Raw genomic sequence first — 144,179 nt, 5'->3', positions numbered from 1 at the left:
ATAGTTTTTAACTTTTTATACTTGTTTCCATGTTGTTAAACAATCTTAAAAAATAAGGAATATTATACATTATACTAAATAATAAATCAATTAAAATTATCGTGAAGTAACAGGATATCACAATTTTTCTTCATTTATGTAACGATATACATGTAATGGTATGTCTGCTAAACCACGTAGATGCCGATCCAGTAATATTCATTGTACGCTTTTATTCAGTGATAATACAAAGATTTAATAGTATGCAACGGACAACCGGTATTTTTGTGACAATTAATAGAGAAGACAAAGACAAGACAATACAAAGTTTATTTGTAAATAAAGGCCACCCGCCCAAAATACAGAATACATAAGTATCAACATACAATTTATGAGTAGTGATACATCAATGTTTAACATCAATTTGATCTACATCTTTCTTTTTCATTATTTCGTTAACAGGCTATGCTTTTTAGTTTTCTTTCATCAGAAATTTGCATAAGATTGCAAAATGTTTGGAAATTTTGTTCACCATCGTACCATGGAAAAATATACATTTACCTTTCTTGGTTAAATTGTGGGCATTTAAAATACATGGAACTCATCTTCAATGCATATATTATTAAAATAGACTGAGAAATATGTACAAATTCGGTGTTCTCTAGAAATTCCTAAATGTCGACCAGTTTCAATTGCTGTTTATGACTTGAACAACGAAATCTAGCAACTGACTTTGAACATAAAAGTGTATGTCAATAAACAAATATTTTTCTGGGTTTAACATAGGTTTGTAGGTATCACATCTTGATGAATTTCTAAGAGTTTCAAGCCAGTTCTGTGTTTTACAATCAATCAATCTTGGTTTAAATGAAATTAAGAATAGTTTCACATTTCCTATCTCTTGACTTATCCACACAAAAACCATAACGGTACAAAATGTTTTTTACAGAATTGATGTCACCCAATTAGATCTTCCGATTTCGTCGTGCCGCTTTTATTAGCAATTTCTAGGATATCGATCCTCTGTCATACTTATCTATTTACACCAATATTTAACGCATTTTACATGATGTTTTATACAAAGCGGTAATCTACCACATTATCCTAGTACCTTGCTATCATTTACAGATTTATTTACACCAAGAAAATATTTAAAATACTCGATTTGTATTTTTTCAATTATGTCCGAGAATTCTAATCAATATATCTCGGAACAATATGAAAATATAGGTTTGACCATTGAATCAAACAATTCAAAAAAATCCGTATATGAACAAAATATCCAAAGTTTCTTTGGTATGATTTAATAGCAAAAATAGATTTTCGGACCTGAGCTGCAAGTTTTTCTCTCGCTTTCCTTCATTATAGTTTAGGCGTAAAAAGAAGACCCATATATTTATATACGGATGTGACATTTACCGGATTATTTGTATAGACCCAACGTTCGTATGCTCTTAGCGGACCTCCGTTTCTAAAAAAACAATAATTTCCGTCTTTTGTCGATTCATTGACATACCAGTACGTTAAAAAAAAATCGATATTGAGTTCAATTGTGATTGTAGTTCGATCACTGTATCAGCGCAGCTCGCAAGGTCATCGGCAAATAGAATTCAAATTATGTCTGAAATGTCTTCGGTGATAAAAATACCCATATGACCTTTAAATTATAGAAAGGCAGACAACTCGTGTATATACAAATGAATAATATGATACGTTTTCCGTTACACCTTACACACTACATTGTACGACTTGCAACGTCTATTGACAAGTATGACGTGTTTCTAATAAATAACTTAAATACTCGAAAACGTGCTAAGATAATGTTCTTTACTGTTTATGCAATCTTTCATCATATTCTAACTTTGTAAAGAGAACCACGGAAAATACATAACATTCAAACAATGTTGAGACGGTGAATAGTGTACAGAGCACTGTCATTGTGTTCGCGCCCATTTGTTAAATCTGGTCATCTGATAGATAAACGCATTAAAGAAGCGACATATTACACTAAAAAGTAAAAATAAACTTGTTGATATACCTTTACCATATAGTTAAAATTTGAAATACATTACAATGCCGTTTTGTCAATGGCATGAACTTTAGTTTTTAAATCCTCCCAAAAGGCTGTTATTTCCCCATCGCTACCGTTGATTGGGTAATCGATAAACGCATCATGTCGCAATAGCTGCAAATTCTCCGGAAGTCCTTGAGTTGAGTCCGAATTGTAAAACATCGCCAGAGATATCGGTTTTCCTCTGTAATTCGATTCTTCATTTGTAATATGTGCAGCTATCTTCCATTCCAAACTTTGTCTTGAACCGTTTGAGAGAATAAACACAACAACTCGACTCGCGTGAATAGATTTTGTTAGCACGTTGCAAAGCGGTAGTCCATCCAAAATGTCGTCATGCACAAACACAACATATTCAAATTCAAGAAGTTTTGGTTTCAATGTTTCAAAAACGAATTCACGGGCGTCTTCCTCGTAGGCTAGATAGATGTCATACTTGAATCGTGAAAATCGCAACGAATTGTCAAGGGCTGTATAGTCGTTAGATGTTGTATCATTACTATGCCCAACATAGTACCAATAGCGAATTTTCCATCTAAACCGGTGTATCAAAGAAGCGACGATAATATTTACGACAACAAATAAAATAACGACCAATGTTATCAACAACGACGAGTATGAGGTGCAGAACTTTTGAAGGAAGGTAATTTGGTATGCTAAATCGTTCTTAGTCCAAATGACTGTTGGTGATGGAAGGGCCGAAATATTGTGAATGTAATAACAAGTTGATATTTTCACCGATAGGAGATTGGAGGTTGGCGCTGTGTGTTCAAGAATCCACTCTAATACTTCTAGGTTGTCACATGAACAAGCAATAACATTTTTAGACAAATCAACTGTCAAAGTGTCGTTGTTTCTGGACGTAACGATGTCATCAAGATCCGATCGCAAGTTGTTGCTCAAAGTGTATATGCGATTTTCTGATAGATTTAAAACGTTTAAAAATGACATGTGAGCTAGTCTGTGGTCAAAATCAATTAAATTATTTTTAGACAAATATATCCATCGCATTTTTGTTTGATTCTTAAAAAAGTTGGGATGTATGTTATTTATTGTATTTGTGGACAAATCAACGTATTCAAGTTCCAAATTTGAATAAAAAATGCTCACACGTTTTACAACATAAGAAAGGTAATTACCTTGGAGATGCACACGCTTCAGTTTTGGAAAATTAATAAAGAATGTTTCATTGGCAACAGAACAAAAATTGTTACTCAGATCAAGTATTTCGACATTTTTGCCACCATGAATAGGTCCCGCCCAGCAATATAGCAATGAATTTGAAGCATTGATTATTTTAACGGAATTATTTGGATCGACATAAAAGTCGTAGATTGGTAACCCAATTTTACTATGACTTATATCTAAATATTCCAATTTCGGTGGTAGAAACGCAGTTATAGTAACTGTTGGAATATACAACAGCGGTTTTGGACAATCTTTAGCTTTAGAATGTCCCATGTTAAAATGGTGATCACCTATAGCGGCTAAACGGTAATGGTGTTTATTGTTATTGAAAGCATTAGTTGATGTGTAATTGATATATTCAGACACAAAATCAGTAGAATAATCTGATATATCAGAATCGTGCGAGATGGCAAATTGAAGCCCCATGTGGGAATACGATGCTTCAAGTCTTCTGACGTTTGTTACTAGATATGCAAACAACATATATATACCTAATTCAAATTTGTTTCGTCTCATTCTGATATATTCCAAAGTTTTAGGAAATAACGAAAACGCATCTTTATCAATTGAACTTATCTTATTATCATCTAAGGAAATCATTTTCAGTGAGGTATGTTGAATTGATTCAATCATACTCTTCGAAATAGTGACAGAACATTCTATTGTCCTGTCGCCTTTAAGCTTGTCTAAGATAAGTACTTCAAAGTCCGAATTTAAACTTTTAAAACTGTTGAACGGATTGTCCAAGCCCAATGCATAATTCATAGACAAATCAAGCATGCGGAGGCTAATCATATTTTTAAAAGCGTTTGCACAGATATGCAAAACGTTACAGTGGATAATTGATAAATTGGTGACATAAGGCAAATTGACTAAAAGACCATCGGTAATATTTTGCACGGAGCAGTACTCAAGATAATCCCATATCGGTTCAATTAAATCGCCTGATAACCTAATAATTTTCAGGTTGGGCATATGTTTAAACTCTTCTCCAAATGGAACAATCGAGAATCCATCGATCCATATTTCTTCTAAGGCAGGAAGTTTGTTCAAAATTTCTCCGGGATAACCAGAATGTTGAGCCGTTGCTATTAAATTTGCTTGATACATAATTAGTTTCTTCAGAGATAATAATCTTTCGAAGATGTTACTGTCGGTTTCATTGGTAACTGAATATTGTTCATTATGTGCGATATTAAGATATTCAAGCTTGTGCAATCCGATAAATGTTTTGCTTTGCAATGTCGCACAGTCATTTTTCATCGAATTTATCGAAGTGTTTATCAAATACAACTCCTTCAAGCTACTGTAATTTTGAAAAGGTGTCTCAGTTTTGTCCGTAAGATTTACAAGGTTGCTATGCGACATGTCCAGTGACAGAATCTGACTTTCGTTTATGTGCTTGAAGTCCGGTAGTCTACCTTCTAGATTATGATTGGATCTACAGTCAACTCTGTACAGATCATTGTCTTCTTCGGAAACACATGCACATGGAAAACAATCCATCACTTGTGCTCCATTCATCTTGCCAAGCAAACCGATCAACAGGAAGAACAATGTTGGTGAGGATATACACGCCATTATCTGTATTATAATAAAAACAAATTCTAATATTTTGAAATTTACAAAGATCAGTCCGATTCATTACATTATATACGAAATAGTTGCTTTTACATCCAGTGACCGGGTCAGTTTGCTTATTTGTATCGAAGAATAACTTGCACACGAACCAAAGGAAATCAAATGAATGGAGCTAAAACATAATCAAACAGTTGTCAACGAATATAGTTAATTAATAAATATTAATGTAAAAGTATTAAAAAATCTTTGCATTAAAATCTGTTCAATTAAAAAAAACTAGTTTCAGTTTTTCAGTAACGCAACTCAAACATATTACAACCTGTCGTATTCATTTTATTGCCGAAGTCTCGACAAATTATCATTTGCAGTCATCGTTTCGTTTGATCATCATGACGTCCAAAATGCAAACAAATGCATTAAAATCGATACAATAACGAGTTAGAATTATAACATGTAATCATAAAAACCGTACATAAACAGTCGAAGATCAAACATGTTAGTGATCTTACGTTTTATTTCAGTTCATGCAATAATAGTATTACTCAACAATATCTAAACTATTCTACAGATTGCACTTTATGTTATATAACCAGATATGTTGAGTTTTTAAATATAACGAAAGTTAAAAAAGTATAAATGAAAACTTACCGTTCAGCTACATTGGTTACAAACTAAATCAGATTCATAATATTTTTTTCCATTTTGTGACAATTATGAGATGATGTTAAGGCATATACGTGCTAAGCTTTCAGGGAAACTATCATCAGGACGTTAACTGGTTCGAGTATTTCCTTGTCATAAAACAATATCAGACTTTAATCCATCAATAAATCCACTTATCATAAATTTCAAACATGTATACAGTCGGTTTCAGACCGTGAAGTGCTTAATGTGTCGGATATTAATATCTGCCGACTTTGCAATGCATTGAAATGTCTATGGGAAATTGCGCTTTTTTATTGACTGAATACCGGACAAATTCAATTCCTGTAAACGGCTGTTATTTGTGTATTATGAATATCTTAATGCGATTAAACGCATATCGATTGTATCGAGTAAAACATGATATAAAGCATGTTTCTTTTTTCTTTTTTTCAAACACATTTATTATATATTTTTATTCATTCTAAACTAATTTTTATTCAAAAGAGTTTTGCAATTCATGACAATATGCACTCAAATCAATAATGATGTAAAAATCTATTATTTGATTCTGAAATTAATAGCGATAATTTTAGACAATAACTTAACGCATGAAATGTTATACAATTTAACACACTTTTTATAATTTCATCTTTTAAATTAGTTATATATCTTACTTATCTTTCTGTAACAACCATCGACATTGCACATGTGCGTGGTTTACAAGTGTGTTTGATTAACAAAAACAAATGTGCTAATGTAGGTTTTTGAGGAAGTTAACAATTTAGATAAGGGAATATTAAATACATCAACCACAACCCATTGTTTTTATCAGTGCTTGTTTTCTTTAACTATCATTAAACACGTTACATTAAGTATTCCTTCCCGCTGGAATGGGTCGTTTTGGTTTTGGACAATTTATTGCATGTCTATAATGACGGTGATATTTTAGTGCAAAATCGGTATGTCTATCACTTAATTGTAAGTCCTTATTGTTAAGCTTAAGATTGTTGCAGATCTATACCAAGCGTTACAGTTTTCTTAAATAGAAGATAAATACTCGAAATCAACGAATATTTTGCAAAATATTTCGTAAAATAAATTTAACCCATAAAACATCAGTGTTCTGTATAGCAATAGCCAAAATTTCAACGCTAGATGTGGTATCGTAACATAGATTTAACGAGATACAAAATGCTCGTTATTATTTTGTTTGTGGCACAATGTAATCCATTTTAATTTTGTGCAACGATATCCATTCATACACGACACACGAACACTAACTCGGTACATGAACATGTGTTGAATAAATTGTGACAAAAAGAGAGCATTTTGTTTCTTGTTAAATCTGTTACCAGACCACATCTAGTGTTGAAAATTGGCTAATGTTTTAAGAAACATTGGTTCTTTATGTGTTTACTATATTTTTCTAAAAAATTATCGAAATATTCCTTGATTGTAAGTGTTTATGTGCTTTTTTTTACCAATGCTTTGCAAGTTTTGTTTTGATCATTGTTAGTAGATAACAATCAACAGACACAGGTAATGATATTTTAATTGCATTTATTAGCACAACCTACTATTCCAAAATAATAACATATTGTAATAATTGTGAAAAGCCTTTGCATTTTCAAATGAATATACTTTAATAAAACTTGCTAACAATATTGTAAAAATCAGATCAATAACTCTTCAACAAATTGACCGATTGGCTTGATACTTCCCATGTGCATTGGACTTGGACAGTAGATGAACCCTATGAAATTGGGGCTACTAGGTCAAAGGTCATGGCCACTGTCACAATAAGTGGGAAAATCGTGTCTGATCAATAACTCTTCAACAAATCGACCGATTGGCTTGATACTCCCCATGTGCATTGGCCTTTACTTTACTAAAACGATTCTAGAACTCGTAACAAGAAATATCTTTAAAAAAGATATACGGCGTTGATTGTGGTCGATGTTTATGAACGATCAAAAGTTTTCTCTATGAGATAAAAAGTAGCGGATGCCGTTTTTCTGCGCAGTTCTTAGCTCCATCACAAGCAAATCAATTACGGGGTGTTGCGCCAGATTTCGTGGCTTATTTTGCTTTATGTGATATTATTACTCAGATATCTAAATTTACAGAATAGAAAAACACAAGAAACATGAAAATAAACGAGTGCTTATAGGTCAGCCGGCAATACTCGAATCTTATTTAATTGCATAATTATAGTATAGTGAATTATTGTGCTCATGCTTAATAAACTGGTATAAATGGATAAATATTTCTAATTAATTTTATCAAAATTGGTCCTTATCATGCAAATGTTGAAAACATATTAAAAATCGATGATTGACATACCACAATAATATCGCCGAATATCTTTATTTAGTATCTTTCTGATCAAAACAGACTTCAAGTGCACAAAGTTTACGAGACGGCGTTTATATAAAGATTTCTGCAACTGACCGCAAACTGACCTTGATACCTTGCGGATTGGAATGCAATGCATTAAAGTTAGGTAACAATTCTGCTGCTGAAACGACGGCTTGTTTACGCCAACTGTACACGACCAAGGCAACAGCTGTGCCTAAAATATTGATATATCGACAAAGCGACTAAACGAACTATTTACTCCATCAGACAAAATAGCATAGATTCCATTTTTTTCCTTCAATGAAAAGATCGCAACCCCTTCTGCGAACTCTGGTGATGAACTGTATATAAACTCTGACTTTCACACACTGGCCGCGAATTGACCCGAAATCTCGCGGGTTGAAATGCAATGCAAGTAAGTACTAAATATGAGAATATAGCCTTTAGTATAAACGATTTTGCGCTGGTAATTCTCTGAAAATAAAAGGTGAACGCACAAACTGTATTTATGTCGAAAATTGATTGTAAAACTGTTCTATCTATTGAGCCTTTTCATTAGAGATAAAATTGTTTCATGCAGTAAAACATTGTTACAAAGACGCGGATATGTTTCCAATGTTCTGGTGTTATACTCAAATCAGCCAATGGAATAAATGAAGTGTATTCATTCGTACCTAGCCGCGGGAAATTTTATTTGAATATTATTGGACACTTACAAAGGTCAAGTCAGGGTGAAAAGCTGGCTTAATACAGCTTACGCCGAAAAATGCTAGGTAGGCTCTCGTCTAACCGAACGCTCAGTGCCGATTTTTACAAGAGTAAAACCAATCTCCACGCAGAGTTGTCGTTCCTCGCTCTCACATACAACTCTGCATAAGGCTCAGCACGCCATTTTGTCTACCAAATAGCTAAAACCGAACAAACGCATACAATGTATATTTGTGTGGATATTTAAGATCGCATGCATTTAATTAAGAAATATGACTTTTAAATGTACGATAAATCGTGCAAAAACTTGTGAGTGTTAATGCAACTTTTTGGAACTATTTTATTGCACATTTACACAGATGTAATCATTCCACGCACTTCACAAATGTAAACAATTGTACATATTTTTTATTGAGTGACGTTAGGCATTGTTTCGACGTATTTATGTATGTTGGTTTCTTAACATAAAAAAACATATCAATTTTATAATAATTAATTAAGACTGATATAAGATATCATGGTATGAGATGGTTTTCTTTATTACAGTTAATGCAATGTAACCGTCGTGCAAGAGATTGTTTAGTATACTGTAACCTCAATGATGAACGCTTGGAATGATCATGACATGAATGAGACGCTTTCATAACAATAGTCCGTTCTGAGCCCAACACAGAGGTGAATGTAATGTGACCGTCGTGCAAGAGATTAGAGTAAAACTATCGAAATACCCCAGCTACCGAACATAATCCGCATTAGTACAATAAACAAATACGAGTTTATCAACTTACAACACAGATGTGTCCTTTTGTTTGCGTTATAACGTCGAAATCGTTGTAAATCGGGAATTGTTTATTGACAATTTCGAGTCCAGCTCCATGTCGATCAGAAGGTAAATACGGTTCTCGGTTTCAGGTATTCGGTAAGTCTGAGGCGCGGAACCAATAGTTGGAGCAATAGCGTAAGGTGAAGGACGGATCATCGTACACGATTAAAATAAACATTCAAACATAACGATTATATTAGTGTTACGGTGTGGACAAAAAGACAAATCTGTGTTGTAAGGTGATAAACTCCTATTTGTTTATTGTACTAATGCGGATTATGTTCGATACTTTTACTCTTGTTAAAATCGGCACTGAACGTTCGGTCAGACGAGAGCCGACCTAGCATTTGTACGAGTCGAGAATTGTTTTATTGTTTACATGCTCACAGTGGAAATCGACAGTTCGTTAAAGTTACTGTTGCAAATTTGTATACTTTAGCATTCATCTTTGTAAAGAAGCGTTAGGGTTGTGACAAAGTTTTATGCGTTGTGTATGCGATTTAAAAATAAAAGTAAATGTATATTTTACATTTGAACATTTAATTTTTTATTCATTGAACAGTTTTAATTGGACAATGCACAAGATGAACATTTCAGATGTCTCTTCCTTAAAAATTAACATTGTTGAAAATTGAAACATGAAGTATCAAACATTGTTTATTTGAACGGATATTATTTGTCATGTATGTATAATCTATAATTGCAACATATATTAGCTGATACTCAACACGTGTAACATTTCAGGTGATAAATAATATTTGCGTTCTTTTCCTTCCATAGACACCGACCTAACATGCACAAATTTATTGAATTACTAACAACTGAAAATAAAACGTTGCTACACAAACTATGCTGTTACATACACAAATCATTTTTAGTAAGGGATATAAATACATATGTTGCATGTTGACCTGTGTACGTGTTAAACGATCGCTTTATATTTGCCGTCAATACTGTAGTTGAGTGTGTGTTTTTTTTATATATCATATATGATCATTATCTTATCAAAAAAGGCATTGTTAAATTAAACTTGTATTATCGGGCGATAACAGAGTGTTTATGATCGTTCACTTAAAGAGTGTTTATAAGAGGATACTAAGAGAGCGTTGATAAGCGGGAACTAACAGTGTTTAGGAGTGGGCACTTACAGACTGTTTATGAATGGGCACTTACATAGTGTTTATGAGCAGGCAAAACATAGTGTTAAAATATATGAGCGAGTGCTCAAACACTGATTATCAGCGGGCACTTAGAGTGTTTTAAGCAGGAACTAACATAGCGTTTAAAGCGGGCTCTTGTAGAGTGCTTATAAGCGGGCACTAACATAGTGTTTATGAGCGGGCGCCAACAGGGTGTACAAAAGCGTGTACTAACAGAGTGTTTAAAAGCGGGCACTAAGAGAGTGTTTATAAGAGGGAACTAACAGCGTGTTTATAAACGGGTACTTAGACAGTGTTTATGAGCGGTTACTTACAGGGTGTTCATAAGCGGGTACTAAACAGCGTTTATGAGCGGGAACTTACATAGTGTTTAAGTAAGCGGACACATACGTGGTGTTTATAAGCGGGCAAGAACAGAGTATTTATGAGCGGGCCTAAACAGAGTGTTTATGAGTTGGCACAAACATAATGTTTTTGAGCGGACGCTAAGACAGTGTTTATGAGCAGGCACTAACCTGGTGTTTTAAGTGGGCACTAAGAAAGTGTTTATAAGAGGGTACTAACAGAGTTTTATGAGCGGGCGAAAAAACATAGTGTTATTAAGCGGGCACTCACACAGTGTTTATATTCGGGCACTAACATAATGTTTATGAGTGGGCTATAACATATTGTTTTTAAGCGGGCACTAACAGAGTTATTAGGCGGGCACTTACAGGGTGGTATTATAAACGGGCAATTACCGAGTGTCTATGCGAGGGCACAAACATAGTGTTTTTAAGTGGGCACTAACAAAGTGTTTATAAGAGGGTACCAACAGAGTGTTCATGAGCGGAAATAAATTTTTTAAGCGGGCACTAACATAGTGTTTATATGCGGGCACTAACAGGGCGTTTATGAGTGGGCACTAACCGATAGTTTTTGAGAGGGCACAAGCATAGTTTTTATAAGCGGACACTAACGCAGTATTTATAAGCGAGCAGTAACATAGTCTTTATTAGCAGGCGCTTACGGATTGTTTATAAGCGGCCAATAACCTAGTTTTTATGAGCGTGAACAAATACAATGTTTATGAGCGATCATTAACAGAGTGTTAATGAGCAAGCTTTTACAGAGTGTTTATAAATGAGTAATCAAAAAAGTAATACAACGCCATAACAGCTAGGTCCGGTTCTGTATTATATTTATTATTATGCATGAATTAGTAGGAACCTGTAAATCAAACAGACGCAAATAAATGTTAGTTAGTTAGTTTTATTTGTGTATACATGTCAAGCATTTTACAGTTCAATATAATCAATGCATTACAATATCGTAACATGTTAAGTACAAATACAAATACTACGATATAGCTAACATTGTAACTTCAAGTGTAAATGGTGCCTTTTATCACAAATCTAACCAATATAACGACATGATGTATACACAGGATAACCCGTAAAGCCTAGACATGTAAACATGAATAAGCTTATTTCCAACGGGGTCCCTGGATTTTGTTAAACAGGTCTTATAAGTGACTATAAATATATAGTTTGTTTCAGTTCTTAAGATAAAAACGACATGATCTTTAAAAATTTTCTTTTACATATTAAAAAAGTGAGACTTTCAAACGTTGACATGATAATACACAGACTCATACAAATTAGCATAAAAATAAGCAATTTCATAAAATAACACAAATCTAAAAGTAAAAATACATGAAATTCTCCTCTTCCTTCATATCATTTAATAGTTGTTTTTTAACAAGTTTCTTAAAAGTAAATTTCGATATGATGGACTTTATATTATCAGGTAATGAATTCCAATCCTTAATACCATTGTAGTAAAATGAAGAACTAGTAAAGCCATCAACTTGAGGTACATAAAAATTTAATCTTGGTCTATTCCCATATTGATGGACATCTGTACATTTGACAAAATTGTCTTTCATATAGCTCGGGCATTTATTGTATAAAATCTTATGGATATGGTTAAGTCGAAGTTGCTTGTATCTTTGCTCAATGTTCAATAAACCAAGATCTTCAAAATTCGATACACCAAGTTATGTTCTACTATGGGCATTGTTAATAAAACGAACCATTTTATTTTGGACTATTTGTAGCTTGTGCTTGAGCTGATTCGTGAGCCCACAATACCACGAAGAGGATGCATAATCTAAACGGCATTGTATTAAAGAATTACATAACCTTATTCTAAGACTTTTATTTAAGAAAGCACTTTGTCTATATAAAAATTTAAGTCTAGAGTTAACCTTCTTGACGTGAAACGTGTATGCAATTATTTAAAACGATGTCTCAATTCAGTTTGTTACACTGTCGCTGAATATTGACACGAGATACAATTACTAAAAATAAATCACACAGCAGACAGTCATGCTGTTTGACATTACTCGTGTATCCATGCATGCCGGCAGACAAGCATACAGTAAGAAAGAATGACACACAGATTTCATATATCGTTTTCAGACACGCTCGTACAAATTTTCCTATCTAATAAATATAATATACAATATAATATAGATATACTAATACACTGACAAACATTGTTAAACATTGACTGCTGTCAATCCTTGTACTCGAAAAGTAACAAAGTTTCCTATAAGTTGAGTGACTTATAAGCAACGGCCCGACGACTGGGACCGCGCGCGGTTGAGCCGATGGTTTAGAGATTTGAGAACCTCTCTTGGAGGCTTAAAGGGATCTTTTCACGCTTTGGTAAATTGACAAAATTGAAAAAAGTTGTTTCAGATTCGCAAATTTTCGTTTTAGTTATGATATTTGTGAGGAAACAGTAATACTGAACATTTACCATGGTCTAATATAGCCATTATATGCATCTTTTGACGATTTTAAAACCTAAAAATTATAAAGCGTTGCAACGCGAAACGATTGAATAATTTGGAGAGTTTTGTTTTTGTCGTTAAATTTTGTGAAACTACGAAGATTGCTTATATTAGGTATAAAATATATCAAGTATGTGTAATCGGCGGAATAGCTCAGTAAGCTAAAGCGTTTTTACTTCAGGACTCTGGCGGGACTCCAGGGGGTCACTGGTTCGAAACCTGGTCCGGGCAATGTTCTTTTCCTTTTTTCAATTTTATTCTTGATTTTTTACTGGAGCTTTTACGCTCCAATGTTTACATTTCCCTTTACAACTACGCTCCCGATAGGGAAAAACAACAAAAATACAACATATTTTTTGGTAAGTCATTGGTATGACCGACTGACTGATACCGTGTATTACTATTTCATAGTCATCAAACATACATAAAAAACATGAATACACACAAAAACTTTGTTACAACATACAACATAGTCTACAACAACGCCAGGCATACTGTATGCCGGCACGAGTCCCTCCTCGTAGGCAACTTATAAGGCAGCCACGCCTATCAACAGACTACTACGACACTAGGCATACTGTATGCCTACACGAGTCCCTCCTCGTAAGCAACTATAAAGGAAGCCACGCCTATCAACGTAGACTGTTACATCACCAGGCATACTGTATGCCTACACGAGTCCCTCCTCGTAAGCAACTATAAAGGCAGCCACGCCTATCGTCTCTTCCGGAGACTGAATCCCTCAGTGGGATAAATAATAATTATTATGATACTGGTATACATGTATAAATTGAATACATTAAATGCGTACGTAATGTGGATAAACGCATGACCTGTTGTAAAAAACACATTCCTGAATTTCAAAATTAGCTCGTACCAGGGTAAAAAGCATGTAGATTACACTTTTAAACAATAACGTTTGTAATGTTACTCTTACTGTTATTCAAAACAAAATAAAAAATTAACACATGTATCGATCAGTCAATCCCAACGCTGAATGACTGAACAGAGTTACTCGGCCACGAGTAAAACGCTCTCTTACAGAGCCACCTATCGGAAACTACATGGACAAGGGAAAGTAGTTTTCGTCTAATTCGCACGTGCTCAAACGACGAAAACAATATTTCCCTTTACAACTACGCTCCCGATAGGGAAAAACAACAAAAATACAACATATTTTTTGGTAAGTCATTGGTATGACCGACTGAATTAAAAGAACGGGCTTGTAAGTATAGTACAAATAATAATTGGCTTATTATAAAATGCTTTGATGGTTATAATCCAAGTGACATTGAAACCCTTAACCTCTCATCAACTGAGCTTTTAACATAGCCGTCCTTAGCTGTTTCACTCAGCCATCTACCATGACGTTTAAATAACCTGTTAGGAATGCCATTATTAGCCGCAGCAGTTGCGCCACCAGCTCTCAAAGAATGAAGGCAATATTTGCTTATGTCTTGAACATGCGGTTTAAACGCAATCAAAAACAATTCTCTAAATTTACTATATGACAAATGCTTGTTTTCCTTTCTGAGCCTATGTCCACATTTCGTTGAACTTAACCGACGAAACAAGTAACATTCAGATTCCGATGAAAAATCTGTCCAAGTAAGGTATTTCTGTACTACTGGACACAACTGTGTGCCTGTCCTAGCAATAAGCACCCATGCTCCCTCACGGAACTTATCTGTCTTGCTAGATTCAATAAATACACTTAAGTAACTACTGTTAATACAAACATCACTCCTTCTCAACTTTAGTACCTCTGCACTTCTTAAAAACCCAGCATATGATAAAAGGCATATACAAATAAATCTTTGATTCATAACATCATTTTCAACATACATATGTGTGTACATTTGTTGCAGTAAATCAACAGTCATTGGTTCTTTCTTATTCACAGGTTTCGCTAAACGCCGTTTTGCAGCTTCTAACATATTAATGACAAGTCTTGAATCAGTAGGTGATACATAATCAAATAAATCATGATAATATTTAATACTGTAGAACGCATTTATAATCGGACTTGCACTACTAGCTGTTTGTATAATTGACGCTAAATATAGCGCAACTTGAAAAGCCTTGGCGGGCAAGGCATCCCCGCTTGAAAGCCCATTAGCATACCCCCAACGACGCCATCGATTGAAGCCCCTTTTGTAACTGAGGTGCGTGTTTTCCGCTTTGGTGACTTTAAGCAACTCGGGCAGCAAGGATACCTTCTCCGCCAAGACCTCTGGCAAGCCATCAACTTCACTTCCGTATCTCTGAAAAAATAAATGTGTAACAGCACTAAAGATGACACAGTTTGTTACTTAACACATTATATTTACAGTAAGCAACACTATCAATGTTCATGATTCACAAATGATATCAAAAGTGCTAACATGCGAAATTTAAGATTTTCAACATCAAACAACCCAGAACCATTCTTACAAGGTATGTAATAACTTATTGCCGTTGGTAATTCCATATAGTCTATTACAAACGACTTAAAATGTCCATCACTTGTCCAAATCATAGGCCAAAAATTAGCCGACTTCCATTCTGGGACAATCAAAACACCTTTTGCCCCACAAGATTGCATTTTAAGCAATACCCTTGGTATTAATATTATAGGTGGTACAAATAAGCCAAAACTATGCGTCCATGGGTAAGTAAAAGCATCAACTCCTTCAGACTCTTTACACCAAAATCTAGAATAAAATCGCTGTAATTTGGCGTTATGTTTCGAGGCAAAGAAATCGACCTCTAAATTTCCCCATGAAGACTGAATTATTGACAAAATGTAAGGGGAAATACCCCAATCGTCTTTTTCTACTATTTTGGACAAATAGTCTGCCACATAATTCTCTCCCCTTGGTATCCATTCAACCTCCAAATGAATAGAATGAACTAAAGAATACCCGAATATTTTCATCGCTAAATCTTGTAATTCAGGCTTCATGGAGCCCTTAGCAACAATGCTGCAGACACCTGTGTTATCAGTAAACCACTTAACTCTTTGATTTACCAATACATGCTCAAGCGACAACATTACTCTATAAACAGCACACAATTCTCTCCACGTGGAGGATTTTGCCGCTTCCGACAGCGACCACGTGTCGTGCACTACACCGCTTTGCATTTCGACCTCATACCCTGCTAAACCAGTGCTGCTAGCGTCACTATAAACAATTCTAGTACAGCCATGACTGATTGCCAATGTTCTAACATTTATAATTTGTAAATGATCATTCCAAAACGAAAGTTGAACCTTACTTCCTTCAGACAACTTAATATAAGAGTTCCACGTTTTTGCTTTAAGGATGTCAATGCTCAAACACCTAGTCATAATCTGAGAAACAGTTCCCAATACTATACCCATAGATATAATTTGTCCCACAAAACTAGCAACTCTTCGCACACAAACATAGTCCGAAGTTTGTAAAAATCTAAGTGTCTGTAGAACTTTATCGATTCTACACCCCGATATACGCACGGTGAAATTAGCTGTATTTAACTGAGATCCTAGCCATTGTAATTCTTGCACTGGCTCCCAGCATGATTTATCAACTTTAGGCACCAAGCCGGATAACAACAAATCTGATTTAATTTCCCGTGACATAATTACTGTCTTATCGTATGTCTCTGCGGTGCCAAAACCATCATCTAAAAACATGATGATCTTTTTACCTTCGCCTCTCCATTTTGCAATTAATGGCCTCATTAATTTTGTATAGATATAACAAGCAGACGACAAACCAAAAGGAAGAACCAAAAATTTGTAATAGACCAGAATACCTGAATAATCTTCCCAGGCAAAACCTAAATAATCTGTGTGTGGCAGAAAAATATCCACAAAATGATATGCTGACGTTATATCAAACTTAATCATCCAACAATCTTTTTTGATATACATCAATGCTAAACGCAAGTCTTCATACTTTACTGATTGCTTCCAAACATGAAGATTAACCTTTCGTAAATCTAAAATAAGCCGTTTTTTCCCATTATTATTACAAGAAACTGTCAGCGGATTAACAACGTGTGGAGCATTTGTACATTTCACAATAAGACCGCGATCTAACAAACTTTGTATAGCTTCAGTCACAAAATTATTTTCATATAAAGCTGAACGATTGTTTCGACAATGTACATGGTCTGGTAAAGAAAAGAATGGAATTTTATAACCATTTTGAATAGTGTCTAAAATGAATTGGTTAGCTCCAATATCTTTCCAAAATTGCACATGATTTTTTAATCTACTTTTTACCAGTATTTCTTTCTGGCCTTGTTCGTACTCATAATAGTCGTCAGTAAATATTTCCTGACTGTTAGCAAAGTTATCAGTAAACGATAAATACTCATCTTTTAAATCTACGTCTGGTATAACCGGGTTCTGCGGTCTGTGACTACTGTTTGGTAGGGACGTCAAGCTGCGGGATCCGCCGGGTGTAGGGGCAGTGGCGTCTGAGGTGGGTGGTTTCTCCACAAGCGAAACAGGGACCAATTCCGTCTCTTGCATTGCCCTTGAAATAATGGGGATGAAAAGAATGCAGTTGCTGCATGGGTCCTGAGCGCTGCTGTTGCACCGGAAACGAAAACGTGTTTCCGCCACGTGGCAAGCTTCCGGAAGTGACGGTAGCGGAAGGCTTAACACTTTTCTTTGACTTCGCCTTCTTCTTTGCTGCTCTTGCCTCCGCTCTGTTGATCCTTGATTCATCACTCGAGTCGCTAGCCACGGGGTTTGCCTCATATTGGCGTACCGTCTCCCATCCGCCCTCAGACGTGTCTGCTATACGGATAAGCTTGTTTCGTCGCTTTAACTGTTCACAAGCGTCATTAACTAGCTCGCGAGCGTACTCTTGTTTGTTGTTTTCAAATGCCCAAAGCACCTGGCTAATGTTCTCGTGCAAGTCCGAATTGAAATCGTGCTGAATTTTGTTGCTTTCGTATCGCCATTTTAGTTCATGTTCCGTCTTCAATTTTTTAACTTCAGAACGCACGGAAAGCGAATTCCCTCGAACTTCTTCTTTTAGAGAACTTAATTCTCTTTTCTGTTCGCGCTCTTTTACTGAAAGTACCCTAATTGAACTATTTAAGGTTCATGTAAAGTCCCAAAATGACCCCATATAGATGAAATTTTAAAATATAAAAATGATCAGTTATACCCAAAATAAGTTAATGAAATTTACATATGGTTGCAATAATCACATTTTTATTCCATATATGTACACAATTAAAAAAAAAACACTCACAAATGGTAGTAATAGTGTAATTATTATCAAAAATATTGCAAGGTATGGCAAATTCTCAATTTCATTAAAAAAACACAAATGCACCAAATAAAAACACCAACAGTATATGCAAGTTATATGTAAGGTACTCCGAGCATCGAATTGCGTCAATACAGCCCCACAAAGACACTATGCGTATTTCAAAATGAACATGTCAATGCCATGAGTCGCTATTTATAGATTTTGGAAAAATACTAACTTTCTGCGCGCATAGCATGCGATCAATAAGAGTTATGATCTTATAAAATAAAATTAATGAAAATATATCATTTTCATAATATCTCCATAACAATTACACTTACTTGAAACGCACTATTTGAAAAGAATCTTGATATAATTGACTCTCCTCCCGATTTAATTTCATCGGTCGTCCATCTTGGTCAGAAATGTGTATTGATTCGTATCTGCGAATTTGTTAAATATTGCTTATATTAAATATTTACTTTATAACATAACTTGAAATTACCTCATAAACAAATTATACAAATTTTAGAACAAACGGATCGTGAGTAATTTATCAATGATCGATTTTGAAACGAAATATTTTTCGAATATACTTCCGGCAAATAATGGCTTCCTGAACAAGTAAACATGACAAGACAATAACAAAAGCACTTTTTCATCGATGACAAGGTTTTTATAGAAATGTAAGTGTTCAGTTGGTTTAATATGTGCGTGTGCCCAACATTTGTATAATTCATTTTTCCGATCCCACAAATATTATGCCTAGATCGTTAATTGAAATATTGTTATGTCGACTTCCTTGAAACCGGATGTTTTATGCCCCACATGTTTAACTAACGTGTATGGAGTTCGAGATGTGACATAAACATGTTGTAATTTGTTTTAAGGTAGCCAATTAGTCGTCTTTCCGAGTCCTATATATTTCAAATGAACAATCAAAGTGTTTTCCCTTTTGGTAATATAGTTTATTTTTTTGTAATTGTGTCATTTTGTGACTATAATGAGTACTGTATTGCGAGTAGATAAGTAATTTTGAAAATGAAGGTTCACTGGTAAGTCCACCATACTTAAAGTAGTCCCCAATTATTGTGGTAACTTTTGACATTTTTTTTTATGTTTTTCTTTTCCTTATTTTAGGATTGTTGGTGTGTGTTGTGTGGAATTTTCATTTGTAGTACCTAACATTAAGTGTATACAATATTTTGACCAAAGGAATTTGTTCAATTTAACTCCGTTTGTTATTTTGATAATTTCATGCATGCGCTGTATATTTCTTCAAAAGCAACATTTTGCATCATATTTTTTTTTATTAGCATTTTCTTATATGTTCTACAAGTGTTAACGAGGCTATTGACTTATAAATTGAATTTATTGCCATAATATTTATTGAAGTATTTCTATGTGAAGAATACGCCTTTTTACACTTTACATGAACCTTAAGTCCATATTTTCCTGAGAAGCACACTCTTCGCCAGACCGCGTGGTCATTTTCATATGCAAGTTTATCCCGTGCAAATTAACACATGTATCGATCAGTCAATCCCAACGCTGAATGACTGAACAGAGTTACTCGGCCACGAGTAAAACGCTCTCTTACAGAGCCACCTATCGGAAACTACATTGACAAGGGAAAGTAGTTTTCGTCTAATTCGCACGTGCTCAAACGACGAAAACAATATTTATCGATATAAAGCAAAAGGCCCCTTTAAATTCTCGTTAATGATCCATCCGAAGGTTAACTTAACTGTCTGTCAAAACTATTTTCATTCAGAAATATCGATTAATTAACGATGCTAGAGTGATACAGTGGAATTTTACTAGTGTTGGTTATTACTAATTGTTATTTCTGACACCCACTACTTAGGTTCTCAATGGACAGAGGGCATATTTCTCCGTAAGGAAATCAATCGATATATGTAAATTTACCTCGGTTAGGTCGTACAGGCAGTGACTTTGGTTACATAAAAAAGCCTAAGTGTGATTGTTTGCGGTTTACATGAACTTATTTCAATATTAGGTGTTTTCAATTGTTTTATAGACCTTGAGTTAAGAACTGCGAAATAGGTTGTTATAGTTAGTTTGTGGATGATATCTATGGATGCGATAAGTCAGTTGCCATTTAAGATTTACCTGTTCTAAGATTTTTGGTCAAAATGGGGTTAATGTTATTGAACGAATAATTGAGTTATACAAATTTTCAGAAACCCCATGTACTTTGAACACTTAACAATTATTAGTTTTGCAATATTACTCCATTTAAAACGAAAACGGCGTATTTGTAAATACTTATTAAAAAGTGACATGTCTTAATTCATGTTCATGTAAGTTAAATAAGTAAATACATTGATATAAATCTACAAATGAATGCTCATCTGATGTTATTCTGTTTTAAATAAAATCAAAATTAGGCTGTTAAACACATTAAAAGCCTTACACTGCTGCTACATATTATCTTCAACAAGGTAGAAAAACAGCAAAATGAATACCAACTCATTGAAATTAAAAGGTAACAATCAACTGTTTGTCTGATAGAAAATACTTTCCAAAACCAATGTGTGCCGATCTTTTTATTACTATAAAAAGTTAAACGGAAAAATAACAGAAAATAGTGGGAAATATAAACCAGAATAAGCGTACATTTAGCGGCGTCATTTCAAATGACGTTTTCTTTCCTAAAGACAATCCCAGTTTCGAAAATTGACCGACGCCATATTGGCTATCACGTGACCCGCTGCCATGACGGTACCTAAGAATCTTATAAGATAATTTTAAAGGTTATTTCAGCATCTAAAGTTTGAAGTAAACTTTTTTGATTTTTAGCGTTATTAAAGAAATATTTATTAGCGAAACTTGGAAATATTTATGGCCGAGGTAAACCATTTTATTGAAAATCAGATACATGTATTTGCCTTTGTTTAAAACATTATTTCTTTATTAAAAACTTCTAAAGTTCTGGAGATACTTAAGAAAATGTACACCAGACAGACTTTTTATTATTGAATATTACATATCTTAGGTTTTATAAACATTTATTATTTCGTAATTAATGTTTCTTATTTAAGTATCATTTAAAATGGTAATGTACAAATCTTTAGCCGAAATAAAGTTTCTGATTTTAAATAAAATTGGTCCGTAAAAAAAATTTATAAGCGAAACTCAGTAAGATTTCAGGTAGCATCAAACTTTTTTTCATTTAATATGTCTGGTCTAGTCTTAAACGTACGTGTTTTTTGATTAAAACTTTTATTTAAAAATCGCTTTCAAGCTAAATAAAAAATCTCCAGACGGAAATGAATTTTGTGATTTTAAATGAACTACCGTAGCACAGAAGATATTCATTAGCGAAAATGTGTAAGATGTCAGAACATATCAGAGTTTTTTTATTATTATTGAAAAGTGCATAAATGCTTTTGCCTTAAAAATTATTTTTATTTTATGATTTAAATAACTTTTTAATGGAAAAATCGAAGTCTATTGCCTCAAAAGTTTTTTGTTATTCTCAATATTAACTTGATTTATTTTTATTTTATTCACTTATAAATATAAATAAACGATAAATATAATCAACATTGAGCCTTAAGTAAAATTAAATAGTTGCAATAATGCTCGATACATTCCATAAACGTATTCATTGTTTTCTTAAATTTTCACTTTAAAGTTAAGATTTAAATTAAACACTTAAAACTCAACGAAATAAGTAATGATTATCTTCGTTAATGACGGATTGTCAATTAAAACAAGATAATGGTCTTCAAAAAACACCTGCGATCAAGGCACGAAAGCATTCCCTCAGTGGGAGACGATGTCCCAAGGGTTTATTAAAACTATTAAGGTATAGCCACTGTAATGATTTCCCGCGATTTCTCTGAAGATTGAAGAGCCTTTGTGAAGTTGTCTTAGTGGAATGATTAAGGCGATAGACTAGAATTCTTTTGGGATCTTCCAGCGCAGGTTCGAATCCTGCCGACAACGCATACTTTTTGCGACGTGTTTTATTTCTTTTCTAACGTAATTTGATTTAATTTAGTATATAAGCTATGTTTTTGTTAAAAAGTAGTCCGGTTTTCCAGCAATAACACAAAAAGTGCAATAAATACCTGTATAAACCAAGCTTTGGATGATTTACTGCTGAAAAAACGAATCATGCATGTTGCATTTTTATGTCAAAAAGTAAACGGTAAATCTGTCTATTTCTTGGTATTTTTGCCGTATAAAGTGTATCTATAACAAGAGCTGTCAGAGGACAGCACGATCGACTATTCGAGTGCTTGACAGTATAACGTAAGCCATCATGGAGAGGGGGGTATGTGTGTGTGTGTGTGGGTGGGGGATTCCGGGGGATGGTTTGGGTGGAGTCCATTGTGGTATGTCAGGTAAGTGTTGTTTTGTCAGAGTATGAATCAAATGTGATCATAAATAAAGAAATTTTGGCAATTGAAGCAAAGGTCAAGGTCAAATTAAACTTGCCAGGTACAGTACCATTATGATAGTAAGAAAGTATTTGAAGTTCGAAAGCAATAGCCTTGATACTTTAGAAGTAAAGTGGATCTTAACACAAAATTTAACAAAATATTCAAAGTTACAAGACAAAAAAGGGCCATAATTCCGTAAAAAAGCCAACCAGAGTTATGCAACTAACCCTGTACAGTCCCCTTTCAATAGTTAGCGAGTTTTCCTAGTCTGAAAGCAATAGCTATGATACTTTAGGCATAAAATGGACCAAAAAACAAAACTTAACCAAATGTTCAATTATCTAAGTATAAAAGGGGCCATAATTCCGTCAAAATGCTTAATACAGTTGTCTGCTCTTGTTTATAGATTAGGGTCATGTTGGTAAAGAAGTATGCAAAATATGAAAGCAATATGTCAAGAGACAATGAAAATAGTTGAGTAGTACGCAAACTTTAACATAGATTTGCCAATAATATGCATATTCTAAGTGAAACAAGCGCTGTCACCATAGGATGACATATGCCCCCTATAAACGCTTTGATAGAAGTAATGAGCATTTTTCAAAACCTAAACACAGATTTCGAAACCTAAATGCGGACCCTAAGTTCAAGGTCAAGGTCACAGGGGTCAAAATTTGTGTGCGTATGGAAAGGTCTTGTCCATATACACATGCATACCAAATATGAAGGTTATATCTCAAGGGACATAGAAGTTATGAGCATTTTTCAAAACCTAAACGCAAAGTGTGACGGACAGACGGACGGGCAGTGCGATCACTATATGCCCTCCTTTGGGGGCATAAAAAGGGCCATAATTCTTACAAAATGCTTGATACAGTTGTCTCCTCTTGTTTATTGGCTGGGGTCATGTTGGTAATGAAGTATGCAAAATATAAAAGCAATATGTCAAGGGACATAGGAAATATTTGAGGTGGTACGCAAACTTTAACATTTCAACGCTCACGCACACGGGAATGCTGACGCCGGGGTGAGTAGGATAGCTCTACTATATATATTTCATATATAATATTCGAGCTAAAAACTATGTTCAAAATATTACTTAAATGATACTATTTTAAATTTTATGCCACTATGTTTTTAACCAACCCTATTTCTACTTGGCTGAAACCACTTACATTTCATGGCGCTCTCCCATAGATAACAAGTTATAAAAAGTAAATGTCTGTAAAAAAATACTTATTTCATCTTGTTTAAACTTTAAACACCTTTACTGCATCTATACACACCAACTGAATATTGCCCATATTTGGAAATCTGGATGAATTGTGGAACTTTCATATACCCCAAGGGTGCAAATAAACTGGAAAAAAGCCGAGCGTGGGGGTGGTTTTGAAAAAATCAGTATTTTTTTTTTAAAGCACGCAAAGCCTGCCTAACAAGAGCTGTCAGAGGACAGCGCGCTCGACTATTCGAGTGCTTGACAGTATAACGAAAGCCATCATGGAGAGGGGGGGGGGGGGGGGTGTATAATGTGTGTGTGTGGTCATTTAATAGATTAGATTTCAAAAATAAGAAAAAAAATTTTGGGGGGGATTCTGGGGTGGGGCATGGGAGATGGTTTGGATGGAGTGCATTGTGGTATGTCAGGTAAGTGTTGTTTTGTCAAAGAATGAATCAAATGTGATCATAAATAAAGAAGTTATGGCAATTTAAGCAAAATGTTCAATTATCTAAGTATAAAAGGGGCCATAATTCTGTCAAAATGCTTGATACAGTTGTCTGCTCTTGTTTATAGATTGGGATCGTGTTGGTTAAGAAGTATGCAAAATATGAAAGGAAATAGAAAATATTTGAGGTGGTACGCAAACTTTAACATAGATTTATCAATAATATGCATATTCTAAGTATAAAAGGGGCAATAATTCTGTCAAAATGCTTGATATAGTTGCCTGCTCTTGTTTATAGATTGGGGTCATGTTGGTAAAGAAGTATGCAAAATATGAAAGCAACATGTCAAAGGACATAGGAAATATTTGGGGTAGTACGCAAACTTTAACATTTGCACGCTAACAGGAACGGGAACGCTAACGCCGACGCCGGGGTGAGTAGGATAGCTCCACTACAAATATTTCATACATAATAGTCGAGCTAAAAATGTGCATGTAGTTCAGTGAAATGATGCTGATTAAGAAAATAATACATTAGATTATATTTGGAAAGGTGTCCATTACAGTGGCTCTACCTTAATTGGTATGTCTGTGACACCACATTCTGCACATGTGTAGATCCCGTCATTATGATAAGATACCATGCGTCACCTTCAAATAACATGTAAAATGAAAATCAAGGCCTAATTCATGCTGAGTTTTATGACTCTTAAAAATGCAGATGAACCTTGTTTCTATTAATCACCAAATTACTGTTTAAAAAAATATTTTAAAAATACGAACTATTATGTGATGATCAAATCGATAACATATTCAAATATATTAAATATAATCGTTTCACTTCATTTTATTGTTCAGGTACCTATACAGACATATAGGTCCCTGTTCGGATATTCGGTACCGTCATGGCGGCGCATACGAGTATTCAGGGCCGGTAATCCGGTAGTTATCGATTTCTGGGATTGCCGAATTAGGACCGGAAGTCTCTCAACACGCCACAAATATTTTATAGTAAAATAAGATATGTTATGAGCAATCAAACCATTGAGTGGACTACGCCATGGAGATGCCAGACATTTCTTATACTAAGACTTTAAAGGGATGTTCAAGCTAGAATATGAACAAACAAGCAGTGGAATCAGTGTTTTTGCATAAAACCTATCTTTTTCCTTCCCAAAAGTCGTTTCTTAATTCGTGTAATCAAAATGCAAATACTGGTCAGTGGTTGGTCCAAGAACTAAGCCACTCATATGTGACGTTGCGGCTGCAATAAGATGCAGCTTCTACGGGTCGTTATGGAGGCAGCTGCACCTCCGGCCGTTAATTAAATTAAGTTACAATTTATGATTAGGTCAATGGTTATTTTTAATACAATCTTGAAACTAAGATATTTAGAAGTATTAATAATAGATTTCAAAGATACTTGGCATATGTTGAACAATACAATTTGATGTATCATAACAACAAAAATATATGTAAAATACATAATCAGAAAATATAAGGGAAAAAATGCTGCCCTATATATATATATATATATATATATATTTATATATATATATTCAATTGAGTAACATTTAAAAAATAATAATTTTGTTTTTATTATTGTACTAATTGTTTCTCAAGCAATTCATAATTTTATTCAAGCTCAACTTTGCCAAATCTGTACCCAATCCGGGTCTTAGTGTGCAGTTTCCATACCAAAGTCCCAGTTATAAATGGCTATTTAATATCAGAAAGTAGTGAACACAATGTTTGTTAATTTTTTCATCAATTATATCAATAAATACCTTTGCATAGGTGTTTTTATTACTAAAACCATCATAACACTTTGTAACTTGGGGTATTACGGAACCCGCGTGAGAGTCTGAGAGAGGAAAATTTAGAAATACTGAAATCCTCACCACTTATATTTCGTCAGAAAGTACTGAAAACAATTTTATCGAAAAATAACATTGAATAAGTGTTATTTATTACTAATACCACCATTAAACGTAGTTACTAGGAAACGCACGAAAGCCTTGGAGAAATTGTTTATATCTTACCAAGCTACTGATGGCTTATTTGATTTAAGATATTGTGTTGTTTTCCTTTTTGCACATTTAATAAATGTTTATAATCCTTTTATTGGGGCTGTAGATTCGGATTTCAGTACCCCGTCAAGCAAAACAAGAAATCTGTATTAAACGCAGTAATGGCCTCTATACATGATAATATAAATAATTAATACATTTTTTCAAATTAAACCATATTTACTTTTTAACATATTGTACACTTATTTAAGTTTAATAATTTAAATTAACAGGGATTTTGGTAATTAAGGGGATTTAGGCATTTCTACATACGTTACTGCAAACTTTCGGATTCACTCCTACTTAAGCATACCAAGTTCAATCAGAATTATGTAGTTTTTTAGTTATTACAATACATGTATTAGGTTCTCTTTAGAAAAGGTGACCTGACCTAGGATAAATAGTATATGGTTGTGCATAACCCTTCAAAAGTCTTTAACAAGTTAGTATTCTAACTTTCATCTTCAGAACTTAAAAAAAATTGCACTTGCAGTTTTGAGAACTGGCGGTCAGTCATGCACGTAAAAAGCAAAACATTTCAAAATGTATTGTACCTTTTAGCACATCTGCATTTAATCATAATTTGGTTACATATGGTATATGCACTTCATATCAAACCAGAAACAAATCGTATGAATATACATTAGAGTGCAAAAACATGTATATTTATGAGGCATGTGTTTACAATTCTGTGTCCAAAACTACACATCTGGTACAGCTTGCACGATCCTAAATACATTTGAGCTTCCTTCTTGGAAAACCGGATATAAGCATGTGCGTAAAGTGTCGTCCCATATTAGCTTCTGCATTAAGCCCAGTTTTCCCAGAAGGGAACTCAATTCATGACACAATTAACACTTCCTTTAAAACAAAACCACAACAACAACAGTGGTAACAGAAGCACCCATCCAGTGTAGTTATCTAAGAAAACCAGTCAAGTGTTGCTTTTTGCCAACTTTATCATCACTCATTAGGACCTCCATTAGCGACTTGTTCAATGCCTGACCAACGCGCCGTCCTGTCTGAAATGAAGTAAAAGTAGCAAAGTGAACGAATATACTGAAAACCCAATTAAATATACAGCTGTAATAAATGATGGTATTTATGTTAGTGGAAGAGATATGAAAGACTATTGCTTTAATTGTATATGCCCATGTTCTTAAACTATACAGAGGAAATACCTGAACAAAATTATAATTGACCAATCCGTTAAAAATTTTAATTACATGTACTGAAATAAAATAAATTGAAGAAAAAGAATGGCATTAATTAAACTCTCTAAATTCATCATTCTGCACGAATACTTTGAGGAATAGCTTAAGATATATGCTATCATTTACACCCTACAAAATGTTGAATTGTATAATACTTGGACAACTATCCAATGAGTTGGTAAGTTTTGTGACAATTTTCTAAGTCGTGGAAACAAAAAAAAACAACAAGACTATTACCTAGCAATAAAAGTCCCCAACTGGTATTTTCATTTTCCATTTTCAGCAATATTAAATATTTTGTAGTTTATTTGTTGCCATGGCAACCAGAATTCTTGACGTAGAACAAAATGAAATGACGTGCATAATCTCCTTTTTGCCATCTATCCATGTTTCAAGTTAAATTAAAAAATATGAAGATCTTTTAAGTTATCGCAGGAGCTACCATTTCAGCAATATTTCTAGTCTATTTGTTGGCATAGCAACCAGAATTCTTGACGTAGGAACAAAATGAAATGGCGTGCATAATCTCTATATTGCCATCTGTCCATGTTTCAAGTTTCATTAACAAATATGAAGAACTTTTAAAGCTATCGCAGGATCCAGAAAAAAAGTGACAGACTGACAGACAAGCAAACCATAAGTCCCTCTCCTGTGTCAACGGTAGGGGACTAATAACAAGAGCTTTGCCAAAGACAAAACTGCAGTCCCCAGCCTGGTAAGTAATGTCGGAGTAAGAACGAGATCTCCATAAGTTTCATTAACCTTAATTTGGTACTTTCTTATATGGAAGAATGCAGATTTCATTTGAAAACACAGGTGGTTAGCGTGTGGCTATGATATTAATTAGTGAAAACATCATTTTGAATGATAAATAATCATTTTATAACAAAAAATTAACTTTTATGGAAAAAAAAATTCACTACCAAATATATATATATTGCAAGGTATGCAACTCAAAATCACCCCAAAACAGGGTGCATTGCTTTGAACAGCCATATCTTCATCAATTGTGCAGCGATTTTCACAATCTCGGTCTTATTCAACGCAGAAATGAATTACCTTTCTGGAAATATATATGTCTTGCAATATTTTCACAACTGCTGGGTCAACTTTTATCATGCAGTCTTTAAGACTGAAATCTTCACGGAGTAAAGGGCATCTTCCCAACAAAGTTCATGTACCTCAATACCATAATTCAATAAAACGTATGAAAAACATTATTACCGTTCTTGTCGTTACATTATGCATCAAGACTAACCGTCCAGCGCCGTTTGAAACCTTTGTTTACATACATTTCAACTAACTGACATTTCAAACACACGAGTGATTTCATTGGTCCAATGCGGAGGTGTGTCTTTACAACTGGAGATTTCATTCATAAAGACTGCATGATCATTGTCAACTGGGTCATGCGAGTTGTGTATTGTGTTATTTCTTAAAAGTTGACCCAGCAGTTGTAAAAATATTGCAAGACATATAAATTTCCAGAAAAGAAATTCATTTCTGTGTTGAATAAGACCAAGATCGTAAAAATCGCTGCACAATTGATGAAGATATGGCTGTTCAAAGCGATGCACCCCGTTTAGGGTGATTTTGAGTTGCATACCTTGCAATATATATATATATTTGGTAGTGAATTTTTTTTTCATAAAAGTTAATTTTTTGTTATAATATGATTATTTATCATTCAAAATGATGTTTTCACTAATTAATATCATAACCACACGCTAACCACCTATGGTTGAAAATGAAATTGTATTTCTGTAACCATAGCAACCACATTATTGGTCTGATAAAAAAAGCTAAAACAATGGCGTATTCACCATACTACTTTTAGTTTTCACTTATTTCTGAAACAATAGCGACCACAATTTTTGTCTGATGAAAATCAAATGCATATTTCTCATAAGGCTCTCTTTCATCAACCTAAATTAAGTTCTTATTGAGATATTGTAGGAGTCAGATTTTAGTTTTCAATTAATTTGATTACCATATCAACCAAACTTTTTGTTAAAAACCCCCTGAAATAATGCGCATATTCCCCATATGGCTTTCTATCAATCTAGCATTTATATTTTTTTAGTGATTGAAAGAATCAGCTTTGGACAGACACACACAGACATATGGAAAGACGGATGAACGCACCAGGGGTAAACCCAAAGTCCACTCTGGTTAAACTGTAGGGGACTAAAACATAATATCTGTGCCAACATATCTACCCTATCATGGTGTTTGTAAGTGATTTCACGCCAGTTATTAGCATTTCAGTCCTTTACATGGCTAAGTTAACCTACTAACTATTTTTGCTAAGTAAGCTAGTTTGCCAGTACTAAGAGCATATACATAGTAACATATACTTATAAAATAAAGGACAACCGCCCTACAAATATCAGAGGTAAAAGGCCATAGGTGGTGATTAGGCATGAATTGTTTTCTTTGGCCATTCAATCCCTACCTCGGATACAAGTTCGGTGGTTGTCAGTTACTGGCAAGAGTGTGTGAACTTACCAGAAGTACTGATAAACATGATAAGGTATGGTATTGGGCTTAGAATCTTTATTGCAATCTTCTGATTTGAAGTCAAGCGCTCCACACAATGCGATAGCAACCCCATATGTTAACCACCTAGGTTCATACCTGAAGCATATCTTCTACACTGGATGTATCCAGACTACCTGACCCCTCTTTCTTCATTGCTGTTACTGTCCCTTTTTCTGTGACCCCTAACATCAATCTGTTAAATATCAATAGTGAAGTTCAGCAACATTTATGGAGTGTGAAGCTCCATTTAAAACTAATTAATAATCAATCAATTTTCAAACAAGAATATCAGTGAAACTGATGGATGCTCCCTGATGATGCGCTTTGTCAATGTATGTGTTAATAAACACCTAAAAATTTCTATTATTAGCCTCGGTGACCTTGACCCAGTGACCTCAAACCTCATCAAAAGGTAGAGGTCCATGCAAGGTACCTACATGCCAAATATGAAAGCTATTGGTAAAGTATTGAAGGCGCTATGAGAAACAGTAGCAAAACTGTGACAGAAGGAAGTCTATTATTAATCTCAGTGACCTTGACCCCAGTGACCTCAAACCTCGTCAAAAGGCATAGGTGCATGCAAGGTACTAGTACCTACATGCTAAATATGAAAGCAGTTGGTTAAGTATTGAAGGCGCTATGAGAAACGGTAGCAAAAGTGTGACAGAAGGAAGTCTATTATTAGCCTTGGTGACATTGACCTTGACCCCAGTGACCTCAAACCTCATCAAAAGGTGGAGGTCCATGCAAGGTACCATCATGCAAAATATGAAAGTGATTGGTTAAGTATTGAAGGCGCTATGAGAAACGGTAGCAAAAGTGTGACAGAAGGAAGTCTATTATTAGCCTCGGTGACCTTGACCCCAGTGACCTCAAACCTAATCAAAAGGTAGAGGTCCATGCAAGGTACCTACATGCCAAATATGAAAGCGATTGGTTAAGTATTGAAGGCGCTATGAGAAACGGTAGCAAAAGTGTGACGGAAGGAAGGAAGGAAGGAAGTACGGAACTACAAACTGGCATCTATATCCTCCACCGAAAATATTTTCGGGGAGCATAAAAATTGGATATCAATTGGAATATGATAGAGCTATATAAAAGTTTCTGTACGCTTTGATCAATACTAAATATAGACAAGAAACATGGCAATTCTGCGAAACTATAATTTAAATTATATTAATTCAAACAAGACTATTGGCAAGCAATATAAGTCCCCTACCGGTTCCACCATTGTCAGAAATTCCACCATTTTTGGACTTTTTATATATATATTTGTTGCCATAGCAACCAGAATTTTTGACGTAGGAACAAAATAAAATGACGTGCATAATGTCCATATTGCCATCTATCCATGCTTCAAGTTTCATAAAAAATATTAAGAACTTTAAAAGTTATCGCAGGATCCAGAAAACCACCATTTCAGCAGTATTTCTAATCTATTTGTTGCCATAGCAACCACAATTTTTGACGCAGGAACAAAATGAAATGAAGTGCATAATGTCCATACTGACATCTATCCATGTTCCAAGTTTCATGAAAAAATATTAAGAACTTTTAAAGTTATCGCAGGATCCAGAAAAGTGTGACCGACAGACAGACTGACTGACTGACAGACGGAGTGCAAACCATAAGTCCCCTCTGGTGAAACCGGTAGGGGACTAATAATTGTATTATCCCCGAATAGTTCTGCAAGTAATTAAGTTACACATTTTTTTCTAGTTTAAGTAACCATAGTGTTCAACAGTGACCTTTACTTTTACCCAACACGTTCCAAATACTATCTAAAGCAAGTTCTCCTTGCAAGCTAGCTTTATCCTCAGTTTCATCAAGATTGGTCCATGCAAACCATGGCATTGATGGGAAACCACCTATTTGCTGTTTTTCTATTATGGCTGTTATAACTTTATTGTGTATTGTGTTTACAACCGAATGTGGTCATTCCATAAAGTTTTAGACTGTACCTCGATAAATCTTAACCATGCTACAGAAACAATAAAAAGTAATTAAAACGATTCAACCTTCTTGTTTTGCTAATTCCTATATCAAAGTAATAAAAATTGGTAGCAGTGACCTTGACTGATTAGCCTAAGAATATTTACAACCTAGGTCTTTATGTAAGCTACCTGTGCACAACATTTCAGAGCAAATGGACCTTGACCCGACCTTCCCCAAATACAATCCCACGCTAGATATCAATGCAAACTTACAATATAGAACGTTTTGGGATTTGCTCAATGCAAAACTTAAGTTATATACCTGCAACCACCTATGTGCTGTTATTCTAGGTTTAGTCACAGTGACCTTAACTTTTACCCAACCTTGAAATCCCAATCCAGGTCTTCATGTAATTTATCCACATACTACATTTCAGTGCAATATCTCCAATTAAACTCAAGTTATTGACCGAAAACTGTATTTCTATTTTAAGGCACAGTGACTTTAACCTTGACCCAACATGCCCCGTATCCAGTCCCAGGTTAGGTCATAAAAACATTCATTAAGATTGGTCCATACCAACTAAAGTTATTGACCTGAAATCACCTGTTATACGCCTGTTCGCCATACCTCCATCTAATTACCAGGACTTTAAACTTTGTTGAAAACCTGATTAACAAGCAAACTCTGTGAAATGATTTCCCCTAGTGCATAATAAATGTGGTTTATTAATGGTTGCAGAACAAAAGAAAAGATGAAAGTAATGCATTTTCTTTATTATGTTTTTAACTCATTTATACCCATGATGGCTTTGAATATTTGTTACGTTTGAATTCAGTGTGTGACATTGACTCTAGAGACATGAGTCTTACCTTTGACACACAGCCATATAAAGGAGAACAATTGAAAGTTATTGCAGATTCCCTTTAATGCAACAGAGTATTGGCTAAATTATGAATCATTAATCAAATTCATTATCTTTGATCTCAATGCGTGACCTAGATGTTGCCTCTAGTGTTCTGTCTTGCATGTGACTCAGCCCCAGACGATTGAGAAATATGGTGGTAAGTTTCAATACAGTGGCTCATATTTTCTTGGAGATACAGCTGACAACAGACCCAATCCTAAATAAAAAGGGTATTTTCAAGTAAAAAAATGCTATAACTCCATTTATTACAAGTGGTTTGTGTCCCAATTGACGTGCATCATCCCCTTATCAATATAAACACTCATACCAAGATTCAATCAAATCTGCCCAAGCAATTCCAAAAAGTGGCTTCAGACACAAGTGTCCTTAACACAATTGTGCTTATTTTAAATACCTTATATACACTGATACCAAGGAGTTCCAAAACACAAAAGTGTTCTGAAGGACAGAATGGAAACTCCAAAATAATATCCCTCCCCCTATGATGTTATTTACCAAAGATTGCATCTCTTTGTCTCTATTTCACTAAGAAAATATTTATGCCAATTAGTTCCATTAGTCTACATAAATCATGTGCCCCCCCCCCCAGGTATGGCTTGAACAAACTATAAGTACAGGACCACTAGACAATGTTACACACACTAAATATGACAGCTAAGATCCTTGGGTATACAATTTTTTTTTTTTTAAATCTAGTTTCAGATTTTGAGACTTACATAAGCATGGACAAGAACGATTTGAACAACTCTGAAAGAGGGTCATCCAAGGATTATTTCTGTGAAGTTTAATAAAAAATTGATGGATAGGTTCAGAAGCATAAAATGTTGGAAGAAAAAAACAACGCATGCACCTCATGCACCTCAAGCACACATTAAAAGACCAAGGACTACAAACATCAAGGTATCCTTAAAGTATCTCATAAGCACAATGTGGTCAGGAGAGCTTATAATGAACAGTTGTTGGCTTCAATGGATTATCAATTTTTTATCCACTTTGTGTCAGTCATGAAAATGTCAATGATGAATAGAAAGTGATTATCTTCCGACACCCACAAATATTCTTAATATATATATAACAATATTATTCCATGCTATTTAATCACAATCTGGTTACCTGGCCAAGCAGCATGCCTCCTCTTTACTGCTGGCATCCACCACATGGGAATGTCCCAGCTGTAATAGATACAGAACTAACTGTTTGATACCCACCATCCACCACATGGGAATGTCCTAGCTGTAATAAATACAGAACTAACTGTTTGATACCCACTGCTGGCATCCACCACATGGGAATGTCCCAGCTGTAATAGATACAGAACTAACTGTTTGATTTGCTGCTGGCATCCACCACATGGGAATGTCCCAGCTGTAATAGATACAGAACTAACTGTTTGCTGCTGGCATCCACCACATGGGAATGTCCCAGCTGTAATAGATACAGAACTAACTGTTTGATACCCACTGTGGCAGTTGCTGCTGGCATCCACCACATGGGAATGTCCCAGCTGTAATAGATACAGAACTAACTGTTTGATGCTGGCATCCACCACATGGGAATGTCCTAGCTGTAATAGATACAGAACTAACTGTTTGATGCTGGCATCCACCACATGGGAATGTCCCAGCTGTAATAGATACAGAACTAACTGTTTGATACCCACCATCCACCACATGGGAATGTCCTAGCTGTAATAAATACAGAACTAACTGTTTGATGCTGGCATCCACCACATGGGAATGTCCCAGCTGTAATACATACAGAACTAACTGTTTGATGCTGGCATCCACCACATGGGAATGTCCCAGCTGTAATACATACAGAACTAACTGTTTGATTTGCTGCTGGCATCCACCACATGGGAATGTCCCAGCTGTAATACATACAGAACTAACTGTTTGATTTGCTGCTGGCATCCACCACATGGGAATGTCCCAGCTGTAATAGATACAGAACTAACTGTTTGATTTGCTGCTGGCATCCACCACATGGGAATGTCCCAGCTGTAATAGATACAGAACTAACTGTTTGATTTGCTGCTGGCATCCACCACATGGGAATGTCCCAGCTGTAATAGATACAGAACTAACTGTTTGATTTGCTGCTGGCATCCACCACATGGGAATGTCCCAGCTGTAATAGATACAGAACTAACTGTTTGATGCTGGCATCCACCACATGGGAATGTCCTAGCTGTAATAGATACAGAACTAACTGTTTGATGCTGGCATCCACCACATGGGAATGTCCTAGCTGTAATAGATACAGAACTAACTGTTTGATTTGCTGCTGGCATCCACCACATGGGAATGTCCTAGCTGTAATAAATACAGAACTAACTGTTTGATACCCACTGCTGGCATCCACCACATGGGAATGTCCTAGCTGTAATAGATATAGAACTAACTGTTTGATTTGCTGCTGGCATCCACCACATGGGAATGTCCTAGCTGTAATAAATACAGAACTAATTGTTTGCTGCTGGCATCCACCACATGGGAATGTCCTAGCTGTAATAAATACAGAACTAATTGTTTGCTGCTGGCATCCACCACATGGGAATGTCCTAGCTGTAATAAATACAGAACTAACTGTTTGATACCCACTGTGGCAGCATTCTTACAATCTCCCCCAAAAAACACCATAATCAGATAAGCATACATCGTTATTGTTAGCTCATGGGCAGCTTTAAGGATGTGATGTCTGTCAACAGTCAGTACTGGTTCTAAACGGGAAATGGACTCCAGAGTGTTTAAAAAAAAATTCCATTCAATTGAGCTAAAATAAATAGGTTCAAACTAAACTGGTACAGAATTCTCAACCCAGATACCTCATCCACCACATGGGCATTTCCAGGCTGTAACAAATTCATGTCTCAATAGGGTAGAGGATATGGTGTATCTAGCAACTGGGAGGTTGAGGGTTCTATACCCACTGTGGGAGCGTTCTTTAAGTCTACGCAAAAGGCACTAAAATACTGGTTCAACCTAGGAAATGGACTCGAGAGCATTAAATATGCATTATGCTTTTGATGTAATTGAGCTTTAAAACAATAGGTTTTAACTTATATCTATGCTGGCTTACTTTACTGAGCGTGACAATGCATGGTGCCGCAGTCACTTCAATCCGCTGTACATCGTAGGGGTCATCAGAGAGGTCAATCTCTACATGACCTTCATCATGTGACACGGTCAGGGTCGGAATGCTGCAACATGCAGAAAAGCAACTTGTCACAGAAGCATAGGTAACAAGAAATGTGTTTGTCAGAAACACAATGCCCCCTATTGCGCAACTTTGAAATAAAATTTCAATACATCATTTGGCAGGTTTATAAAATATATACCTTTTAAAGCTCATTACTTATCTTGGATTGTATTTTTTTACTTTTGACCTTGAAAGATGACCTTGACCTTTCATCACTCAAAATATGCAGCTCCATGAGATGCACATGCATGCCAAATATCAAGTTGCTATCTTCAATATTGCAAAAGTTATGGCCCATGTTAAAGTTTTTGGACGGACAGACAGTTCAAATGCTATATGCCACCCTACTGGGGGCAAAAAAATGACACACTCTACAAAAATAGGGCTAAGTTAATGTGCGTAAAGTGTTGTCCAAAATAAGATGTGCGGCCCACACAGGCTACCTGCTTTTATGGAATTTTTGTTTCTAGGAAATCTCTTATGACTGCACTGACTAATTTGGGACGGTGCTTTATGAACATGAATTAAGCCTCTTCTTCCCAGAGCACAGCTCTATTGTATAAATAGCCAAGTCATTAGTTTAAATGCTGAACTGAAAATCTTTCCTATTGTTTAGAGTTCACGTAAGTTCAAGGTACACAAATGTTAACAACTTGACCTGCTCACGTTTTTTTACACCACTGACACACATTAAAACATTGCCTTAATATTGTGAGAAAAACAATCTGACTAAGTGTCATCAAGATTGAGTCATAATGTGGCCTCTATAGAGATTACAAGGTGTTTCTAAGATCTGACCTAGTGACCTATGTTTTAGATGGGCATGATCCAGATTTTACATTAGGCTAAATATTGTCAAGATAAATATTCCGACCAAGTTTCATCAACATGAAAATATAAATGAGGTTTATAGAAAGGTTATATGGATTGTCTAATTTTAGACATGGTTATCTAATTTACGGACACGCATGACCCAGATTTAAACTTTGCCTAGATATTGTAAAGATAAACATTCTTAGCAGCTTTCATCAAATGTGGCCAATAGACTTGTAAAGAGCTAGAAAACTACAACGGACGACAACCTACATATGTTGATCACAAAGGCTCACCATGAGCACTTTGAGCTCTATTGAGCTACAAAAACTTAAATCAGTACTTTAACAGAAAGTTCACACCCCTGAAGATGACAAATATGGAATGTCATTATAGCAAGCTGCTATGAACACAGAACAATTTAAATGGACAACTTCGTAAGCAACAAATTATGCTGATTTGAATATTATACATGTACATCAAGGAAGTGTAGGAGTCTTACATCAGACAAATTTGTTTATATGTACGGACATTCTACTTGACTTACCTACAATAATACAATTTCAGCCCCCTAAAATACTAATTTATCCCAAAAAATATTAATTAAGCTGACTAAGAGACTAACTCAGATACTTATTTGGCCACACAAGAGACTAGTTAAGACAATAAATAGAGTAATTTAGCCCCAAAGAGACTAATTAATCGCCTAAAAATCTAATTTAGCCCCATAAAGAGATTTATTAAGACCTCTTTGAGAAGAAATGAAGCCCCTTAGTGACTATAAAAAGCCCCCTTAGAGACTAAACAAGAAATGTGTCCACATGACACAGATGCCCCCAACTGTAACTTTGTCACTACATCAAAGCATAACTGTGTAAATGTTTTTGAGGTATACATCCCTTTTATTTTATTAAACTATTACTTTGTTGCATAACAGGTTTTCAATATCTAAATTTTGTTGTTTGTTACATATGTCATCTGCTGCAGTTAGTAGATTTTTTTCTGCCAATTCTTTGTATGAAAATAACAGGAATGCACGTATCTTCTTGTCAACTGTAGAAAACAACAACATTTTATTATACTTACTAAAGCAAAGATTTGAATACATTGAATCTGATTGAGGGTTGCATATCTATATTGCCTGTTTAATGGTTGGGAATACTTTGGTTAAGATAAAAACTATTTGAATTAGAGAGCAGACACCATGCTGACCTAGTTTTTGACCCCGTGACCTAGTTTTTGGCTCCGCATGGCCCATGTACGAACTTGGCCTAGACACCATCTAGATACAACTTCTGACCAAGTTTGGTGAAGATCAGCTGAGAACTACTTAAATTAGAGAGCCGACACGAAAAGTGTGCAGGACGGACAGACAGACAGACTGACCGACCGACGGACAGTGTGAAAACTTATGCCGCCTGTTGGGGGAATAAAAAGCCCCCTTTAGAATACATTTTTTTAATTAAGACTGCTTGGACTAATAAAGCCCCCTTAGAGACTAATAAAGCCCCCTTAGAGACTAATAAAGCCCCCTTAGAGACTAATAAAGCCCCTTAGAGACTAATAAAGCCCCTTAGAGACTAATAAAGCCCCCTAAGACACTAAGAAAGCCCCCTTAGAGACTAATGAAGCCCCTTAGAGACTAATAAAGCCCCCTTAGAGACTAATAAGGCCCCTTAAAGACTAATAAAGCCCCCTTAGAGAATAATAAAAAAAAACTAAGAGACTAATAAAGCCCCCATAGAGACTAATAAAGCCCCCTTGGAGACTAATAAAAGCCCCCTTAGAGACTAATAAATTCCCCTTAGAGACAAATAACGCCCCCTAAGTGAATAGTAAAGCCCCCTTAGAAACTAATAAAGCCCCCTTAGAGACTAATAAAGCCCCCTTAGAAACTAATAAAGCCCCCTTAGAAACTAATAAAGCCCCCTTAGAGACTAATAGAGCCTCATAGGAGACTAATTGAGCCTCATAGGAGACTAATTTTCCCCCCTAGAGACTAATTTTCCCCCCTAGAGACTAATTTTCCCCCCTAGAGACGTATTTACCCCCCTTAGAGACTAATTTAGCCCCCTTAGAGACTAATTTAGCCCTCTTAGAGACTAATTTAACCCCTAAGATTTATCAAGCTGTTTAAGAGGCTAATTAAGCCTCTTCAGAGAAAAATTAAGCCTTCCTAGGAGACTAATTTTGCCAACTAATGAAGTTTTTATCAACTTAAACAGAGTCACTCAAAACCGGGTACAATTAAAAAACACAGGGACTTTTTTTGTAAAGTAGATAAGTTCATACATGCAAAAAAGAACAAATACACAGACAGCGAAAAGATTTAATTACTTGTGATGTAAACATTGAAGCAGTCACACAGTCTAGTTTCACAGCCAAGCAACAAACAAGCGTTTGCTCACCTTGTGTTGAACAAAGCTGCCTTTACAGCTATTGAGGCTGCATCAAACAGATTGCCCCCATACTCCAGTACCTACATAGAAAACACATATCTGTGTAAACATGGATTTTAGATTAACCCATGGATGGTCACTAAAGTACTTCATCAAGAAATTAAAATGCATAGAGAATGGCAGAAATATAAAGGAAGGACAGATAAATTTCAGAGGCAATAAAAAAAACTTTAAGATACACTTTATTGCAGAACAATGTTAGAACAACCTTCAAATAAACCAAACTTCCCATGTATGCAATTTGTAACAAATCAGGAAAGGCACAACCTACTACATCCAGTCCTTGCTGAATATGTTATTAATTTACTATGAATCCTTATTTTTTACAAACCAGACAATATGTTTATACTAATCTCTTGAACACAAACCAAAAAAGCATGTAAAGGCACACTATACGCTGATACAGAGTTGGAAGAACCAGTACATTGATATAGATCATTTCTCAGATAAAGGCACACTATACGCTGATACAGAGTTGGAAGAACCAGTACATTGATATAGATCATTTCTCAGATAAAGGCACACTATACGCTGATACAGAGTTGGAAGAACCAGTACATTGATATAGATCATTTCTCAGATAAAGGCACACTATACGCTGATACAGAGTTGGAAGAACCAGTACATTGATATAGATCATTTCTCAGATAAAGGCACACTATACGCTGATACAGAGTTGGAAGAACCAGTACATTGATATAGATCATTTCTCAGATAAAGGCACACTATACGCTGATACAGAGTTGGAAGAACCAGTACATTGATATAGATCATTTCTCAGATAAAGGCACACTATACGCTGATACAGAGTTGGAAGAACCAGTACATTGATATAGATCATTTCTCAGATAAAGGCACACTATACGCTGATACAGAGTTGGAAGAACCAGTACATTGATATAGATCATTTCTCAGATAAAGGCACACTATACGCTGATACAGAGTTGGAAGAACCAGTACATTGATATAGATCATTTCTCAGATAAAGGCACACTATACGCTGATACAGAGTTGGAAGAACCAGTACATTGATATAGATCATTTCTCAGATAAAGGCACACTATACGCTGATACAGAGTTGGAAGAACCAGTACATTGATATAGATCATTTCTCAGATAAAGGCACGCTATACGCTGATACAGAGTTGGAAGAACCAGTACATTGATATAGATCATTTCTCAGATAAAGGCACACTATACGCTGATACAGAGTTGGAAGAACCAGTACATTGATATAGATCATTTCTCAGATAAAGGCACACTATACGCTGATACAGAGTTGGAAGAACCAGTACATTGATATAGATCATTTCTCAGATAAAGGCACGCTATACGCTGATACAGAGTTGGAAGAACCAGTACATTGATATAGATCATTTCTCAGATAAAGGCACACTATACGCTGATACAGAGTTGGAAGAACCAGTACATTGATATAGATCATTTCTCAGATAAAGGCACACTATACGCTGATACAGAGTTGGAACAACCAGTACATTGATATAGATTATTTCTCAGATAAAGGCACACTATACGCTGATACAGAGTTGGAAGAACCAGTACATTGATATAGATCATTTCTCAGATAAAGGCACACTATACGCTGATACAGAGTTGGAAGAACCAGTACATTGATATAGATCATTTCTCAGATAAAGGCACACTATACGCTGATACAGAGTTGGAAGAACCAGTACATTGATATAGATCATTTCTCAGATAAAGGCACACTATACGCTGATACAGAGTTGGAAGAACCAGTACATTGATATAGATCATTTCTCAGATAAAGGCACACTATACGCTGATACAGAGTTGGAAGAACCAGTACATTGATATAGATCATTTCTCAGATAAAGGCACACTATACGCTGATACAGAGTTGGAAGAACCAGTACATTGATATAGATCATTTCTCAGATAAAGGCACACTATACGCTGATACAGAGTTGGAAGAACCAGTACATTGATATAGATCATTTCTCAGATAAAGGCACACTATACGCTGATACAGAGTTGGAAGAACCAGTACATTGATATAGATCATTTCTCAGATAAAGGCACACTATACGCTGATACAGAGTTGGAAGAACCAGTACATTGATATAGATCATTTCTCAGATAAAGGCACACTATACGCTGATACAGAGTTGGAAGAACCAGTACATTGATATAGATCATTTCTCAGATAAAGGCACACTATACGCTGATACAGAGTTGGAAGAACCAGTACATTGATATAGATCATTTCTCAGATAAAGGCACACTATACGCTGATACAGAGTTGGAAGAACCAGTACATTGATATAGATCATTTCTCAGATAAAGGCACACTATACGCTGATACAGAGTTGGAAGAACCAGTACATTGATATAGATCATTTCTCAGATAAAGGCACACTATACGCTGATACAGAGTTGGAAGAACCAGTACATTGATATAGATCATTTCTCAGATAAAGGCACACTATACGCTGATACAGAGTTGGAAGAACCAGTACATTGATATAGATCATTTCTCAGATAAAGGCACACTATACGCTGATACAGAGTTGGAAGAACCAGTACATTGATATAGATCATTTCTCAGATAAAGGCACACTATACGCTGATACAGAGTTGGAAGAACCAGTACATTGATATAGATCATTTCTCAGATAAAGGCACACTATACGCTGATACAGAGTTGGAAGAACCAGTACATTGATATAGATCATTTCTCAGATAAAGGCACACTATACGCTGATACAGAGTTGGAAGAACCAGTACATTGATATAGATCATTTCTCAGATAAAGGCACACTATACGCTGATACAGAGTTGGAAGAACCAGTACATTGATATAGATCATTTCTCAGATAAAGGCACACTATACGCTGATACAGAGTTGGAAGAACCAGTACATTGATATAGATCATTTCTCAGATAAAGGCACACTATACGCTGATACAGAGTTGGAAGAACCAGTACATTGATATAGATCATTTCTCAGATAAAGGCACACTATACGCTGATACAGAGTTGGAAGAACCAGTACATTGATATAGATCATTTCTCAGATAAAGGCACACTATACGCTGATACAGAGTTGGAAGAACCAGTACATTGATATAGATTATTTCTCAGATAAAGGCACACTATACGCTGATACAGAGTTGGAAGAACCAGTACATTGATATAGATCATTTCTCAGATAAAGGCACACTATACGCTGATACAGAGTTGGAAGAACCAGTACATTGATATAGATCATTTCTCAGATAAAGGCACACTATACGCTGATACAGAGTTGGAAAAACCAGTACATTGATATAGATCATTTCTCAGATAAAGGCACACTATACGCTGATACAGAGTTGGAAGAACCAGTACATTGATATAGATCATTTCTCAGATAAAGGCACACTATACGCTGATACAGAGTTGGAAGAACCAGTACATTGATATAGATCATTTCTCAGATAAAGGCACACTATACGCTGATACAGAGTTGGAAGAACCAGTACATTGATATAGATCATTTCTCAGATAAAGGCACACTATACGCTGATACAGAGTTGGAAGAACCAGTACATTGATATAGATCATTTCTCAGATAAAGGCACACTATACGCTGATACAGAGTTGGAAGAACCAGTACATTGATATAGATCATTTCTCAGATAAAGGCACACTATACGCTGATACAGAGTTGGAAGAACCAGTACATTGATATAGATCATTTCTCAAATAAAGGCACACTATACGCTGATACAGAGTTGGAAGAACCAGTACATTGATATAGATCATTTCTCAGATAAAGGCACACTATACGCTGATACAGAGTTGGAAGAACCAGTACATTGATATAGATCATTTCTCAGATAAAGGCACACTATACGCTGATACAGAGTTGGAAGAACCAGTACATTGATATAGATCATTTCTCAGATAAAGGCACACTATACGCTGATACAGAGTTGGAAGAACCAGTACATTGATATAGATCATTTCTCAGATAAAGGCACACTATACGCTGATACAGAGTTGGAAGAACCAGTACATTGATATAGATCATTTCTCAGATAAAGGCACACTATACGCTGATACAGAGTTGGAAGAACCAGTACATTGATATAGATCATTTCTCAGATAAAGGCACGCTATACGCTGATACAGAGTTGGAAGAACCAGTACATTGATATAGATTATTTCTCAGATAAAGGCACACTATACGCTGATACAGAGTTGGAAGAACCAGTACATTGATATAGATCATTTCTCAGATAAAGGCACACTATACGCTGATACAGAGTTGGAAGAACCAGTACATTGATATAGATCATTTCTCAGATAAAGGCACACTATACGCTGATACAGAGTTGGAAGAACCAGTACATTGATATAGATTATTTCTCAGATAAAGGCACACTATACGCTGATACAGAGTTGGAAGAACCAGTACATTGATATAGATCATTTCTCAGATAAAGGCACACTATACGCTGATACAGAGTTGGAAGAACCAGTACATTGATATAGATTATTTCTCAGATAAAGGCACACTATACACTGATACAGAGTTGGAAGAACCAGTACATTGATATAGATTATTTCTCAGATAAAGGCACACTATACGCTGATACAGAGTTGGAAGAACCAGTACATTGATATAGATCATTTCTCAGATAAAGGCACGCTATACGCTGATACAGAGTTGGAAGAACCAGTACATTGATATAGATCATTTCTCAGATAAAGGCACACTATACGCTGATACAGAGTTGGAAGAACCAGTACATTGATATAGATTATTTCTCAGATAAAGGCACACTATACGCTGATACAGAGTTGGAAGAACCAGTACATTGATATAGATCATTTCTCAGATAAAGGCACACTATACGCTGATACAGAGTTGGAAGAACCAGTACATTGATATAGATCATTTCTCAGATAAAGGCACACTATACGCTGATACAGAGTTGGAAGAACCAGTACATTGATATAGATCATTTCTCAGATAAAGGCACACTATACGCTGATACAGAGTTGGAAGAACCAGTACATTGATATAGATCATTTCTCAGATAAAGGCACACTATACGCTGATACAGAGTTGGAAGAACCAGTACATTGATATAGATCATTTCTCAGATAAAGGCACACTATACGCTGATACAGAGTTGGAAGAACCAGTACATTGATATAGATCATTTCTCAGATAAAGGCACACTATACGCTGATACAGAGTTGGAAGAACCAGTACATTGATATAGATCATTTCTCAGATAAAGGCACACTATACGCTGATACAGAGTTGGAAGAACCAGTACATTGATATAGATCATTTCTCAGATAAAGGCACACTATACGCTGATACAGAGTTGGAAGAACCAGTACATTGATATAGATCATTTCTCAGATAAAGGCACGCTATGAGCTAATATCAAGTACATGGAAAAAACTGTATAACCATGCCCACAATATGAAGCAAAATGACAGAAATAGGAAACGGTTTTGACACCAGTTAAGGACATGCAAAAAAGCTAAAACAAGTTAAGGATCTGTTTATGTTTTAGAGGCAATCCTTGTTCAGAAATTAATACTGGCTATGAAGGAAACCATTGCATGGTTGTGAGTTCATCAATTTACTTTGTTGATCAAATAATATTGACAAACAGAAAGATGGCACTAACTATATTTTTGCAACTGGTCTTTTGGTTAAACAGTAATAATTGTACCCACAAATATGATCAGTTAAACCAACCAGTACATCAATATAGGTATCCAGTGAAAACGTGTACATACCAGTACATCCATAAAGATGATCTAGTTAACAGTTGTACATACCAGTACATCAATATAGGTATCCAGTGAAAACGTGTACATACCAGTACATCCATAAAGATGATCTAGTTAACAGTTGTACATACCAGTACATCAATATAGGTATCCAGTGAAAACGTGTACATACCAGTACATCCATAAAGATGATCTAGTTAACAGTTGTACATACCAGTACATCAATATAGGTATCCAGTGAAAACGTGTACATACCAGTACATCCATAAAGATGATCTAGTTAACAGTTGTACATACCAGTACATCCATAAAGATGATCTATTTAACAGTTGTACATACCAGTACATCCATATAAGATGATCTAGTTAACAGTTGTACATACCAGTACATCCATATAAGATGATCTAGTTAACAGTTGTACATACCAGTACATCCATATAAGATGATCTATTTAACAGTTGTACATACCAGTACAACCATAAAGATGATCTATTTAACAGTTGTACATACCAGTACATCCATATAAGATGATCTATTTAACAGTTGTACATACCAGTACATCCATATAAGATGATCTAGTTAACAGTTGTACATACCAGTACATCCATATAAGATGATCTATTTAACAGTTGTACATACCAGTACATCCATATAAGATGATCTAGTTAACAGTTGTACATACCAGTACATCCATATAAGATGATCTATTTAACAGTTGTACATACCAGTACATCCATATAAGATGATCTATTTAACAGTTGTACATACCAGTACATCCATAAAGATGATCTATTTAACAGTTGTACATACCAGTACATCCATATAAGATGATCTAGTTAACAGTTGTACATACCAGTACATCCATATAAGTTGATCTAGTTAACAGTTGTACATACCAGTACATCCATAAAGATGATTTATGTAACAGTTGTACATATCAAATTGCCAATAGAGAATCACATGCAAAAAAAGTTAAATATTTCCATGAGAATTTTGTCCTTTTGACTTTTGTGTATATATGACAAGATGTAAAAATAAATGCTATTATATCAATTTTCTGTATTATTATTTTGCCACAGTACTCTTCTAATTTTTTGCAAAAATGACGAATGAAAGTACGACAATGAAAAAAATATCATATGATCACAAAAACTATAAAATTAACAGTTTATAATGCTGCCATTTAACCCTATTTCAGATTACAAAAGGTTTCATTGAAAATAAATTCACATTGTCTGTAATAAAATTATGTGCACAAAAGCTATCACTATCACCAATAAAGGATCACTGTTTACAGCCTTATCTCCCCTGTCAGATCAACAGTTGGTGCATCTTTTCAAAAATTTGTAAAATTGAACATTTTTCCAAGGGACACGCTATGCAACAATTGTTTTTGACTTGATTATACTTTTTCATGAAATACACAATAGTGACCCCCTATTAGCGAGTCGACTGTTCCAGTACATCCATACAGATGATCAAGTGCAATGCATATCCTACCAGTACATCCACATAGATGATCCAGCACTGCTTGCCCTCAACAACAGAGAGTTTCCGAAGGTCGAGACAGCTAGGACACTGGTATGCTCGTGCCAGCATACTGCTTAACTCTGTGGCGAGTTCCTCACCACCTCGACCTTCAAACTCCGGAGTTGCGTTAGCAGAACTGAAACATGTGTATATGATTAAAATTTCTCTCTTGAACTTTAAAATCTCTCACATTTCTGAGGTCTCCTGATCTTTCAGTTTTTCTGGCCATTCAAAATCAAACAGCTTGATTTGCTGTGAGCAATTTGATGAGTTGATTCAATATTCAACAGAAGAGTGTTTAAGCAATCAATATTGGGTCATAACACAACGTGTAAATCAGAGAAATAAAAAATTTCATTGCATAACAATTGGATGTTTAAAAACAATCGTAAGCTTATCACTTTTAGGGCAAACAAATAATGCTGTCAACATTTGACAAAAATCCCATTACCAGTCCACAAAGAATTCCAGTCTGCCTTTGTCTGGTTTCTCAGGATATGGTTCTCCCAGCTCTGCCTTGACCCCCACCAGAATTTCTGTGTTTGCCTTTAAAAGTAAACGACACTTCAAGTAGTTTCACTGCAAAAAAACATACCAATGTAATCAAGGTATAAAATCTTGTGAATATCTCCTGTTGCATTAAGGATGTGTAAATTAAAAACAAAAAGACAGAATTGGAACCTGTCAACTTCCTGCTGAAGACGAGATTAGAAAGAGAAAGTGGGTAAGAATAGGGCACTCCTTACAAAAACCATATGCAAATATCACATGGACTGGGCTTAAATGGGGCCCCCAGGGCAAACAGGAAAGTGGCCTTTCAAGAAACATGTATCAACATAATTTATAGGTGGACATCACCAATATGAGCTACACCTGGAACAGGCTGGAAATAATGGCCCAGGACTCTGGAGATCTATGGTTGGCGGCCAATACCCAAAGCTGGGTGAAGGGCATAAAGTAAGTGAGGAAGAATGGATACATTACCCACATATCTGTAAAATATGCTATACTTTTTGATGGGCTGTGTTAGATTAGGAAAGCAGCACTTCATACTAATTAATAGGGTATACAATATTTCATTGATTCTAGGTCACAGTCAGCAAGGAGATTCATCAAGTAGAACAATTTGGTATTAAAACAATTGTGGGGTCACCGTGTTTTCGATTGTTTAAATTATTACTATCCTGTCACTTAAAAAATGCTTTTAAGCCATTCTTAGAAGTATCAATAGTACCAATACTTAAATTGTTTTTGTAATTTTATTAGTCAGCACTTTATTTACTTTTTAAATTAAGATACAACTGTTGCATATATAGAGAGTAAGACTGTAAAGCTTCAGTAAATATTGTTCGATCTGACAAGACTGATAAATTATAAATTAGATTCGTGTTACCAATCTTATCTTCGCAGATCCACTAGTATTGGAAACAAGTCCTGTCTCAATCTCCAAGTGCCTGTAGTCTTCACAACCTCTGCCATCCTCACGTAAGTTGTCCTGTAAAAGGCATTTGTAATATAAGAATGTCTCTGCGATATTTACGTGATAAACACAAAAAGTTACTTTACAAGAAGAATGTATCCGAAATCTCACATATCCGACAGCTATCACAATTATTTCATGAAAATAATCTGGGTCTACGAATGTTGCCAATTTATAACTACCTGCACTCCATGTATAATAAAGGTTTTCTCTGCATCGCTCAGGTGTATTTCTGCCATTTCATAAGTTGCGATTCATGGATTTCAATTAAAAATCAAGTTAATCAACACATGCCAATAGACGAGTTAACGCGTGACGTCACACGCACCTGCAAAGTTTAGACTCCGCCCACTGGTTGGCAAAAGAGGTGCAATTTATATAAGCGCATATAGAGAAGGTTGACGAAATCTTCGTTTTTAATGATAATCATGCACAATATCGAATATAATTTTACTAATTATGTCTGAATAAAACATTAGCATGCAAGGAAATGCATCTTTGGAACGATTTTATTGTTTTTATTATTATTTGTTTTTACTGACAACAAACTCGGGAGTGGAACACAATCTAAGAGCTCGGTATGTGGTTAAACAAAAATCTCTCTACTTGGCACTTCATCGCGACCATTTTTAGTTAAAAACTTCTCAGAAATTAAAATTCTTTTAGAATGAATTAAATTAAATGAACGAAAACAAATAAGGATAAAAACAAACAACGAATAGGTCAATTGTATGTACGCGACATAGGGTAACTGATTGGAACCTTTATGTGTCTGGAAAAACTTACCTTCTTACACATTCAATAAATTCTTTTATTTAATGTAATTGTTTTATTTTATTGTTCACACTAATTTTGGCACTCTTTGTTGCAGCATTTATATCCCGGTGTATAATTGCACCTTTGTTATCACAAACCGATTATCTCGTTATGATCGGATACTGTCTAGACAATTACAAAGAAAACATGGTGTCATAAACCCAGGGACCTACACTTGGACCCCTGCATAAACCACATGTTGCAGACGAGTGTCTGGTCAGTAAACATAAGTCACGATACCTCTATGTCATCTCTTGGCATATTGAGCAATCATTTAAGCCACATTTTAAAGCTAAAAATACTGATAAGTTAATTTTTTATGAAATATTTTAACAAAAATGAAGACATTTGTCGGAAATGTATTAACGGGAACGAGTGTATATATTTATTAGCCAGTTAAACTTAATAATACATTGTTTAATAACTATACATTTAAATATTGTGCAATTTTACTGCTATGCAATTAAGGTATTTAACGGGTACCGGCAAAAGTTAACTCCGCTATTATGTGTAAAGATTGTACATTACTGCAGGGTCCGAAACACGATCATGAACATAAGCAGTCACAAAAGGGGCCGTTAGATAAATTAAATATATGCATCTATCATAAAATGCTATATTTTTATCACTCCTTATTACTAATAGAGATTTCAATATACATGCAAAGACAGTTACATTTGGGTAATTAATATGCAGGGTTTTTCCGTTTGTATGGTAAATTGAATTTATATTCATTCAATGTAAACGAAACGTAAATTCATTCAATGTAAAAGAAAATTACCACAATATTTAAAAATAGTACTGTATTCCGCTGTTTAGGGCTTTTTTTATAATTGATTAAATGCACCTCTGACTCTATTGATCGCTGATGAAATAAAACACTATCAACACCACTTAAAATTATAATAAAATTAAAATATGTTTTATTAGTGTTTAAATATAATTTATTCAAGTCTTATTATCAGAAAGAATACGGCTAATTTATTGTTTTGTTTTGTGGAATTGTCAGTATTAAGTCTTCCGATTACGTTTACTCTATGCTAATAACTACTTCGTATTTTTATGAAGAGGAAATTTTATTTGTGAATATACATTTATTTGGTACTAAATATGCTATATTTGCACTTTTTTTATAAAGAGTTTTAATGTTTATTTCGTATTTATTATCAATTTATTGACTAAACAAAAGCCCTTTATACATGTTTTACGTTACTGTAACCAGTGTTTTTGCCAACCAGTCAGTGCGCATGCGCGGAAAATCCCGAATGTAAACAATAACAATTAACTCGTCTATAGTTTTTTAAACCGGAAGTGCAGACTACGTCACTAAAATCTGTGTACATACACAAATAGAAGTTTTGGCAAGGCAATTTTAGTTCTTGTCAGGTGAAAATGTACCTAGCACAACAGGGATACGTTATCGAGTATGTATAGCAATCCATTTAAAAATATTTGAAAAATTAAAAGCAACACACATCATAAAATGTCACTTCATTCAATGTCCGCTTTTCTTTTAATGAGTCTTTTTTACAGTTTTGTGAGTTCTATATTTTCAATACCCAATAGAAATTTTGAAGTTCATTATTTACAGTCACTCTCCTAGAAATGTAGTTATGGCTACCACAAATTTAAATGTTGCTTTTAATATTTTCTGACTTTGCCCTTATACAAAAACAGGTCTATTCTGTTTTATAGAACCTAGTCAATATAAATTGCCGCCTAAGAGTCTTTTGATGATTTTTGCTTTGGCAGACTCTTTTTATTCTGAACGCGAATTATTTCAGCTATATAGAACCTATTTGCGGCAGTTCCTTAATCTACCAGAAATTGTTCCCAATGTGATTTCTTCTGCTCTTATTTATCTCGTTGCGAGATTGAGTTTAAAGTCATTAAGAAAAAAGGATATGATTTGGACTTGTCTAGACAAAAAATCTCTACTGTAGAATCAACACATGTGTGATTTGTTCATGTTAGCTGTGCTCATAAATGCGTGTTTCTTGTGACTATATAGCTAAAGAAACTTCAGCGTACAGTTTACATAGTATTGACAGACCTGTACGCTGAAGCTAACCCCGTATCGAAAGTCAACCAGAGTCTTAACATATTTATGTCACGCTATAAATCAAAGAAAGCTCATTTTCTGGGATACATTTCTACACATATTGGTGAATGAATATAAAATACTGCATCGGGGATTATTTTAAGGTTCAAATGTTTCAAGTGCATCTTGCAATATACGAAAATAACTCTCATCAGTCTGAAATTCACAGTTTTGACGCCATTGTCACTTTGTCACGTGACGAGTTTTCATTTGGATTCTTTCAGATCGACCTTGACATTATTTGCTGAAATTGTAAATATTACTTTCGTTTTCTGAAATCTATAATTTGTGATTAACAACTTACGTCTGGTGGATTTTAAGACTGATTTCAGTGTGAATCCGGTAGTTTTAAATAATATTTACTTTGAGTTTGTATTTACACTACAATTTGTTTACAAAACAAGCCAGAATAATCTGAAATACCGGGAAATGTCATTCTGAATTTGAAAACACTTGAGCACATGGTATGTTACTAAAAATAGAAATAACCTCATATGACCGTGAAATCTCGGGAGATTCGCATTTCAAGTAAGTCTGTCACATCGCTGTTTTTCTCGATATGTAAAAGCAGAATAGATAAATTTTAAATGTTTAAGATAGTATTTTGTGAAAGATTATATCAGTTAAATGTAAAAAGTGTCAATCTTTCCGATCAAGTGGTTGATTTGGGACAATAACTGCATTTTAAAGCTGTTTTCGACCGGTCTTTTTTAACTGTCAACTTTTCGGGAATTTCTGGTTGACTTTCCTAATGGGGTTGGTCCATAACTATAAAGTCGCGCCAGTCAAAAATCATAAAAAGCGACATTTAAAGTTATGGTAGCCAGAACTAGTGACTATATGTGACGTCGTCAGCGAAAATCAGTCTTGTGTACGCTGACGTTTATGTCGGGAAATCGCGAGATAAAAATCTTGTACGATAATGCGCTGGATATTTCGTCTTTTTCATACAATTTCTCGGCTAATAATTTATGACATGCTTTGAAAATTTCCACAATATAGCATGAATATGTCCTTTAAACACTGGCACAATTGGTGGTTTGTAATCCGCATATTTAATTCAAATTATTCCCCTTGAAAGACACTGTTTCGTTTGAGCAGTTCACAGGTAGCGCAACCTGTCTCGTAGTGTTCATTTTCAATGGCTATTAAACGCTGTAAATCAAAATGACATCGTGTACTAATGGATGTCTTCAATCGAAGAAGGTTCAGAAATGATATTTCCACATGCTTAAAATAGGTAAGTGAAAGATATATGTGTATTTTGGCTTTGTGACTAATTTTCGCGACTCGCAAGTTTGACCCGGAAGTAAACTGTACGATAGCAACTGAATTGTTTACATGAAATGGTGGAAGATTTAAATTTGACTTTAAAATATCATGTCTCAATTTGTTAACACAAACACTATTCCATGTGAAATTTCACAAGACCAGGACACTTCGTTTTTAAATTAAAATGATTTATCGAATGTAAATGAACTTTATTTTGAAACTTCTCACCCCGCTACTCAAGATTTGTTTGATGTGGTAGATGATTATGAAAGCACAGGAGTTTGAAATTCTATCAATATAGCTAATCTAATGGCTAAATAAAAAGAAAAAAATATACCCCTATATAGTATAAGACTAGTCTTTATACTATATAGGGGTATAATTTTTAGCTCATCTATTTTTTGAAAAAAAATTATGAGCTATTGTCATCACCTTGGCGTCGGCGTTGGCGTTGGCGTTGGCGTTGGCGTTGGCGTTGGCGTCGGCGTCCGGTTAAGTTTTGCGTTTAGGTCCACTTTTCTCAGAAAGTATCAATGCTATTGCATTCAAACTTGGTACACTTACTTACTATCATGAGGGGACTAGGCAGGCAAAGTTAGATAACTCTGGCGTGCATTTTGACAGAATTATGTGCCCTTTTTGTACTTAAAAAATTGCAAATTTTGGTTAAGTTTTGCGTTTAGTTCCACTTTTCTCAGTAAGTATCAATGCTATTGCATTCAAACTTGGTACACTTACTTACTATCATGAGGGGACTGGGCAGGCAAAGTTAGATAACTCTGGCATGCATTTTGACAGAATTATGTGCCCTTTTTATACTTAGAAAATTGACAATTTTGGTTAAGTTTTGTGTTTAGGTCCATTTTATTCCTTAAGCATCAAAGCTATTGCTTTCATACTTGCAACACTTACTAACTATCATAAGGGGACTGTGCAGGCAAAGTAATGTAACTCTGACTGGCATTTTGACAGAATTATGTGCCCTTTTTATACTTAGAAAATTGAAAATTTGATTAAGTTTTGTGTTTAGGTCCACTTTATTCCTACAGTATCAAAGCTATTGCTTTCATACTTGCAAGATTTATGAACTATCATAAGGGGACGGTGCAGGCAAAGTTATGTAACTCTGACTGGCATTTGGACGGAATTATGGGCCCTTTATACTTAGAAAATTGAAAATTTGGTTAAGATTTATGTTTTGGTCACTTTACCCCTAAAGTATCATAGATATTGCTTTCATACTTGGAACACTCACAAACTATCATAAGGGTACAGTAAAAGGACAAGTTGCATAACTCTGGTTGTCATTGTTACGGAATTATGGCCCTTTTTTGACTTAGTAACTTTTAATATATGGTTAAATTTTGTGTTTCGATCCACTCGAAGTATCAAGGCTATTGCTTTCAAACTTCAAATACTTACATGCTATCATGAGGTTACTGTACCTGGCAACTTGAATTTTACTTTGACCTTTGAATGACCTTGACTCTCAAGGTCAAATTATTAAATTTTGCTAAAATTGCCATAACTTCTTTATTTATGATTAGATTTGATTGATACTTTGATGAAACTACTCTTACCTGACATACCACAATAGACTTCACCCAAACCATCCCCCGTGCCCTCCCCCCCCTCCCCCCCTCCCCCCCCCCCCCCTAATTTTTTTTTTTTTTTTTTTTTTTTATAAGATCATCTCACAAATGACCACCACACCCTCACACTATACCCCCACCCCACCCCCCCACCCCCCCCCCAAATTTTTTTTTTGATTTTTTTTTTTTTTTTTTTTTTTTTTTTTTAAGATCATCTCACAAATTATCACCACACCCTCACACTATACCCCCCCCCCCCGATTTTTTTTTTTTTTTTTTTTTTTTTCGCTTTTTTGGAAGATAATGTAATAAATGTCCACAACCCCACACTATACACCCCTCTTCACTCCACTCCTCCCTCCTTTGTGATTGAAAATGAGAGTCCCTTCACCTTTAAAAAGAAAATAGATGAGCGGTCTGCACCCGCAAGGCGGTGCTCTTGTTTTATTTAGCCATTAGATTAGCTATATTGATAGAATTTCAAACTCCTGTGATGAAAGTGACCTTGAGTCAAACCATGATGAGTCTGATATTGATATTGATGTAGAAGCTGTCAAAAAAACATCAGATACTGCGTTTATTGAAAAGTCTGAACTTCATGTGGCAAAAGCTGATAAACAAAACAAATTTAAGGTTGACTTTTTTAAAATGTTTAAGCACAAATTTAATTAATAATAATTATTATAAAAAAAGTGTTATGTAGATAAATAACCAATAATTTGATATTCTACAGGTTGGGAAGTTACGGTCTTGGCGAACAGCATTCTCACTTTCAGTGTGACAACTGTTGCGGCCAAAATAAAAACAACATATTCATCTGGTACCTTCTGTGGAGAGTTCTTGTAGGTAATAACAAGCCCTTAGTTATTGTGTTTTTGAGAGCTTTTTTTAATGTTGAAAAATTAATTTAGCTTAACCTGTTGTTAAAAATATTTGTTTGCAGTAATGCAATTGCAAAATGGTAAAGCATCTTGATATATAGTAAATATGTTAAAAAATTACTCTGGTATCAATCCCAAAAGGAAAATTCTCTTAAAATAATATATTGAAATGAGTCAACATTTTTGAGTCAGTCAATTACTACAAAACACATATTCTTAATTGTAGCCTGACCTTTTTTAATAACTATTTTTTAACATTTCAGGTTTACACAGAATCATCACACGAAGCTTTATGTTGATAAGACATACAAAGTTTAAACCAGATTGGCACTTTGGCATCTGGAAGTCAAAGTGGAGGTAAATTTCTTATCACAGTATGGTGTATGTGACCTGCATGATCCTTCTTGATTAACCTTGTTTGCATTTCCATAGGTCTATCCAGTTGTATAGTTCTGCCATGTAATAAAATATAAAAATGATAAAACATAAATCAATTAAAAATAGTGTGTAGGTACTTTATGTCTTGTAACAGGAAAATAAATATTCATTTTAATAGTTTCAGCTGTTTTATTGGTATGAAATTCTTGATATGGCAAACAAAATCCCATGCAAAATCATCCTTCAAACTTTGTAGTTTTCTATTGAAACATCAACAACAACAAAATAATAATTTGATAATAGAAAAACTATATTTTGCAATTGTTTCTTAATTAAATGGTAATCTTGATACAGAAACTTCACTGCAGAAATGTTGTCTGATGTCGCTGCGTCTGTGGGGTTATCGTCAAGGATGGGCCACAACATACCCCAGCTTGTGGGGGACTCTTCAAATCCTGTTGTTATCTAAGACAGGAAAGATTACCTTACAACATTGTTTCACCACATAAAGAATGTCACCAAATTTCATTAATTTCCATGTGTCAGCGGAGCATCCCGATGTTGTGGAATGCAGGAAATTTCGTGACTCACCAGTAGTCAGAATCACTCTCAGGAAGGTCTCGAAAGTGAATGTTAATGTGAGCTGTGACAACCTGCCATAAGAAATGTTTGTGAAAGGGCTTGATCTGGACCATCAGTGGTATTTATTTGAAAACATTCGTGAATTCTGTCGGATAGATGAACCAAAAACTTGACATGTCCGAAACGCGCAACTGGTGAGCAACAAAAAACAGACTGTGCCCCCCAAAAAAGAAGATGCATTAAGATGCGCAACTGATCTTCTCTGATGGTGCCACAACAATTACATACATCATGTATCAGTGTTTATTTTGGCCAAGGTATTGGGTGATATATTTTCCCACAAACAATGCAAAAAGTCCTCTATTCCTAGGAAAGCTAAAACATGTATACGATTGCTAAATGTGTCAGTTGATACAGGTTTTGAAATGTTCAATGCAAACTTTTGTTGTTCTAATTGCACAAGCTTGTTTTCAAGTTTTTTATATCTCATATTTACAAAACAAAAATCATTTTTTCCATGTAGATCTAACCATGCAATTGTTTTCACCTTATGGACACAGACTGCCTATCAGAAAAACTGGGAAAAAATCAGTGTGAATATTGTATTTATGTTTTACAATGAAAATCCTATATTTTTGTTTTTTGCTACATTGTTTCCATACTAACAAAAACAAACAATTTTTATGTTTGAGTTATTGTTTATTTTGTCTATTTTTATCTATCAGAAATAATGATAAATAATGATTATTTCATTTAGTGAAACATTTAGTATCCAAGTGTACTTTCAACCAACACTTTTCAATGCTGTGTTTTTCCATTCTGATGTGTTTGAGGTTACATTATACTTAAATACACATGTAACTGAATAAAAAAAAGGAAATTGTTCATGGAACACACACATTATTGATTTTTATCGTTTAACTAGTTACAAAACAGTGAAATTAATGTTGTGTTTGCCTTTAAACAAACACTTGATTGAAAATACAATTCCTAGATTTATAAAAGGCGTGATTGTGTGCTCTGGTGATTATTAACATGTAGATTGGTTACCATAGCAACACAAATGGTACATTTTAAATGTCCATAATGCGGTTGTCAGTTTATTGCACTATAATTATGTATTTGACTAAAGGAAAGATTATTGTTTTAATAAAACAACGTGCTTGTTGTTTGAAAATTTTCGTTGTTTTTTTGTATTAAATGATAACTTTTAGTGACGGTAAAATGTAGGGTTGGTCACTTTGGAAGGTCATAAAATTAGTTTTTAATGTGATAAATAAAAAATCTATATAATTTTTGTGAACTACAATGTTCAGAGAATCCAAAATTGCCAAAAAGTCAAAATGTGATTTTTTGAACACAAGACTGATTTTCCCAGCTTTGGTCACATATAGAGTGTGGTATTTTCCACATTGTTAACACACAGTTCAATTTAAGTAATAAACGGCAATAGAATCAATAAATAAATATACTCATATTTATACAAAAGTTGTGTTCATTCATTTCAACTAATCTTTAAATATTCAAACACATCATTTAACATTTAAATCATTTCTGATTTAATCCAAACGTTGTCATTGACTCATTCCATCTGTTTTAAAGGGGCCTTTTCACAAATTGTGGAATGTATAGCAGTTTGTCATTAAATGATTTATATTGATAAATGTAGACATTGGATCTAAAAAGCTGCAGTAAAAAACAAGAATAAAATTAAAGAAAAAAAGTTACCCTAAACTCCAATGGGCTCGAACCACTGACCCCTGGAGTAAAAGTCTAACACTTAGAACACTCGGCCATCTGTGCTCATACAATGAGTGATGTATTTTTTACTTTATGTACATGTAAGCAATCCTAGTAGAATCACAATATATAACGACAACAACAGAACTCTCCAAATTATTCAATTGTTTAACTCTGCAACGCTTTATAATTTTAAGGTTTTTAAATCATCAAAAGATGACTAATGAATTTTTTAGATCATTGTTTATGTTAATGTTCAGTATTACTGTTTCCTCAAAAATCTCATAACTACAGGGGAAATTGGCAAATCTAAAACAATTTTTTTTTTGTCAATTAAGAAAATGTGAAAAGGTCCCTTTAAATACAGAACATGCCATTAAATGCATGTGATGCTTTTTTTGTAGAAAATATAGTTTACTGTTCAACAAAAAAAGGCTTCCGGCGAGATGGAAAATTTTGGTGTACTTGAAGTCAAATTCTAGTAGGATATAAAACATGTGCCAACTGTGATACCGACCAATTTTCTATAACAATGTTTTTTTTTCCTTCTTTGGACAGGTCAGATAAACGAACCCGGAACGGACCCATTCCCAAAAATGAACCGGACCCGTCCCAATTTTCGGAAACAAAAAAAATGTTTTTAGTTTTATTTGTTTATTCTCATTTGGGAATTTTTGAGTCCCATTTGGGAAAAATATATACTTTTTAACATTAACTAAAAAAAACACTGTAAGCACTTTCATGTACACTTGAATGCCGTAAGACTAGAGGGTTGTTTATTGTTTATTGTGTTATTTTCTTTATACTTGTTTGTTGATTTAATTTACAATAAAGAGAATTGAATCAGCAGGATTCATAATGCACATCTTGTATTCAGCAATTTAAAAGGGTAAAATAATGCAACTAATTACAACACCATCTGTGTTCCGATAGCATGTTGTTTGTGCAAGACTGTGAATAAAAGTTTATGTTGCTTTTCTGTGTCATTTAAAGCTGACAAAGTTAAACAAAGTCATTAAAATACCATTTATCAATTGGTACAATTCACAACTTGATTTTTTCCAAGTGGAAGATTTTGCGATTCGTTTTTTCCCAATTTGGTGATTTCACGACGCAAAAAAATCCCAATGGCATGGGTACCAGACCTGTTCCCAATCGGGTGAAAAAAATCACTGTCTATAATAAATTTTTATTTAACTTACACTTGATATGGTGCGACAAATTAAAGGTATATTAGTGCACTTAGCATTTTTAAACCACCATTGCAATAGGATTCAGGGGCGAAGCCAGCCATACGCACTTAGGCACGTGCGTAACATCATACAGAAAAAATAAAATTAAAACATGGCCAAAAAAGCCTTAAAATAAAAGTGTATGGCTATCGCCTATGGCCTTAAGAGGTTAACCTTAATGTCCGTGATAATTCTTGAAGTCTGACAATCCTGGTAGATTTTAATGTTACATTATTCCTAATGAGACAGTGTAATATTTACAATAATAAACATATAATATATTTAAAACACCACTAGTTAATCCGATGTAGCTCAGAGGTAGAGCATGTGTCTCACAATCAAGAGGTACCGGGTTTGAGCCCTGGATATGACATATCTTTTGTATGCTATATGCCCCTGAAGGGTGGCATATAGTTTTTGAACTGGCCGTCAAATATAATCCTATATATATTATCCGCTATTCACAGACAAAGGAAGGTGTGTACTGTACTCCGTTTTATCTTTTTGGAGGAAAAGATTCAGTTTCTAAGCAAAAGTCATGGACAGCCGTTGCTGTGTCAGATCCAAGTTACATCGGAAAACTTATTAAAATCCACACAGTTTCCACTTAACATTTGGAGTCATGTGAAGCAGCTCATAACTTTTGGGCTGTTTTGGACGGAAAGCAGAAGGATATAGCAAGCTGCCTGTCTGCCGCTCATGAGTAGACAAATACTTGTTGCTATACTGGAGACAATCATTCTGTTCGGAAAACAGAATATCCCTATCCGTGGCCATGAGGAGGACAAGGGTAACTTTACCGCATTATTGCAACTGCAGGCGAAGCACAATTTAGTCCAAAGAGATCACCTGACTGACTGCAGTACCCGCAATAAGTACACATCTCCAGATATATTGAGCTGATCAGCATCTGTGGAGAGCTCATCAGCAAGGAAATCGTAGACGCATGTAACTCGGCTCCAATATTTGGCTTTATAGCGGATGAAGCAACAGAGCGGCTTCAAGGTAACAAATGGCTCTTGTCTTGAGGTACGTACCAAAAGATATTTACACAAAAAACATATAGTTACAAACCCCTTATAGCGGCTTCATTGTACGTCACGCTTTCTACTTTAACCACTGCCGCCACAACCTGTGTAATGATGTATACATAATCGGTTGATTAATAATGTGAATGCCTCATTTTGCATATTTACTTGCTTGCTATTATCACATTCTAATTGGGATACAAAATACATACATGTAATCAATACCTATTAAATTCAATATCGCATTTTGTTTTTTATAACCGTCAAATATTTAGTTAAAGATTCTATATCTTTTTTTTGAGATAGTTTTTATATAGTTTATTCAGTTTTAACGGGTGAACACACATCTTTAGTATAAATTTTTAAACAATAATTTTTATGACAAGTGATTTTGTCATAATCGTCATGACCATATAGCAAGCTCAGTCCAGAAACAAAAAAGATATATTCCTCCCCAAAGCTGAATGTTATTTGGTATTTTTAATGTGGCAACATTGTGTTTTGTTGTTCAATATTTAACATAATTAACCCAAGAACAAACGTTTAACATAGCCAATGAATGTTCCAGCTTTCAAATGGTTAATTTATCATTCATTGCCATTTCAGATATTTTGATCTGAGTCGAGGGAAAGTATGTCTTTTGGCTTTTGCCACAGGCAGCGCCACCACCACCGCTGACGCTTTCCTAAACAACCTACATGCTGCCGGAGTTAACGTCCCTGCAATGAGAGGCTAAGGCTAAACATATCTGGTTGTCATTGTGGTGTCAAAGCCCGCATTCAACAAGTAGTTCCAAGAGCACTTTATACACATTGCAAAGCACATTCCTTGAATCTTGCTATTATACAAGCGTCCAAAGAGCCCTGTGCAAGAAACATGATGACGACCTTCCATGAAATTGCATTTTGTTTCCAGTACTCAGCCAAGAGGTTATTAGGGTTTCAAGAATTCCGTAGCAATAGTGATGATGATCGGGCTGAGATGGACAGGAGGCCCAAACTCAAAACTTTGTGCAAGACCCGGTGGGCGGCCAGAGCCGATGCCCTTTTCACATTCAAGGCTTTATTTGGAATGGTTTTGCACACGCTTGAAGATTTAGCCCAACACAATGATGCAAAGGCTGGCGCTTATAAAGCAGCTATTACACGGTTTAGTTTCATTATTACACTGGTGGTTGTAGAGCATGTTCTGTCTGCGTGTGTGCCGCTCTAAAAACAACTTCAAGCTACTTCATGCGATCTTCTACAAGCTGCAATGGAAGCTGAGAACGTAAAAACATAGGTAGAGGCAGAACACAACGAGCCCCTTGTATGGCAGGCATTGTTTGAAAAAGCCGTTGAAATGGCAAGCTCTTTTGATGTTGAACCTACATTTCCACGTGCACGGCGACAGCAGAACTGCCCTAATGCACCGGCTGCCCCCGCATTTGACTACTGGAGGGTCAATATGTATTGACCATTTGCGGACCTTTTACTTGCAGAGCTTCAACAACGGCTTTTACAAGGAAATGAAAGATATACCATACAGTACCTATTACCAGATCGTGTCGAAGACCTCAATTATCAAGAACAAATGCAATCTTCTCGGCAGCACAGGCGGACCTTGAAGTTAACATGGAAACATTTCATAGAGAATGTCAGCGTTGGAAATTCAGCTGTGAACAGACACAGATTCTATCTACGCCTTCTCTGGAAACCATGCTGCTCGCTCTACCGGAAGACTTGTATCCGAATGTTGCTAGGAGCTTCCACCTGTTGCTTGCGATGCCAGTATCAACTGTCTCGTTCAGTACCATGAGACACCTTAAAACCTACATGAGGTCAACTATGACTACTAAAGCATGTCTGGACTTGATCTCATGAATGTTCACAGGGATAGGGATTTGAACGCAGCTAGAGTTGTTGACCTACTTGCACAAAAGAGGAAAAGGCGTTTGGCACTTATTTTTCATGACAATTGAACTGGTAGATTTATACACAAGCCAAGCTAAAGAATAATGACATACAATGTTAATCTTTTGAGAAATTAAACCACAAAGACAAATAGCAGAAATAAAGTTTGAACATAGTATTATCATTATTAGTTTATTACGTCTCATGACTTCTTGGTCTGTCACAACAAGTGAAAGCATAAATCAATACAAGCCTTACACCCTCGAAAATACCCCATACCAGGATCTTGATTATAAGTAGGTGTTCTTAACATATTATCAGAGGTGTTAGCATGTTGAATTGTTTTGGGTTAATATGTTTCACCTTTTTACTGAGTCTACTGACTGCATTCATGTGTATATAAATTTGTAATTTATAAATACAAAAACTAGCAATAGAGAATAGTAATGAGTTAAGTCCCATTCTTATGTAAATGAGTCTAATACATACATGTAACTAATAGCCAATGATTAAAAATATTATCATGGTTATTGGTTATTGAACAAAATTATATTTAACAAACAGTATTACCGTAAGTACTCTTAAGTTTTAGGACACTCTAAAGTCTGGACACACTCTTGTTTAGCCAAAATAATTTATTTTCGTGACTCTTCATTTTCAGATATACGCATTTTTGTCTGTCATGAATGCCTCTAAATTTTTGGACAGTATATTTTACAGCACTATTTTACCAGATTTTGGCCCTGTATTCGGTTATCTTGTGACACTTTGATCATGAATCTTTACTATCCGATTAAGGTCATGAAACCTGACAGATATGCATGACTGACGGCAATGAGACCATAACATTTTTGTAATTGGGTAAATTACCATTTATACCGGTAGAAATCAATCAATTCACCCAACAGCATTTGAAATGATATCGTCCAAAAAAGGAAGCAGTATGTACAATGTGTGAACTTTTTTGTTCTGTATCATTTCAGGCAAGAGTTAGCACAGCTGTGAATTAATATTTATTTTAAAGAAGAAAAGAGGAGTTAATCACAATAAAATTATTTCTTTTATTTTAATAAAATTATAATTTTTAGACAGTTAAATTTTGTCCCTTAATTTTTAGCTCACCTGAGCACAACGTGCTCATGGTGAGCTTTTGTGATCGCCTTTTGTTCGTCGTCTGTCGTGCGTTGTCCGTTGTGCAACGTCAACATTTGCCTTGTTCACTCTCTAGAGGCCACATTTATTGTCCAATCTTCATGAAATTTGGTCAGAAGATTGGTTTTAATTATATCTTGGAGGAGTTCAAAAATAGTTACGTTTGCTTGAAAAACATGGCTGCCAAGGGGCGGGGCATTTTTCCTTATATGGCTATAGTAAAATCTTGTTAACACTCTAGAGGCCACATTTATTGTCTGATCTTCATGAAACTTAGTCAGAAGATTCATCCCAATAATATCTTCGATGAGTTCGAAAATGATGCCCGTTGGTTGAAAAACATGGCCCCCCAGGGGGCGGGGCATTTTTCCTCATATGGCTATAGTAAAACCTTGTTAACACTCTAGAGGCCACATTTATTTTCCGATCTTCATGAAACTTTCTCAGAAGATTTGTCCCACTGATATCTTTGATGAGTTCAAAAATGGTAACCTTTGCTTGAAAAACATGGCTGCCAAGGGCCGGGGCATTTTTCCTTATATGGCTATATATGGCTATAGTAAAATCTTGTTAACACTCTAGAGGTCGGGCGGGGGTCTGTCGGTTCTTTACAGTCAGTCTGTCAGCAGACAAAAAGTTGTCCACAGATGTCGCTTACACTTTTCAATGTTCACTGGTCAAACTTGCAGGTAGTGATTCTTATGAGATGAAGTACCGTATTGAATTTACAATTTTTATCAACCTGCGTAAACAATTAATTAAAAAAGTTTATTTGTTCCATCCTGCAATAACAATTAAAAGTTATGCTTTTTTCTTTCACTAAGAGAGTTTATAACATAATGCTACATTCAAAGTCCGGGGAGGGGGGTATTCTTCGTTATATATAAGTATTGTGACTAAGTCTAGTTATTGTTCAACGAGCGTATACTGAACTGCCTAATGTTATCTCAATATATCAATATGCTCACCACAGAATATTTATGTGGGATTTTTTTGCATTTTTAAGGTAAAAGTCATCATCATATACATGTAGCAAACTCGATCAAAGGCCTGGCCAGGAGTAATGCATAATGTTGTATAGAGAACGAAAACATGCTGAGAGAATGGCCTTCGAAGCCAATCAAAGGTGAATATATCACATCAAATGTGTGTTCATATTCTATGCCAAAATAAAACACATAAACAGGGCTTTTCACTAGATATTATTTTGTCATCTTCCAAATTATGCATAATTTTATTGTAGTTTGAAGTGTTATTTTTAGCTTGGCTGTTTTTTCTAAGAAAACCAGAGGTATTGTCATAGCCAGCTTGTCCCCCGTTCGCCGTGCTAAAACCTTAACATGGGATCTAAAATCAAAGTACTTCTACCTACAACTTTGAAACTTCATATGTAGATGCACCTTGATGAGTTCTACACGCCACACCCATTTTTGGGTCACTAGGTCAAAGGTCAAGGTCACTGACCTCTGAATATAAAAAAATTCTGACAAGCTTTCATTTATTCAAAACTGCACCCACAGCCGAGCGTTGGCACCCGTTATGCGGTGCTCTTGTTAAAACTGTGTAGCTCACCAAAGCACAATGTGCTCATGGTGAGTTTGTGTTATTGACTTTTGCTCTTCATTGAGTTTGTGTCCTTGGTTGTGGGTCATCAACATTTGCCTAGTTTTCACTCGTAAGGCCACATTTTTCGGCAAATCATGAAACAATTAAGCTCAGAACAATACTTTAGTTTTGATGATATCTCAGTCTTTTTTTTTAAATGGTTCTAGCTTGTGCCAAGTGTGGTGGAATTTTCCATCTATGAATTAATATAGAAACAATTGAACACTATAATTCACATTTATGGTATGAAACTTACTCAGAACAGAAAATTGTGTTCTTAATGATTTCAAGCCAAGTTTAAAAATAGTTCCAGTCAGTTGTAAAACATGGCTGCCAGTGGACAGGGCAGTTTTCCTTATATATTGCTTTTGTGAAACCTTGTGAACACTTTAACATTCACATTTTTTAGCCAATGATCATGATACTTGCTCAGAAAGTTTGTTCTAATGGTATCTCACCCAAGTTATAAAATGGTTCCAGAAACATAAAGGAAACGCAGAACAATTCATTTCCTGCAGGTCTCAGGTGAGCACTCTAGGGCCAATGTTCCTCTTCTTAAATGTGTTATTATTCAAGGAATGAGTTCCAAGCCATGGTTGTCAGATTGCCTTAAAATGTCCCTTTAAGTAATGTAATACATTAAAATGTCCTTATTCCTGGGTGTTATGGCTGAAACCTATGAAATAATTTACCATTTAATTGATATCACAGAAAGAAGAAAAGTTTTGTTTAGTGTATATTAAATGCATTTTGTAACAAGTTTTTAACTGCGGATATCTTAATTTGATTGTTCTAGTGTTATATTTACTTGGCTTATTGCATGTCCAAAAATGCACCATTTGTACGTGTAAGCATCGTGATTTAGTGTTATTAACACAATTGATGCCTAATGCACTCTAATGCCATCGCATTAAAGCTTTTGGTGGGGATATTATTATCCTCTGCCAAAGGCCGAGGGATATAGAATTGGGGATATAGAATAGTTGTACGCCATCTCTGTCATTTCGTCTGTCAAAATATTTTGAAATTGGCCGGGTAATATCAATTCAACGAGTTTGCTTGTTTTTTATGATTTCTAACTAAAGTGTTGCTTATACAAATAGTTGTACATTTCTACATCCCAATGAAGTGGGAAGTGTTCAGTCTGACACATTCTGTCTGTTTGTCGATTTATAAAAATGTAGGTATAGTTATCTTGTGGCTTTTGTTTTTAACTGCTTTTAAATTACTGGGTGGATCTATTGTTGCTCTGGCATAGTGGATATGGTGTCCACCTAGTGACTGGTAGGTCACAGTCTGGCATAGTGGATATGGTGTCCACCTAGTGACTGGTAGGTCACAGTGCTCTGGCATAGTGGATATGGTGTTCACCTAGTGACTGGTAGGTCACAGGTTCAATGGCATAGTGGATATGGTGTCCACCTAGTGACTGGTAGGTCACAGGTTCAATGGCATAGTGGATATGGTGTCCACCTAGTGACTGGTAGGTCACAGTGCTCTGGCATAGTGGATATGGTGTCCACCTAGTGACTGGTAGGTCACAGTCTGGCATAGTGGATATGGTATCCACCTAGTGACTGGTAGGTCACAGTGCTCTGGCATAGTGGATATGGTGTCCACCTAGTGACTGGTAGGTCACAGTGCTCTGGCATAGTGGATATGATGTCCACCTAGTGACTGGTAGGTCACAGTCTGGCATAGTGGATATGGTGTCCACCTAGTGACTGGTAGGTCACAGTGCTCTGGCATAGTGGATATGGTGTCCACCTAGTAACTGGTAGGTCACAGTCTGGCATAGTGGATATGGTGTCCACCTAGTGACTGGTAGGTCACAGTCTAGCATAGTGGATATGGTGTCCACCTAGTGACTGGTAGGTCACAGTGCTCTGGCATAGTGGATATGGTGTCCACCTAGTGACTGGTAGGTCACAGTGCTCTGGCATAGTGGATATGGTGTCCACCTAGTGACTGATAGGTCACAGTAGTTGCTCTGGCATAGTGGATATGGTGTCCACCTAGTGACTGGTAGGTCACAGGTCCAATCCCCACTGTAGGAGCGTTCTTTATTGGTACAAAGTATAAAAATCTTGATAGGCAAGGAAAATGTTTCATCTTGAACCATTTTGATTCTTGAATGGAAGAAAATCGAAATGGATTAGCCTCCATAAGAGCTTTGTCATGAGATTTCATTATTGGTGACAGCAAATTGTACTTGTAAGGCTTGCATACATTTATGAGTAACATATTTTGACAATTTGTGGCTTGAAAACCAGAAGTTATTTATTGAGCCCTTTACCAAATGTTAGTGGTTTTAGAGATTAGAGATATGTATAAGAGCTAAGTTTTATTTAAATCTGTTCTTCTCTGATTAACAAACATGATGTAGCATATGCTTGGAATTTAATAAATATTGGCTGAAAGTCATTGCCTGAAGTCCTTGTAAAGTTAAGTTTGAAGATTGCTGGATACAAGAATCACCATAAAAAATTAACAACTTTGTAAACAGAGAGTAAACTTCTAGCATAAAAACTAAAGACATGTACTGTTATTTTATGCTTTCTGGTGGTTTATAGAGAAATATCAGTGAATTAAAACTGATAATTTCACTGTTTCAAACAATGAAAATTATCAGTGAAAATTATCGATAATTTTCACTGTTTATGTTAAATGACGTCATTTTTTTGACGAAATGACGTCATTTTCCCAACGAAATTCTTTAGTTAAACTCTCTAACAATGTATATAAACTGTGAAATAAAGCATAAAATAAAAAGAAAATTTGTTGGGTTTGGTGGATTATTGATTTAAATTCACTCGTGATCATATAAAATATATATTTTTACTCGTGGCTGTGCCACTCGTGAAAATATTATTTTCTATGATCACTCATGAATTAAAATCGATAATCCACTGAATCCAACAAATATCCTCTATGTTATTTTGTATTTTTTATTTAAAAATAATATAAGTAGATTGCACTGCAGTAGTTTACTTGCAAAGTTTTATCATTATAATATAAGCGGCAGTCATTGATTTTATTTTGAGTAATGTCACAGTTACACAAAAGCTTCTTATCCAATTCCCGCTGGATTATGTAAATGTCACTTCATCTCTTGTGACTTTATTCCAGATTTTTGTTTGCATGTGAATCACAGTCCAAGTGGTTAAGCTGTTTACTCCAGCTATTACCTTGGCTCGTGTCAAACTGTAAAAGATTTCCAGAGGATTTAAATCGAGACAAGAAATGTGGGGACTGTAAAGTTCACAGATAGAAACCAGTCTAATTTGACTTCAGGAAGAGTGAATGGAGAATCAATAGCATGTTAGCTTCAGTGAACTTGAATACATATGAATATAAATGTAGCATTGTATCATCAGATGCTACAATTGGTGGAGACCTGAACTTTTTTGACGTTGTTTTCTAAATGTTTTTAAATATGTACATTGGTTATGACATGTATACTGAAATTGGAATCAATAATTTTTACTTAATATTTCTGTGCGTTTTAATGTTAAAGATTATTTTTTCCACCTATTTTTGATCTCTTAACGTCTAAGCTGGATTTTTGTTAGAATTAAATCAGGAAGGAATTAATAATGATCAGAAGGATTACCGGAATAATAATGTGTTGCCTGGAAACTAAATAAAAAGGAAAAGTTTGGAAATTTGAACAGATATCATGAATTATTTGGAAATTGAATTATAAGTTATTATGTTAGAATTACACTGAATTACACTGATAAATTAAAACTTTATTTTTTTTTTTAACCAGGTTTTTAAGGAGCTTTAAAATCCTGGCCTTGAGTATAAGTGATATGATTCATACAGTACATGTATTTTGCAGAAGATTATAAATCCATATTGAAGTTGAGAAAATCAATGTTGCTGTACTCGAACGATTGTGGATGGATATAAAAATGACATTAAATGAAACATGAATCAAAGTATATGTATAATTATGTCTTATATGATTTTATAGCCTTTACCATCCTAATACCACACTATGGGCTTTGGTAAGGGGCAGGGTGCACTTTAAGCCCTTAGGCCATAACATTCATATTCTTCCTGTGGCAAAGTTTAAATGTATTATGGATCATGTATTTAATGTATATATTATATATTCCATATTACACGTATTTTCTTTCAAAAGATCATTATAACAAAGTAAAAAAACAAGTTTCAGTTTTAAAAAATTAAAAAAAGTAAATTTATTGTTACTTCAAATAACATTTGTTTTGTAATAATATGTGATCAGATAAAAAAAAGGGTATGATGGGGGTCCATAGAGGCAGGGTGGGACCTTGGGGTAGCCTGGGGAAAGTCAGTATTGAATCTGTCTTTTACTCAATATTGCTAGCAACATAGTTACTGTAATAGTTGAAAAGTCTGGTCAAAGACTGCTTTATTATTTGCGGTTATTGTTCTTTCTTAATGAATAAATTGGATAGCTGGTTTCTGTATGTTTCAATATTCCTGCCTTTAGTTGTAAAGTTCTTGAACAAAACCTGAGAATTTAGAAGAAATGTGTTATTTATTTGAAAGTACTTTGTCAAAAGGACTTCTGAAGTTGTTATGGCTAAATAGCACCTCTATTTCTTCCCATCATCATTTACAACAATCAGTTTGGTGGTATTTCTCTTCGAAATATCAATTTGAAATTAAAATTTGATTTTCAGAAAGTTATGAAAACAATTTTTGGGGTGTGGTATTTATAAAATATCTATGTTGTTTGAAAGATTGCATATTACATTTTATTAAGTAACCTTCTCACTCCATACCAAACACAAATGCCCATTTGCGCATAACATTACATATGATCCTTGCACTGGGAAAACTGGGCTTAATGCATGTGGGTCAAGTGTCATCCAAAATTAGCATGTGCAGTCTGCACAGGCTAATCAGTGAATACGCTTTCTGCTTTTATGGTATTTTATGTTAAAAGAAAGTTTATTTTTAGCGTATATCCCACTTAGGCAGAAAGTGTCATCCCTGATTAGCCTGTGTAGACAGCACAGACTTATCCGGGACTCCACTTCACAAACATGAATTATTACCTGTTTTCTAAGAACGCAGCTCAAATATTTCTAGCAAATCAAACTTGAGATTCGTTTGTTATGGTTTGTTTTGCAAAGTAACTTTCTCGCAATGTTAGTGACTGTAGTATTGGTCTTAAAGCTACTAGGAGTTGTATTGATAACTCTTGTGACAAGTTGCAAATGTAGACCTCGGAAGCAATGGTGTGTTGACATGGTGTGAAAATAGTACATGAATATTTATGTGAATATTCTGATATTGTAGTTAAAATAATAATTAGTACATGAACTAACAAAGGACATGAATGTCCAATAGTGGGAAAAGTGTTGAAATTTTGTGTTACCATAATAACTAATTTGTAAATTTAGATGACATGTGTGCCCATATATATATATATATATATATATGTGTGTATGTGAATGTCCAACAGTGGCAATGGTGTTAAAAGTTGGAATATTTTTCAGTGATATGAAAAGTGTGAATTAGGCTTCTTTTCATGTCAAGGACCTTTAGAAATAAAAATTACAGGTAGGGTTTTTTGGTGAAATATTAGATTTTAACATAAAATGTCTTAAAATATTAAAAATCCCTCAGTTTTCAGAATTTTGTTTTTGAAACCTTCCGGATTGTGTTGAAAATTAAAATAATAGCTGATATACAGGAAGAAACATCACATATGTGAGCTCTGAAAGTCCTTTGACTTTTGTTATTTGGGAACAAAACATGTGTAAGAGAAACTGTATGACTGTAACAGATATATGACAGATACATTTGTATTGCAATTATAAAGTTCCCAGGAAGTTTATGCAGTCCTTATTTCTTCACGCATCCAATTAATAACCTATGCAATAAATATGAAAGAAAAGTAAACAATTTCAAAGAAATGGAATGGGGATTGGCCCTTATTTGTAAATGCATTAAATTGATATCTTTTTCTATTAATACAAAACAAATAGTTTATTTACCATGAATGCCCCTGCATCTTTATTACAAATAATGATACATTTTATTTCCCTATCCAATCAAAGTCATAACTTAAGGGTTTCATTAAGTTTGAAGTATGCAGAAAATTGCCAAATGAAGGAGAGCAATTTATTTTTCTTTAAACAAAAAAAATACAATACAGATTGAAAGAGCTGTCAGGGATTAGCCTGTGCAGACTGCATACATGTAGGTTAATATGGCATGACACTGAACACACATGCATTATACATGTAGGTTAATATGGCATGACACTAAACACACATGCATTAATCCCAGTTTTTCAAGAGAAAGGCTCATGTCAAGATATTATAAAACTGGTATTTCCCAGGAACGGCCAGAAGCAAGGAGGGGAGGATGGCGCCTTGGAGAAGCCCCGTAAGCCCGTAGCAGACGGCATGGTGATTATTGACTGCGGCCCTTACCTCCGACGGTGTGGCCTCCACAAGTCAGTTTTTTGTTCCACCATTTTGGGAATGGGGTCATGTTCCTTCAGATTTGGACAAAGTGTGCCATTTTGACTCAAATTTGAAAATAAGTGTTATTAAACTTTTCTATTTTTCCTAACAACTACTTAAAAAGTCGGAATAAAAGTGTTTTTTGTATCATATTGACTAAGGTTCAAATTCAAGCTGCATGGGAGATAAACTGTTAGGATATATAAAAAAAAGCCCATATAATGTTTAAACCTCTTATTGGTAATTTTGAGGTAAATATATAAAATTTTAACCATTTGGAAGAGTCTCTATAACAGCCCTAAATTTGACCAAAAACAAAACTCTCTGCAGGTGCATCCCAAAGGACAGCCGGACAGCGTGGTTTGTCAAGGACATCTGTGGGGTGATCTGTGTGATCTTCACATGGCTGCTGGTCCTGTATGCTGAGTACGTTGTCATGTTCATCATGCTGTGGCCCAGCCCGAGCGCCGGGTACCGCTGGGGCAACGCGATACTCTTCAACATGTTGGCTTTCCTGGCTGTGGCCTCCCACGCCAGGGCTATGCTCACAGACCCGGTAAAGTATTTGCAGAGTTTCTTATGATCCTTTTTCTTGTGTTTCATTATCTAATGATTCATTATTTCATGATCCTTTATCTTGTTTTCCTTTATATCATGATCCTTTATTGTGTGTTCCATTATATCATGATCCCTAACTTATGATCCATTATCCCAGGATCAAAATTATCTCAGGATCCTTGATCTCATTATACTTTATCTAGAGTTCCATTATCTCAGGATCCTTTATTATTTGTTTCATTTAATCATGATCTTGTATCTTGTGTTCCACTATATCATGATCCCTATCGCATGATCTATTATCTCATGATCCATTATCTCATGATCCTTTATCTCATTATACTTTATCTGGTGTCCAATTATGTCATGATCCTTATCTCATAATCCTTTATGTGTTGACTATATTAACTTTGATTTGATTATACCTGCGGAAGCAAATTTCTCCTAATATTGGCTTGACCCAGCTCGTTGGTTTGTTTGTTGGAGTCTGTCCATATAAAATATAAAAAATATTGTAGCAATTCTTTGAAAACAGCAAAAGTCAGATTTGGTTGTTTTTCAGGAATGTAAAATTCATGTTATCCATAAAAATTGAAGTTATATTTTGCCAGATGTTTTTACCGTTGATCATCGTATACAAAGTTATTGAATATAATAACATTGTCAATGCAAGCATGTCATAAATAACTTCTCAGACATATATTATTAATTTATTATAGACCATTGCTTCTATTGTAATCTGTTCAGTGTAAAATATGCAATGTGTTGAAGTGGATTCAGTCTCTAAAAGACATGTTCTGGTGTTTGACTTAACTATACGCAGTTTCTTAGTTACATCTTTTCAATGTAGGTTGTCTAAGACTATTTGTCACCTTACTTATACTTTATGATTGGATATCAGCATTATCGATGAAGATGGAGGAGAAATAGGTTTTATTTCAATACTGTATATATAAAGTATCATTAAGTACATGTATGACATATAGTATATGAATATAATATAATCAGAGATGAAAAAGGTGCATAATTAAGCTACATATATAAATCATCTAAATAATAAAAGTAAAATTCAAGCATTACTTCAATTGCTTGTAATTCTGAGTTGGAAAAAAAATGAAAATTACACACACACAAATAAGACAGTTACAAAAGAAAGAAAAAAGAAGATGACATTTTCAGTATCAATACACAATAAAGTATGTATTCATTGCACCTACGTACGAAAAAAGGCATAGAAAGACATTTTCAATTAAGTAACTGTACTTTATAAATAGTATTTGTAGCAAGTTGTAAAGACTACAACAATTGGAGATAAAACAGATATATACATGTATTAAACACATATACATTATATATACAATACAACTCAATTGCATTGTAAGAGGTTGCAAAAAGGAACAGTAATCATCAAATTTAAATATTTAGTTGTGAGAAAATAGCACTGAACACATCGTATTCTCTGACAAAGAATTCTATGTTGCTGTTGTTTATGCACCCGGTAGGGTGGCATACAGCATTTGAACTGTTTGTCCGTCCTTCCGTCGGTCGAAAAACTTAAGCATTGCCCATATCTTTTGATAGCAACTTGATATTTAGCATGCATGCGTATCTCATGGCGCTGCACATTTTGAATGGTGACAGGTCAAGGTCAAGGTCATCCTTCCATGTCAAAGGTAAAAAAAAATCAAAGTGGCGCAGTAGGGGGCATTGTGTTTGTCATTTTGTTTATTGATATTTTTCTTAAGTTATCATATTCATACTTTATGTATTTCTTGGCTCCTGTTATGCTTGAAATGCATTTATTCATTTTACTTTTGTAGAAATATAGCTTTAAAAACAAAATAACATTATCTATGGCTCTAGCAGAGAAAAATTGTCTTATTCATGAAAGGAAAAGATTGTCCTGGTAAAATTGGATAAATAATTGCTTGAGATATTTTACATTCCCAGAATAAAAATGAATGTTATTAATTGTCCTCACTTTGTTTTCAAAAAGAACATAATGGATCATCAGTTATTTTTAATCAGGTTTTCCGAAGGAAAAAACTGGTTATTAGATTGGCGAATGCGGGTGGGCTGGCTGGCTGGCTGGCTGGCGGGCTGGCGGGCTGGCAGGCGGAACAAGCTTGTCCGGGCCATAACTATGTCGTTCATTGTCAGATTTTAAAATCATTTGGCACATTTGTTCACCATCATTGGACGGTGTGTCGCGCGAAATAATTACGTCGATATCTCCAAGGTCAAGGTCACACTTTGAGTTCAAAGGTCAAAAATGGCCATAAATGAGCTTGTCCTGGCCATAACTATGTCATTCATTGTGAGATTTTAAAATCATTTGGCACATTTTTTCACCATCATGGGACGGTGTGTCGCACGAAAGAATCACGTCAATATCTCCAATGTCAAGGTCGCCACGACATAAAATAGATTTAAAAAAAAAAAAACTTACAAAGGGGGTTAATTTTGTTTGTTCATTTCAAAAGTTCAGCTTGAGTTTTCTCCCTTTATCAGATTTTTTTTTCACAATGAAAACCTGGTTTTGTGACAATTTTGTCCCTTGTCATTTTATTTAAAAGAAATTTTGTTCCAAGTATCCTGTGAATTATTCTGTATTGGAACCACTGAACCTTTACATCATTGGTTATTAAAATGGGTAGCTCAAATATGCAATTCCATTCTTTTTATGCCCCCAAAGGAGGGCATATAGTGTTCAGACCGTCCGTCTGTCTGTCTGTCTGTCTCTCCGTCATACTTTGCTTTTAGGTTTTGCATTTAGGTTTCGAAGATGCTCATAACTAATTTACTTCTATGTCGCTTCAGATAGCAACTTGATATTTGGCATGTATCTGTATCTCATAAAACTGCACATTTTGAGTGGTGAAAGGTCAAGGTCATCCTTCAAGGTCAAAGGTCAAATATATGGCTTCAAAGCGACGCAGAAGGGGGCATTGTGTTGCTGACAAACACATTTCTTGTTCATTAATAATAGCATTGGGTTTAGCACACCATTTTGCTTTTACTGATGGCTGTTCATTATTTTTATTTAGAATGGTGTATAGCCTTTTTGCTCCAGATTCTTTTTTCAGTATACTTTGTTATAATGGGGGCCGAAAAGGTTTGATATTTTATTGGAAGGGACAACATATACAAAATACCCCCACTAAACGAAGTTTAGGGGGGCATAAAAAAAAGGAGTGAGCTTGTCTGGTGGTCGGTCGGTCTGTCGGTCAGTCTGTGTCTGCTCTCTAATTCAAGTAGTTTTCATCTGATCTTCACCAAACTTGGTCAGAAGTTGTATCTACATGATGTTTAGGCCAAGTTCGAACATGGGCCTTGTAGGGTTAAAAACCAGGTCACGGGGTCACTTTGTGCGTTTTAAACATTCAGCATGTTGTCCACTCTCTAATTCAAGTAGTTATCATCAGAGCTTCACCAAACTTGGTCAGAAGTTGTATCTATTTGATGTCTAGGCCAAGTGCAAACATGGGTCATGTCAGGTCAAAAACTAGGTCCCCCACTAAACGAAGTTTAGGGGGGTATATAGGAGTGAGCTTGTTTTTCGGTTGGTCGGTCGCTCTGTCGGTCAGTCCATGTCCGCTCTCTAATTCAAGTAGTTTTCATCCGATCTTCACCAAACTTGGTCAGAAATTGTATCTAGATGATGTCTAAGTCAAGTTCGAATATGGGTCATGCCGGGTCAAAAACTAGGTCACTGGGTCACTTAGTACGTTTTACACATTCAGTATGGTGTCTGCTCTCTAATTCAAGTAGTTTTCATCCGATCTTCGACACACTTGGTCAGAAGTTGTATCTAGATGATGTGTAGGTGAAGACCAAACATGGGCCATGCAGGGTCAAAAACCAGGTCACGGGGTCACTTAGTGCGTTTTAAACATTGAGCATGGTGTCGGCTGTTTTTTGTGAAGACAACATGCAAAATATTCTGTGTCAATGCGGTATGTGGGTGTATTCGTCACGTCTGTGACAAAGCTCTAGTTTTCATAAATGTATCTATTGCTCTTGTTACTGCTGTATAATGAAGGAAATTTATGTTTAAATTGTACTTTCCATTTAATTCATCCACAAGCGTACTTCATATCTATTGCTCCTTCTCTGTGACACAGGCATACATATCTGTTACTCCATCTCTGTGACACAGGCAGACACCATATCTATTACTCCAGCTCTGTGACACAGGCAGACACCATATCTATTACTCCACCTCTGTGACACAGGCAGACCCCATATCTATTACTCCACATCTGTGACACAGGCAGACCCCATATCTATTACTCCACATCTGTGACACAGGCAGACCCCATATCTAGTACTCCACCTCTGTGACACAGCTTACTCCAAATCTATTACTCCACCTCTATGACACAGGCAGACTCCATATCTATTACTCCACCTCTGTGACACAGACAGACTCCATATCTATTACTCCACCTCTGTGACACAGGCAGACCCCATATCCATTACTACACCTCTGTGACACAGGCAGACTCCATATCTATTACTCCACCTCTATGAAACAGGCAGACTCCATATCTATTACTCCACCTCTGTGACACAGGCAGACCCCATATCCATTACTACACCTCTGTGACACAGGCAGACTCCAAATCTATTACTCCACCTCTGTGACACAGGCAGACACCATATCTATTACTCCACCTCTATGACACAGACAGACTCCATATCTATTACTCCACCTCTGTGACACAGGCAGACCCCATATCCATTACTACACCTCTGTGACACAGGCTGACTCCATATCTATTACTCCACCTCTGTGACTCAGACAGACTCCATATCTATTACTCCACCTCTGTGACACAGGCAGACCCCATATCCATTACTACACCTCTGTGACACAGGCTGACTCCATATCTATTACTCCACCTCTGTGACACAGGCAGACACCATATCTATTACTCCACCTCTGTGACACAGGCAGACTCCATATCTATTACTCCACCTCTGTGACACAGGCAGATTCCATATCTATTACTCCACCTCTGTGACACAGCTTACTCCATATATATTACTCCACCTCTGTGACACAGGCAGATTTCATATTTATTACTCCATCTCTGTGACACAGGCAGATCCCATATCTAGTACTCCACCTATGTGACACAGACAGACTCCATATCTAGTACTCCACCTCTGTGACACAGGCTGACTCCAAATCTATTACTCCACGTCTGTGACACAGGCAGACACCATATCTATTACTCCACCTCTGTGACACAGGCAGATCCCATATCTATTACTCCACCTCTGTGACACAGACAGACTCCATATCTAGTACTCCACCTCTGTGACACAGACAGACTCCATATCTATTACTCCACCTCTGTGACACAGGCAGATCCCATATCTATTACTCCACCTCTGTGACACAGCTTACTCCATATCTATTACTCCACCTCTCTGACACATATATTTAAGCCTCTCCATGAAATAACAAGGCTTAATACATGTGCGTAATATGTAGTCCCAGATTAGCCTGTGCATTTCACTTAAGGCAGAAACTCTAGTTCCTGATGAGCCTCTGAAGACTAATCTGGGATGACACTTTATGCACATACATTTGAGCCCCGTTCTGAGAGAACTGGGCATAATGCATGTGCGTAAAGTGTCATCCCAGATTAGCCCGCACAGGCTAATCAGGGACGACACTTTCCGCCTAAACTTGATTTTCGGCAAGGAGGGACTTCCTTGAAACTAAAAATACCATAAAAGCGGAAAGTGTCGTCCCTGACAAGCCTGTGCGGTCTGCACAGGCTAATCTGGGATGACACTTTACGCACATGCATTAAATCCTTTTTTTACCAGAGCAAGGCTCATTTATACAAAAATAAATCGTGAGCAATTACAGGACATCAGAAGCCTTTTAAAGTAATTGACATGATTAGAGACCAATAATTACGTTAAATTGCATTTTTTTGCTTGAAATGCTTTTGATATCTGCTGAAAATTGTGTAGTAGAGATTTATTGGGGAAAAAGAACTTCAGTTCTGTCAGTTTGAAAAGGCAAGTTTGGTAGGGATAAACAAATATTGAAAATATGATACAATTAACCTTAAATACAACACGTTACAATGTCTAGGAAATGCCAACTAGATCTAGAATTATATTCTGTTATTTGATTAATTTATATTCACCTTTTTTGGGGCTGATGACTGTTACAGTAGGTTATTACCACTGTCTGAAGCCAAATGTTAATGTAAATATGATTTCAGCTAATATATGAGAATTTTATTTGACTTTGGAATACCATTTAAGTGGAGTAAAATACTGTTAACTAACTTTGTGTGTGGAAAACCACTACATCAACAATTTCAAATAAGATGACTCACTATATATTATAAGAAAAGTATCAATATTTTACTCTTTGCAAAATTTCCAAAAAAACACAAAAAATTATGTAAACCTGTATATACGTATATGATATATCATTGCAACACAGAAACAATTACAGTATTCATACTGCAATTTTATGAGATTTCTCAGACATGAATGACAATCCCCATGTCACGCAATGTATGTTATAGTCTCATTTTTTTAGAGAAAAATGTATGGGGAAATATTTATTTTACAAACAATATTTTAGTTAATTCCTATATGTTTAAGATTTTGTGAGTCTGTTATTTTGCTGTCACCTTATTTTACATTACATTTACTTATCGTTACTGTCGTTCTCAATTTACCTCGTAGCTCCAAAATTTAAAAAAATTGTTTTTCGTCTTTTCCGAATATATGAAGTCTGGTGCGTGATTTGTGCTACTGTATATCTCGTAGCTCTATGCCAACCATAGCCCTTGAAAAGGCCACGTGACGAAATGTTGTAGCTTGATTGTTGGCTTTTTTTCTGGGGAAAAGTCGTAGCGGCGTCATTTCACCTATAGGTACGTCATTTCGTTTGGACAAATTTGACAAAAACGTTTTTATATTTGCAGCTACGAGGTTTCCTATCAGGACGAATTGTGGTACCTCATAAAAATGACAAAACTGTGGTGACAAAATATCGTAGCTACCATTTCTGAATATCAGTATGACTTATCAGTATGACCTACACCTACTGCTTATACCATATTTTGCAGCTTCATTTGTTTGGTATTTTTACAGAATTTCAATTTCTAAAACATCGTTATAAAAAAATGTGACGGTTTTTTGTCTCTCCTGAAAAGTTGGGCATTTTGTAGCTACAAGGTTTAAGAATGACAGCAACGTTATGCAAGTAACAGACAGCTTCCTTACTAGAATCAGAGGTTAAAATGCAGAAGGGCTGTTAAATATGTATGCTAAACAAGCTGTAAATTCCTGGTTTATGGAATCAAAATGCTAAGATTTGCTTGATTAATTTGCAGAAATTTCAGAAATTTCAAATGTTAATTTTTTTGTTTGTCTTTATACTATCCGAATTTGTTTATTTCCGGAATAGCATAATAAGTGAAATTATAAGCCGATTCAGATTCTTTCTTATTTCAGATTTGGATAATGCCATTTGGTTATATAACATTGTTGTGTACCATATAATATTCAAATTATATAAATATAAGAATGTCAAGTCTGATGAATAACGGAAACACTCACATCATTTAATTATGTTGTGAGATTAATAATAAAGTGTTGATCTTCTTTTGGACCTACATGTACTACTCCAGAAGGTCAACTTTTCGGTTAACTCATGAGGATCCTTAGAGTAACATCAATAAAACTTACTAAAGAGGTTTAATACTTCAATTAAAAACTTTGTACAATTATATCACCTGACCTAATTTTGACCATGACCTATTTTTGAGCTATGTATATTTTCACTTGAGCCAATGAATCAATACTGACAGGGCTCCCACCTGGGGAATCAGCGTTTATTGAACCCAGCATCTTGTTTATATCAGTCTTTTTCAAACTCAATTGGTGTCAGACTAAAACCCTTTTACTATAATACCTGCTTGATATGAAGAAAAGGGAAATAAATTTATGATTGTTGGCATCTATTTCCATTTTGAAATCAATTTCTGAATAATATTATGTAAAAGTTATTGTAAAGAAAGAAATCTGCAATGTCAGCTGAAATGGAAAATCAATTTCATATAGTGTTGGAAGGCCACACACACACCACAAAGTCTATACATCTCCATACATTGAAATCCCTTATTAATGAATCTTGTAACTCTGAATTCAGAAATGAACTGAGGGTTAGGAAAATTTGGCTTAATGCATCTGTTTAAAGTGTCATCCCAGATAAGCCTGTGGAGTCTGCACCAGCTTATCAGGGTGACACAGCTTTTATGGTAATGGTAGTCTCTTTAAACAAAAATCCATTTTATGCAGAAAGTGTAGCCCCTGATTAGCCTGTCTGGACTCTGCAGTCTTATTTGGGACAACAGTTTATGGGTATGCATTAAGCCCCATTTTCCCATACCACTGCTCAAATGTTTTCTAACAGACACATTAGTGCATAGGAAAAATACAATCCATGTTGTTTTCTAAGCAGGGTTTTAAATTATGTTTGAAGGACATGATTTGTATTAATGTTTCTATTTTAAATTGAATGTGTAATGTGTGTATGATTTTCTATATCCATGAATGTCCTAGTATTCACATAATCTTGCATTGTTCCTCAAAAGTCTTATAAACATAAGCCTATTTTTATTTTCAATCAACTTTTTACATGTATTGCAGTTACCTTCTGTTAAACTGTTAAACTTTTATGTTGTAAAAAAAGTTTAAAAATATGGGTATTATAACATGCAAAATATTCTGTGTCAATGCGGCATGTGGGGGTAGTTGTCACATCTGTGACAAAGCTCTAGTTTGATATTGGGATATATTGCTTTTTGCCCTGATTAATCAATGAACCTGTGTTATTGCAGGGTGCTGTGCCTAAGGGAAATGCAACCAGGGAAAACATACTGAAACTGGGCCTTAAGGAGGGTCAAGTGGTGTTCAAGTGCCCAAAATGCATCAGTATCAAGCCAGAAAGGGCCCATCACTGCAGGTAAGGGGCTTTGACTATGTAGACAAAGGGCCCATCACTGCAGGTAAGGGGCCTTAACTATGTAGACAAAGGGTCCATCACTGCAGGTAAGGGGCCTTAACTATGTAGACAAATGGCCCATCACTGCAGGTAAGGGGCCTTAACTATGTAGACATAGGGCCCATCACTGCAGGTAAGGGGCTTTCATTATGTAGACAAAGGGCTCATCACTGCAGGTAAGGGGCCTTAACTATGTAGACAAAGGGCACATCACTGCAGGTAAGGGGCTTTGACTATGTAGACAAAGGGCCCATCACTGCAGGTAAGTTGTCTTAACTATGTAGACATAGGGCCCATCACTGCTGGTAAGGGGCCTTAATTATGTAGACAAAGGGGCTGCTGTTTTGTCTGTGACAAAGCTCTTGTTGGTATAGACTTGAATTGCAAAATGACTAAAGAAATCTTTTCCTCTAAAACCACTAGGCCTGAATATTGAATATTTGGTATGTATTATAACTGTTTTGTGGTTCAGTACAAATTTGTTACAAAATGCACTTGGGCTAAAAACTTGTCACGACCAGCATCCAAATTTTCATTGTTCATTCTTTCTACATATTAAAACATGCATCATTTGGCTCATAGTCACTGCTCATAACTGTGATAAGTTCTAGTTTAAATATGAGCCCCGTTGTGGGAAAACTGGGTTTAATGCATGTGTGTAAAGTTGGAAGGCTAATTAGGGATGACACTTTCCGCCTATGGTATTTTCATGTAAGGGACGTCTCTTCTAAACCAAAATGCACGCTGCACATGCTAGTCAGGTACAACACTTTAGGTCCATGTAATAAACTCCGTTATTCAAGAACGTTGCTCATATATGCATGACTGTTTTCCAGTGTTTGCCAGAGGTGTATAAGGAAGATGGACCATCACTGTCCATGGGTGAACAACTGTGTCGGAGAAAATAACCAGAAATTCTTTGTCCTCTTTACTGTAAGTACAGACACTGCATGTTTATTGTGTTTTGAATGATCAATGTTAATATAACGGAACGTGTTAGACCCATACAATGTGTGTTTTTGTAGAAAATAAATACATTAAACAATGACCGTTTATCAAATAAAGATAATGAATTGCTTTATAACATGTCCTTGTCAAGATTCAAGCATATACCTTGTCTTATACTTTGTCTGTTTTGTGACTTACTGCTGTTCACCTGAGCACTAAGTGTTCATGGTGAGCTTTTGATCACCTTTTTTCTGTCATTTGTCATGTGTAGTCTACATTAACATTGTTAACAGTATAGAGGCCACAATTATTGTCAAATCTTCATGAAACTTGGTCAGAACATTTGTTTCAATGATATCTAGGCCGAGTTCCAAACTGGGTCATGTAAGGTCAAGAAGAAGGTCTCTAGGTCAAATTAAAGAAAAAGCTTGTTTACACTCTATAAGTCACATTTATAGTCTTATCATCTTGAATCCTGGTTCTCATATTTTTACTAATGATAGCTGAGTTCAAAAATAGTTCTGGTCAATTGCAAAAAACATGGTCACCAGGGGGTAGAGCAGTTTTCTTAATATGTCTATACAAAAACCTTGTTTACACTCTAGAAGTCTTATGTTTAGTTCAATCTTAATAAAACCTGGTCAGACCATTTTTTCTAATGATATCTTGGCTGAGTTTGAAAACGGTTCAGTTCCGTTGAAAAACATGGCCACCAGAAGGCTGGGAAGTTTTTTTATATGGCTTATGTTAAGCATTGTTTAAAATTTGGAAGTCTCATTTAAGGTCCAATCTTGATGAAACATGGTAGGAACATTTGCTCCAAGGATATCTTTGCGGAGTTCAAAAATGGATGTGGCCTGTTGAAAAAAATGTCCTCCAGGTGGCTTGGTAGTTTTCCATATATGTGTAAAGTCAAACCATGTAAGCACTCTAGAAGTCACATTAACAGTCGGGTCTTCACAAAATGTTTGTCAGATCATTTGTTATAATGATTATTTGGCTCAATGTCTAAAATTATTTTGGTGTCTGGAAAAATATGTCCATCAGGGGGCTGAGCAGTTTTTCTTGATTGGCTATAGTAAAACCTTGTTAATGCTCTAATGGCCACACTCTTGGGCCAATCTTCATGAAACATAGTCAGAACATTTGTCCCAATGATATAGCAGCTAAGGATGAAACTGGGTCATGTGAGCTCCAAAAATACGTCATGATGTCAAAAAAAAGTTTCTTAAAGAAGTCTCTTCCTTTATCAAATCTTCAGGAACCTTAGTCAAAACAATTGTTCTAATGGTATCTAATCTGAGATAAAAAATGGTCTGACCAATTAAATCTTTATGATTCTTTAAGTGCTTTAATTATTTCAAACTCCACCTTATCAGAAAAGTTTAGTTCCTTAAGGTCTCAGATTAGCGACTTGTTTCAAATCTTTTGTATGTCATCAAACATTACTCTGTCTTTGTATAGTGTCTTTCTTTGCTACCAGCGTTCTATCAATGTTGTGTCTAGTTCAGTCAATATTCTTTATCTTATATATGCCCTTTTCAGTGAATATTCATTCTTTGTTATGTGGCTATTTCTGTTATTATTCTATCTTTGTTATGTGTCTATTTGAATTCATGTTTGTTTCTGTTTTATACAATATAATTCCACATCTGTGTGGTGTCTATGTAATATAAGTCAATAATTTTTAGCTCACCTGATTGTTCAGGTGGTCAAAACATTGTTTGTATTAATATCTCTGACGAGTTCGCAAATGGTCCAGATCGGTGAAAAAACATGGCCGCCAGTTGGCAGGGCATTTTTCTCTATATTTATATTGTGAAAACATGTGAGCACTCTAGAAGTCACATTTTTGGCCCAATCATCATGAAAATGGGTCAAAACATTGTTTTTATTGATATCTCTGACGAGTTCAAAAATGGTCCAGATCGGTGAAAAAACATGGCCGCCAGTTGGCAGGGCATTTTTCTCTATATGTATATTGTGAAAACATGTGAGCACTCTAGAAGTCACATTTTTGGCCCAATTTTCATAAAATTTGGTCAGAACATTTGTTTCCTTGACATGAGAGTTGAGTTCAAAAATGGTTCCAGTCAGTTGAATAACATTGCTGGCGGGGGGGGGGGGGCAGTTTTCCTCATTTGGCTACAGAGAAACCTTGTAAATACTCTAGAAGTCACAATTTTTGCCCAATCATCATGAAAATTGGTCAAAACATTGGTTTTATTGATATCTCGGACGAGTTTGAAAATGGTCCAGATCGGTGAAAAAACATGGCCGCCAGTGGGCCGGCATTTTTCTCTATATGTATAAAGTGAAAACATGTGAACACTAGATAATAGTCACATTTTTGGCCCAATTTTCATGAAATTTTGTCAGAACATTTGTGAGTTGAGTTTGAAAATGGTTCCGGTCAGTTGAATAACATGGCTGCCGTGGGGGGGGGATGCTTTTCTCATATTTATATAGTAAAAAAAGCTTGTGAACACTCTAGAAGTCACATTTTTTGCCCAATCATGATGAAACTTGGTAGAAAGATAGGTTTTATATATATCACATTATTAATGCCAAAATTATTGCCGTTAGATTTTCCAAATTTTCATTATATTGTACAAAATCCTTGTAAACACAATTTTGTTTCAGATTTTATGAATCTTGGTCATAATATTTATTTTTGTAAGCAAAGTTTGATGTTTGGTAAGGGGGGTCAAATCTTACAAAAACAAAATAACTCCATATGCCAGAGGTTTGGTTCAATAACGATGAAACTTGTTTGTCTGGACAATATCTAGGTCAAGTTTGATGTTTGGTAAAGATTGAATGAACTGACTCCTCTCAGGTGAGCGAACTAGGGCCATCTTGGCCCTCTTGTTTTGGGTTTGTCCCTATTTTAGACAATTTTCTATCTCTGGTTTATTATGCCCCCCCTTCGCTCGAAGAAGAGGGGGTATATTGCTTTGCACATGTCGGTCGGTATGTCGGTCTGTCGGTCGGTCAGTCCACCAGGTGGTTTCCGGATGATAACTCAAGAACGCTTGGGGCTAGGATCATGAAACATCATAGGCACATTGATCATGACTCGCAGATGACCCCTATTGATTTTGAGGTCACCAGGTCAAAGGTCAAGGTCACGGTGACCTGAAATAGTAAAATGGTTTCCGGATGATAATTCAAGAATGCTTAGGCCTAGGATCATGAAACTTGATTGGTAGATTGATCATGACTCGCAGTTGACCCCTATTGATTTTCAGGTCACTAGGTCAAAGGTCAAGGTCACAGTGACCTGAAATAGTAAAAGGGTTTCCGGATGATAACTCAAGAACGCTTATTCCTAGGATCATGAAACTTGATAGGTAGATTGTTCATGCCTCACAGATGACCCCTATTGATTTTCAGGTCACTAAGTCAAAGGTCAAGGTCACGGTGACCCGAAATAGTAAAATGGTTTCCGGATGATAACTCAAGAACGCTTATGGCTAGGATCATGAAACTTCATAGGTACATTGATCATGACTGGCAGATGACCCTCATTGATTTGCAGGTCACTAGGTCAAAGGTCAAGGTCACAGTGACAAAAAACATATTCACACAATGGCTGTCACTACAACGGAGAGCCCATATGGGGGGCATGCATGTTTTACAAACAGCCCTTGTTTCTATTTCATTTCATAGTTAACATGTCTATTTTAGTCAATATTTTACATAACTCTGGTATGTGTATTTCATTTCAGAATAAACGTGTCTATTTTAGTCAATTTTTTATGTAACTATGGTATGTGTCTATTACATTTCATAGTAAACGTGTCTGTTTTAGTCAATATTGTATATAACTCTGGTATGTGTCTATTTCATTTTATAGTAAACGTGTCTGTTTTAGTCAATATTGTATATAACTCTGGTATGTGTCTATTTCATTTCATAGTAAACGTGTCTGTTTTAGTCAATATTGTATATAACTCTGGTATGTGTCTATTTCATTTCATAGTAAACGTGTCTGTTTTAGTCAATATTGTATATAACTCTGGTATGTGTCTATTTCATTTCATAGTAAACGTGTCTGTTTTAGTCAATATTGTATATAACTCTGGTATGTGTCTATTTCATTTCATAGTAAACGTGTCTGTTTTAGTCAATATTGTATATAACTCTGGTATGTGTCTATTTCATTTCATAGTAAACGAATCTGTTTTAGTCAATATTGTATATAACTCTGGTATGTGTCTATTTCAGCTGTACATCTGCCTAATCTCCATCCATTCTGTGTATCTGGCCATTCAACATTTCATCATCTGCATAGGACAGGACTGGAAGGGTACGTGTTGAGCCTCAACCTGGGAACACTGGGCTTAATTCATGTGCACCAAGTATCATCCCAGATGATCACAGACGACACTTTGCCTAAACTGGATAGAAGAGACTTCCATTAAACAAAAATTACCATAAAAGCGAAATTTGTTGTCCCTGTTTAGCCTGTGTTGACTAAACAGGCTTATTTGGGATGACACTTAATGTCTTTGTCCACATGCATTATAAAAACAAGTTTTCCAAAAACTAGGCTCATTTTACTGCTGCGCTGTGTCAAAGCTTCAAATACTTGTTTTACTGAAACTAAATTCTAATAGTTTGCTTTAAAAAAAATTAAAGTTGGCTGAGGGGAATATACTTTTAGGTGTTGCTGAATTTCAGCCCAAAAGAAAATTGATGAAAATATGCCATGTGTCTAGTTGCTCAAGACTAACAACAGCCAGTAAACAGTGTGTTGACTTCAGACCCAAATAAAATTAACCTTGAATGCTGAGTTATTATCAAACATATTCAAATTATTCACACCAACACATTTTTTAACACATACATTAAAGGGTAAAATATTTAGTCACATTTAAAACTTAAATCAACAATTAACGCTGTTAGCTTTACTGGTTGTTTTGAAGTTTAAGTTTTTGAGCAACCAGACCCAGAATGATTAAACAAAACTAAGAAACAAAATACTTGAGCCGCGCCTTGTGAAAAGGAGGTTTAATGCATGTACGTAGTGTCGTCCCAGATGAGCCTGTGCACTCTGCACAGGCTCATCAGGGACAACACTGTCCGCCTTAACTGGATTTTTGCTAAGAAGAGACTCTTTAAACGAAAAGTATCATAAAAGCCTAAAGTGTCGTCCCTGATTAGCCTGTGCAGACTGCACAGGCTAATCAAGGACAACACTTTACGGACATGCATTAAACCCCTTTGTACAGAGCACGGCTGACTTGTTTGTTTTGGCAGGCTGCTCGGGAGTGTCCCCCCCAGCGACGACCATATTCCTGATATTCCTCGTCTTCGAAGGGCTGCTGTTTGGCATATTTACAGCAATCATGTGTGGATCACAGCTCTCAGCTATTTGCTCAGACGAGACGGTACGTGGAACTTTGCGGTGACAATGGTTTTAATAGAGGACTTTTGTTGGTTTCGCGTGATAATCAAACTTAATTCAGAGAAGATCATAGAAATTTATATTTTCACCATGGCACATTTCCTTAAAACAGTGAATTACCAGATATTTTCATATAAACAGCTTAAGATAAGGAAAATAAGTCTTATTATTCCTTGGTAAGGAGTGATTTTTCAGTTTTTATTTTGAAGTCACCAGGTTAAACAGAAAGGTCACATGAGCTTGTATCGAGAAATAGGTTTCATCATGACATCTAGAAGAAGCTTTGACCTCTGTCCATTAAATAGGTATGCTGCTTATTGGAAGGAAATAATGACCGATATTGATTTTGAGGTCAACAGGTCAAAATTCAAGGTGGCAAGGGTTTTTTTAACTTTTACTTTGATGGGTGACTGCCAAACTCTAGTGAGTGGTTTTATTTGTGGGGTTTTACTGTATTTTTCTGGATTGTCAAGTGAAGATTTATTTATTTAGTATGCAACTTCTGATGCTGTATGCCTACATATAAAAAGTAATTTTTACTGATAATAAATCTGTTCACATTCTTTTTAAGCCTATCAGAAGTGTAAATAACTATATGCAATCAGCACTAAATCAGAACAGCATGCTAGAAACTCACAAGCTGTTCAGGTTTTATGCTGTTTGCTGTTCATCAGTATCTTAGGTTTGGATATAAAGCCTTTAAAATCATGAACAACTTTAATATATTAAAAAAGTTCTTTAATTTTATTTTCTAAGGGGCTAAAAATGGGTCAAAATGTGTATATAAGCAGTAAAGGGTTCAATAAAACATAACTTGTTTGTGTTTAACAGGGGATAGAACAGCTGAAGAAAGACCAAACAACTTGGCAGAAAAGATCCTATTGGCTGAGTATCAAATCTGTGTTTGGACACCCCTTCAGTTGGCGATGGTTTTCACCTTTCTCACGACCAAACTTTGTGTACTTTGGTACGCAACAGTACTGTGTGTAACCCTGTGCTGATTGTTAGTTTCAGTGGTTACAGTTTTATGTGATATATTTGACGTTATTCATTTTAGTATAACTAGTGGAACTTAGCTGAAATTACGGATGAAGTTATGTTGGTGTGGTATCTATTGATGAGGTATTCGGAACTAGTTCCTACAGAAACTCGTTCCTTTGTCTGAGGTGTGTATATAATGTAGGGACCAATGGTTGGGCTGCAAATAAAATGTAGGAACCAATAATTGGGCTATCAAAATGATGGGGGAAGTCAATTGTCCAGTTTATCTCCGCAATCTGGATTTGAGCGGTCCAGGGTTGATTTTTAGATCAATGTAAATCTGATGAGTTTTTAAGTGGGTGGTTGGGTTGCGGTAGGGACCAATTTGTTTGAGTGCGCGATCATTTGATAACAAATATTGTTTAAGATTCCTCTGCGATCCACAAATAAGCTTACTCTGGGAACCGATTAGCCCAGTCTTTAATTACCGTATTGATTTCTGATTGGTAAGTGGCTGGCTAGGACATGAAGGTAAGTGACGAAATCTCTTCGCTACTTTTCAAAAATCATACCAGTCTACAAAATGTTGCAAATGTCCACCATCTTAAAATATTAAACAATTGATTAGCAAAGTAACGAACTGCAATAGCATATTGTGCAGCAACATGTTAATCAAAATAGATATTGATTAAGTTTTTGCTAGGTTACTGGTTTTCATTTTCTGAAGTCAAACAATATGCATCCTTATTTGATTTCATGTGCAAAAAGCGTACAGGTTTTGGACTACCTGTTTTGGGATACAGTATTGTTTGTCGATTTTAATTTATTTTCGACATTCTTTGTAACATTTTTTTTTTAAATGAGGAATACACATACGGTGATATGGATGATCTGGTTTATAATATTTTGCATTGTACTCTAATGAAATTGCAACCGGAAAGACTACAGAAAAAGTACTCTAGGCTAGGGCTTGGGGTTCCCCCCCATAGGTGCTCTGTCCTTTATCCCTATTGGGGACCTGAGGCCCAACACACCTGGCTTGATATTTCCTGTTTTTAAATTTAAGACATTTTACACCCCTAAATCTATAAAAAAAATATGTAGGAAACAATGTACATGCTGTCAATAAAATGTAGAAACCAATGTCTGGGCTGTCAAAAAAATGAAGGAACCATTGTCTGAGTTATCAAAAAAATGTAAAAACCAAGGTAGGCTTGTGTCAAAAATAGCAAAAGAATGATTGTCCATAGGGTACCAACGTCTGGGATTTGTAGATTTAGGTTCCCTTATCTGAAGATGTTTATATGATTTTATTATACTCCCATATTCTGTGTAGGACATGTTTCAGCTCAACTTGTATTTTAAAAGATGATTTTTTATAAAGTGGTTTTGAAAAAAATTGTTTTCTTCTTTGCTTTGAATGTTCCATTGTTTACCTGCTTTACATTTAGTTCTGTTACTGAATCAGCTTTAAAATTATCTGTTCAAAATATGCAAGGCATATATGTCCCTAAGAAACACTAATTATCTGTACTGAACATATACAGATAGTCTTAAATACACACAGCTTATTCATTGTCTTTTCCTAACTACACACGGTTTATTTATTGTTTTGTCCTAAGTAAACTTGTTTCTTTTTCAATTATACAAAGCTTATTTGTCCTTAATAGACAGAGCTTATCTGTTCTAACTTGCTAGGCATAAATTATTCTTTTTGCACTTGTATCATTTCTTGCTCAATGTATACATATATTTGCTTTTTTTGGTTTGTTTATGTTTTCATTTGATTTCATAGCTCCCTTAAGCAACAACTGTCTTTTGTGGCTATCCATTGTTTCATTGGTCTTAAACTGTGATTATTTCATTCCAATTTTCATGAGCATATCCATCTTTACAAGTAGAATTGTATACTATTTTGGGGTTTTGTCATATATAGGCTGTGTGTGTTTTTTCAAAATCTTGATCACTAATTATACCTCCACAAACGAAGTTTAGGGGAGTATATAGGGGTGAACTTGTCTGTATGTCGGACTGTCTGTTGGTCCGTATTAAGTGTCCCTCTCTAATTCAAGTTTTCATCTGATCTTCACCAAACTTGGTCAGAAGTTGCATCTACATGATGTCTAGGCCAAGTTTGAACATGGGCCTTGCCGGGTCAAAAACTAGGTAACGGGGTCACTTAGTGCGTTTTAAACATTCAGCATGTTGTCCGCTCTCTAATATGTAGTTTTCATCCGATCTGCACCAAACTTGGTCAGAAGTTGTATCTAGATAATCTTAAGGCCAAGTTCGAATATGGGCCTTGCCGGGTCAAAAACAAGGTCACGGGGTAACTTAGTGCGTTTTTTAACATTCAGCATGGTGTCCTCTCTTTTATTCAAGTAGTTTTCATCCAATCTTCACCAAACTTGGTCAGAAGTTTTATCTAGATGATCTGAAGTCAAAGTTCGAACATGGGTCATGCCAGATCAAAAACTAGGTCACAGGGTCACTTAGTATGTTTTACACATTGAGCATGGTGTCCGCTCTCTATTTCAAGTATTTTAAATCCGATCTTCACCACACTTGGTCAGAAGTTGTTACTAGATGATGTGTAGGTCAAGTTTTAACATGGGCCATGCCGGGTCAAAAACTAGGTCACGGGGTCACTTAGTGTGTTTTTAACCTCACCATGTTGTCCGCTCTCTAATTCAAGTAGTTTTTATTCAATCTTCACCAAAATTGGTCAGAAGTTGTATCTTGATAATGTCTAGGTTAAGTTTGAATATGGTTCATGCCGGGTCAAAAACTAGGTCACGGGGTATCTTAGTGCATTTTAAACCTCACCATGTCGTCCGCTATCTAATTCAAGTAGTTTTCATCCAATCCTCACCAAACTTGGTCACAAGTTTTATCTAAATGATCTTTAGGACAAGTTTGAACATGGGCCATTCAGGGCCTAAAACTAGGTCACTGGGTTACTCAGTGCGTTTTTTAACATTCAGCATTATGTCCGCTCTCTAATTCAAGTAGATTACATCCGATCTTCACCAAACTTGGTCAGAAGTTTAATGGAGATGATCTTAAGGCCAAGATAGAACATGGGCCTTTCTGGGTCAAAAACTAGGTCAAGGGGTCACTTAGTGCGTTTTAAAAATTGAGCATGGTGTCTGCTGTTTTTTGTGAAGACGACATGCAAAATATTATGTGTCAATGTGGCATGTGGAGGTATTCGTCAAGTCTGTGACAAAGCTCTAGTTATTTTGAATAATACAATTGTAGATGTGGCAATTCAGGAACAATTTTATTATTTGTAACGATAATGTATAATTTATTCAAAACCATGTTTTTATACTCACATATGCAACAGTTTCAAATTTAAGTTTCAAATGTAAGTTTCAAATATTTAAACTCAGTTAATTAATATCATTCTAAATTCATTATTTAAAAGTAAAAATTTTGATATTGTACATAATGTGTTTAATTCATATGTTATATGCTTGCACTGATGTACAAAATAGAGAACCGGCTATCATAAATCTTATTGAATGGTAAACATTAGTTGTGGAATGTCATGTCTTTTCATATACTAGTAGAATGATGTTTTTAAAGGGCAATTATTTGCAAATCCAAAACCTATATTTATGTAATTTCCTTGTTTGATGGTTATGTGATAATTTTAACTTATTTGATGTTGTTTTTTTTTACGGCTTATTTATCAACACATTCAATGTTTCATAGTCAATTTAAATAGAGCCACTAAGCAGAACAACCAAATAATTGTATTTGATACTTTTTATTTGATCTATATGTGTGCCTTAATGGTTACCATAAAATATAGCAGTCACAATTTTGTTTTAACAAATATGTCTTACACTTTTTTTTAGTCAATATATTATAGATTTATTTTAAAGACTCCCTTGACTTGGTGCATATTGGTCAGCTCTGATTTCAATGCAGTGTTTGCATGATCATCAGGTGAAGATACCATGCATATGATTATTATTTCTTTAACTATATATGTCTGTTACATTCTTCTTTTGTCCAATATATAGAGATCTGAAGTCCCAATACAATATTAGGCTGTAATTTAATACCTTGAACTATTAAAAAAAAATATCATCAAAGTTTGTACAACCTATTTGTTCAGTTTCAAAATGTAACTCTTTTGCAATGTTAAAGCAAAAATATATCAGGCTTTCTCATGTTGCTTCCTTTTTATTGTATTTTTTTTCAAATGTCTTTACATTACCTACGATTGTTATTGTTACACGTTCTTGTTTTTGTTGTTTTATGTATGTACCTTCTAAAGACATAAGGTTCATGCTATGCATTACTTTCCTAAACATCTAATGATCAGAATTGCAGACAATAACTCTTTGTTTAGCCAAAATTTATCTAACTGTGTTTATGTTTTTATAATATGATTGTATTTTGCCAAAAGCATGTATTTCTGATAATGTGTATAAATAAAGCGAAATAGTAACTTATTTAACTATTTTATTCTTTAACACTCTTCGATTGTTATTAATAATAATTCTTGTTGTGTATGCATACGAGTGTTGGTATCTATGGAACTGCTACATTTATAGACTGCTGTGTCTTGTTTTCTTTGAGATGAAATATTATATTTTATGGCTTTTACATAAAGTTGACTTTGCTTTAATGTTAGTTCTAATCTTAAAGTTTTAAAGATACATTATTGCTAGAAAAAAAATGAAGAAAATGTCATTAAATATGTTTACATTATTCTCTTTTAAGACAAATAATGTTTAATTAGTATGATTGGTACATATGTTGAGTGGACATATATGTTATTCTCAGTAATCTAAATATATTTTTGAAATAGTGTATTTTATTTATTGAATGAACATAGTTTAATTAATAGAGGCATAAAATAATTAATATGTTTGAATAAAAATAACTGTGTTTAAGGCATAAGTGTGTACCAGTGAAATATTTACACCTTCTGATTTGTCCATAGATCTATATATAAAAAGTACACATTAAATGATTATATTAGTTATTTGTTAACATATTTATATTCAAACCCTTGTGTTTTGATTAAGATTAAACAACGTGAGTGTTTATTAAACAAAGAAAATATATGTATACTAAGTCTTTAAATTATAATTGAAAGGGGAAAAATATTTTGATGCTGTGCTATACTTGATTCTGTGGATCAAAGCTTGCATTTTGAATACTCAAATTCCAAGGTTGCATTATCTTTTGTTTTGGTGTTTGTTACAATTTAAATTTATAGAAATATTCTTAGTTATTTTAATTTTCAGTTTTGTTGTAGTAAAATAATGTAGTTAAATGTTATAACTTCAAGTACTTTGCCATTTTATAAAACTTCAAATGATTACTATATATATGTTTATTTTCATATATTGTTAATGTATATAGGTAGATATATATGTAATTATTTGTTAGGTGAAGTGTAATTTAAATGTTCATATAGAATAGCATTCACTATTTTGTGAACTGCATCAGTTGTTGTACTTTTGTAATAAAAACATACAACTTTTCTTCTGTTTTGGTTCTCTTAATACAAGTACAATAACATTGGTAGAAGTTATAACACAACGCAGACTAAACAGTTAAGAAAATTTAAATTTTCACAGATTTTGGCATGTTTTGATTTTTTTTCATTTAAAGGCTTTATATTGAAAAATGTTAACATCCAGTAAAAAATCAAGAATAAAATTAAAAAAGAAAAAAAGGTAACCCTCAGCAGGGCTCGAGCCACTGATCCCTGGAGTAATGGAGTAAAAAGTCTCCCACTTAAACCACTCGGCCATCCTTCCGAATACAACGACAGGTGTATTTTATACTTCATATAACCAATCCTCGTAGTTTCACAAAATATAACGACAACAATAGAACTCTCCAAATTATTTATTCGTTTCTGTTGCAACGCTTTATAATTTACGGGTTTTTAAATCGTCAAAAGATGCACATAATGGCTATTTTAGAGCATGGTAAATGTTCCAGTATTACTGTTTCCTCACAAATATCATAACTAAAACGAAAATTTGCGAATCTGTACCAACTTTTTTTTAATTTTGTAAATTAACCCAAACGTGAAAAGGCCCCTTTAAGATATGAGTCTCGTTCTGAGGTCACGCAGCTTAACATTAAAGGGATCTTTTCACGGTTTGGTTAATTGACAAAATTGAAAAAAGTTGTTTCAGAATCGCAAATTTTGGTTTAGTTATTATATTTGTGAGGAAACAGTATTACTGAACATTTGCCATGGTCTAATAATGCCATTATATGCATCTTTTGACGATTTAAAAACCTAAAAATTATAAAGCGTTGCAACGCGAAACGGTTGAATAATTTGGAGAGTTCTGTAGTTGTCGTTTAAATTTGTGAAACTACGAAGATTGCTTATATAATGTATAAAATACGGCCGCTATGTATGCTTGGCATGATAGCTCAGTTGGCTTATGCGTTTTTACTTCAGGATTCCGGTGGTCACAGGTTCGTGCCCTGTTTTTTTTTCATTTTTTTAAATTTTATTTTTGATTTTTTACTGTAGCTTTTAAAATTTAATTTTAACATTTATCAATATAAAGCATTAAATGACAAACTTCAAAACATGCCAAAATCTGTGAAAAGGCCCCTTTAATTCATGTGTGTAAAGTAATGTCCAAGATAAGCCTGTTCAGTCGGAAAAATTTCAGACAGTTACGTGAAGGTGGTCGGACAGCTGTGTCAAACCATGTCTACATTGTAACATCTCAACAAATTGGTGTATTTAATAGTACGTAATAGTCCTAGTATATTTACGCACTATATTACCTAAATTAGACAATTTCTCAATATGACAATTTAAAAAAATGTTAGATTCCAAAAAGGAATGCATGCAATATATTCAAACAAGCAAATGAAAACTCCTGGCTAAGAAAAATCATTAACTAATATGTTGGTTTATTGATATAATCACCCGAAATTTAAAAAGTAATAAAGTAATTGTAATGCTTTTAAATACAGGTGGTTAGTGTGTGGCTATGATATTAATGAGTAAAATCATTATTTTGAATAAAAAATAATCGAATTATAACGAAATTATATTATGTGATCCTTCCCAAAAGAAGACGAAAGAAAAAGAAACTTTCATACGAGGACTTCAACATTGAAGGCTATGACTATATGGTACGCCCATTGACAGAAGGAAGAGGGGTGATTATATATTTTAAACCATTTTTATCTGTTCAGCCTGTAGATATTTCGAACAAATGTTATTTTGTAGAATCTATCTGGATCCGCTTGAAACTTCTAGGATCAGACAGTCTATTGATAGGCAACGTTTATCTAAGTCCGCAATCATCCAAAGAGAATAACTTTAAAGGGATCTTTTCACGCTTTGGTAAATTGACAAAATTGAAAGAAGTTGTTTCAGATTCGCAAATTTTCGTTTTAGTTATGATAATTGTGAGGAAACAGTAATACTGAACATTTACCATGGTCTAATATAGCCATTATATGCATCTTTTGACGAATTTAAAACCTAAAAGTATAAAGCGTTGCAACGCGAAACGATTGAATAATTTGGAGAGTTCTGTTTTTGTTGTTAAATTTTGTGAAACTACGAAGATTGCTTATATAAGGTATAAAATACATCAAGTACGTGTACTCGGCGGAATAGCTCAGTAGGCTGGAGCGTTTTTACTTCAGGACTCTGGCAGGACTCCAGGGGTCACTGGTTCGAAACCTGTTCCGGGCTATATTTTTTTCCTTTTTTTAATTTTATTCTTGATTATTTACTGGAGCTTTTACGATCCAATGTTTACATTTATCGATATAAAGCATTTAATGAATAAGTTAAACAATGCCAAAATCTGTGAAAAGGCACCTTTAACTTGAATTTACTTCTAAGAAAGGCTGTTTAACAGAAAGATACACATATCCTTGTTGCAGGCGATTTCAATTAATTGAACTGGGAATTATATCAAACACATGACAGTATAGAATATTGTTCCTCAATGTTCATGGAAATCATTAAAGATTTATTTCTGTATCAGCATGTGGGTGGAGAGACAATACATTGTATTGGACAATCACCTTCGCGGTTAGATTTACTTTTTACTAACGAGGATGGTATGTTGAACGATCTAGATATACTATACCGCCTTTAGGTGCGAGTGACCATTCATGTCTTTCTTTTGGTTTTATGTGTTATACGGATATCAAGCTGTGTGATGTTCCACGCTCAAACGTATACTGCTATAACAGAGTCTTTACAGACAACTTACTAGTGTGACATTGAGAGCGAAAACAGGAATTTTGGGATAGTTTTCTAAATGTTATAAACTCATCGATAGAAAAACATGTACCTTGGGTAAAACCGTCAAAAAAAACGAAGAAAAATCCATGGTCGAACAAAGAAGCACTTATAGCTATTGAAAATAAAAAGAAAGCTTGAAAAAAATATCTTATGTGCAAAACGAAAGGTAATTTTCAACAGTATGTTGAAAAGCGTAATGCAGCTACAAAGTCATGTAGAGATGCAAAGCTCAACTTTGATAAAGAACTTGCTGGAAATATTAAGTCAGACTTAAGTCATTCTGGAACTATGGGCGCTTAATTAATAAAAACAAAAACTGGCATTGGTGATCTAAAAAATTCAGATGGAGTACGTTCTTCCTCCGCTGAACAAAAGACAGAGCTTTTGAATGCATTTTCTCGAGTGTTTTTACAGACGAGGACCTATTTTAAATACCTACTCTAAGTGAACAGCATTTTAATGAAGAACTAATTGATATTGAAATAACTCCTTCAAAAGTTAAGAAAAAACTGTCTTCACTAAATACTTCAGAGTCACCTGGAATTGAGTGTATTCACTCTCCGCTGCTGAGAGAATGCTCTGAGGAACTATGCAACATTTTGTGTACACTCTTTAATCATTATGTTCGTGTCTGGGCGTCAAAATCTACTTGGGTATCCGTGAAAAGTGGTATACCACAGGGGAGCGTCTTAGGACCTATATTGTTTCTTATTTACATATGCTTTTCATCAATAGTTTATAAAAAAAACGGGTTTAACTGTCATAGTGTTTTTACCACAACCAAACATGTTTGAAGCCCGAGTGGTGTCATGGTAACGTTAACTTTCGCTTCTAGAGGTTCCGGGTTTGATCCCCACCGTAGGCTCAGTTTTGCATTGTATATTTTTTCTTGTTACAATAAAAATTTAAACCTACCCAAAATATAACTGTTTTGATAAGTTACCATTTCACTGTTCAAAAGTACGAAAATCTGTGAACAAGTCCTTTAATGTCATTATCATTATGTCAACTTAAATATTAAACTGGAACAATTTGTTGTCGAATTAGAGTTTTGTATAGCTCTATCCTTCTTGAGCATTGGGATGAAGATTCATAAGTCTGATGTAATACTCTCAGACGATTTCGAGTGGCACCTGATAAACGCGTACACTGTCAACGTTTCATTCAAGTCTATTTTTTTAAATTAGTTACAATTTGAACGGGTTTTTGGCCTGGGGCGTAGCCACAAAGCCATATTAATGATACACATTTCTGAGCCTATCAGAATTGGCTGTCTGCTAAAAACCCAAATTCCCGACAGTCCGATTTACTACTTAAAGGGGCCTTTTCAAAGATTTTGGCATTTTTTAACTTATTCATTAAATGCTTAATATCGATAAATGTAAACATTGGATCGTAAAAGCTCCAGTAAAAAATCAAGAATAAAATTAAAAAAAGGAAAAGAATATTGCCCGGACCAGGTTTCGAACCAGTCACCGCTGGAGTCCTGCCAGAGTCCTGAAGTAAAATAAAACACTTTAGCCTACTAAGCTATTCCGCCGAGTACCTATACGTGAAGTATTTTATACCTTATATAAGTAATCTTCGTAGTTTTACAAAATTTAACGACAAAAACAGAACTCTCCAAATTATTCAATCGTTTCGCGTTGCAACGCTTTATAATTTTTAGGTTTTAAAATCGTCAAAAGATGCATATAATGGCTATATTAGACCATGGTAAATGTTCAGTATTACTGTTTCCTCACAAATATCATAACTAAAACGAAAATTTGCGAATCTGAAACAACTTTTTTCAATTTTGTCAATTTACCAAAGCGTGAAAAGATCCCTTTAATTTATGCACAATAAAAGTAGTTTTTCGCAGATCTCCGTAAATACCCAACATCACTATATAACATGACAGTGTCATAAAAATGTAAAACAATATTCTTGAAGCAAAATTGCATAGCATTCGCTACGACAGAGTTTTTATTGTTAACATATTCATGCGATAATAAGTTCCTCACTTGACGGTCTAGGTCAAAACGATACGAGTGTTTACGGAGACGGTAAGAGGACATTTTTTATGAGAATTTTTTTTGAAGACATTATATTTTGTATTTATAAACATATTTTAAAATATTGTTATTTTATTTTGCGTTAACAAGACATTCCAGAAAAAAAAGAAAATAAAAAAAAAACAAATATTCACGGTCTCGGAAACAGACCAAGTAACCGGATATGGTTTTTCACGGCGCAAATCGAGCGCGAAAAGTTCTAGGTGAGACAATGTATTTAATCGGTACACCGTTCTTTATCAGGGTAAGTGGATCTTCTTTTGTAAACACATTATAAAGGAAGTATGAGTGTTTTCCTGGTCTGTTAATTATGTAATAAAAAGCTATTTTTAGCTATTGAAAGTGATTTATTTGACGCGTACAATAACAGTTTTTTTGCGGCCATGTTGCTGTTGTTGTTGTATATCTTTACCGCCTATGTAGACGAACCTCTACCAGATCTGTAGAGTTGAACAAAAGGTTATCGTTCCCACTAACAGTATCGTGTAGTCCTCCACCGTATATGTACGCTGTAGTATATACACACATATTGTCTTTTACAGTCTCTGAGCTTCTGCACTCAACCGCTAAGGTCAATCCGTATAAATTCGGACAAAGGGAGAAATTCCGACAATACTTCTTCCCAAGCAAACTAAATCTAGCCACAGGCCTTCAGCGCCTACAGCGCTTTGATTCGTTCTCCTCGGCACAGTATTTGACCAAGCTTATTCAAAATTTACATTCACGTTTTTGGCTTTACTATACAAGCGTGTCTAAAGTGTTGCGTGTCCGCAAAGTGTGTTGATTCACGCCTTTTTGACGTAGAATTCTGCATTTGGAACGGGCACACAGCGGTTACTTTTTGGATTCGAAGTACTGGACCGCAGCCAATCAATGCCCTTAATAAACCTGACAAGCGTACCAAGTTTTGCGGCGATTTTCCAAAAAATAATTGCGCGGCAAACGGTCAAACGCCTACGATACGTTAATTGACATGAATGGCAACCTCGTGAGCGTTCTAGGACGTAAGTATTTGTCCAATCTTAGCAAACCGTAACTCCTACGTTGGGCTAATCGGTCCCGACGCGCCTGAAGTGTCGCTAATCAGCCAAATGACGTCATGAAGTATAAATGTTTGAATGATAGTATAACGGCCATTTGTTTTTATCAGTGAGATTTATTTCATTAATTTTTCGGTTCGTCTAGATTAGCTCTGCAAGCGTGCACACTTTTCGTAAATATTCACAGACATGCAAATAGCACATGTTTAAACGTGTTCACTGTAAAGGTCCTATTCAGGACACGTTACATCACATTCGTTACAATGGGCACGGTATTTTGTTGCATTAGACAAATAATTCGATAGATCTTCATGAAGCTTCATATTCCTGTTTTAATGATCAGAGCGTGACTTACTTGTCGCGGATACGCCAAAAGAAGTCACGGACGTCATAATTTATAGTCTAAATATAGAACGTGCACTGAACGCCCATTTTTTAAAATTCGAATCACCGGTTATACCACATTTCGAAATCACATAGGGAAATGATTAACTTTTTTGATGCCTTACCTGATTTTGGGCAGACGAACTATATATTTAATATAGTATTTGGTAATTCTTACAATTGTTCATTAAGAAAATTTTTTCTAACATTTTCCTCCAAGAATATTGCTTAAACCGTTTTTAGTGAATTTTTTAAGACCGTTTTACGTGAAAAAACGTTCTTGGAAACTAAAACAAATTTCGTTCGTAAAACAATTCTGTTCTTGTTTACGGTGACATTCAATTTCCTTTGTTTACTTCTGGGAGTGGTCAAATCTTTACATAACTGAATTCATTCGGCCCTGTTTTATGGATATGTAAACTTGAATTGGTTAATTATTGATAGAAATTCACAAAAGCACTTTCATTATTTGAAAATGTGTAAGAAAAATTGCGGAGTGCGATGAATGTTTTCTGATTGTTCTGACATGGATTCTGACCTGCCTTTCTATTGATTTGATGAAGTATAGTTTGAAAGTAATAGAGATGTGTTAATTGAAACTAAAATGATTTACTTTGAGCCAGTAATTGACCGATTTGAATCAATTTAATGTAGAGAATGGGTGGACATAGGATTCCCCCATTAACAGGTCGTACAAAGTTGAACGTTGAAATGGAGAGGTAGGAGCCATTAAACTTCTTGAAACTGTTAAATGATGATGCCTTGATTAATTACCCTGTGCTATTTAACTATGCTTCTGCAAAAACAACACTGAAGAATGAGAAAATGGGAAGAGGTAACATTTGCTTGAAATTTGAATGCTGACAATGGCAATATACACAGGGCTGTAATACAGGTCAGATTTTTGAAATTCTGCTTATAGTTAGATTTTAAATGATTATTTTGTCATTGAAATTAAAAATTGTAACAAAATATAAATTGATTCAATATTAAATTGCTTTAAATGTTCTGAAACTAAAGGTTACTGAACATAACTTGTTCTCTTACAAGCTTTATGACTTAATACACATTTTCAGGTATAAACCAACACAAAATCAAAATTTTAAAACTACCATCATAATTTACAATCAATAGCAAAAAAAAAATAATATAGGTTTTATAAACTTATGTCTTATAATGAATGAAATGCACCCTTTTGAAAAAGACCACCCATATCAGCCTGAGACTTTTAACACCATCGGTGCTCTCGTTCATTCAGTCAACTGTCCGATCCGTTAACATTTACTTCAGCAGCAACTTCCCTGTAACTTGCAAATATGCTTTCAACGCCATCGCTGCTCTCGTTCTAGAACGAGGCTAATATAAAAATTATATTTGCTCATTTCAATAAAGTAATTGATATTTGAAAACAGAAAATCCTGCAAAAATACGGCGTGACCCGTTTGCTGAAAGGCATGGACATTATGACTAAAAGGTCGGCGAAAAACAAGAACTTTAATCATAAGTTTGGACACAGGCACTCGGCACTACCCACTCCCCCCCCCAGCTGCTACCCCCTCCAAAACATCTCAAAATTGTCCATTTGTTATACAAAATAACAAGAAAAAAAATTGTTGCTAGAATCAGCTTTTCAACTATTCAACAGATGCCTTTCACAATTGCTACGCTGCTGTCGAGATCAAAATAGTTTTCAACAAAACTGTGCACTAATTGGTTAATAACGAAGCTGTGACTATTCTTGGGCAATAGCGTAGTGTAGCGATTAGGAAAGGCGTCGGTTGAATAGTTGGAAAGCTGGTTATCGCAATTGATTATGGTTAGAGGGATATTTATGTCAGCAAGAAATATCTTTCTTTAATGTTGATTGTATTTAATCGTATGGGATGTGTAATTACAATGACTTTTATGTGAATAACTATCCAACCGAATTATGCAACTTTGCAATGTATTTTCGTGGTAGCAATATCGATTCTAGGAAACGATTTTGTAAGTTTGCTGTTTGATGACCGTTTTCCGGTAGAGTAATGCGAACAGGCATCGATGTATTCATTTAGTATAAAGTCCTCTGCTTTGTTTGATACCAAGATTTTGCATATCGCTTCAAAATTAATGGGATAGTGAGTATCGGAAATTGGCTGGTGTGCCGAAATCAGCATTTCAAGGGTCAAAGTCATATACCTTGTTATATATATATGTAAGTGAGAAAAACATCCCACTAACGTTGTTTGTCTTGATATTTTGTATAACAAATTGACAATTTTAAGATTTTGAGAGATGGGTAGAAGCTGGGGGAGGAGGGTATATAGGAACTTATGCCGAGGGCCTGTGGGTTTTGATGGAAAGCCAATAGATAATCTACTTAATCGATTATGCGACTAATCAACCGAGTTTCCGGTGTAACGTGAGAATTGCAAGACCGTGAATTTCTTAAGATAAACCGGAAGTCTTGCATTTCTCACGACCGATGTCCGATACAAGTAGCACTTATTTAATTTGAATTTGTAGTAGTTTTGTTAATATTAAAAGTACAAAATGACTTATTTACATCAATAATCCAAAAAAATTACTGTTCGGATTGTTGTTATTTTCGGACATTGATGGTGAAAATTATTAGTGGTAAAAATGAAAACGGTCCCGAGGTAAAACGGCCTCACAGGTTAAAACGGCACTGTTTCAAATCAATGTGCTAACAACCGGACCCAAATTTTTATGAATATGTTTATACTGAAGTGTCACCACAAGTATACTTAAAACGTTTAGATATCACACATTCTGTGAACGCTTATATGTAGAAAATATGGTTAATTCTTAAGGTATTACGTATCTGTAAGTGTTTAAATTGAATTAAAATGATTTGTTATATTGGTAAATTAATATTTTTTAATCCTGCCAAAATTACTTAAGATATGGGAACCAAAAAGTGAATATTGTTTTATTGTGTAATACATTTACAGTTATTTCATCATTCGTCAAGTTATTAACCAAAATAATTGTGCTGGTGTTGGAAATATTTTATATTTCTTATGGCTATTTCTAGCTTTTCCCCATTTTTTATATTCCCAAAATATTGTTTCATATTATAATTGTGGTGATGTTTTGTACGTATTTTCTCTAGCTAGTAATACATTTATTATAATACATAATTACATTTGATTCATGTAAGACTCACTTTAATACTGACTGAAATAATGATGTTGGTAACTTGGTAGCGGTGTATTATATTTTTAATGGCTTGCAAAAATATTTGCCTTTTAGATTTGCAAAACCAACTTACAGACTGGCATTACCAGCTGATAATAATTGCCCCCGAGAAGTGCAAAACCAAGTAATTGTCTGAAATAATGATATTGGTGGTGGTTGTGTCTTATATTTGGCTTAAAAAGCTAATACTTATTGCACGAGAGAAGTGCAGGAACAATCATTTGTCTAAAAAAAATAAATTGGTGGTGGTTGTGTCTTATATTTGGCATAACCATTTTATACTTATTGCCAGTGAGAAGTGCAATACCAAGTAATTGGCTGAAAAAAAAAAGATGTTGGCATTTGTAATGTGTCTTATCTTTGGCTTGACCAGCTGATAGGAATTGACATGATGCCTGGACGATGATCGCTCCGACCACTTAATCACGTGGCTTAGCGATTAGCAAACCCAGACAAGCTAACACCAAAATGGCTTCTTTGCCTATAGATTGCATATAGATTTACGGATGATTTTTATGGACTTTTTCAAACCATATAACACTTGTAAAAGGGGTTTGAGTCATTTAGTTTTTATGCAAATGCAAAAATATACGTTTATAGAGAACATCAGCTATTTATAACGTTTTTATTTCGATACATTAAACACGCTCTCAAACGCTTGCGCGCTTACCGAAATCGAACCTGTTACTACGTGTAATGGTGGTATTAGCAATAAATTAACACTTCTACATCGGTATTTACCCATGTTATTTACGAAAATATAACGACACATTTTCCCTCGTGTATTTGAAACGAAATATCGCTTTATAACTGGGATTTCGGTGAAGTTTCACGCGCTTGCTGACGCCGAGTGGGTACATAAATCCCACATGTTATTACGTATAAAAGTGATATTAATAATATTTAACATTGCTTATTGGACATTTATCAATCACTATAATTGAAAGTGCAAAACAACACAATCAGTTTGGTCATTGTCTGATATAAATTAGCGTTGTATGAAGGAAAATTTAGTCGATTACTTAATAAAGCTAATAAAGCTACAAGTATCAGACGCACGCGCAGGTACCGACTTCCACCTAGTTTTCGCATTTCTTGGTTATATCAGTAAAAATAATTCTTATACAATGGAATGTATCGATACGTTTGTATTAAAATAGTAACAAAAATGGTTTTAAATTGTTTCTCATACACACGAAAAGTCGATTAATAACGGGGATTATGTAAGTTACGCAAAGTGGGTACCAATATTCTATATTATTTAACATGCACACGTGATATAATTCATACTTAATAATGCTTAGTTATTGCTTATATGACATTTCCAGTTTTTGAAATATATTAATGTTCTATAAGGGGTATCTCGGTAATTCTACACACTGAAGCTTCCATTCGCTCTTGTCAAGACCGAATATCCGTGTTGGAAATCTTTCCTGATACCGAATGTCAGAGTTACATAATCCCTATTTACACCGTTTTGCCATATTTCATTTCCGTTTTTGTTTTCGAACAAAATAAACGAAACTCGTTAAAAAAATGACAACTAGGCATTCGATTTCCAAGTGTGGATTAAAAGCGTTCATTGATGACACCACATGTCTGCACATGTGTAGATACCGTAATTAAGATAAGATATCACGTGTCACCTTCTAATAACGTGTATAATGACAATAAAGTGCATTACTATCAGAGTAATAAAACACAGCATGAATTAGGCTTCATGCTGGGTTTTACTTCTCTTATGCAGATGAACATTGCTTCTATTAATCACCTAGTAGTTGACAAAACTATTAAAACATGAACTATTATGTGATGATCAGATCGATAACATGAACTATTTGAATCTGCTAGTATATTCGATAATAAGATATTGTAATTGTCTTTGACAGTGTTGACGTTCAGTTGTTCGTGGGGACGACCGCTTGCATTCATCTATCTCTTACACTTCTCAAGATCTATTTTCGGCTTTGAAAACGATATAAATTCAATGCCACCAACTAATCTGACAGGATATCGATTTTCCGAGTTACATAATCACCATTGACACCGTTTTACCATTTAATCAACTTTTTTTGAAGAGGAAAACAAAAGAAACTCGTTGAAATAAAAGTGAGCCTAGACAAAAATGTCTAGGAAATGGCTGACAGTTCGTTGCTAACTCGCGCGCCCGATTAATCGATCGCTGATTGGTAGATCAATTCTTAGATAAGGATTTGATTGACAGCGGCGTCAATGTCAATGTCAATTGCCAGTGAGAAATGCAAGACCAATAGTTTGTCTGACATATTGATGTTGGTGGTTCTGTCTTATATTTGGCTCGACTAGCTGATACAAATTGCCCCCCCCCCCCCCGAGAAGTTCAAGACCAAGTAATTGTCTGAAATAAAGTTATTTTGCTTGTGGTTTTGACTTATATTTGGCTCGACCTGCTGATACTTATTGCGAATCAGAAGTGCAAGACCAAGTTATTGCCTGAATTAAGGATGATGGTGGTTTTGTATTAAATTGTGCTTGACCAACTGATACTTACTATCATTAGAAATGCGCCAGACCAAGTAATGGTCTGATAAAGATGTTTGTGGTAGCCGTGTCTTATATTTGGCTTGAACAGCGGATATGTATTACCCATGAGAAGTGCAAAACCAAGTTATTAATAAAATCATGATGTTGATTGAGGTTGTGTCTTATGTGAGGCTTGACCAGCTGATAAGTATTGCCCATGAGAAGCGCAAGACCAGGTAATTGTCTAAAATCATGAAATTGGTTGTGGTTGTTTTTTATATTTGGCTTGTCCAGCTGATAGGTATGGCCCGTGAGAAGTAATTGCAAGACCAAGTATTTGTTTGAAATAATGATGTTGGTGGTGTGGGTGTCTTGTTTTGGACTTGTCCATGAGAAGTGCAAGATCAAGTATTTGTTAAAAATAATGATGTTGGTGGTGGTTGTGTCTTATTATATTTGGCTTGAACAGCTGATATGTATAAATCATGTTTTGGAAAACCTATTCAAATGTACATGAACAATAACAAGGCTTGAACAAGCATCCTTTGGAATAAAAAGCTATAACCTAATTGTTTAATTGCATCATGCATGTCACATTTTATACATATGCGATACAAGTGCTGAAATACTATTGAAAAAATATAAACACATTGAAAAATCAGGGTTTTTGTTGTTCTCACGCTTATAATTTTACTAATGACAAAGGATGATTACTCATTAACGAATCTATTCTTTTGGTTTGAGTCATTAGGGTATACCGGTATACTTCTTTTCTTTTTTTTTTTAGTCTGAGCCAACCTTTTGGAAATAACGACATTGCCACGTACAATCTGTGAGCTCTTGTTTTTATGAAGGCATTTTGTATTTGAACTTGGAGTAGTCTGGAGAAAATTCTTAAGGAGTGTGTATCCCCTTTTTATAAGCCATGAATATTAATAGCTACAAATAAAAAATACAATACATTGTAATTGTCTCATTCACAAACTCAAATAAGAAAACATAAAGTAGTAACATTTGGACAATTATACTTAAAGACTAAGATGATTTTAGTTTAATTTGCGAAGGTTGACTTTCTATATGCTGCCTAAATTTTTACACAGCACAACACACTTTGTATTTGTGTACAGCAAGTATATAATTAAAACATGTTGGAAAACCAATAAATAACAACACTTCATTTAATGTTTCATTTTACCTGCCCAGGATAGCATTCAAATGTACATGTGTGATTTCATGTTTGCTTACTAGTTTACAATAATTCTACTGGTGGGATTCACCAAAGCAATATTATTAATTTTGATACATTTGAACTACATGACCTTATTTGACCATATTCTTTTGAATACCTGAAAAAAAGCTTTATGCAAATTCTGTTTTGTTTTTATTGAACATCTATATGGGAATTGATGTGCACAAATTACCATTATGAACTATAACTGATATAAATATAAATGAGAGTTTTAAACAGTTATAATCCTGTAATGACTAACTAACTACCACTTGCAGTAATAACACGACATTTTTCATTGGAAATTACATTCATTTTAGTTATAAATTGGGCATATGTATAATTATATCTTATTAAGTTAATAAAAATCATTTCGTAGTTGTATCCCTAAGATTAATTAACAGATACAAATTATGACAAGGTACACATTTCTGCAATGTATTCTACTAGTACAAAAAATCACCTGTCATGGGGCATCATAAATTCTTATCTGTCATTATCAACACCCCCTAGTGATATATAGTTTCTAAACCCCATTCGGTTCTGCCATAAAGCACATTCAAGGGTAAGATATGGTTGTTATCAGATAAAATTTTGATCAGACACTGGTCATGTATGGGTTATTTTGGGCATCATTTTCTCCAAAAAAGGCTTCATTGAACATTTACAGATTTTTCAACAGGTTTTAATGATATAATGCAATCTGAGATGAACAATAGGTGCATAAGCTACATATATAAATTATTTAAATAATGAAAGTAAATTTAAAGTATAACTTCAGTTGCTTGTAATTCTGAGTTTGAAAAACAATTATACAAAAAATATGACAGTTAAAAAATAAAATAAAAAGAAGACATTTCTAGTATGTTAACACAATGAAAGTATGTATTCATTGCACTAACAGATGAAAAAGGAATATAAATACATTTTTATTTTAGTAGACAATTAATAGTTTTTGTAACAAGTTGTGAAGACTACAACAATAAGAGATGAAAAAGAAAAAAAATATTCAAACCATATAAAGTTATCTATACAATACGATTCAATGGTAATGTAAGAGAGTGCAAAAAAACAACAATCATCAAATTTAAATATTAAGTTGCGAGACAATAGCACTGAACAATTCCCATTAGCTTTCAAGGGATTCTTAGGTGTTTTTTATGCCCCTGGTAGGGTGGCATATAGCAGTTGAACTGTCCGTCTGTCTGTCTCTGTCAGCCTGTGCGTCCGTCAGAAAACTTTAACATTGGCCATACTTTTTGCAATATTGAAGATAGCCACTTGATATTTGGCATGCATGTGTATCTCATGGAGCTGCACCTTTTTAGTGGCGAAAGTTCACGGTCAACCTTCAATGTTAAAAAAATTAAAGCGGCACAGTAGGGGTCATTGTGTTTCTGACAAACACATCTCTTGTGTAAGAGATATTTTTTCATAATCATATTCATACTCAATGTATTTCTTGGCTCCTGTTATACTTGTAATGCATTTATTCATTTTACACTTGTAGAAGTTAAGCTTTATAAACAAAATAATGTTTATAATATTAGCATTCTTTTACTTTTACTACACAAATTAACAGGCAAAGAAATCCTTTATGCTTATCCTTGAATGAGTGTTTATTCAATGTGTGAAAAATCTTCGCTGTTATATTGTCCAGTATATGCTATTATATCTTTAAATTTAAGAACTGAGATCAGATTGTACTACGCAAGGTCCAAGAAACTTTACTATACATGCCAACCCAAATCGATTCTGTTGATGTTCTCTTCAGTTAGGGCAAATTAATAAATGCACTACCATGACCACGAATAGTTGTGCTAAGGTACAGCTGGCATGGTTTGGACACGTCACCATGCACGACTCTCTGTACAAGACTGTACTCCAGGGCACCTCTTGGTAGTGAAGCTTCCCATAAAATTTCATTGTATTCCGGTCATTAGTTGCTGAGAAATAGCTCGGACAAGAATTGCACTATATGTACAGTTAATGGAAAACTTCAAAAGGCCATAACTATGTGAAAAATCATCCGACCAGAACCCGCTGATAATATACACATCTCCTCTTGGTAGTGAAGCTTCCCATAAAGTTTCATTGAATTCCGGTCATTAGTTGCTGAGAAATAGTCCAGACAAAAATTGTGCATGGACGGACCTAAAGCAACGTACCCATATACATTTATCTTTTTTTTAACAATCAATAATACTATGGTATTTATTATGCCCCCTTCCAAGAAGAGGGGTTATATTGTTTTGCACATGTCGGTCCGTCCCTCTGTCGGTCCGTCCACCAAATGGTTTCTGGATGAAAACTCTAGATCGCTTAGGCGTAGGATTATGAAACTTCATAGGTACATTGGTCATGACTGGCAGATGACCCCTATTGATTTTCATGTCACTAGGTCAAAGTGAAAAGGTCCCAGTGACTCGAATCCGTAATCGGTTTCCGGATGATAACTCAAGACCGCTTAAGCCTGGGATCAGGAAAGTTCAAAGGGACATTGGTCATGTCTGACAGATGACCCCTTTTGATTTTCCGTTCTCTAGGTCAAAGGTCAAGGTCACATACATAACGTATTCACACAATGGCTGCCACTTCAGCTGGCAGCCCATTTTTTTTTGGGGGGGGGGGACATGCATGTTTTACAAACAGCCCTTGTTTTATTTAAGGAAACAAATCAAGCCAAAGAAACAGTTTTAAGCAATTGAAACATAATGAACATCATATAAAACAATTGTTAGTAATTTAAACATAATGAAGCTCTTATAAACATTATTATTATAAACATTACTTTTTTAATTGTATTCATTGCAAAAATCACTTTTAACAATATATACAACCAACAATTATTTATGTATCTTAAAATTGATGTGTATATGAAATGTAAGCCATACTGGTTTTTGTTAAGATAATTGTTTGGATATCACAGACAAAACAAATAATATTTGAAGAAGGTGTAGGTTTTTTTTTGTAAGACAATAACATGTGCTTACACATACAGACATTAATAAAGACGTGAATGCATAATGATGTTAAATTCATAATACTTTTTCAACAAACAACAATAATTAATAAATTGGTAACTGTAATACCAATTGACTACTTGAATTAGTGGGAGTCGAACATATAGCACAGAAGATTCAATACTCTTGTGGTTTATCCAGTTGTTAAAAACTTAAATCACTATTTCTTAAGTTTTATTAACTCTTAAAATAAACACAATATTAAACAGGGGGGCCTGCGTATATAGGAGCTTCCCGCATTTAAGTGAGAAAGTTGTTGCAAAACTTCAAAGATGGCGTCGTTTTAGTGTTTTTCGTGAAGGAGTAGCGGATATTTTCACCCGGTAAGCCAGTTTATATTTATATTTCTTTTGAATGAATACGCCCTTTCGGCTCTCCGGTGTTCCCTCGGTTTTTTGTTTCAAGATCGTAGAAGTAATGATAAAAAAGCTATTTATTGTTATGCACTTATGATGTCATTAAAATAACAATAATCTTCCATAAGAATTCTTAAAAGTATTACATCTGGTGATTTTTCATGTAACTAAAAAAAGTTATTCATTTCTTAATATCATTGTATAAACGTATATCCACATTTTAAAAAGATTAATGATGACTCCACAATTTACGAAACATAACAATCCTTTATAATTACCAACCAAGATAAGAACATTATAGTCGATGGTAATTTCAATACTGTCCTTAACCCATTACTAGATAAAAAGAAGGAAAAACTGTATTCTCATTCTGAAAATAGAATCATTTTAAATAACATAATTGAAATTTACAATATGATAGACACCTGGCGTGCAGTAAATCCAAACGAAAGCAAATTCACCTCGCACTCTGCAGATAAGACTATTTTTTAATATCTGAATCACTTTGCAACATTATTGACACATGTAGCATACAACCAGGATTCATGACTGACCACTTTCTAGTTAAACTTAAACTACACAAAATGAAACATGAAAGAGGCCCAGGATACTTCAAAACCAATAACAGCATGTTATTAGATACACAATACCAAACGCATATAAAACAAGAAATACTCAATACAGTTCAAAATAACAAAGATGCGAACCCAAACACCTTATGGGAAGTAATTAAAGGAAACATACGTCACACAACAATTAGATGCACATCATTTAAACAAGAAGAAACACGCAAACTTGAAACTTAAACCATCAAAATCATTGAAACACTTGAAAAACTATTACATGAAACAAACACAAACGATACCAAAGACATTGAGAATGAACTAACATAAAACAAAAAACAAGCATTAGAAGGAATTTATCATACACAACTCAATGGAATTACATTACGAGCACGTGCACAACATGTTGAACACAATGGAAAAAAAATACAAAATACTTCGCAAACATAGAAAAACGTAGAAGTAAACAAAAAACTGTACACAAATTAGTATTTAATGGCGAAGATATAACAAACCGAACCCAAATACTAGAAGAACAACGTTTATATTTCGAAACCCAATATGAACGAAAACATGTTGAAAATAACACCCTCTTTAAAAATACACATCATGCTTTGTATCAAGAAGAAAAACAACTGATGCGACGGATTACTCAATGAATATGAATGTGGATTAGCACTTAAAGAAATGCAAAATAACAAAAATCCAGGATCTGTTGGCATCACAGTCGAATTTTATAAAATATTCTGGAATGATATTAAAACACATTTAATTAATACACTTAACTATTCATTTAACAACAAAAACCTAACTACGCTACAAACACAAGGTATAATATCACTCATTCCAAAACCTGGAAAAAAACCTAGAATCCTTATCAAACTTGCGCCCGATTAGTCTACTTCACAATGATTATAAAATTGCAACTAAAAGTATATCAAACAGAATCAAAAAAGTATTAACATCAATCATTTCAAGATCTCAATCTGGTTTTATTAAAGGACGATACATTGGTGAAAATGTACGTCTGATACAAGAATGCATAAATTAGTTCAACCAACCAAACAATTCTGGCCTCATCTTCATTGCAGACTTTGAAAAGGCTTTCGATTCACTAGACCATTCGTTTATGTTCTCATGCTTAGAAAATATGAATTTCGGTGAAAGTCTAATTAAATGGGTAAAACTATATTATACCGATATTAACAGTATAATAATTAACAATGGCTTCTTCTCAAACAGTTTTAACATCGAACGAGGGGTACGACAAGGATGTCCACTCTCATTCTCACTATTTATTATATGCATCGAGTACCTATCACACTATATCCAATTAAATAAGCATATAAATGGAATTATCGCTAGATACTGACGAAGAAATTAAACAGTCCCTATTTGCTGACGAAGCAACTTATTTTTTAAATGACAGTATTGACTCATTCAATAATCTTATAGAATTGCTAACCCTTTTTGGAATGGCATCGGGTCTTAAACTTAACAAAAGTAAATGCACTGTGCTACGGGTAGGTCAATTTAAACATAGCAATATTCATCTTAAAAACGAAATGAAATTCAACTGGACATCAGATGAAGCAACAACGTTAGGAATAATCTTTACAAACAATGATATTGAAACAATCCTAAAAAACATATTACCAAAGCTACAAAAATTTAAAAATTGTTTAAATCATAGCAGCATCGCAAACTCACATTAATCGGAAAAAACACCGTGTTGAAAACATTTGCACTCCCTAAATTAATTTATACACTAACAGTCCTCCCTAACCCACCAAATGATATTATTGAAGATATAAAATCAGAAATATTTAATTTCATATGGGACGGAAAACCTGATAAAATTAAGCGAACTCAATTAATTCAACCAGTAGACTTGGAGGTATCAGACTAACGGACATAGATTCATTCCTGAATGCAATCAAATGTAGTTGGGTTAAAAGATATTTAGATTATACGAATGCGAGTAAATGCAAATTATTTTACCAGGAAATTCTAAACAAATATGGTGACCCCTTACTTTTTGAATGTAATATCGACAATAATATCTTAAAAAGAAATTTTCACCAAAAACATATTTCTATCGAATGTTTTATCGGCATGGTGTAAAGTTACTCATAATTTAGAAACCAAAATAAACAGTAAAACCATGTTATGGAACAATAAAGATATAACTTCTAACAATAAAACGTTTTTCTATAAACATTGCTTTGAAAAAAATATAAAAAATGTAGATCAATTGTACGACGACAGAATAAAGGACTTCTATTCTTTTGAAAACATATGCTACATATACGGAATGCCTACAAGTAATTTCCTGATATACTACACATTGATCAAAAGTATACCCATACATATTAAAGCTGCTACTAATACAAATAACACACCATGTACTCAAAATACAGTCGTAGAAAACATAACTGCAAAACAAAACAAAACGAACAAAATATTTTACACAATTCAAATGAAAAACCCTGCGGAAATCTCCAAAGCTCAAACTAAATGGCAAAACCTTCTTGGAGAACAAGAATTAAATTGGAAACAAATATTTGTCATGCCATATAAATCAACTACTGAAAGCACACTAAGAAATTTTCAATATAAATACATCCAGAGCATCATAGCTACAAATAAATATATTTTTCAGTGCAACCTATCAAATACAAATCTATGTGATATGTGTAGTGAACATATTGAAACAATAGAACACCTTTTCTTGGAGTGTAAACATATTAAATCTCTATGGAATCAATTGACAACCTTTCTAGAGGAACAACAATTAAATGTTAAACTATCTCTCTTAGACATCAGTTTAGGGATAAATACCTTTAAAATACAAGGGGTTAATAATGCTGTAAACTACATATTTATATTAATGAAATATTTTATATTCAGTATGAAATACAGAAAAATAACACTTACAATGAACTGTTTTATCAATTATTCAAAACTGAAAATTCAAATTGAAAAAGAAATAGCCCTAAACAATGATTCACTTCATTTTTTGACCAAAAATGGAAACGCATCAAATTTTCATAACACGTCCAGTATGCTCTCTACCCACTTCATACAACTCATCCTTATTCATAATTAATCTGTTGTTTTTCTTTTTCTTTTCTGTCTTTTTTTAAAGAATATATTAGCATATATTGTATAACATGTTTGAACATTATTGTTGCTAAATGGTATCAATTTGTTTTATGACCACATGTATGTTTAATTTGTATGTTTTATATTGAATAAAAAAAAATAATTAAAAAAAAGAATGTCGTCGACAATACAATTGACTCCTGGTGAATTTTCAAAATTTTCATTGCGTTTCTGCATGCAAATGTCACCCGAGGAACCAATTCCGAACGGCAGTCGTATATATCGGTACCTTCCAAACGGTGTCGAACAACACGTCAGTAGGGTAGACTCGTGGACAAGTTTCACACTCCAATAGGCATGTGTGATATCGAGGATTCTAAGTGCGTAGCTTCTGATAAGTCATTCGTAACGTCTTCTTACGTCGGCATTGATTAATGGGGTCTGCATATAGCGTCATTTAAAGCTGTTGGGTCTATGCATACTATGAGTTTGCCTGTCTTAGGTTTCTCTATAAGAACTGTACTGTTTACCTACGCGGTTGATTCAGTGATCTTTGTCAAGATTCCATAGGAAACCATTCGATCAAGCTCAGCCTTACACCTAGATTTGAGGGCTTCTGGTACTTTGCGCGGGGGATTCACGTCGGGGACTGCATTTTCTTTCAAATGCAATTTGACATAACCTGGGATTTCCCCTACACCGCTGAATAGCGTTTTGAATTCAGACATCACAGTGTCCTTGGTTAGAGGCGTCTGCTCTTTTGGGGAGTTTTCTACTAAGTACGTCAATTGATCAATTTTAGATCAAGTGATGATTTGAGGCCAAGCAGTGGAGAGTCTTTGTTTCCGACCACATAGAATAATGCGTCTACTTTGTTTGATAAGTGGGGGCAAGGGAGACGTACTTTGCCTTTAATCTTAATGAGGTCACTTGAGTATGAGGTGAGTTTACTGTCGGAGGGTTCCAATCGGCTCCCAGCTTAAGATTGCGAAATGTATCACGAGGGATTTAATTGCACTCACTTCCTGTATCAATTTTGAAATTGACCGGAGTCAGGTTTGGCCCAATTGAAATTCGTACAGATGCACGGTCTGGAGATTGTGAAGAATGTGCACTTACCACGTCAACGAAGTACTCCAAATTGTCGCCGTATACATTGTCACTGTGTCCACAGGCTATTTCCACAGCATTACTGTCAATGTCATGCACAGATTTGTGCGAACACCGTTGTTGTCTAACTTAAAGGCAAAATGGTTGAGTTTGTGGCGCTTTCTGCACTGTTTTCCGAAAGCAGGACATATTTGTTTGTTTGGCCCATGGTTGTTGCCGCAGTTGTCACAGGGTTGCTGTCCACGGTGTTGTTGTTGTGGGTACTGCTTATGCTGTGTCTGGCGTCGTTTCGATCCTGGTTTTCGCTTGGAGGCGATGGCGTCCACTGAGGTTGCCGCCATTAAACTTGCGCCGGTTTGATAAGAAACAATGTTCATCGATGCCATTTGATGTTGAAAGTATTCAAAATGTTGGGCAATCTGAATTGCCTTATCGAGAGTCAGTTTGTCATCATCGTTGATCAGTTTTTCTCGAATTCGTGTGTTGTTGGTACCGATCACTAGTCTGTCCCGGATCATTTCGTCTTGGATGCCATTGTCTTTAAGTTGACAATCTTGCGCTCTGAGGCGGAGTCGGGCGATGAACTTGTCGACTGAGTCTGCCCCTTGGACTTCATTGTAAAAACAAAATCTGGCGAAGACAGTGTTAAGTTTTGGCTGCACGTACGTTTGAAATCTCTTATAGTGAACCCTAAGATATTTGTTTTCCTTGTCAGAGAGCTGCCAAGTTTAATACACGTCCCACCCTTTGTCGCCAATCCATAAAAGAACGTAGGTGATTTTGTCTTCTTCTTTTTTAATTAATTCCAGACATATTCATTGTCACTGTTTAGTATTCCGCGCGTCGTGAACAAAATCCAGTGTATATCAAATTCATGTGAACGTTAAGTCCGTAGTTCAGACACCATGTTGTATATTGTGTATTTGGTATGTGAATGTCAACACTAATGTGAAGGCGATATCACAATGTACAGAAACTTCTATTCTACAATTTTATTTAACATATTAACTGGTAGCATATAAGCGTCTATACAGTTGCGTTTCTGGATAACTAGTGAGCAGGGCTTATCACCGGAGCGGGCTTTATCGAGAAGCCTTAACATGTGGTTGATCACGTGGTTGTTATGATGTTCTGATAATACAATAGAAAGACAGACAGACAGAGAGACAGACAGACAGACAGACAGACAGACAGACAGACAGACAGACAGACAGACAGACAGACATTTTTATTTGACTTGCACAATGAACATCGTCAACACCACATGTGGTTGGAATTGATATATGTCAACATGTATATGCGCAAAAAACAAGTGTCAACAAACATGAATATTTACAAAACAAATATATACAGAAGTACAGAGTACAGAGACAGATGAACAATTTGAAAATTACGTTATACGATTTAACAAATTCAATTTTATACTCAACGATTCCTTAACAAATAAACATAGTTTTATTACTTCAGACCTATTGGTTGATAAAAGCCATTGTACATACTTTATAACATATGGATTATTAAAGTAATATTTTTAAATGTATTTCTTTCTTATACTAACAAATGTTGAACAAATACATACACAATGAAATTCGTCCTCAATGTCCGTGGCATGACAACAAAGACAATATCGTTCTTGTCTAGCAATGTTGTTTCCATTTTATCTACCAGTCTGTATACGAAGTGGGTGAACAGATAATCTTAATCTGCATATATAAAACCTGAATTTTTTCGGAACTAAGTCTAGGTAAATCTCATATTCAAAGTTTGACTTAAATGTTCTATAAATATCTAACATTGAACTATCTTCTAGTGTACGGTGCCACTTTTGTTTATATGAATCAATAATTCTGGATTTTAGAATGGGTTTAAAAAAATAACATCAATATCATTAACACTGTAAAATACATAACTGAATCCGTAGTCATCCAATAATTTTTTTATGTTAAAATCCAATTTCGGCAGCCTCTGGCGTAATCTGAAACTCTGGTGTATACAGTTTTGATAATTATGTTATCAGAGGCTGCTATTTTAAACCAATACTGTCCGATTCGTATGTATCTATATATAAAGAGACGATATCTTCCTAACTCACCATTAACACATGCATTACAGGTATTAGTTTTAACTCTTAAAAGTCTTTTACAGAATTTCTGATGTATCCTTTCCAATTCCTTAGATTTCGTAAAAACCCCAAACTTCTGCTGAATAACCTAAAATAGACCCAACGAATGCATCAAATAACTGACATAGAATGTATTGCTTTAAATCAAAATCTTGACATTTACAAAACAATGTATTCAACGCTTGAAGAGCTTTGCCAATTAAATGTTCTTGATTTAAATTAAAACTACCTGTATAATTAAAAACAACACCTAAATAATTAAAATCAAATCATTTACAGTTTCTATAGCATGACCATTGTGTGTCCACTTTTCATTTGGCAATAATCCGCCTCTTTTTCGAAAAAACATTATCTTTGTCTTATCAATATTTACTTTCAGTCCCCACGTATTTCAATAAGTGTATAAATTATCTAAATGGTTCTGGATTTCTTCTGGTGATTTACACAGACATGATTTGAACAATATTGCTGAATGAAAAAAAATAATCATATAAAGCAATTTCTTCTTTTGTTACAATGTTTACAATACTTACAAAAGCTCAAATAGAATTGAAATAAATAAAACTTCCCCCAGCTTTACAATGTAAATGTAAAATGTAACAAATTCTTCGATGAAAAAGACAATGTGATAGCAATTCTCTATTTAAGGTCACATTGTATACATGTCGAACAAAAATTTAGAAGACATTCATTGTAAATATTCATAAAAAATAATGCAAGCAATTTAATTTCACGTGATTAAATCATTAACAGTAAGATGCCTTAATATTAACCGACTGGCAATGAAATCAGAATCTTAAAGCAAGCAAACGATTCAGCAAGTGCTGTATCCGAAGAAGAACCCGGTCAATTAACTCAGTCAGTGGACAGTGAAAATAAACAACACAAAACTGAACTATTACCATTCACAACAGTATTATAAAGAAAATATATTTAAATAAAAAACAGTTCAAAACATCATAAATTATTAATCGTAATATCAAGAAATTTACTCTTAACTGGTATGAAATTGCGGTTAAAACAAATGTTTCCAGCAACTGATAGTCTAGTGTGACAGTGACAAAAGAAGATCAATCAATATTTAAGAATAAACCCATATTAATGAGGTGTATCAATCAATGAAATACCTTACAGAAACGTAATAAATGTTGGGTATCAGTTGAATAATGCAACAGGCACAGTTTTAAAAGCAGAAAGCTATTATCAGTGTTTCTAAACTTTTACTGATGAATAGATCGGTGTCGCGAAATTATATGACAATACGTCATTAAACGTCTAATGTACACAAACTATAACTATATAAATCAATGAAGAAATAACTGTATACGTAAAATTTTAATTGAAATTAACAGTAAATATTACGATTTCAGAGATCTAAGATGCAGACCGTATTTTCGTTTGATTTGTTTACTTTTTACCCGATGCCTACCCGAATGGGAGACAACTCTTGTTCGCCCTTAGTTTCGAAAAGACCGAATGGCCATGTCGTCTGCAAAAAGTAATACAATTAAAACAATGTCATCTAGTTGCAAACCTGAATTAATATTATTTTGCAAAAACAACTCAAGATCTTCTACAGAGATAGAAAACAACAAAGGGGACATAACTTCTCCTTGACGCAAGCCAACAGCATAGCTAAAGCAATCTGAAAATGAAGATAATGATTTTACACATGACTTAACTTTTAGGTACATATCTCTCACAATTGTTAATAGTTTGCCTTGAATTCCACATTTAAACATTTTTAACCATAAAGCATTTCTATAAATAGTATCAAAGCATTTCATCATATCGACAAAAATAACATACAAACGTTTGTTTTCAACTAATTAATAATGATTTATCATAGAATATAAAATAAATATTGCGTCAGTAGTGGATCGTCTTTTTCGAAATCCGAATTGGGCGTCCGAAATGATGTAATGTTCTGTATAGATATTTTCAACACGTTTATTTATAACAGTCGTGAATAATTTTGACAAACAGCTCACTAACGTAATATCTCTGTAATTATTAACATCAGATTTGAAAACCTTTTTATGGAGGGGGATGATAATACCTTCCGTCCATTGGTCCGGAAAATAATCGGAATTTAGTATATTGTTAAATAAATCACATAAATGAGACGACAGAAAGTCAATAGATTCTATAAAATATTCATTTAAAATGTTGTCACTTCCATAAGCTTTAAATCGTTAAAGTGATTTTATAGCAGTTGTTATTTCATGCACCGTTATCGGTTCATCTAATTCATAATATACATTATTAGAAAGATTAAAATCAATACAACAATTAAAACTTTCCGATTCTAAATTCGATACACCCAAATTATCCGAGCTAATCTTCTAAAAATAATCCGTAAATTCCGCTAACGGTATATTATTAGATCTATTGGTTTTTAACTTGAAATGTTTCCAAAATTCCTTTGGTTTACTTTTCCTTAATTCTGTAATTTTATCCATTCTTTGTTTGTAATCGCAACATTTTTTTTCCGACAATATTTTTATACACTTGATTTCTCTAACATAAAACTATTCTGTTACTATTCGTTTTATCACTGTTGAAGCATCGAAGTGCATCTAAATATAAATTACAGGCATCTATACATTCACTGTCAAACCACTCCTTATTTTTACAAGAATAAGTTTCAAAAGGAACATTATCTTTAAAAATACACTCTTTCGAAAATAAAGGGTCAGCTATATCACGAATAATGTTTGTAAATAAAAGTAACATATTGTTCACAGAATCCGTGCTTAAATTATCTGTGGTATTAACAATGCTATTAAACAAAGGCATTTGAGAAATAATTCGTGGGCTAAATTGCTCTCTAAACGTAGAATCCCGTTTATACCTAGTCTCTGAATAGTATGAACCACCACGGGGAATGTTATTACAGTTAAGCGAAAAATGCAGTGGAGCGTGATCACTCTATTCATTGAATGGACATATTGTAAATGACTTAATCTGGGAGAAATTACATTCTTTAGTTACTAAGTAATCAATACCTGAGCAACCATTATTGGACACAAATGTATATTGGTCAGTATTACCTATAGGACCGTTAATAATTCGGAAACATATACCTTTACAAAGATCTAACAATTTTATCCCGTGGTTATTATATGTGACCTGTCATTGGAGGCCCGTGCAGGTGTGCTATCGGAAACATAATCAGGACAATCACAACAATAATTTAACTTATCAAATATAATATAAATACTTTTCTGACCGACTCTACTGTTTAAATCGCCGCAAATAAAAACACTGCCTAAGCTATCATACAAAAACAAATCATTTTCTAACATATCAAATAAATCCACATGCAGGTGGAGGTGTGCTATCGGAAACATAATCAGGACAATCACAACAATAATTTAACTTATCAAATATAATATAAATACTTTTCTGACCGACTCTACTGTTTAAATCGCCGCAAATAAAAACACTGCCTAAGCTATCATACAAAAACAAATCATTTTCTAACATATCAAATAAATCCACATTAATACTGTTGTACATAGGTGAATCTTCTCCCCAGATATAGGCTCCACATACATAGATATCGTTCTGGGTATTAAACAAGAGCACCGCCTTGCGGGTGCAGACCGCTCATCTATTTTCTTTTTAAAGGTGAAGGGACTCTCAATTTTAATCACATTTGTGGACATTTATTACATTATCTTCCAAAAATTCGAAAAAAAATGCAAAAAAATAGCAAAATTTCGGGGGTGGGGGGTGGGTGGGGTGAGGGGGGGGTAAAGTGTGAGGGTGTGGTGGTCATTTGTGAGATGATCTTAAAAAAAAGGGGGGGGGAGGATTCGGGGGGGGAGGGCACGGGGGATGGTTTGGGTGGAGTCTATTGTGGTATGTCAGGCAAGAGTAGTTTTGTAAAAGTATTAATCAAATCTAATCATAAATAAAGAAGTTATGGCAATTTTAGCAAAATTTAATAATTTGACCTTGAGAGTCAAGGTCATTCAAAGGTCAAGGTAAAATTCAACTTGCCAGGTACAGTAACCTCATGAAAGCATGAAAGTATTTGAAGTTTGAAAGCAATAGCCTTGATACTTTAGAAGTAAAGTGAATCGAAACACAAAATTTAACCATATATTCAAAGTTACTAAGTCAAAAAAGGGCCATAATTCCGTAAAAATGACAACCAGAGTTATGCAACTTGTCCTTTTGCTGTACCCTTATGATAGTTTGCGAGTGTTCCAAGTATGAAAGCAATATCTATGATACTTTAGGGGTAAAGTGGACCAAAACACAAAACTTAATCAAATTTTCAATTTTCTAAGTATAAATGGCCCATAATTCCGTCCAAATGTCAGTCAGCGTTACATAACTTTGCCTGCTCAGTCCCCTTATGATAGTTAATCAGTGTTGCATTTGCAGCCTTCAGAGGCTGGTGGCGATATTGTGTTTTTATTATTATTTTAAGAAACCTTGTTTAAGACCTTTCTTATACTTAGATTCTTATACATTCTCTGTACTTATAAAGTAAACGTGTATGTTCATCAATTGAGAGTTCTGCAGGTTATACTGAATTTTTACAGACCATTACCTGACAAGCTGCCTCTTACTCTTTCATGTATGTTGACTTGGCAATGTGTATTAATGTAATTATAAGATTGGTGGTTTCGCCAAATAAATAACCTATGGAAAGATTGATTACAAAAAACCTGAAAGTTGTTCTCTCACCATTGAGGATTCCGATTACACGTAGTATTCATTTGCCGTTAAATTATAGACAATTACTTTTTTCTAAACCTACAATCAAATTAAGTTTACTTCCAACATCTTTCATTGGAAGTACAATGCGGCTGGGTTCTAGTTCGCAGCGTAATCAAGCTCCGTGTAATCGGTATCCTACAATAAATAAGTGCAACTCCAGGAAGTGTTTATGTTGCAAGTTTTTAAATATGTCCTCTTTTATTATTTCATCTGTTAATAACCGCAAATTTTCAGTTAATATTAAATCCGATGTCTCATGAAATTCTATGCATGTGGTTTATGTTATTACTTTAAATGTACCCTGTTGTGGTGCGCAATACGTTGGGCAGACTGGTAGATCACTTAAAACACGTTTTAGGGAACATTTTTTAAATTAAAAATAACAATAAATTTTATAACTTCATTTACCAGTACTTTAATAAAACGGGTCAAAGCGTAACAAATATTTCAATTCAACCTGTGGAGCAACTTATTTTTAATAATAGTACTTCAAATCAGTGCCAATTAAAAGCAAGGTGCATGTCAGAATTTGAATAGATTAAACGTTTGCTATCAGCTTGCCCACTTGGATTAAATGATAATATTCTAAATGTTGGAACAATTTCTAAAAATACATCGATTAGTTCATTTTCTCTGTTTAGTAAACGTCTAAGAAATAAACGTTCACATGGCATAAGGAAAAATGGTAACTTAAGGCGTAAATTTAAACGTCTGCTTTCTTTAAATGACTGCTACACATTATTACAAAATGGGGGTAAACATAAATTACTAAGTGCACTTTGCTCTCTTTCTGTTTCTTCGTTGGCGCATATTGATAAGGAATGTAAACTTATTTTACTTCAATATGACCCCCGATATGAATGTGCTTGTATTATTGAATCTTTCACTGACTACTATCTTAAACCTTTTATTGAAAATGTACTTAACAAAAATAGAAATCGTATCAAAATTGAGTTTTGTAACAAAGGTCTTGATTTAATTGACCTTCCTAAAATATTCAATGATAAAAATGTACGTCGGTTGATTCCCCCTTATTTCCGCAATACTGATTCACCACTTATTTGCTACACATACAGTAAACCTGTAAGAAGTATTGTTTTTAATTATAATTCTATTTCCACAGATATAAATGTATTCAAAAATTGTCCTACATTATGTGACTGTTCTAGTTCTAAATTTATATATGGTCCAGTTGGACATGTTATTACTGGGGACCTTAATTTCATTCAAAATAAAAACCTTAGAAATTTACTACGCAGAGGCCCTAAGTACAGATTGCCTATTCCTGTTGATTTTGATGACTGCATTAAGAATATCGTAACATCCTTACAGGATTATTGCACTTAATGGTGCAGGAAGGAAAATGCTGAAATCACTGCACTCAATGATTTGAAAACAAAAATATTTAGTATGGCCATGAATAAAATATGTTTTTACGATACAAATCCTTTGGCCCTACCACATTCACCTAAATTTAATAAACAAAATCTCTGTAAATTGCTTGAAGACTTAAAATCTAAATTCGTCTGAGTTCCTGCTGATAAGGCTGCAAATAATGTTATAATAATATGACGAGTGTTTTATGTTCAAACTATTTCACAAGAACATTCACAAACTACATCATATTGTGAGTACAATAAGCAACCTAATGAAATTATTACCGACCATATTGCCCAATGCATAAAATTAAATGTAATAGTCAATATTACTAACAAGAAATTGCCATCACTTTACTGGATACCTAAATTACATAAGACGCCATATAAAAGTCGTTTTATCGCTAATTCAGTGTCTTGTACCACCAAACAATTATCAGTGTATCTTACATCTGCTTTGAGTGCTATTAGACATCATATAGCTAAATTTTGTAATAAAGTTTATAAAAATAGTAATATTAACCTATTTTGGTCAATAAAAAACAACTTAGAAGTTATTGATAAAATTGAAAATAAAAAATATAAGGTGTCACAGGTAAGTACTTATGATTTTTCTACACTATATACAACGCTTCCTCACGCTTTAATAAAATCCAAACTTGTTTCTTTGATTGAAAAAACTTTTTCTATAGAGAAGTGTTTGTATCTAGTTTTAAACACTAAAACAGCTTTTTTTACTAATCAGATATTAGATAATTACATCATTTGGACTGGTCTTGACTTTTGTGCAGCACTTACTTTTCTTCTGGATAACTTGTTTGTTGAATTTAATGGTAAAATATTTAAACAAATTATTGGTGTTCCTATGGGTAGTAATTATGCGCCACTTATAGCTGACCTTTTTTTATATTGTTATGAAAGCGAATTTATGTTAGAATTATCTAAAACTAAGCAAGTAGATTTGATTTATTGTTTTAACCTTACTAGTAGGTACATTGATGACAAACTAAATTTAGATAATCCATTATTTGAACAATATATTCACAAAATCTACCCAAAAGAACTAGTCTTAAATAGACCATGTATATCCAATACAGACGCTGCGTATTTAGACTTACATTTTACTATTAATAATAATTTGATCAAAACTAGCTTATACGACAAACGGGACGATTTTAACTTTGAAATTGTGAATTTTCCGTTCCTAGATGGCAACATCCCTAAAGGACCTTCCTATGGTATTTACATTTCGCAGTTGGTACGTTATGCCAGAGCATGTTCATATATCAAAGATTTTAGTGATCGTAATCTAATATTAACAAAAAAATGCTAAAACAAGGCTTTTTGTATCATAACCTAAGAAGTAAATTTGCTAAATTTTACTCTAAGTATGGTGATTTAATTTCAAAATATAATGTTTCTTTAAAGTGGCATTTAAATAATGGAATCTCCCATCCATCATTTTACGGAGATGTTTTAAAGCGTGTCCGCAAATTAAAATATGTTAAACTAAATGTTCTTATTAAACTTTTCAATTTAATCAACTTGTTTTTATCAAAAGGATACGATGCTTATGTACTTAAAAACACGTGTTTGATGGTTTTCGATTCACTATATTTTTCTTCTCTTTAAATTTGGAATCATTAGTGATATTATAGGCATTTTTCACTGTTGAACAAAATTGTGTCTTTGTGTCATATGAACAAATCTGCATGAAAACTACATTTGGACTCAAATCGTACATCGGATCATTTCTGTCGTCAGTTGTCTAAACACCTATATACTGTTTGATTCCAATAATGTCGCTTGAATGGAATTACTATTTTTATATATTTGATTCTTAATATTTCTTCAACTAAACTTGTTTTATTAGTAGTACAATTTTGCAGTAGCCCCCCATTAATAGTTTTATTATTTCTTTACAGTACTGCCCCTGGATTTTTTCACGTCATTGTGTCTTCGCCTGTCAATTACGTCATAACTCTTTCTCTGTTCCTGGGTACATGGATTTTTTGACGTCATACGATCAACTTTCCAGTTGTAAGCTACATGCATAGGTCATTGGGTTTATAACGTTCAATTTTATTTATATTTTCTCTCTAATAGGCGTTTCTTTTTTTATTTAATTATTATTAATAAATTTTAGCAGTCACATAAACAACCAAGCAATGTAATATGGAATTTTTACACCCATTATTGCTGCTTCTTCCTGTATTTGCGCGATGATTATCTGAAATATTAACTTAATGACGCTATATTCTTAAATCTTTTTCTATAAAGAAGGAATGTAGTTGACACTTGTTTGTAGTTTCATTTTATCATTCGTCAAAAAGTTGTAACTCTGTTGCTCTGGTATCTTCAATACCATTGAGTAATTAAATTGTAATTAAATTGAATGCGTTTTATTTCCCTTATATTATTGTTTGATTTGAGTTACATTACATGACGTTAAATTTTATTTACACTTAAATGTATTATGAATATTACTGGGCCTAGTGTGAGGTTGAGCGCTCTATAACCGGTTTAACCCCCCGATGCTTTGCATTGACCGTTCCAAGGCGGTGACCCCAGCTTTATTCATATTTTGTGCTTATGTTTGTTTGTATTGTGCTGTATTGTGCTGTTTTGTACTGTTTGGGCAATCGGTCACTTGCCTTAAATAAAGGACCAACTAATTGTTTTTAATGAGAATTCAATACTGCTCCAGCAGCTGGAGTTTCACTTCTTTATATTGCAAGTATGAAAGCAATAGCTTTGATACTGTAGGAATAAAGTGGACCTAACACAAAACTTAACCAAATTTTCAATTTTCTAAGTATAAAAAGGGCACATAATTCTGTCAAAATGCCAGTCAGAGTTACAAAACTTTGCCTGCACAGTCCCCTTATGATAGTAAGTAAGTGTTGCAAGTATGAAAGCAATAGCTTTGATACTTAAGGAATAAAATGGACCTAAACACAAAACTTAACCAAAACTTTCAATTTTTTAAGTATAAAAAGGGCACATAATTCTGTCAAAATGCACGCCAGAGTTATCTAACTTTGCCTGCCCAATCCCCTCATGATAGTAAGTAAGTGTACCAAGTTTGAATGCAATAGCATTGATACTTTCTGAGAAAAGTGGACCTAAACGCAAAACTTAACAGGACGCCGACGCCAACGCCGACGCCGACGCCAAGGTGATGACTATAGCTCATTAAAAAAAATCAAAAAATAGATGAGCTAAAAATAAATGATCAAGTTTAAGCCATATGATTGTATCAAAATGATTTTTAACTATTTGCATTCCATCTCTTAATTGCTCTTTATAATATAAAACAATTCCTCCACTGTTTCTACGGGCTCTTCGATGCTGAAATTTACGGTAAAAATTATGTGAAATGTATCCGTTTAAATTTATAATACTATTCGAATCGCACCATGATTCGTAAAGAAAACACATATCATACTGTTTTTAAATATTAACAATGTCAGGACTTTCTTTTTTATCTATGGTAAGGCTATGAATGTTCCACGAAAGGATAGAAAGTTCATTCCCGTCATGCTCCTACTGTTTCACTGGCTTTCCGTCCACGTAAATGGTATCGTACACGATCCAATATCGTTTACCCTCTTTTTTGGCGTCCTTCATTTTCGGCACTAGTTTCCGGCGTTTTTCCAGCACTTCCGGCGGGAACTGCTCGAACATTTGGCATCCGGTTCCTGACAAGTGTTCATTGTCTCCGTACCATCCGGTCCTTAAAATATTTGAATTTGGCAACGATGTTGCGAATTTTACCGGACACTGGCTGTCCAGGTGAGCGATGAACGCGCTCAAAGCGGATTGTTTCTGCGATATCCTTTGCGATTTTGAGAGTTTCTTGCAAATGTGTACGTAACTTGGTTTCGGTGATTTCCGCCGTCTCGTTGCCGGAGGAGTTGTCTTCTTTAATATTGGTGAACACTAAGTTGTTCGGAATGAATTGCGATTTTAGGTACGCAACGTCGTCCCAAAGCTCCTCTCGCTGTTTTTCCAGCATGGCCACCTTCTCGGCCATTTGTGCCGCCCCGACGTCAGCGGACTCCATCATCTCTTCAAGCGATACACTCGCGCGTCGGTGCGTTTAATGCGGTCGTCCAACGCTAACCAAATCTTCTTTAGCTCTTTATCAAAGTCTATGACTTTACTTTCAAGGTTATCCAAAACACTTAGTTTCCTTTCCATGGATCCTATTCTAACGCCTAATGCGTTTATACAGTCCAACAAGTCTTTATTCGTCGGCTCGCGGCCTTCGTCCGCCATATTTAAGAAATTGATTTGTTTACAGTAAGAGTTATTCCCTGGCGTCAAATCAAACGTGTTATCATCTGGGAATATCGAATCCGGAAATAAAACAGCACTAGCTTTACTAAAAATGTCACTCACCGGAGTACTAGCTTCAATATCTTCAGACGGGCCTCTTGGCTGTGTAGCTTTGTTTACTTTCCCGCTCGCACTCCCACTACTTATTCTGTCTTTTCTCTTTCATGTTCATGTTTAATCATGTTTTTCTTGAAATGAACTAAATAACTAGTCACATATACTTTCTCCCACTATTCCGATATAAATCCAAGCCTTAAACACTCTTTAAAACTTGAAATTTACCCAAAATACTCCTTCCAATTTTAAACACGTCTTTCCGCGCCATATCACGTGACAGATATACAACACTTAGGTTAGACACTATCAATATTTTTCAATAGTTTTAGGGGGTTACACACACCAACGGTTTAAGTTATTTTTATAGGTCAGGCTCTATAAAGACATCAATGTTAAGTTAATCGATTTGAAGGCTGAATTAATCTGAAACTAAAATTGATGTTTTTCAGATTACAGATGCAAATAAGCCTTATTATAAGGACAACCGTAAGAGAGCGTTTGATGCTACCCTTGGAGGAATTTCCCTCAGTCAACTTAGGGACAGAACAAGGCAAAATGTTGACTGTAAACCTGGACGAAAAATGCTCTTAATCTGTGCAGAGGAGAGAAAGTTGGCTGATCATATTGTTTTTATGGTCAATATAGGGTATGTTTATTCTGTGACTGATGTGAGGTGCATGGCTGTCCGCTTTCTATAAAAAATTGTAAGGGTCAACGGGATACTTAGCTCGGACTGTTTGTACGGGTTTATGCAGTGTTGGACTCAGCGTTGGTGCAAAAGATTCAAAGGTCCAAGCAGTGACCTCTCCACGGTCTTAGACAGTCACTATAATCGTGGTACAAATGCTCTTGGCAACCATGCCCCACCCTTTTTAATTTTCTCAGGGACGAGGTGGCTAGACAGCTTCATAGAAGGTGCGTTTGCAGGGTCAGTGCGAAAAAATGTGGTTTGATTTACAGGCGCATATTTGACGCGAGTACGCGACAAGCCAATTAGCTCGGGTATGCAATCTTGAGTGCGAACATGGATGACAACCCAGTCATATTGATACTCTATGATGGACACAAATGAGGGAGTGTCGGGCCTTTATGCATGTCAGGAATGTCCATAACTTCATGAAACATCGCTAGGCTCACTGTTAAGCCCTTTACCAAGGCATTCTTGCATATACCCATTCAGTGCAACTGCCATAACTGTTGTCAAGACAGCCCTAGCATCAATATACATTGTACAACAAGCGCACATTGAGGAAAGCGACCCGGTCTCTAAGGTGGTGGAAACTCCAAGATTTGAAACCGACACTGCATTATTCTTTTTGAGCGTAAAAAGATAATACAAGTTTTGCAGCGTATCCTACCAGTGAAACTCATCGGTAATCTTCACAATGAGGCGAATGCTGATTCAATGTGCAAAAACAAGTAACAAGGGACATCAGAGTCAAAACAGGGGTTGTGACACCAAGGCCACACAACAATAGCAGTCGCAACAGCCATCGACATCAGCCAATGCAAGCAAAACCAGGTCAGCCACTACCACTTGATGATGCGGGTACAGAGTCAACTCTTAAAAGTGATACAGATACTGTTGACGTATGGTGTGTGTGCAACAAGTGTCGTCCACCTGAGTTGGAAGAAGTTGTTTCGTTTTGTTTTGTTTTTTTACATGGGGTAAATGCAGTGTGTTTCCGCATTGGGTACATCTTACTTATGCACTGGTGTACGTTTCTTGAGGCGAGATAGCTTTTTCAGGTTTTTCCCCATTGCACACAAGAATAAATGAAAATGATACATTATGTGCATATTGAGAATTAAAATTGGACATGCTTGAAAAAATGTGTCTTAAATTCCATATATTTAAATTGTAATATACGTTATTGTTATGTATTTGTGTTCAATTTAATATAAGTGCTGTTTAACATATTAACCGCGTTAATACCCGACGATAAGATTAAATTACAATGGCGGACAGTGTCGTTGTTTTTGTTTCTACCTCAGTTTAATTTGAAGGATTTTCTTCAAACAATAATAAAATAAAATTAAATATTATATGATTGTCTATCAATTCATTTTTCTAATATATAAACATTGTGTTTATACATGAATGATTATTCCTTTAATACCACGAGAATACCGTGCTGCAGGCTGGGTCCAATATAACCGCGGACATGTGCATGGAACGTTTATAGGCCAATGCCAGAGACAATTTTCAAATTATTAGGAAGCTCCATAAATGCAGTGGCAAAAGATGTTACATACGCAATATAGAGAACATTAAATAATATGTGGTACCGTTGGACAACGACAGAAATTATTTTCAACTTTGTTCGAAGTCATTAAGCTGGAAGTGGATTTGTCAGAGGGAATGGAATTAAGAAATATCAAATTATTCACAATCATTCTGAATTACCATCAACATCATATCTGTGGAACATAGCTATATGCATAATAATACGATACTATGTGCTACCTAATTTAAGGGCGAAATCTTATTTGATAACAATGTATTGTAATACATCAATAAAAGTACAAAGACTTGATGTGCAATTTAAATATTTCATAAATACAGGTATCTCGATGAGTATAAAGTTTTCTTCACCACCTCCCGTAGCCTAGTTTAAAATTATGTCGTCAATAAAAACTATCCGTATTAAGCCAATGCAACAAATTATGTTGTCATTAAAAACCATATTGTTTGTAGAAATTCATAAATCACATTCTACACTTCATACACTTAGTTTTTAGTTGTAAAGTAATAATTTGAATGCAAACAAACATAATGTTATATCGACCACATTTCTTTATTTATACTTTCCCAAACAGATACAAGAAACATAGCTATATCGGATATCATAGTAGCTTATTTATCTGTCAAACGTCATCTGTATTAGTTCTGGCTACCATAACGTTTAATTTCGCTCTTTATGATTATTGACTGGCGCGACTTTATAGTTATAACCCAACCCCTTTAGGATAGTCAATCAGCAGAAACTCCCGAAAAGTTGACCGTTAACAAAGACCGGTCCAAAACAGCTTATAATTAAGGTTATTAGACGTTTCACTGTACAATACGGAGATATATTTGGACGAGCACACAGTTTGACGTCATACTGGACGAGCCGTTAGGCGAGTCCAATGTGACTCAAACTGTGTGCGAGTCCAAATATATCACATATTGTACAGTTTAAACGTCTAATAAGCTTTTTATTCTATATTACTTTCTTTAGCGCTTTGTTTCATTTTTATTTTTATTTTTATTTTAAAATGCTTTAAAGTGATATTATGGGCATCTAACAGTTTTAATTGTCTATCGCAACCGTTGTTTATTTTTGGTGTTTTCATTTCATATACTCTTATATTTGTAAATGCAGCATCAACATACTAAAACAATATCCCGGAAAGAGAAAAATAATGCATTTGAATATCAAACGCACTTTCGTTTTGACAACTGACGACAGAAATAATTCGATTTACGATGTGAATCTAAATTGAGTTTTAGTGCAGATTCGTTTATACGACACTAACTTTTTTTACCTATTAATTCTTTTCAGCTCAACAGTGAAAATGCCCATAATATCACTTTAATTGCATCAATGCTATTTTCAAGACAGGCGCCCATGTTAATCGATTATTGTACATTCGGATACTTTTTCTCGGTAACGGCTTTAATGGTTATAAAGCAATTGCTTAGTGCACTTGTACTCAACTGTCCAATATAGAAAAAAATACATACTTTTTGGATCCAATACCGTAATACATTGGACGGTCACGTGGTACATATGAAGAATGCCAATTGGATGAATTTATTGGATATAGAATAAATGCAGTTATTGGCCCAAATCAACCGCTTGACCGGAAAGATTGACATTTTTCACATTTAACTGTTATATTATTTCACAAAATACTATCTTAAACATTTAAAATTTATCTATTCTGCTCTTAAATATCGAGAAAAACAGCGATGTGACAGACGTTCTTGAAATGCGAATCTCCCGAGATTTCACGGTCATATGACGTTATTTCTATTTTTAGTTACATACCATGTGCTCAAGTGTTTTCAAATTCAGACAGACAGGCAGACAGACAGACAGTTTTTTCAGACTGATACATAAGTACATCGTCTTCATACACAAAAATATACATTGATTTCTGTCACGTAAATAGGGTAACAATATAACATTACATAACATAACATAAATGGTCATTCAAGAATACAAATATAAATAAACACAATCAATTACAAGAATACGTAAATTCCATCAAAGCGGTAATGAATTTTTTTTTAAACATAACATAACATAAATAGTCATTTACGAATACAAATGTAAATAAACACTATCAATTGCAAAAATACGTACATTCCATCAAACGGTCTTTATAAATAAACTCAATCAATTGCAAGGATACGTATATTCCATAAAAGCGGTAATGAAATTTTTTTGAACTTAACATAACATAAATGGTCATTTGCGAATACAAAAATAAAGAAACACAATCAATTGCAAGAATACGTATATTCCATCAAAGCGGTAATGAATTTGTTTAAAAAACATTATTTAGAATTGTATTTCTTATAGCAAGAGCTTCCTTCAAATATATACATACATTTGAAATAACTGATTTGTCACATGAAACTAATAACTGGTGGAATTTATATACAGATGGGTTTATATAAAATTTACGGCTTATATATTTTTTCCTAAAATCAGTGTAACATCGGCATATACATATAAAATGGTATTCATCTTCTACATCCAAGTCATTACAACATAAACAATAACGTTCATTTCGTGGTATGTTATTTTGGGCGTATCTCCCAGTTTGGATTCTTAAAGGATGAGCAGAGACTCTTAATCTTACAAAAAATAGTCGCAGTCGTCTAGGTAGTAAATCTAAATATGTTTCATATTCCAGACAGTTTTTAAAAACTTTATAATTATCTAATACAGTACTATTATTAATTTTACCGTACCATTTTTGTTTAAAATTGTCAACAAGTCTACATTTGAACTCGCTGATAAAACTATTAACATGTACAACGTTTGGATTTTCAAAAACATAACCAAATCCAAAATTATTTAACATGTTCTTGACATTTGAGACCCAGTTTGTAAAACCTTTATTACAGTCGCTCAATGCTTGTTTGTACACAGTGTTCATTATGATATTATCATTGTTCAGAACTTTAAACCAATATTTAATAATCTTAACAAACCTGTTTACATACAATGGATATCTACCCAATTCTCCACAAACAGCAACATTAAATGTATTTATTTTCACTTGTAGCAAGCGTTTGCAAAATTTCAAATGTATACGTTCTAAATCAACGGACTTCGTGAAACCCCATACTTCTGAAACATAATTTAATATAGAGCCCACAAAAGAGTCAAACAACTGGCAAAATATTTTTGGTTTTATGTCAAATTCATTTCATTTAGATAATAATGTATTCATGGCCTTAAGGGCTTTACCAACCAAATGCTCCTGGTTTAGTTTAAAACTTCCAGCATAATTCAAAACTGTGCCTAAATAGTTAAAGTTATCAACAACTTCAATAACATTACCATTATATACCCATTTTTCGTTTTCTTTTAATCCACCTCTCTTCCGAAATACCATTATTTTAGTTTTTGCAGTGTTCACATTTAACTCCCAAGAATTGCAATATAAGTATAAGTTATCTAAACGCGTTTGAACTTCAGCAGGTGACTTGCCTAAAATAGCCATGCCATCAGCAAATAATAGTAAAATCAACACAATATCATCTATATTCAAACCAGAGTTAATGTTATCTTGTAGGTAAAGTTCAAGGTCTTCAACAAATAAAGAAAACACAATCGGTGACTTTACCTCCCCTTGCCTCAGCCCAACAGCATAACTAAAATAATCCGAATAGGATTAACATGATTTGACACTTGACTTAACATTTGCATACATATCTTTCACTATTCTAAGTAATTTGCCTTGTAGACCAGACTTACACATTTTCAACCATAATGCATTGCGGTTTATACTATCAAAACATTTTAACATATCGACGTATATAACATACAAACGTTTATTTTCATTTAAATAATTTTGAACAATAGACATATAAAACAATATAAAAATAGCATCAACAGTTAACATTAACTGCACCTTTTTATGCAAAGGGATTACAACCCCTTCAGTCCATTTATCGGGAAAAAAGCCAGAATGGCATTTTCCGGTATTTTAGATTATTCTGGCTTCAATCAACAAAAACTCATAATAATTCATTTACTAATCAAGCCTGTTGCTACTTTTTATGATTACATTGTCTTACTCAAAATGATAACAATACAGTCGTCAAGGAACTGGATGCTTTGATTTACTTGTGGTAAGTTTTTTATTATTATCTAGTTTAACATTTATTTGCAGACACTGATCGACCTACATACTTAATCTGCATAGGAACTTTTATATTTCTTCAACGTGTTAATTGCTTGCAAGTTGTTAATGTAAATAGGTTTTGACAATGTTTGCACTTAAGATCTTTATTATACCATAGCTGTTTTTTGTTTACAGACAGACATATATAGAATCTTCACAGTTCTATAAAGGTTCACGTCTGTTATCCATCCAAATACACCAACAGAACCAATAAACATGGCTATCTTTTTTATTTCTTGCAAACTTTGATAGTGAAGATATCCTACTTTGTTGATTTCTGGAAGCCAAAATTTCAGTTTTGCTCAAAGTAATTGGTTGTGTGATGCCTAGCGCTTGGGCGAACAACTTTTTAAAACAGAAAATCAACCAAAAAATTTTTTAGACATGATAAAGAATGTGTGCCAATGTTTAGTTGTTGTTGATTTTCTGCATGATTTTGGATCGAAACATTTTGACACAAAAGTGATATTATCATGTAGGGCGTTTAACAACCTCTAATTTTCTGCACATAAAATAATTGTTAATCCTTATTAGCATTCAGTATAGAATCGTACAATATTAAATTAATTTGTCTTTATATAGTTCTATGCAGCCTTTTTATGCAGCTAGTAAACTATGCATATAAATTTGATCGGCAAAGTGCGAGCAAACGAAGTGTAAACAAGTTAAACATGAGCTAGAAAGTGAAACATTAAATGGAAATATCGTCTTAACTTGGTGAAAACGGGTTTCTGATGGATTACAACCACAACTTACCTTAATATTTCACATGCTCACGGGTAAAAAAGTTTTCTGATATCTTATGGATATTGGGTCACGAACTCTGACATGCAGAAATCGCGTAAAGGCGCAATGGATTTACATCGGGAATAGCGATATTGTGACATCTTAGTTGCCGACAACAATATTTTGAACGAAACAAAATGGCGTCGAAAAACGTACTTTTAGCGGAGAAGAACATATACATTTTATACAAAAATTGCAAGTGAAAATCGCAAAAAATAATGATGTTATAAGTATGTTATTTCTTGAGGTTACATTACATTAAATCATTGTGTATCCCTCCGTGTTCCATCCGAAAGTTATGCCTATTTTTAAAGAGCTCATTTTCTTTTCTTAAATAAAAGCCATATAACAATGTGAGACATGTCTTTTGTGCTTATTTCTAATAACCTTTATGTGTCTGGAATACTTTGATGCTTTGGATTGTAAGCTAACTTGAAGTTTGGACGGGGGGTCTATATTGTATTGGGCTTTTGTCGAAATAAGGCTTCCGAAACCCTGTTTTCTACGGTCGGTGCATTCGACAGCGATTGACTGTCTTAGAAGTTGATGATTTTGATTGCAATTATTGGAAGAGAACAACTCCATCTTTGAAATGATATCAAGTTCGGAAAATTGATACGTTGGAAAGGCACGAACAATGCTTTGAAAGTTGTCAGTTTTATAATGAGACCCTATGGGAATCGAATTAGTATAATATAATCTTGAGGTATGAACATACATAATAGTATGCATTTGTTTAAGTCTTTGTTATGCTTTACAGTTCCTGAATAACATCGCGTCGAAATATTTCGAGTTGCATATGTATGTCTATAGTATAAGCGGTCAACGTCCGATAAAAGTGAAAAAATTTCGCAGAATGTTTCTTTTAAAGACTTTAGGGTGCAGAATCAATGGGGTTTCCCGGGTTTTACACACGGGCTGGACAGAATGTAAACACACCATTAAGAACTTTATTTGTGCAAATATCTCAAGATTGTGAAATACATTTGCTAAAATCTTCAGTGCATTTTTCTTGCAGTTTGTGCCGATACCTTAAGTAAGGTATATGCATAAATGCTTGAATACGTTTGAAATCGTTGACACAATTTCTCGTTGCGTGAGGCATAAGCGTGTACAACGAATGTAGAAGATTTTTTTAAATACAGGCTTATTAAATAAAGTAATTCCTATGTATTTCCATAAGCCGCATAAAAATTTGTCTAGTATGCACTAGTTGGAATTCTTTAGAAAAATAATTTTAAAATTTTATTTGAAATAAAGCACCACTTACCGTTGTGTATACATCCATTCAAGTTAAAAGGTGGAAGCATACAAAGTCACGTGATCCTGCACCCTGGACTTTTTCATCATAAAGAATCACATATCATTAGTTTAACCAAATTATTTCAGCTAGATTTCACCAGAGGTCTGAGGCATATTGAGCGACTCTGAGTCTCGAATCTGTTTCCTGGGTACAACCAATGATAATACTTTGTGTCTTCGGACAAGATCTTGAGTGCTCTAACTCAGTGACAGTGTGAATCAAACTGGGACCGTCTGATGGGTAGACGGACACAATATCCAGACACCAACAACCTATTTTATAATAAATAAATATAATAATTGATGATTCTGTTTTATTTACTTGGTTACTTATTTACTACTACAATAAGTATTACTCAATTTTTGCTACTGTCCCCTTCTTAAATACACTAAAGTGTGTAAAGGTGTCTTTCTCCTTTTGAAAAATAAACTTTTTCTACAAAATAAGTATGCCTAAGTGCATTTTAAGTGTGTTTTAATAATATTTTTTTATCAGACCATAGTATGATCTCTTTCAGTTAAACTTTTGTTGGTTCCACATGTACTCTAAATATTCGGCCGCATTATTCTTGTGCAGTTCTCACAAATAATCTTAAGTTTAAATCGAATCTACTATTACTTTGAAACCATTCATCTACTGTTTTATTATTAAAGAACAAAACACACAACAATTGAAATTTTGGCTTTTGCTATCTGGTTAAATCAATTTAGAATTTAGAGATACATACTGAATACCATCAACACATGTATTTGTCTAATTGCCAAACAGATATGAAATCCACATGTTCATAGTCCTAAAAATAAATAATTCAATTTGACATGTCATATACTAGTACTTTAATCAATGATCAAATATCACAATTGTGTAACAAACTATTCTCTTTATTATGCATAGGTTACAGTACAGACTCAAGTTAACAGTAAACTATATATGCATATAGGTTATTTTAACATACATACTGTAATTGAACAACACTTAATATACTCTATACTAAATGATACTTGCAACATCACATTATGAAACATCATTTTATCCTTCGGTGATTCACATTAATTTAGTGACTTTGTCCAAGGTCATATTTCCATGTTGACTGGAAATACTGTACACCGCCCCTCCCTTAACTTTAAATTATGTATGACTTCAAGCCCATGTCGACATCGGTAAGTAATACAATACAAAATAAGACATAAACGCTTCGACGTATTTGTAGCTGTTTGTATAATAATATTTACCAAAAACAGGGAATAAAGTTGTGCACATATAGGTATTTTTTCACTATAGGGATGGTTTTCATGGGGTTTAACTAAACTTTAGATGACTAATTAAACGACTAATGTACCTATTTTATTTCATGATACGATCAGCTCTGACATCAATCTTTGATCTGTTCAACCTCAAAATTTATATGCGTTTACTTTAACTCCAATGTAACCATCCTACCACACAGCATGGATTCAGGTCTAAGCATTATCTCAGTAATGCGCGGAAATTAATGGCATACGGAATGTCTTACCGACTGACCGACAGACATGATCAAAGCATTATATTTCCGATTCATCGAAGTAGAGAATTATCATCAGGATAAAATCAACTGCTATTGTTCAGTTACTCCTCATCTTAACATATAATAATATTCAATAATACAATAAAATTTGATACGTTTGAAGGAAAATATTTCAACGATCGTAACATGAACCAATGCCTTATGAAACCCATTATTGTAGAATGTTATGTGAGAATGCAAATATGTTGGCAAAATTATGAAAAACTATCTAGTTATAAATCTAAACACAATCCTAATGGGCAAGAAAATCGTTGTCAGTCAATGATTGCGTTGACAAACGGGGGAATAAAATATGATGAATAATCTAGTCATCGATTTTTTGTCTTATATTTTAATTGTTAAATGTTAAGGCAAATAGTTGATATTTATTAGTCCCTATCGCTTTCACCGGAAGAAACTTAAGGTTACCTTCAGTCCGCCTTGTCTGACAGTCCGCCTTGCTGTCCGTCACTCAGTCAGTCCATCCGCAAAACCCTTTCGAGGGATTTCTCAAATAGTATTGATGATACTTGAATGAAACTTGGTGAACCTGTATAAGGGCAATCTGAGCATTATGCAAGACCCCGTTACTTTCAACAGAGAATATACAAAATAAAATATAATGTACCACAATCATACATCAATATTCTATAATGTTATTTTCAGCATTTGGTTTTACAAATAAATCACGAATTGCGTATTGTCAATCGAGTCTAATCGTTTTTGCAAATTAATTTGGTACTAAGCAATTCGATATAGCCCTTCAAGACTTACAGGACTGTATAACTTTTTCGTTACTAGTATTTGCTGACTTTCGCATCAAAAACGATTCATCGATTAGGAGCCATAAAGGCATTTTACTAGCAAACTCCATGCTGATGTGAAGTCAGCATATGACAAAGTCATGCGTCTTGTGAAAATAATCTGTGCCAGGTTTTTAAAGCTTTATCAGCGCAAGAGTGTTAAGCTATTCGGAAACGTAAAATGTTTTATATAATAGCTTATAAATGTTGACCTTGCTGTAATTGCTATCAAAGTATTGTTTGATACCTTCACTTTTGCTAGGTATTTGATATGAATTCTACTGGTGAAACATAAACATAATCTTTTTTAGAATGTTCCGTTAGTGAGTGACTTGTTCGGTAAATAAATGATTAAAATGGTATATAACAAAATAAGACTTTTGCCGTACTTTTAACAACAGCGATGTGTATTTGTTCGATTTGTTTTATTTATGCCCAGCTAATAAAGAAAGAATGATGAAGCGATAAAAAAATAAAATAAAAATTTACTTAAATAGTGAATGTGCGAGAAAAAACACACACCCATATATGTTGACCTCTTAATTATTAAACATTTTTGGGGAAAAAAGCACATCACAGCAGATGAGATAAACATTTATTTAACAACAGCACAGCCACAAACAATGTCTACCTGTTCATTTAATGATATGTTATTTTGTCTCTTTACTTTACAGATGTTTCTATGTAATTATAAATCAAAGTATTGACAGTACTGGTGTGACGATGCTTTTGAAGAGGATTGATATAAACGCATCTATTTAAGTTTATCTACATCACCACAATTGTGTTTTGAGTACGAAAATTATACCCCCAAAAAATTGGGTACGAAAAAAGATTTGGTTACGAAAATGAATTTGAGTAGGAAAAAATATTGGGTACGAAAAAATATTTGGGTACGAGCAAAAATTTGGGTACGAAAAAAAATTGGGTGCGAAAAAAATTGGGTACGAAAAATGTAGGGTACGAAAAAAAATGGGGGGTACGGGGAAGTAGTACCCGTGGGGAACTTGATCCATTCAGCGAAACTGGGAGGCGGGTTACATTCTCGATCAAATTTAACAAGAAATATCTTTTAAAAGATATTCGACGTGTATTTTCTGTACCACTTATCTTTAAAAAAAACGTTATGTTACAGTAAAACGTGTGTGGGTTATAACATTACGTTTCAGCATATAAATTCAAAACTCGACATGCTCTTTAATTACACCATGCTCTTTACTTTCACATGTATATCATACCAAACTTTTTATTGAGTTGTTTCCTTTCCTAAGTTAATGATGCTATGTGTACGGACGTGATTTCACATGCCCATGTGCATGATCATATTATTTTTCTCTTTTGAATATTGTTTTTTTTTCTCTAATTCCATAAGCTTTGGCATGTTTGTTCGTTAAGTACGGCAATAATTTCATGATGATTCCCGAAAGTAGGTATGAGCACATAGTCGTAAGAGCACATGAACACATGGTAAGGTTAACTAAATCTCCACGATATGACCTAATATGTGTTTAAAACAGCAAACAATACCCAACAGACGAATGAATTATCAAACATAGTATGTGCACTGATGTGGCTCTGTAATTTCTGTTTGAAAAGTTTATTTATAAATATGCAAAATGAGAAAGCACGCATAAGAGCGAGTATCAAAGATGTCAAACGGCTATTATGCTGTTTATATACCATAGTCGCTACAACGTTTACAAATGGCAGGTTCGAAATAATTCGTTTTCTTTACACTCATGATCGCGTTGAAAGTTAATTATACACGTTTTAATTCGCAATTTATTTACTGAATTCACGACAAATGTCAAATACAATACAGAAAATGCATAGTTGTTTCATTGATATATAAACATATTATGGATTGAATATAACTGATTTAAAATTAACGTTTTCAAACTATTATTAAATCTTTTTCCCAGAATATGCTATCCTATTTATAGCTGAGCTTCCTATACCTTTATCAATGATAATCAGCGAGGTATGCCGATTATAAAAATCGAGCTATCTCAATCGGACTGGCTCGGTCTTTTACATAGGTCGCCATTTTGAAGAATTTGTTCAGGGTATGAACTTAGACGAGCTGCATCGAAGCATCATCAAAAAGGAAAACATCGGATGCATCCGCAGCAGTGAAATCTCTTTTTGAGATTGAGTCCTCATTTTTTTAAGTGACATCCTGTCGAAAATTCAGAACAAGCATAATCACTAGACGCATCACAACAGGAAACACAGTTAAACACAAACAATAATTAATGGAACAGTTAAAGAGGGTCTTGGAACATTCAAACTTGCGGAGAGCAGTTTCATAGGCCCTGATCCTTACAATTATGCATGCACCGTACATGGTGTGTCAATCAAACGCATTCAAGTCACACATACAAATGACTATATGTTTTAATTTAGATCTTTCAACTACTAAATAGTTAGATGAAAACCATATGGAGCATAAGACCTTTCTTATGCAAGACGAAACACAAATTTTACTTCAAAACATTTTAAAATGTAAGATATGCTCTGCATTGCTGGTGCATGAATGAATATTTAATATTTGTAATTATTTTTTTTAATATTGTATCATGAGATCTATTAAAAAATATATCAATATATAATTTATGGTATATATTGAACCATTATATTATATTTGTTAACTCTTGTACCATGAAGTTGTAAATTAATTTTATTTAGTCTTTAGGGTTTCTGTTATATAAAGACATATTTATTACATGTCACTCTAGAAATGTACACTAAAACGCACTCAAAGAAATAAACACACTTTAATATAATTTATTATTTATGGTTTCTGTTATATAAAGACATATTTATTACATGAAACACTAGAAATGTACTCTAAAACGCATTCAAAGAAATAAACAAAACATCACAAAAATGCATACGCGAATGTCGCATGTAAATTTGACTGAGTCATCTAAATTCAGCTGTAATTTTTCGATATATCTGTCTGTCAATGTTTTTGACGATGCTGCTTCATACCATGAAAAAAATTCATCACAATGGCGACCTATGTAAAAGACCGAGCCAGTCCGATTGAGTTAGTTAAGTTTTCTTAATCGGCATACCTCGCGGATTATCATTGATAAAGGTAAGGGCAGCGTGGTTCCCGTCCTCTTTCAAATTTATCGATAGGTTCGGGACATGAACCAGACACGCAACTGCCAGGTGGCAATTCAAACGCTGTGACGCTGGGGAAACCCCAAATGTACTTATTTTTAGATTAGATCGAGAATGTCATCCGCCTCACAGTTTTGCTGAATGGGTCAAGTACCCCACGGGTACTACTTCCCCGTACCCCCAAACAATTTTTCGTGCCCAAAATTTTCCGTACTCTTTTTTTTCGTACCCAAAATGTTTTCGAACCCATTTTTTTTTCGTACCCAAATTTTGTTCGTACCCAATTTAATTGTGTTTTTTTTTGTACCATAATTTTGGGGATATTTTTTGTACCCAAAATGTTCGTACCCCAAAAATTTTCGTACCCAAACTTTTCGTACCCACATACACAATTGTGGTGATGTAGATAAACTTAAAGTGATGCTTTTATATCCATTTTCTTCAAAAGAATCGTCACACCAGTACTGTCAGTACTTTGATTATTATTTATTCCGTAGTAGATGTGATGGACAAAAAATACTGACGTTTCTTGCACGAAACGAAAACGCCATGTGTGAATGAATAAAAATGTCGGTTTTCACCACTGGTCGAAGATCAGGTCACTGTTGCTAAACATAGAACAAAACTTAATATTGTTGCAGGTTAAATTGTTAAACCTACTATAGATATGATCACGAAACTTGGTTTACAAAACAGGCTTTGTGTGTGCATTTAATATTAAGTGTATCGCTTCCTGTGCTAGCCCATTCGTGTATCTGTTCTTCAGCCCCAAACTACTCAAAAATAATATTATAATGAAACTAGGTATAGCTACTAAAAGTGATGAGATGATTATGCTTGACACTTCGTTTTTGCAGATGTTTTATGTCCGATGACTGCTATTTAAGTAAAATAACATGAAATATCGCATCCCACAAGGTACATACGAGCATACGATGTATGTGCTTAACTCTGTCGGGGATAAAACTGAACAAAAGCTAGCTGCTTAGTAAAAAAAGTCGATTAATGCAGTCAAGATTTTTCAGGTATCAATCGGCAGCTTTCATAGGGAAGAATACTTCAAACTATTTAGCTCTATGATGCGGCCGTCACCAATACACGGAAATCAAATATAGGGTTTTAAGTGGGTTTTTTAAATCAGACGTGCTCAAAAACAATGTTTTAACAACTTCTGTATATTAATATTTCAGCAAATGACCTTGTGAAAGTGGGCGAGTGTGGGCGATATTCGCAATATCTTGACTATTTGACAACATGTTTACAATAATGGTGTGAAATAAATATAATTAAAATATTTAGACTATTTTTTGAGATCAATATATTCTTATTAATTTTATTGATTCGAATGAAAAAAAAAAACTTATGGAGAAACATATATACTTTTGGCATATTATTGACGATGTCTCTGAAAAAGCCACAACGTGTGTGTTGTCAAAGTGCAATTGAATTACAGATGATCTCAAGTATACAAGTATATCTATTTGAAATAAAAGATGGCATTAAACTTTACTGTTTATTGTTTAAAAGCAGACAGCTTAAGCATATTTACAGGGAGAAAATATATATCTATGAATTAAAAAAGTTCTACACACTGTTTACGTCGTCAGGAGATTTCGTTGTTTTATAGCACATAGCTCATACGTATCTTGCTGCGATGTTTAAAATTTAGTGTAAATTGTGTGACACTGCCAATTTTATGGTTTCATTTGAGATATTTGCAGTGCATGTTTTTCGTCCGTATGCATAAATATTGGTATATAACGGTTCCATTTTCACTGTAAATCATAAACAAAAAATACATAAGCGTTATTTTAGTTGATAATTGTAGCTAAAATAAAACATCGCGTCCGTGTTCGGATTTGGTCAGTTTCGTAAGTGGTCTAAATGATTGCTCTACACAGTTGAACTATTATTCCGTACTTTTATCACACACTTTTAAACATCATGGTGCTGGCGGCAATACCGATGAAAGAGTCATAACACATGGCTTGGTAACCAGCCACTTGTCCTGGTAGGTAAAGTCCATTCAGATTGATGTATTGATAGCAGTTATTGTACCACCAGCCCCCTTTATACAATTCTGCACAGTTGCCATGCGAACCACGGTCAGCGTCATGATCATACGTAGTGAAGGCATTTCCGGCTGGGATAGCACCAAGCTTCAAACTTTTGATAAATGAGTATTCAATGAGCACTGTAAGACAAAATAAAAACATTTTACCGAATACATTATTGTATAATCTTATTTATAATAATTACATGTTGAAGAGTGATAGAATAAATGTTTATACCTGTGTTAAAATAGCATTTGCATCACAGCACGCTTAACTTAAAAACATTTATGAAGTATTTATCTGTGTAATCTTCTAAATTTTATTTAATTCGGGTATATATTGCCGCTTG

At 34.5% G+C, this 144,179-nt stretch overlaps 5 protein-coding genes and 2 long non-coding RNA genes across 11 annotated transcripts in view; 2 read left to right on the top strand and 5 right to left on the bottom strand.

Annotated features, from left to right (window-relative positions):
* Nucleotides 1-292: 292 nt before the first annotated feature.
* On the bottom strand, nucleotides 293-5,595 carry LOC127846520 (toll-like receptor 4). 2 transcript variants are annotated; one of them, XM_052377816.1, is made up of 2 exons: nucleotides 5,468-5,595; nucleotides 293-4,822 (listed from the first exon to the last, which is right to left on the bottom strand). In XM_052377816.1, exon 2 carries the CDS (start codon nucleotides 4,817-4,819, stop codon nucleotides 2,048-2,050), a length of 2,772 nt encoding a protein of 923 aa, XP_052233776.1. In that variant the 5' UTR covers nucleotides 4,820-4,822; nucleotides 5,468-5,595; the 3' UTR covers nucleotides 293-2,047. The 2 variants fall into 2 exon arrangements, with proteins under 2 accessions (XP_052233776.1, XP_052233777.1); XM_052377817.1 differs by lacking the exon at nucleotides 5,468-5,595 and adding an exon at nucleotides 5,139-5,244.
* An 8,107-nt stretch (nucleotides 5,596-13,702) lies between these two features.
* On the bottom strand, nucleotides 13,703-18,236 carry LOC127846521 (uncharacterized). Of its 2 annotated transcripts, none has more exons than XM_052377818.1 (2): nucleotides 16,831-18,236; nucleotides 13,703-15,616 (listed from the first exon to the last, which is right to left on the bottom strand). In XM_052377818.1, exons 1-2 carry the CDS (start codon nucleotides 18,085-18,087, stop codon nucleotides 14,627-14,629), a joined length of 2,247 nt encoding a protein of 748 aa, XP_052233778.1. In that variant the 5' UTR covers nucleotides 18,088-18,236; the 3' UTR covers nucleotides 13,703-14,626. The 2 variants fall into 2 exon arrangements, with proteins under 2 accessions (XP_052233778.1, XP_052233780.1); XM_052377820.1 differs by having other exon boundaries at nucleotides 13,703-15,630; nucleotides 17,700-18,236.
* LOC127846542 (uncharacterized) lies at nucleotides 13,703-20,269 on the bottom strand. Its single transcript, XR_008033544.1, has 2 exons — nucleotides 20,198-20,269; nucleotides 13,703-14,402 (listed from the first exon to the last, which is right to left on the bottom strand). It is a non-coding gene; the product is annotated as an uncharacterized LOC127846542 (long non-coding RNA).
* Nucleotides 20,270-27,272: 7,003 nt separating this feature from the next.
* Nucleotides 27,273-50,773, bottom strand: LOC127846537 (exosome complex component RRP42-like). Its single transcript, XM_052377896.1, has 10 exons — nucleotides 50,738-50,773; nucleotides 48,808-48,925; nucleotides 48,539-48,640; nucleotides 47,597-47,691; nucleotides 47,116-47,281; nucleotides 39,781-39,851; nucleotides 36,440-36,560; nucleotides 34,472-34,530; nucleotides 30,592-30,688; nucleotides 27,273-27,762 (listed from the first exon to the last, which is right to left on the bottom strand). The coding sequence occupies exons 2-10, from the start codon at nucleotides 48,862-48,864 to the stop codon at nucleotides 27,658-27,660; spliced, it is 873 nt and encodes a 290-aa protein (XP_052233856.1). The 5' UTR covers nucleotides 48,865-48,925; nucleotides 50,738-50,773; the 3' UTR covers nucleotides 27,273-27,657.
* LOC127846535 (palmitoyltransferase ZDHHC3-like) lies at nucleotides 50,763-93,831 on the top strand. 2 transcript variants are annotated; one of them, XM_052377892.1, is made up of 9 exons: nucleotides 50,763-50,865; nucleotides 64,298-64,417; nucleotides 71,243-71,359; nucleotides 71,700-71,925; nucleotides 80,816-80,940; nucleotides 81,816-81,912; nucleotides 86,158-86,239; nucleotides 87,193-87,323; nucleotides 88,172-93,831. In XM_052377892.1, exons 2-9 carry the CDS (start codon nucleotides 64,362-64,364, stop codon nucleotides 88,328-88,330), a joined length of 993 nt encoding a protein of 330 aa, XP_052233852.1. In that variant the 5' UTR covers nucleotides 50,763-50,865; nucleotides 64,298-64,361; the 3' UTR covers nucleotides 88,331-93,831. The 2 variants fall into 2 exon arrangements, with proteins under 2 accessions (XP_052233852.1, XP_052233853.1); XM_052377893.1 differs by lacking the exon at nucleotides 64,298-64,417.
* Nucleotides 52,614-56,844, top strand: LOC127846545 (uncharacterized). Its single transcript, XR_008033547.1, has 4 exons — nucleotides 52,614-52,782; nucleotides 55,140-55,252; nucleotides 55,551-55,644; nucleotides 56,020-56,844. It is a non-coding gene; the product is annotated as an uncharacterized LOC127846545 (long non-coding RNA).
* A 49,444-nt stretch (nucleotides 93,832-143,275) lies between the features above and the next one.
* Nucleotides 143,276-144,179, bottom strand: part of LOC127846523 (SCO-spondin-like) — a 19,226-nt gene continuing 18,322 nt past the window's right edge. For both annotated transcript variants that reach the window (XM_052377823.1, XM_052377822.1), the window contains exon 15: nucleotides 143,276-143,970. In XM_052377823.1, the coding sequence (XP_052233783.1) occupies nucleotides 143,702-143,970 (269 nt within the window). In that variant the 3' untranslated portion in view covers nucleotides 143,276-143,701. The remainder of the gene's footprint in view (nucleotides 143,971-144,179) is intronic.

This window comes from Dreissena polymorpha, chromosome 9 (genome assembly GCF_020536995.1).
Source record: "Dreissena polymorpha isolate Duluth1 chromosome 9, UMN_Dpol_1.0, whole genome shotgun sequence".
Taxonomy (NCBI): domain Eukaryota; kingdom Metazoa; phylum Mollusca; class Bivalvia; order Myida; family Dreissenidae; genus Dreissena; species Dreissena polymorpha.
This window is presented reverse-complemented; position numbering and strand designations above follow the sequence as displayed.

Coding starts and splice junctions, on each gene's coding strand:
- LOC127846520 (XM_052377816.1), bottom strand. CDS start 4,819: ATGGCGTGTATATCCTCACCAACATTGTTCTTCCTGTTGATCGGTTTG.
- LOC127846521 (XM_052377818.1), bottom strand. CDS start 18,087: ATGAGGCAAACCCCGTGGCTAGCGACTCGAGTGATGAATCAAGGATCA. Junction 15,617..16,830: donor TAAATACAGCTAATTTCACC/GTGCGTATATCG, acceptor TTATTTTTTCAG/AGATACGGAAGTGAAGTTGA.
- LOC127846537 (XM_052377896.1), bottom strand. CDS start 48,864: ATGGCAGAAATACACCTGAGCGATGCAGAGAAAACCTTTATTATACAT. Junction 39,852..47,115: donor TCATCTATGTGGATGTACTG/GTAGGATATGCA, acceptor TTTTCTATGTAG/GTACTGGAGTATGGGGGCAA. Junction 36,561..39,780: donor GCAGCTTTGTTCAACACAAG/GTGAGCAAACGC, acceptor TGCATGTTGCAG/CATTCCGACCCTGACCGTGT.
- LOC127846535 (XM_052377892.1), top strand. CDS start 64,362: ATGTTGTATAGAGAACGAAAACATGCTGAGAGAATGGCCTTCGAAGCC. Junction 80,941..81,815: donor GAAAGGGCCCATCACTGCAG/GTAAGGGGCTTT, acceptor ACTGTTTTCCAG/TGTTTGCCAGAGGTGTATAA. Junction 86,240..87,192: donor CATAGGACAGGACTGGAAGG/GTACGTGTTGAG, acceptor TTGTTTTGGCAG/GCTGCTCGGGAGTGTCCCCC.